The 121,896-nt window shown below is 43.6% G+C and overlaps 1 protein-coding gene across 8 annotated transcripts; it reads right to left on the reverse strand.

The window, feature by feature from the left end:
* Positions 1 to 11,176: 11,176 nt before the first annotated feature.
* On the reverse strand, positions 11,177 to 119,575 carry enpp2 (ectonucleotide pyrophosphatase/phosphodiesterase 2). 8 transcript variants are annotated; one of them, XM_085993323.1, is made up of 27 exons: positions 119,059 to 119,575; positions 118,674 to 118,770; positions 115,027 to 115,182; positions 114,510 to 114,557; positions 108,962 to 109,087; positions 101,252 to 101,312; positions 99,320 to 99,417; positions 96,140 to 96,219; positions 94,309 to 94,428; positions 89,367 to 89,422; positions 88,715 to 88,780; positions 70,342 to 70,414; positions 62,087 to 62,195; positions 58,700 to 58,825; positions 56,503 to 56,534; positions 49,899 to 50,026; positions 48,143 to 48,230; positions 46,225 to 46,312; positions 35,528 to 35,697; positions 33,968 to 34,016; positions 30,133 to 30,272; positions 28,244 to 28,379; positions 24,441 to 24,518; positions 21,447 to 21,579; positions 17,270 to 17,423; positions 15,754 to 15,867; positions 11,177 to 13,783 (listed from the first exon to the last, which is right to left on the reverse strand). In XM_085993323.1, the coding sequence occupies exons 1-27, from the start codon at positions 119,089 to 119,091 to the stop codon at positions 13,613 to 13,615; spliced, it is 2,730 nt and encodes a 909-aa protein (XP_085849449.1). In that variant the 5' UTR covers positions 119,092 to 119,575; the 3' UTR covers positions 11,177 to 13,612. The 8 variants fall into 8 exon arrangements, with proteins under 8 accessions (XP_085849449.1, XP_085849448.1, XP_085849450.1 ...); XM_085993322.1 differs by having other exon boundaries at positions 115,012 to 115,182; XM_085993324.1 differs by lacking the exon at positions 114,510 to 114,557 and having other exon boundaries at positions 115,012 to 115,182.
* Between the last annotated feature and the right edge of the window lie 2,321 nt (positions 119,576 to 121,896).

Here is a 121,896-nt window from a genome sequence, read left to right on the forward strand (position 1 = left end):
AGGGTGTTTCCAGTGGGGTTCCGCAGGGCTCAGTACTGGGTCCTTTGCTTTTTGTGATATATATCAATGATTTGGACTTGAATGTAGGAAGTATGATTAAGAAGTTTGCAGATGATACAAAAATTGGCTGTGTGGTTGATAATGAATAAGAAAGCTGCAGACTGCAGAAAGATATCAATGGACTGGTCAGGTGGGCAGAACCGTGGCAAATGGAATTCAATCTGGAGAAGTGTGAGGTAATGCATTTGGGGAGGGCTAACAAGGCACGGGAATACACTATAAATGGTAGGACACTGAAAAGTGCAGAAGACCGGAGGGACCTTGGAGTGCATGTCCACATATCCCTGAAGGTGGCAGGACAGGTAGATAAGGTGGTTAAGAAGGCATACGGGATACTTGCCTTTATTAGCCGAGGCATAGAATATAAGAGCAGGGAGGTTATGCTTCAACTGTATAAAACACTAGTTAGGCCGCAGCTAGAATACTGCGTGCAGTTCTGGTCACCACATTACAGGAAGGATGTGATTGCACTAGAGGGGGTGCAGAGGAGATTTACGAGGATGTTGCCTGGGCTGGGGAATTTTAGCTATGAGGAAAGATTGGAGAGGCTGGGGTTGTTTTCTTTGGAACAGAGGAGGCTGAGGGGAGACCTAATTGAGGTGTATAAAATTATGAGGGGCCTAGAGTAGATAGGAGGAACCTTTTTCCCTTAGCAGAAGGGTCAATAATCAGGGGGCATAGATTTAAAGTAATTGGTCGGAAGTTTAGAGGGGATTTGAGGAGAAATTGTTTCACCCAGAGGGTGGTGGGTCTCTGGAACTCACTGCCTGAAAGGGTGGTAGAGGCAGAGACCCTCATCACATTTAAAAATACTTGGCTATTCACTTGAAGTGCTGTAACCTACAAGGCTATGGACCAACTGCTGGAAACTGGGATTGGGGTGGATAGCTCTTTGTCAGCCGGCATGGACGAGATGGGCTGAATTGCCTCCTTCTGTGCTGTAAATTTCTATGATTCTATGTCTTCTAATGTATTACTGGCTTTTCACTATTCTGATGAATATCATAGAACAGTAATTTAAATAAATCCCCTCATTGCCATTACCTATCTTCATTGTCATTACCTATCTTCAGTTCCTTGGTATAATACAATTGAAGAGCTATTTATTGCTTGAAGTCAGCTTCTCAAGGTACTTCATTGGCACATTGTGAGTAATGAACTCAAGCGTTGGACAGGTCAGCTCAGACTGCTCTGGCCAGAGCAACAAAGGCAAGGGCTGAGAGAAAGATTAATTCCCTCTCTGCTTTTTTTAGATAGAAAATGGTGCAAGGCACAGGAAGGTGAAGGACAAGGAGGGGAAGAGGAATGATCTGGGGGGAAAACAACCTCTCTGTTATGCATTGACTCTTAGGTTCAACACCCTCTGTGTGATTTACTGTCTATCATTGTTTACATAAGTATTTAAATCCATATCTGAATCAACCTTCAAAACATTGATTGTGAAGTACCCTGCGAACTTTAGGAATTTGGCACTCCTGCTTGAAAACATACTGTAAGTATTTGAGTATAATATATACCTAATACTCTGGGCAGTAAATTTCAGGAAAATATTAGTATTTTGATACAGTTTAGCTTCTGTATATGCACTCCCCACTTTTGAATTTCTTGGGAGGCAAAATTGTACTCCAAGATGTATGGTATATTGGCTAGGTTTTCCATCAGTATGTAATGGTTATGGATGCATTCTGGCATAAAACCACGCGTACAACTCAGGAGTCAGATAAGTGATTATTTACTTACTTATTTTTATTTGTTTTATGGGATGTGTGCGTCGCTGGCATGGTCAGCATTTATTGCCCATCCCTAATTACCCTTGAGAAGGTGGTGGTGAGCCGTCTTCTTGAACCGCTGCAGTGCATGTGATAAAAGTATTCCCACAGTGCTATTAGGTAGGGAGTTCCAGGATTTTGGCCCAGCGACGATGAAGGATCAGCGATATACTTCTAAGTCAGGATGGTGTGTGACTTGGAGGGGAACTTGGAGGTGGTGGTGTTCCTATGCACCTGCTGCCCTTGTCCTTCTAGGTGGTAGAGGTCGCAGGTTTGGGAGGTGTTGCCGAAGAAGCCTTGGTGAGTTGCTGCAGTGCATCTTGTAGATGGTACAGAATGCAGCCACAGTATGCCAGCGGTGGAGGGAGTGAATGTTTAAGGTGGTGGATGGGGTGCCAATCAAGCAGGCTGCTTTGTCCTGGATGGTGTCGCGTTTCTTGAGTGTTGTTGGAGCTGCACTCATCCAGGCAAGTGGAGAGTATTCCATCACACTCAATACCTGTGCCTTGTAGATGGTGGAAACGCTTTGGAGAGTCAGGAGGTGAGACACTCACCACAGAATACCTAGCCTCTGACATGCTCTTGTTGCCATAGTATTTATGTGGCTGGTCCAGTTAAGTTTCTGGTCAATGATGACCCCCAGGATGTTGATAGTGGGGGATTCGGCGATGGTAATGCCGTTGAATGTCAAGGGGCAGTAGTTAGACTCTCGCTTGTTGGAGATAGTCATTGCCTGGCACTTCTGTGACGCGAATGTTACCTGCCACTTATCAGCCCAAGCCTGAACGTCGTCCAGGTCTTGTTGTATGCGAGCATGGACTGCTTCATTATCTGAGTTGTGAATGGCGCTGAACACTGTGCAGTCATCAGCGAACATCCCCATTTCTGACCTTATGTTGGAGGGAAGGTCATTGATGAAGCAGTTGAAGATGGTTGGGCCTAGGACACTGCCCTGAGGAACTCCTGCAGTGATGTCCTGGGGCTGTGATAATTGACCTTCAACCATCACAACCATCTTCCTTTGTGCTAGGTATGACTCCAGCCAGTGGAGGGTTTTCCCCCCGATTCCCATTGATTTCAGTTTTACTAGGGCTCCTTGATGCCACACTCGATCAAATGCTGCCTTGATGTCAAGGGCAGTCACTCTCACCTCACCTCCTGGAATTCAGCTCCTTTTGTCCATGTTTGGACCAAGGCTGTAACGAGGTCGGGAGCCGAGTGGTCCTGGCAGAACCCAAACTGGGCATCAGTGAGCAGGTTATTGGTGAGTAAGTGCCGCTTGATAGCACCGTCGATGACACCTTCCATCACTTTGCTGATGATTGAGAGTAGCTTGATGGGGCGGTAATTGGCCGGATTGGATTTGTCCTGCTTTTTGTGGACAGAACGTACCTGGACAGTTTTCCACATTGTCAGATAGATGCCAGTGTTGTAGCTGTACTGGAACAGCTTGGCTAGAGCCACGGCTAGTTCTGGAGCATAAGTTTTCAGCATGATATCAATAGGTAAGAGACCAGTTTCATGAGGTAACCTCACGTCACCTGAGTTTCGCATCAGGTACTGTGCAGCTGTAGCCTGGTGCAAAAGGAGGGGCTTGATTTTAACCCAGAACGAGATTTTGGCGGGTGGGAGTCAAGACGAAAGCCAAATGCACTCACTGGCCTAAATTTCAGGCTTAGGGTATTTTAACTCTCGGGTCTCATTAACATAATATTGGCGGGCTTCGTATCCAATCGGGATGAGAATGGGAAGCCTGTCCATTTTCTGTGCGGAATATCCAGCGAGCCTCCAGAGGCCTATTTAAAGCGAGAATGCACCTCTTAGAGTGAGGTTGCACTCCCTTCTGGCATATTGTTCTGTAAGATTGCTGGAAATAGATTTTCTGCAGAAGTAAGTCAGAAGCAAGCCCTAAGGTTCTCTGAGGCCTCCTTACCGATACTGTTGGTCTGCAGTGTATTTTCATAGGACTTTCTGAATCTGCAATGTCAGTATGTCACTCATATAAAACTTGGCTGACTGATGTCAGTGTCCTTTAACGCAGGATTAAGGGAGTGGTGAAGGATTGTTAATCCAAAGGGGCTTTGTGTAACTTTTCAGGGAAGGGGTATGAGCAGGTCACCAGGAGCACTGTTCTATCAACTGATCCCGGGCCTCTCTGGCTGCAATGCGTTGTGCTCGCACTCTTTCTTCTGCTTCTCCTTCACCTTCACCAATTCATCCTCGTCAGGCCATGACTCTTGTGTTTCTCTGCCTCCTTCAACTGCAACCCTCTATGTATTTTCATGTTGTGCAACATGTAGCACACTACATTGATGCAACAGACTTTATGTGGGGCATATTGTAGGCATTCCCCAGACCTATCCAGGCTCCTGAACCTATGTTTCAATAACCCAATAGTGTGCTCGGTGATGTTCCTGGTGGTCCCATGGCCGTGATTGTACCTGAGCTATTCAAGCATGATACAGTTGTGTAGGGCAGTCATCAGCCATGTGTGTAGGGGCTAGCCCATGTCTCCACGCATCCATCTTCTTCCATTCCTTGAAGGGTGGAATAGTGCGAGCATGAATGCCTGTCACAGGATGAAGGCATTATGACAGCTGCCTGCAAAACTAGCACAGACTTGCATGATCCATCTGTGCTGATGATACATTAGCTCGACATTAATTGAGTGATAGCCCTTCCTGTTGATGAAAGCTGCAGGCTCATCATCTGGTGTCTTGATGGCTACCTGAATGCAGTCTATAACGCCTTGAACACAAGGGAAGCCAGCCACTGTTACAAATCATTTTGAATGTTGGCGTCCATGGGAATGGTGATATATTGGTTGGCCCTAGAAAATTGGTGACCTGCTTGGTGCAACTGTGCATTACAGACTGGGAGATGTGGGTGATGTCCTCTGTAACAGCCTGGAAGGAGCCTGAGGCAAAAAAGTTAAGGGCGGTGGTGACTTTGACAGCCACTGGCAAAGCATGCGCCAACAGACAACAGGAGGCTGCATAGATCAGCAACAGCCTGCCTGTGAAGCACAGCCTCCTGATGAGCTGCTCCTCAGACATATTCAGGAAAGTGTCTCTATGGATTGGTTAAAGCCTTCTACGAGCCGTCCCCTCACCTGCTGTCTTATCCTGGTTGTTGAGGGTGTTGCTGTTACTGCTCCTCTTCCTACAACTATTCCTCCATCCAAAGCAATGAAGTACAAATGGCATCCATGATAAACTGTGAGAGCTTAATTAGGGTAAGCAAGGCAGAAAAAAGATAGAAACAAGCAATCTCCAAGCTCACGTATCTGTTGGATATCCAATAAGCACAATAGGACACCTATTCGTACGATGTTAGTGCCTGCAGCTGAGTGTCCCTTTAAATAGTGCTTCCAGTGCGTCAATCAGAGCCTGAAGCCAATCCCACAATGTTTTACTCAGTAGGTTGGCCGCTAGGTGGGGCTTCAGTCCCGGCAAGTTAAAAACGAGTCTGGATCCTAATTACATCATACAACTGCGATGGCATGTATTCATGAGGCGCCTGCTTTTTCCCGGCGGTTTCCTCAGCCACCTAAATGAAGCCAAGAGTTAAAATTGCACCAACGCGATTACAGCAGGAGTGGTCAAATCAATCAATTTTAACAGCACCCCCCATTCCTGTTACATGGCGTAGGTTAAAATGGGATGGCCCCAAGGTTTAAATAACTGAGATCATTTTCTGGCTCAGTTGGCAATTTTAAAATTTACAATGTTTTTAATGTTGGTTCTCTCCTAACATTAAAATGTAGCTGGCATTTGGCAACTGGTGAGTGGAGCTCTGTGAATATGAGCAGGCATGAATGCACAGAGCCCCACTGTCTCTGGCCAGACAGCAATTAAAGGCCAGAAGTACAACTTGGGTCTGTCAGTGGCGCATCATACTCGACAGGTACTGATCTGCTATCTGTAATATAGTTGGTCCCTTAAGCAACAACAGCTCTGTTGTTGGCAAATTTGGGTCGATGGAGATATTTCTTGGGTTCAGTGGCATCAGTCACCCCAGTATGGGAGTGGACTCACACTGCCCTCTATCCACTTGTACAATGACATAACCTAGGGAGATTAAAATAGCGCCCACTGGTGCCCTAGACTGGAATTTTGTGTTTCTTCATACATGTGCTACTTCAATCTCTCAAAAAACACCAAGGAAACACTTGGTGTGACAAGGCGAAATATGTAATATTGAAAAGTCTAAAGAGAGATGCATATTGTTAATCTACTGAGGAACATCAAGGAGTAGAGCAGTTCCAAAAACCATTGAGCTTGATTGTCATCTAGAACACTGATTTTTATTTTAAGTCAATACGATATGGGTATGGATATGGATATTATCATTACTGCATGATAAAAAGACAATATTGATAGGTGCATTATACCTGTGATAGTCTTGCTGCTAATAGGTAAAACATTTTTGAAAACCTTGGCATTTAACTCACTGGGAAAATTAAGGTAGGCAATAGTCAGTTAACAGTTGTCTTTAGTGGCTATGAAACAATACAGTCTTAAATCAATTTAAAGCATTAATTATTATAATTGTTATTTTCCTCTTATTTTAAAATGATTTTCATTCTCCCCATTTTAGCCCCTCCGCATAGTATGGAGCACTTGTCCTCTGTCAATGCCAATCTTGAATCATCCCTTAGGAAGTTCATAAGAAAGGTTTAGGTTGAATCATCCTCTAACCTTAAAGGAAGCATCTTGCTTCCATTCTATGTCTCCCATGGGGCCCAAATGAGATTAAGAATTTATCATATAGGGACTCTGCAATCCACCACTCTTCTTACATTATTTCCCATAGAATTTAGTTCAACAGTAAAATTACTGAATTGAATGGTTGATTCATACTTTTTTAAGTATAGGTGAGGAGGAAGTGTTAAATCTGTAGAGCCCAAAATTTGAACAGCACTGTTGTGCCATTGCAACTGAGGCAGCCTGGGACTTCTGCCCACCTTTAGCGAGTGACACTGACCCTGCTGAAAATTGTGGTGTCAGTTAATTTATAGGAAGAGCGTGCAAGCGGTGTAAATACAGCTCACAATGCCTCAGATACTCTGGGGTGTGGAGGTAGTGGTGGGCACTGGAAAATAATGCAACAGTGGAAGGTAAGACCCAAATGGGCTGTGTAGAGGGGGACCAGAAAATACCTGAAGGGGCAGTAAGGAATGGGGGGTGTTGGGTAGAGTGACGGGGGCAGGGGAGTGGAGAACAGAGGGGTGGTAGAAGAGGGAGTGGAGCGAGTGAAGGTACAGGTAGGGGAATGAGGGAGCTATAAAACCTCCTGCTATTTAAAAAGTAATGGCAGCACTGGAGCAAGATTGGAGGAACGAACGGCAAACTTCATGGAGCCCGACCTGCATGTCCTGCTAACAGCAATACAGAGCAGGTCAAGGGGCCAGATTTGTGGTAGACACTTTGAGGAGGGAGATTACTGTGGCAGTGAATGCTACTACCTTGAACCACAGGATGCCTTTGCAGAGCAGGAAGAAGTTTAATGACCTCACCAGAGCAGCCACGGTAAGCTACCTACTTTCCCAGGCCCTTCTTTGCAGTCTTTTTATCTGTGTGGTACTCCTTCATTTATTATCCCCATGGTGTCAGAGGTGAGAGTGGGATCTGACAATGGGGAGAGGAGGCTCCACAGAAGTCAATCCTTGGCTCACAGGTCAGTGGCCTCTGATCTCCTGAGCACTACTGTAAGAATATGAGTATTTTGAGGGATCAGTCATTGCAAGAATTAAATTACCCCAAGCTTTTTGTTAGAACTGCTATTCTGTAGAATCCACAGCTTTCAGACTGCAGGTGCTAGGTGCATCGTGAATGGCCTTGTTTATGGCTGAATTGCCCTTGTTTTTGCTAGAAAGGCTGGGGAAGAGAACTGGGGAGGCTCTGAGCTGTCTCAGTCTTATCTCTTATCATATATATCTTGTATGCGGGAAAGTGAGCCACCGAAACATAACCAGCTAAATTCCTTTTTACTAATTTGCAGTATTCAGAGTTGCTAGACCGTAGTTTAATATTAAGATTGCCAGTTCATAGCTTTAGTAAGTTAGTATAGTTTTATTAATATGATGATTGTTATTCCTGTTAGAATTAGGTTAAAGCATGTTAAAAACCAAATTCTAAATAAAACCCATTGTCACCAAGGTCCTGGGTTACGTCATCACCATGGAAACAGAAAAAGCTTGTGCTAAAGCTCAAATAAGGGAAGCCCAAGGCTTGTGCTAGCCACAGACCTTTCCGGGCTCCTGATTGGGTAGAATGGGGAGTGTGGGAGGTACATGATTGGATAGATCTTCCTGTAGTTCTGGTTCTTGGTTGGGGTATATCTTAGTGTGTTTGGATCTTTCTCAGCGTAGAAGGGTCAGGAAGGGCACCGACCGGACAGGTGCAGACACATATAAGTAGAAGGAACAAGGAATGGGACACTCCTACTACCCAAAGGACAATAACGGGTAATATAATTCTCAATTGAACTTTGTAAACTGCTGCTCGAATACTGTAATGTATTAAGTCTCACTTATGCTTAAATAAAATCCTAACCGTTACCAATATGGAGTCAACTTTGAACCTTTGAACAGACAATCCTAAGGGACTCAAATTTTTTCTCACACTACTCTAAAAAAATAAGGGTGCTGGATGAGCACCACTATCACAGAAATTCAATTAGGTTTAGGTACATTCAAATTAGATCGTTTTTGAACTCAGGCTGTCTGACCTAGGTATGGTGCAAGGAAAATCAGCTCCTGTATGTCATTGATATGAAACAAGATAAAACTATTTTCTCCAGTAAATCCTGTTACATAAAATTCAATGAAATACCTCTGCCTGGAATCTCTGTGAGGGCTCCCTGACCTACTGCTGTACTTCAACGGAGAAATGGCATAAACAGCCAATCACATACTTTCTCCAGGGGTTCTGCCAAAGTTATGGCGAGATCAGGAAACCCCTGCGTAAATTCTCTCCCCAATCTTTGAAATATATAAGCCTAGAAATGGGATATAGCCACGAAACGGGCAGTGTTAAGGACCAACAATATTAAGCTGCGCCCCCCCTCAAAATGGTCTAGGTAGCATACAAAATTTGTGCTCACTCCTACAGGTTTTAGTCAGTATTAAAGCAGAGGTGCATTGATGCTACAGCATGTGATGAGGATGAGGATGAGGAGCAGGAGAAGAAGACAGCCATGACAGAGCGTCCTCAATGGGGGAGAGCCAGGAGGCTTTCAGACACAGCTTTGGAGGCACTGGTTGTGGCCATGGAGAGGCGGTGGGCTTTCCTCTTTCCCCAGACTGGCAGGAAGCCCTCGCCATACACCTCCCAAAAGTTCTGGCAGGAGATAGCGGCACGTGACGGCCAGCGCTGTGGTCCCCAGGTCGGCGATCCTGTGCCGAAAGAAGTTTAATGACCTCACACGGGTTGTCAAGACCAGCGAAGGCTTCAGCAAATGTCATTTTCCACCATCTCCACCACAATTCTCACACACTGCTCAATGCACCACACCCCCATCACTCACCACACCCCCATCACTCACCTACCAACAATCTCTACCTTCACAATCAGAGCTTCACTTCACCCTCACAACCTTACCACTGCTGCAACACTCACACCCACATCTCAAGCCTTGCACACACTGACAGCTATTCAACTATGGCAGGCACATCACCCAAACACAGTGCACCACACTCACTCACACACTTCCTGTCTTGCAGGCCAAGGTGGCTCACAACCAGAGGGAGCAGCAGCAGACAGGCTGGGTGGGGGGAGGGGGGGGGTAAGATTGACATCCAGGACCTCAGTCAGATGAAGGAGAGAGTTCTGCAGATCATTGAGCAGAAGATCGTAGAGGCCGTGGCAACCGGCGAGGTTGAACCCCTTGGGCCAACAACAGTATGGTCATTCCTAATCCTTCTTTTCATATCCCACTTCCACCTCATCCCACAATCTCTTCTCACTTTCAAGCTACTGATGCTGTATGCAGGCATATCTGGCTTCCCCCACACCTAATCCTCCCCTCACCATAACCCAACTCTTGTGCCTTCCTGCCTTCAGATAATCAACAACAAGCACTGGACCAGCCTGTCCCCGAGGTGATGCAAGAGTGCAAGGGGGAAGAAGAGGAAGAAGACACTGCGTCACTGCATCTGTCACTCGCAGACACCCGCTCAGAAATTGACACTGCATGTACTTTAGAGGCTAGTGTAGAAGTGGGATCTGTACAGGGTGAGGCACGAGTGGGCTGCAGCAAGGCCAGGGGGAAAGGGTAGCTCGGGGGCCAGCTCCCCGGAGGGTGAATTTGCACGAGAATTCTGCTGCACAGGACCTCAATGGGGTGGCCTTCAGAAGAAATGGTGGTGGGCATGCACACCGAATTGATGGGTGCAATGGCAAGCCTGCCAGGAGCATGGAGGAGTCCGCCTCCAACATTGCACGGGGCTCTGCGCAGAGCTTGGAGCCCAGGATTTCCAGGCTGGAAATGATGGAAGACTCCTAAAGTGACTGCATCGACCCAGACATGATGATTCGTTTGATGGGCGATGTCGCGTCTGCCATTGCAGCACAGCACAAGGGTGATTAGTTCATATTGTTGCTGTAAATATGTGGTGATTTTTGAAAAATTTATTAATTTTGTTTGGAATCTTTTGTGGTGGCTCTCATTTCAGCTTTGTGCCCAGTAGGACACTGTGATATTCCATGACAGAGAGATGGTATGATGGGGATGTGGTGAGCAACAGGGATCTGGGGTTTCATTCACTGGAATCAGCGTCTGATGAGCCATTCATGGACAGCCTGTCCGGAAGGGGGATTGGCTGCCTGCCCTTGTCTCCGAGCAGACACCCTCGAGTTTGCTGTGGTGGCTGGAAGATTGTTGGCACACCAGACTGATGCAGGATGAAGGCATCATGGCTACTGCCAGCATAGCAGGCATTGGCCATCAAGAATCTTTGGGTAAGGTCGCACACCAACAGCACATTAAGTGAGTGGTAGCCTTGGCGGTTACGGAAGATCTCGGGATGGTTACACGGCAGCCAACAAAGCCATGCGTGTGTAGTCGATGGTGCCCTGCACCATGGGGAAGCTCACTATCCTGGCAAAAGCCATATGTGTGCTCGTTCTGCTACTCTCTGCTAAGAAGACAACGTAGTCCCTTCTCCTGGTGTAGAGAGCCTCAGTCACATCCCAGATGCAGCGATGGGTGGCAAACTGTGAGATGTTAGCTATGTCTCCTGCTGTAGACTGGAAGGATCCACTGGCGAAGAAATTGAGGGCTTTGAACATTATTACAAAAACAATGAAAATATACAAAGTAAATTCTACAATACAATGCTCGAGTTTCTTGTTCATGATTATGTTTATTTGTTTCCGTTTTGTTTTAGTAAACCAGTACACAGAAATGAACTATTGTGCCAGGGCAATTCAACTGGATGTACATTCTGTACCAACGCTCCCTCCACTTCAGTATAAAAGCATAGCAATTAAGTGCATGGAGATAGCAGTACAAAATGAACAAAACACTCTTTAGTCAGCTCATTATCAGAACATACTGTATACACTATCTGGCAAGTTTTTATGGTATTCTCTCTGTTCTGTAATTTGTGCATATTTCAACTGAAACAGAACCCATATGTGTGGGGGTAGGGGAAATCCAGGGCAGTATCTTAATCCCAGAACTATCTAGGAGATAAAATACAGACTTGTTTCATATAATTATTTTTGTAATAAATGAAATAGCCCACACCACACGCCATCCCAGGTTGTGGGAATTCTAATCTCAGAAGTACATCTCAGAACCACACACAAGGCTGAACAACAACATTTTACTTGTAATGTTCTATCCAAGCTACTTCAACATGCTCAATCAGTTAGCTCATGCTGTTTTGCATTATCTTGGCTCCATTCTTGTTAAAATAGGGCTAATTTATTAATTTTTGTTGAAGTTTTAATTCCAAATTCACATTTCTTAAAAAACACGTAAGAGTATGGCGGTGAATTCCCATGAGGATTCTCCCCATTGTCCATCTTAATTTTGGTGGAACAGCTGCGGTAACCCTGGAAAACTGGCTTAAACCACTGTTTTTATGGTACTTCCACTGAAGCTACAGCCGACAATCAGGAGAGCCCTCGCCCGAATTCACCCCCTGTATATATTAGGAAAATGTGATGTTCTTCCATGACCTCAACTCTGAGCTGCAGATTTAAACAATTTCTTGTTCAAAAAGTCACTTTCGACTATCAGTCAACCTTTCTGCCATTTAATGGTGAGGTTCATCATTGAAATGAATAAGTGACCTTCGCAAATACAGCAAATCTTGTACTCGACAGTTTTAATGCTTTTTAAATTTTCATGCTCGTTTTCAAATCCCTCCATGGCCTCGCGCCTCCCTATCTCTGTAATCTCCTACCCACAATCCTCAACAACCCTGAGATACCTGCACTCCTCTAATTCTAGCACTTAAGCAGCCCCAATTTCAATCGTTCCACCATTGGTGGCCGTGCCTTCAGCTGCCAAGGCCCCAAGCTCTGGAATTCCCTCCCTAAACACCTCTGTCTCTCGTTCCTCCTTTAAGACGCTCCTTAAAACCTACCTCTTTGGCCAAGCTTTTGGATATCTTCCCTAATATCTCCTTATGCGGCTCTGTGTCAAATTTTGTTTGATAACGCTCCTGTGAAGCACTTTGGGACGTTTTACAACATTAAAGATGCTATATAAATACAAGTTGTTGCTGTTACAAGCATCCGATTCACAGTAAACACTTGCAGCTTGTATGAGATTGAGGCAGTAACTCTGGGCATTTTCTACAGTGTCATGCATAGAATCTTGAGACAGCATTTTTTTTTTGTTTTTTTTCCAATCTCATTCCGTACCAATTCTGTGACTAACTAGTGAATTAGGGTTGAGATGGACTATCCATACTGAAGCTGCATATTGCTCCAGTTGTGACATACCTAATATGGAATAACTCTTAAACCTCAAACAGAAAGCTCAAGATTTACTGTTGTGGCAAAAAGCTTATTTTAAAACCTATCATTTTTTAAAAATGTTGCATCGATTGCAGCTTATTCCAGAACATATTTATACATGTAAAAATTCCAATAAAAAAACTCATCAAATATCAAAGAAAAAACAGATGCTCCCAAACATAAAAGCAGCCACTACACTATTTTCTTTACTTCCACCTCTTTAGATCTCTCAGGCCACATACATCTTTTCAGCTGAGAGCAACTCTGTAATGTGCAATGAAAGTAAATAGAAGCCTGTTTATGTTGCATTTAATTATCTTTTTTCCAAATCAAAGCACAATTATTGCAATTTGATTTAAGGTTTATTATATTTGTGACTCGATTTGCATATAAAGCATAAATATAAGTCTGCCTCATCTCAGCAATAGTGAAGTATAAATGAAGTTTTACCTATCTTATTTTTGATACACAGGACAGAAATTACAGAACAAAGAGTGCACTGAATAATCTTGGATTTCTCTCAATGCAAGTTTAAATCCTGTAGCCCAAGTCCTAATTTTAGGCAAAAACAAAAGCTGCAGTAGTACAAACAGTTTAAACACAAACATCACTCAAACAGCTAAATAATGACAAAGGAAGGGGCAAGGCACATGCTGGTTATTAAGTGTGACATATTAGGTGCAAAGCTTTAAAGAAACAGCTTTTAAAATATTCTGGTTTTGAATTAATAAATACAAAAACAAAGAGTATTAAAAAAATATACACCTGTACGTAAAAGATGTACTGCAAGAACAACAAATAGAAGATTTAGATTTCACTTTCAAATGTCTGTAAGAATGTCTTTAAAGAAAGGATTTCAGGATAAGCTCTGCTGGTCTTGCGGTAGAAATCCAAACCAGTTAGGTGTTCAATGTCGCGCACACGTGCCGTGTGTAACTTCATGAGGTCTTCAACCCATTTTGATTCATCATCGTTACTCTGAAATATACAAAACACGAGATTACTTTCTATTTGTGTTCTAAATGTATTTTTTTCTGTGGGGGGGGGGGTGCGGCGGGGTGGGGGGCATGGGGGGTGCGGCAGGGGGTGTTGCGGTGGCGTGCGGCGGGGGTTGCAAAGGTAAGTACACTTTTAAAAACACTTTGCACTTACCTCAGATACTCACCTCTACACTCTTGCGCCCATCACTTACCTCCACACCACACTTTTGCACCCCCGACCCACTACTCGCCTCGCTGACCTGGCGGGTTTCGGAGCCGTCAGGAAGCCCGCACTTGTGAGGGCAAAAAGGGGATAATCCTATTTTCTGCCTGTTAACAGGCAGCGCACCTGCCCCCAAATTCTACCATTTTCCCGGCAGACCCGCCTCCCCAGGGCTGGGAAAATCGGCCCCTTTGGCAGGGAAGCAATTATTTTGTCTGTTTATTCCAAGTGGCTATTTTTAAATAAAACTGTTTTAATGGGTTGCTTTTTTTGTTTCTATGGAGGAAAATTTTAACTAGAGAGTGTTCTTGTAGATATGACGATCCCTGAAATCGTTGGTGTGTTTCATAACCAGTTATTATTCAGTTAATTTACTGTATTAGAACAAAATTTAAAACATGCCATTAGTTTCAGAAATAGAGACAGGCTTGGATTATTAAAAAATATTTTTCCTTTTTAATATAGATCATTTGCACCTTACTGACACTGTCTATATTTTTCCCAATTTTCTACCCTCCTCTCCTGAAGGCAGAGCGTCTTGTTGGGCTGAGAACATTGAGGCCAGTTGTAGTGCTTTTCCCACTGGCCTGGGTGAGATTGGTGAACTCAACATAGGCCAGGGAGTGAACCTGGAGCCTTCCTGGCCTGTATCGCTTAGTATCACACCAATGATGCTTTTATCAACTGAGCCAACAGAACAAGCCGTGGGCTTTATGCCTTGATGTGGTATTTTGTGAAGTAAATTAACTGAATAACTACTTGTAAAACTGTTAACTGACGGTATTTATTTATTATTTTGAAATACAGCATCACAGCATTCATGCTTTAACCCCTTCTTGGCCTGCTGTTAGTTTTTGACAGCTTACAGAAATTTTTTTCAAAAGTATACAGGAACACTTGAATTAGAAAAGCGGGAGATGGAAGCCCTAAAAAGGTGGTCACTTTTATTTAAAATAAAACATTGGGAGTAGTCCCAGCATTATCCTTTGAACTTGTCCTTTGGACTGGCCCCTTATTCCAGGTAGCAGCTAATGAGAGTGAATTTCCTTGGGGCTTCTCCCGCTCCACCACCGTAACTGTGGTGGAAGTTCGGCCGAAACCCCATTTACGTGTTTAAATGGGTTTCCACTGAAACCCCAAGGAACTTCACCCCCAATAGCTTCTTTTAGCAAATATTCCTACATTGCAACAGTGACTACACTTCAAAAAGTACTTAATTAGCTGTAAAGCGTTTTGGGACATCCGGCAATCATGAAAGGCGCTATATAAATGCAAATCTTTCTTTTTTTTATATATATGGAGTTAAAAAGAGATGAATTTTCTCTCAGATCTATATTTTATTGACAATATAATTTCATCGATTTACTCAAAACAATATTGTGGTTTAGGTAAGATAGAATTTAGGTACATTTAAATTTGGTTTAAAGTATTTGAGAAGCATTTCCCTAGTTTGGGCCCTATTTTTGCCTGGTGTTGTTAGAATCCATTAAGAATAGTGACCACTATATTGACGACAGTTTAAAATTCCTGGATTGCCATTGTTGTGAATGTATAGGTAGGGTGCTTTGGGAGCTGAATTTGGTTGAAGAGTCAAATAGGAGAAGAAAGTTACACATTTGTTCTGGGTAATGTCTGCCTCCGAATTACACAGCATATATCCTTGAGCAGTTCTTGCTTTTTCTCCTAATGGACTTGACAGAATGGGGATAAATGCTCATGTTGGTGAATGAGAATAAAGAACGTACATTGTTACCTATACTTTGTACTGTAATGGGTGTGTGGTTTCTGGGTGAGGTGGCTAAATGCCGATTGGTGTTGCTGGGTTCTCTTGCAGTATAAAAGGTGCTGTTCTCAGAGAACTGTGAATAAACCAAATTGAAAAATCAAATGAAAGAGTATAAAATTATTTGATTCTGATGCTCTTCATTTTGGAGATGAAGGGAAATTAGATTCAACACATTAAGGACTTAACTAAGGAGTGTAAATATACTGCCTGGTGTGATACTGTGCCATAGAGATCAGTAACATCCAAGATGCAATCTCTTGTGTATAATGACTTAGCTGATCTCAGCCAGAGTGGTGATGAGGGTGCAATAATTGGCCTCTGTATAGTCAGGGTTCTCAGGCTGAGGCTGAACCACACGGTTTGCAACCTTGGTGTCATATTTGACCCTGAAATGGACTTCCAACCACATATCCGCAGCATAACTAAGAATGCCTATTTCCACCTCCGTAACATCGCCCGTCTCTGCCCTTGCCTCAGCTCATCCGCTGCTGAAACCCTCATCCATGCCTTTGTTACCTCTAGACTTGACTATTCCAACGCACTCCTGGCTGGCCTCCCAAATTCTACCCTACGTAAACTTGAGGTCATCCAAAACTCAGTGCCCGTGTCCTAACTCGCACCAAGTCCCGTTCCCCCATCACCCCTGTGCTCGCTGACCTACATTGGCTCCCGGTTAAGCTATGCCTCGATTTCAAAATTCTCATTCTTGTTTTCAAATCCCTCCATGGCCACAACCTTCACTATCTCTGTAATCTCCTCCATACAGCCCCACAACCCCTCCGCCCCTCACACCCCGAGATATCTGCGCTCCTCTAATTCTGCCCTCTTGAGCATCCCTGATTATAATCGCTCAACCAGTGGTGGCCGTGCCTTCTGTTGCCTAGGCCCCAAGCTCTGGAATTCCCTGATTAAACCTCTCCGCCTCTCTACCTCTCTTTCCTCCTTTAAGACGCTCCTTAAAACCTACCCCTTTGACCAAGCCTGTCCTAATTTCTCCTTATGTGGCTCGGTGTCAAGTATTTTGCTTATAATACCCCTGTGCAGCGCCTTGGGACATTTTACTACGTTAAAGGCGCTATAAAAATACAAGTTGTTGTTGTTGTTATCAATTCTGATAACTGTCCATTGACCCCTATTGAAGAATGCACATGGACAGGAGCTCGGCTCAGCTCAAATAGTCTGCAACACATTATCCTGGCTCATTAAGAATGGACATTTAAGAGATGTACTGGGTGCAGAGGGCTATCCAAAGAACTGTGTCAGAGCATAACTTGTTCTGGTATAGGCCCTTGGGTAGTGGTGTGCACCTGGAAAAGTAAGGGAAAGGGAAGGAAACTGAAAGATGAGAAATTAGATGAGAAAAGCAGTCCATGTATTAATTTTATATAGTGGTGATTTGTCTCAGGCAATGGCTGACACTAAAACAATGCTATTATCACACAGTATTATCTAATCCTCCTGTTTTCTACACTTACATTACAACTTTCATCATTGTCGGGTCTGTGTGGGAGAATGAATGATGACGCGGTGAGTGGCCCATCACACTTGTCCACAGGCTGAGTGCTATCCAGGCAGCTGGTCATAATACTGTAGTAATGAGTTGGGACTGGGATCGAACCATCAACTTGCCTAAAAGAGAAAACAAAATTCAAACGGTACTAAAACTGGAATATATCATTTTTCATGTTGTTCTGTCATCATGCATGCTTTAAGGGAGGTTGATAGTGTAACCCAGCAATTTGCAATATTTATGCATTTTAGACTGAATTTTTTGAAGCCCTGCCCCACTGGTAGCAAAACTTACCCGTAAATTTCTATAAGACAGCTAGTTAATACGAACATGTTATTGGTTCTGGTCATGAAATTGTCCTCATAATTTAACCCTTTAAGCCCCAGTATCATTCTGGTGAATCTGTGCTGCACCCCCTCCAAGGCCAATGTATCCTTCCTGAGGTTTGGTGCCCAAAACTGAATGCAGTTCTCCAGATGGGGTCTGACCAAGGCTCTGTACAACTGGAGCATCACTTCCTCACTTTCGAATTCCGGCCTTCTTGCAATAAAGGCCAACATTCCATTAGTCTTTTTGATTACATTTTGTTCCTGTGCACCAGCTTTTAGTGATTTGTATATATGAACACCTCAATCTCTTTGCTCTTCTATAGTTCCTAGTTTCTCACCATTAAGAAAACATTCCGATTTGTCTTTCTCAAATTCAAAATGGACAACCTCACATTTCCTCACACTGAACACCCTCTACCATCCTCCTCCCATCCAGACAACTTACTGCCTCCTAACTTCAACATCATCTGCAAACTTGGATTTACAGCTCTTTACTCCTTTATCCAAGTTAATTAATATATGGTGAAAAGATGTGGCTCCAGTATAGATCCCTGTGAACACAGATCCTGCTAATCAGGGAATGAACCCTTTATCCCTCCTTTCTGTCTCCCACCTCCCAACCAATTACTGACCCATATCATAAGGTTGCCTCCAATTCTGTGCGCTCTCATATTTGCTAATAATCTCTTGTGCCGAGCCTAATTAAATGCTTTCGGGAAGTGCATACAGACCACATCCATAGACACTCCCCTATCCACCATGCTACTGAACCCCTCAAAACAATTCAACTAAATTAGTCAATTAGAAATATGGGCAATTTCTTCTTTTCTGGTAGCAGATATTCTATACATTTTTGGAGGGTGAGGGAGTAGAACCATAAAAGTTTGCAAACTAAAAGAAGACATTTGGCCCTTGCATCTGTTCCAGCCCTTTTCTAGAACAATCCAAAGCTAATCCTAGTGCCTCACTCTCTCCCGATAACCCTCCATCTTCTGATGCTTCCAATACTTGTGCAATTTTGCCATAAAAGATGCAATCATCTCTCCCTCAACCACTTTCTATGTATTCCATGCTCCAACGACTCTCTGTGTAAAGACATTTTTCCTACTCTCTCCCCACACTCTCTTTTAAATTGATGACCCTCGTCACTGGCTCCTCAACAAGAGGAAATAGTCTTTCCCCATTTACTCTATTAAAACCCTTCAGAATTTAATAATTTAGGATAAAGTTGTACTGTTATTTTGTATCAATCCAAAGTGGTTTTGGGTGTGCAAAGTGAAAAGCAGTATACCGCCGAGTGCACTAAAGCCACGTGGTGCGAGATGGCCCTCCAGGAGTTGACACCACTTTGAGTTTGCAGCAGGTGTAGTATAACTCCAGCCCAATGCCACATCACATTTCAAAAGCCACCAGGGCATACTTTGCTTCTCCTTGGAACTTTTAAAACTTGAAGGTAATGTTTTTAATACTAGGAGAAAGCACACTTTCTCACCAAGCATGCACAGAGCTCCACTGTTTGTACACTACAATCAGGATTTATTGGCAAATACTAGAGTTGGCTGCAATATAGCAGCATTAGGTTGGAGTACTCCCGTTCCTTGAATATTGTTCTGTAAATATTTGACATTGCAGTCCAGCAATAGTATCAGTGTTTATAAGTTAAAGTTCCCCGGTTAATTACAAGCTGGCAGCCAGCCCATTTTTGCTTCCATTAGCGTCGCTGAGTGGAACTTTCCAACTGCACAAATGAACTCTCAGATGACAAGCAGCATCATGGAAATTCTAGTACCGTTAACCAAACTGACCCATGGCTTTTTATTTTACAGGTGACGGATTAACTCTGCAAGTATATCTTGGGCATAACTTTTGGGGATGCTGGATAATTTATGTTACTGTCTAAAGAAGTAAATATTTCAATCCATTCTTCACAGTCCATTAAGAGTCATGCTTTTAAAAAAATACTGTCAGGTTTGTGCAGAGAAGTAGTGAGAGATTTATGGTAAACATGTATACACGTATTATATCATTTAATCGTTAGACTGCCAGTGAACTCAAGGATATCCTCTCCAAGGATAAGTCTCTTTGAGCCAGCAATTAAAAAAATATGTTTTCAGCTCACTTGCTGTGATACTGAAACAATTACATTAATAAAGCTATTCAACTATCAGTAGTTACTATATTACATAATAATCCTATACTACAGAAATAAACTCCCCAAAGTTTTGAAATGCTTTGCTTCTTCTTGCTTTTTCTTTCCAGGTTCCTCCTCTTCATTCTCCCTCCCCTCTATTTTTACATTTTTTTTACTTCATGCACTCTATTCTAGCTTTTCACACTGTTTTTGATTTAAATACCTTGAAGTACTTTATATGCATGTTTTCTTTAGCTTCCTAGACTCCATTTTGGAGGTGGAAGCCCCGGAAGATGTTTTTCAGCCAATTGTGGCCTATAATTCCATGGCCATTTTATAGGTACAACCTGTTCTATTTCTTTTGTGAATGTGTTGTGTCAATACATACGTGCTAGAATTGGGTGAATGATCTTGTCCGTGGCACAAGCAGATTGATTGCAATCAACCTAATCATCCAGCAAGGGTTCATTTTCCTTAAAAACCTGTGATAATTTGTGAACTTTACTTCTAATTTTTATTCCTTTTTGATTTTGCGTACCTGCGTTCCCTTCTTCCTTGTACAATTGTCACTGCTCACTGTCCATCATCATTCTTTCATTTTCTCATTCCACCTTCCACACATTTATGTTACCCTGAGCATGGAACAACCTACATACCTATGGACATCATCTATTCTATATCTTGGCCAGTCTGCTCATGTAACTGTTGCATGAAGGAACATTCATGACATGAAAAGGTTTTTCCTTTTCCTCTAAAATCCCTCCAATGATATTAGCCTTCTGGGGGAAACATTCTTGCACATATAGCCTCCTCTTCTTTTTATTTCTGCCTTCTTTCGTGAATGTCTTCTCTTCCTTGGATTCTTTACTTTTCTCATTCCTTGATTTCCTATCCCATTGCATTTCTTTTGTATCCTTTACCTTGCGTCAATCAAGATTTCATGCTGGCTAAATGTGATCCTGCAAATTATTGCGTCACAAGAGCTTGAAAGCTGAAAAATCTAGCTACACACTAACTAAAAATATCTTAATGTGAAAAGTAACGGTTGGGAAATTCTTCGGAGCTGGTCCCACTTAGCCGGCATTGTATGGCTGGAATTGCAACAGAACCCCACTTACGCACTTGCGGGTAAATGGAGTTTTCTGGTGAAATAATTCCGCCAGAGCGAGAAGAACACCAAAGAATTTTCCAGCCAATGTAAATGTATAGGATGAGACAAAACAACAGGAGAGGGACTCAAGTATAAGGGTGCAAGGAGAGAGAAAGGCAAAGCATTTACCCTCCTTTCATGGCACATTTCATAATCACCATTTTGTGATTTATGTTCATTATCAGATGTGTTGTGATTATATGGACATTGTAAACTGGGTCTGGAGCAGCACCATTTTTGATATGCAACTGTTTAAGTTCTTGCTCTACTAACAGATGAAAGGTTGCATGAAGAAGTCACAAAAGAAAATCGAGTCAAACTGCTAGCAAGTTTGCTGGATATACTAAAACTAAGCTCTTCAGGCCCTCGTATTACATGTCATACTTGTTGAAATGGTCGGTGTAGTTAATCTCAAGTAAAATGGTATCAGTAAATAGCTAATCTCAGATCAACACAGAGGCAAGCTATCAAAGTGTAAATAAATGCATTGCCTTGTATTTAAACAGAACAAAAACAAAAAGGCTAGGCTTACCGTTTTATTTTATCAAGTGTGTCATAGAGACCATCATAGTCATAATCAAATACAGGACCACTTATGACATTAATTCCATTCCGTTCTGTTGCCAGTTTTTTCACCATTACCTTGTGAAAGTAGTTCCACACTTCTGCACAACAGCAATCAGAACAGAAAAATAACAGTCGGTGAAAACAATACAATTCTTAACACAAAGTTGAAATATAACTGACAATTACTTAGCAACAAAGTGAGCCTCTGTTTACAACAGGCGTCTCACAAACACATAAAAACGCTATTGATATATATTAATGTAAAAGTAACCTGAACCTGACCACCTACAATTTGTTGAGCACCACAAAAACTACTGAAGGATTGTACAACAGCCAGTTAGCAACAGTTTGATGGGTTTACACATCATCAACTAACATTTTCTCGCTGTAATGTGGCATTAGTAAAGCTACAAACTTCACTGCTCTTCACTAGTGTAAGAGGAGCCCAGGATTCCTGTCGTTGGTCATCCAGTTGATATCACTGGCATGTAGGGGATAAGTAACAAGTGTTCACAATCTCAAGTGCCCACTAGGACAAGAGAGATTCTGACTCAACATAACAACAGAAAATGCGGTGGCATAGTGGTTAGCACTGTTGCCTCACAGCGCCAGGGACCCGGGTTCGAATCTGGCCTCGGGTGACTGTCTGTGTGGAGTTTGCACATTCTCCCCGTGTTTGCGTGGGTTTCCTCCGGGTGCTCCGGTTTCCTCCCACAGTCCAAAGATGTGCGGGTTAGGATGATTGGCTATGATAAATTGACCCTTAGTGTTAGGGGGATTAAATACGTGGGGCTACGGGGATAGGTGTGGGATATGTGTTGGTGTAGGGGTTACGGGGATCGGGTGGGATATGTGTCGGTGCAGGCTCGATGGGCCGAAATGGCCTCTATCTGCACTGTGGGGTTTCTGTGATTTCTGTGAAAATGCTGGAAAAACTCAGCAGGCCAGGCAACATCTGTGGAGAGAGAAATAGAGTCAACATTTCAGGTCGAAACCCTTTGTCAAGACTGAAGAAGCACAGGAAATGAAACAGATTAAAAGGCCAGTATGGGGGCTGGGAGAGAACAAAGAGAAGTGAAGAGACATTAAGAGGTATTCAAAACGAGACGAGATGGTGATAGAACTAGTGGAGGCAAAAGACGGCTCTAGATTAGGTGTGAAATGCGCTGGCAGAATGGGAGACAGTTGCCATGTGGGCGAGAAAAAAGGGGGGGGGGAGGGCCAAAACAAAGGTGTGGATAAAAAATATAAGTAATAAAGTAATGGGGGCCGAGGTTATGATCTGAAATTGTTGAACTTGATATTGAGTCCAGAAGGCTGTAAAGTGCCTAATCGGAAGATGAGGTGCTGTTCCTCGAGCTTACGCTGAGCTTCCGTGGAACAATGCAAGAGCCCGAGTACGGTGAGGTCCGAGTGAGAATGGGGCAGAAGCTCAGTGTAAGCTCGAGGAACAGCACCTCATCTTCCGATTAGGCACTTTACAGCCTTCCGGACTCAATATCGAGTTCAACAATTTCAGATGATAACCTCAGCCCCTATTACATTTTTTATCCACACCTTTGTTTTGGCCCTCCCCCCTTTTTTTCTCTCCCACATGGCAGCTGTCTCCCATTCTGCCAGCGCATTTCACACCTAATCTAGAGCCGTCTTTTGTCTCTCCACCAGTCCTATCACCATCTCGTCTCGTTTTGAATACCACTTAATGGCCTAGAAATTCAGTTGTTTGCGCCAGCCGCTAGCGCCTTAGGAGGAGGAGATGTGGGGCGCTAGGCGGCTAGCGGCCGGGCGCTGCGTGATCTGCGCCTCTCCCCAACTTCAGTAAAGATTTAGCGGCGGCGCAAAGCCTTTGCGCGCGCTCAGCTGCGCGCGCAGATCCTGACGTCATTTCATCGTGCAACGCCCTTTGTGCGCCCCAAACCGGAAATTCAGTGGCGCCGGCCTATTGCGCGCCTGGCGCCCCTAGCGACTGGTGGAGGGGAACGGTTCCCAGTCGCTGCGGGGCGCGGGGGGCGCTAATTAAAGGGCACTCCTCCTGCAGTAGAAATGGCAGCCATTTTGCATCACTCCTTCTTTGTGAGAGATGGATCTTTGCAGAGAGACAAAGGTAGAGAGCTTTCTGGTTTGGCTCAACACTCGCACAGGTACTTGTGGCTTCAGGCCACAGCTTTGCACTTGTCTTTAACTTCAGAGCCATAGCATTGACTGGAAACATATAATGGGGGCTGCAATGGGTGCAAACGTTGGCCTTCTCCATAGTCCTGGGCGTTGTCCAGATCAAGCAGCAGTGGTCAGGCCTTGCTTCAGGGCTGCAGTGTGCAGGGCGTGGCAGGCAAACAAATCCACCCTCCCCCTTTAAGAGCTCACCGGCGCCAGAGTGTCTGCCGTCAATCAACAACTCGCCGCACCTGCGCTGCGCCCGCCCTCGGGGGTTTCGCCCCAGGCCGCCGGCTTAGCGCCTAATGATAGTCGTGCATCGCCTGTTTTAGCGCAGCAGCAACCTCTTGGGGCGATGCCACTGAATATCGGCGAAGGTGGCGCGAAGTTGCGCCGGGCGCAAACTTTAGCAGCCGCCCGGCTGTAGCGCCCCAAACGTGGCTATACTGAATTTCTAGGCCAATGTCTCTTCACTTCTCTTCTGTTTTCTCCCAGCCCCCAAACTGGCCTTTTAATCTGTTTCATTTCCTGTGCTTCTTCAGTCTTGACAAAGGGTTTCGACCTGAAACGTTGACTCTATTTCTCTCTCCACGGATGTTGCCTGGCCTGCTGAGTTTTTCCAGCATTTTCTGTTGTTCGTTCGGATTTCCAGCATCTGCAGTATTTTGCTATCGTACGAGAGATTCTGTCTCCATCTAGTGGTCAAACCAAAATACTAAGTCCTTAATAACAGAAATGTGGAATGAAGATTCTGCTACTTCACCATTTTTCCTTTTTGACTTCACAAGCACTAATGAATACTCACTTTTAAAAGCGGGATACATTGGAACAATATTTGAAGTTAGAAGGGCATCATATTTAGCATCAAGTGAGGAACCAAGGGCTGCAAAATAAGAAAAAAAAGGACTAAAATTGATCTGTTGGGAATTACATTGAAGTATATTCTGTTCTTACAGATTTTTTTTTTTTTTTAAGAAATAAAACAATTTTATTGCGTATCTTTATGCAAAACGTACACAGTCTAGTATTTAAAAGCTCATATTTAAAAATAAATAAAGCATAACAATTATCCAATGAGATATTCCATCCATTTTGAAATATATCCTTCTTTGCCAAAATAAATCATAATTCCAAGGATGATTGGTGGGGCGGGGGGAGGGGGGATTGTATTTACGATTTTTCCAAAAATACCAACCAGAGGAAATCATTTCAAAGTCATTTATGATGTCATTACACATTGTAACCAAATTCTTCCCGACTGGCGGCTGCAATACCAAGCAAAGATCAGGTAATCGGAGTTTCAATCCCAGTCACACATTTGCACTCAGTTTATCCCTAGAGGGAAAGATTCGTCAGTCTCAGTTTGATTATCTGCATAAGGAAGGAGTTTTTTTCCCTTCTGGCAGTGTCAGAAGCCTCGGTCATGAGGGACAATTGGAGAAACCTGGATTCTTTGGTCTTGAAAAGCAATGGCTAAGAGGGGACCTGAAAGTCATATAAAGTAGTGAGCCGTATGGAAAAGTAAACCTGCTAAACCATGGATGGTGTGACAAAGGAGCACAGATTCAAACTGGCAAAAGACAAATGTAGAATTGATACCAATTAGGTTTCTTTTACACACAAAAGGGCAAGTGAAGGCAAAAACCTTGGAATTGTTTAAGAAACAGTTGGAGGAGGTGATGGAGCCCTGCAGGTTCTTGTTTCTGTCTGAATAGATGAACAAGGGTGGATCAAATGACCTGCCTCATTGTATCTATCTTCTAGTCTTATCAATAAAATGCTACACAAAACATTATTTAGTTTGAAATTGGGTGAGAAATTAGAAGTGCCCAAATTGGATGCAAAATACTCACATGATGGCGCATCAAATTAAAATCAAATCGTCATTTAAATTACCTACTTAAATACTTTAATATTGTAGCAAACCATTATAAATGTTCCCCTCTTTTCTAATCTGATACTTAAGTATTCCAATACTCAAATGTTATAGGGCTAGATTGACATTTTCACTGCCTGGGCAGTAATCTGGCGGAGAGAATCATCCATTCTTTATAGAACCCACCTGATTTTCATTCCATTGAGTCAATCGGTCAGGTTACCGCCCATTTGGTGAAGACACAAATCTACCCCATTGTCTCTCATTCTAAATCAGTAAGGGAAATCGAGGTTGAAATTGCCTGTTCTGGGATAAGGCCGCCATTCAAATTTTGGGCCAAATAATCATGCAGCATATTTTTAACTCCCCGGTCTTCTGTTATCTAACTGTCTACCTGTGAAGAGGATCAATTGTTTAAAATGCTGCTTGCATGCTTTACATTTTACTGCTAAGCTTTAGTTGTTCTTCCACTACAAAGTTCTGACAGTAAAAGGTAACAATTCAGTATTATGAAGATCACCTATAAAAAGGACCAAAGTAGTTATCAGGATTTTTTTTTCATTTATTACATTTAGATTTATCATTGAATTTTTATGCCCATCAAGATAAGGGGTGTCGGTGCTCGGAATAGAACTTTTATTCATTTTGAATGTTAGCATCAAGTGTTCCCAGGCCAGGCAAAGGTTTCCATTATTCTGTCGAAAAATGTGCACTAATGCCAACCGCAAAACCATCCCCAATTACCCACTTTCCACACCACCCATCCTTCCAGCCCGTCTTATTTTATGTTTCATTCACCAGCAGACCAGAAGTTGTAACAAAACCGCAGTAAAAGAGGGCAAGCAAGTGACAAGAGAGTTGGGAATATTCAGGAGGTGGGATTTGACAGTGAAATCAACCTGCCAGCTTCTATTAGCTGAGATTCATGTGCTGCAATCTCGAACCAAGAGTCAAAGTGAGTTTGGGGGAATTGGCAATTGAAAAACAGTTCAAGTAAAAATTTGGATTCAGGTAAATCCAGTATCAATTCTTCACCATAAAGGAATTATCCTTAGCACAATTTGAAATGCTATACGATGTGCTATTTACTAAATTAACTAGCACTCAGGGACAGAAAGTAGACCTTGTATTCACATTACAATCCAGGAGCTCTTAAAATAAAATCCATGCTCTGAGAAGTAAAAAGCTGATTGGTGAAAAGCTCAACTTTGTTCCAGTCAGTAAATGAAATTAAAGCCTTTAATTTAAACTGTGTCTGATAGTACCATAGCGTACCAATGCTCTGCACCGTGTGACACAAGTGGGGTCACTTCCAATAATTCTCATGTGGTGCATTCTAGATCTCAAATCCAGCTGTATGGGGAGGTGCAGTGGAAAGGAGTGGTCCTTCTTGGGGAGGGGAATGGTGGGGTTGGGCCTGGTGCAGCAGCAGTCCAGGTTATTTTCGTGGGGCCAGAAGGAGCAGGTGTACTTATCATTGGGCTCCTGTTCAGCTGGACCGAGTGTACATGCCGCACGCTCCACCCAGTTGAGTTTTAAAATGTCATTGGAGTCCATGTGATTTAATGGAACCTGAGGTAAATACCTAAATTAGCCGCGCACTTGCTTTAGGTGGCTGCCTGGGCGCCTATACCGAGGACCCTGGCAAAATAGCGATGGTGGAAACGGGGCAGCAAGTTCTTACCTGCCATTTTCAAGGAGTTGCCATCCCATTCCCGCTAGGCAGGAGGCCTCAAAATCTCCCCTCGAGAGCATTTCCACCTGCCCTGATATCTAGGTAATGCATTATAGTCTACCCAGGATAACAAACAGAGAACCCTTTTTAGATTACTTCAAGTATTGGCTCTATCCCAGGGGATCCTCCTCATCTTTAGAAGCTGCCAAATAATATTACACTACATCTTGTTTTGGGCTTTAACTACCAAAAACATTTATTAAACAGTAACAGAACGAGCAAACGCAGTCATAACTAAACATACATTTTTACGGTTGTTAAATTTTGCTAATTCTTCATATAGTGCAAAATAACAAATAGTTTGCAATTTTTGTGCTAAACCTTTGCTATAATTGCTTTTTTATATATAATCGTTCTTTAATCCCTTTTTCAACAACTATGGAAATTGTCGGGTGTAGCTAATTCTCTTCAGACAACCTTACTTCAAATGTTCCAGACCAAGCTCACTAATTTGAAACATACAGGCTGATAATTATCTCCAAAGTGGGACTGAAGCTTCATGAATTTATACAATTGTCTGCTAAATTCAAAGGAGCTTCCAATCAAACATACAGTTAAACAAATCATAGAGAAATTTGTATTTTTCCTCAGTCATTAATTTTTCAGCCAAAGCAACAGATTTTTGCAACAAAGAAAGACTTGCACTTATATAACCTCAGGACATCCCAAAGTGCTTTACAGCCCATTAAGTACTTCTGAAGTAGAGTCACTGTTGTAATAAACTGAGCTGGAGAATTCTTCTGTCAGTAAAGCAGTTTTAAACCTATTATGAAGGATGACAGAATCAAAGAAGTCAATACCAATCTAAATATTAGACATAAATTTTAATTTTTTGTCTAGAAGATCACGTCACTTTTGGTCAGGGAATGGTGTGAACTGGGGTGAAGGGAGTCAGACCTTCAGATAAGCAGATTTACTGAAATAAAATGTTTTGCGTTATATTGTCTAAATCTATCAATTCATCTGCATAAAGGTTATAGAAAACAAATTAACTTACTGGGAGGATAAAGAAACCCATATGAAATTTGTCTGTCTGCTCTATAAGCAGAACAACTTTGACTGTGACTTGCAGAGATGCGTATATCAGGTCTCACACAGTTACTCAGAAAGTCTGGAAGGTTAAAGAGCTCCACCTGCATTTGATGTAAAAGGTTCTGTTATAATAATACCAATGAGTCTCTCAACTTTGCGAGGTAATTTTATGCGTTTTTCTTCTGGTAAAATAAGCATTTAGAAAAAAACTTTCAGCAATTTATTTTGATCATCATGCAATAGTAACAGATCATAGAAATTACAATATATTGGGGCTGAAAATGAGCAGCTCTTCTGGTGCACTATTGCCATAAGTCCAACAGGAGTGTGACAGAAGGGCCAGAAATTAGGCCAGGAACCTGATATGTTCGGTGCTGGCTTTTCCCACCAGTTTCCACAGGGCCTTGTTTATGGCAGAATCAGTCCACCCCAAACATGGTGCCCTGTGCAAGAGGCAGGGTGGCCAGGAGAAGGGACTTCCAATCCAGGAGTTTCCTCACACCTGGCTTTGTGGAACAGCAGCAGAGTGATACACAAAATAAAACCAGTGGTACCAGCCAGCTGGCTGGTGGGACTAAAAGCCCTCCTCAGGATCCAGACCTGGGTAGTTCTTTATTTTGGCCTTTATTGCAAGGGTGTTGGAGTACAAGAATAACAAAGTCTTACTACAATTGCACAGGGCTTTGGTGAGACCACACCGGGAGTACTGTGCACAGTTTTGGTCTCCTTATCTGAGAAAGGACATACATGCCTTAGAGGCAGTGCAACGAAGGTTCACTAGACTGATCCCTGGGGTGAGAGGGTTGTCCTATGAGGAGAGATCGAGTAGATTGGGCCTATACTCTCTGGAGTTTAGAAGAATGAGAGGTGATCTCATTGAAACATACAAGATTCTGAGGGGGATTGACAGGGTAGATGCTGAGAGGTTGTTTCCCCTGACTGGAGAGTTTAGAACTAGGGGGCATAGTCTCAGGATAAGGGGTCGGCCATTTAAGACTGAGATGAGGAGGAATTGCTTCACTCAGAGGGTTGTGAATCTTTGAAATTCTCTGCCCCAAAGGGCTGTGGTTGCTGAGTCATTGAGCATATTCAAGGCTGATAGATAGATTTTTGGACTCTCGTAGAATCAAGAGATAAGGGGATCGGGCGGGAAGGTGGAGTTGAGGTCGAAGATCAGCCATGATCTTATTGAATGGCGAAGCAGGCTCGAGGGGCCGTATGGCCTACTCCTGCTCCTAATTCTTATGTTCTTATCTCCCTACCCACCCACCCGCCCCACTGGATCGGGCACCCTACACCCTTCTTGGTCAGGCAGGCATCCAAAATATGCCCCTTGAGGACTGGGAGCACCCCCATCAAGCATATTTAAATGAGGTGAGTTCCCCTGATCATTCATACTTTGGCAGGGTCAGTGCCGGAGGTACAGGTGGGCACAACCAAGATGTTGGGCCGGGCAAATTTTCAGCCCCATCAGCTCTAATGCATCACCCATCATAAAAGCTTAAAATAAGTCATTTTCTAGCTATTACAATACTGGCTATATTGTACAAATTGAGACAGTTGTAAAAACTCAAACACACACTTGAACTTCTCTCTGGAAGTAAAATCTGGGTAGAATGATACATGTTTACCTGTGATTGAGTAATAATTTGCAGTGCTTCTTCCCCACCGCCCCCCAGCACCCAGCCCTCCCCCAACATTTACTGAGTTTAGTGTTCATCGAGGTGAAGGGTTTTAGTGTTAGGGAATAAAGCACTTTTCTATTTCAGGCATGCAGTGTCAACATCAAGGCCACCCAAACCAGGTATCACTTGCACCACTTGACAAATACTTATTAAACTTCTGAGCACAAACCTGTTTAGGAACCGTGTACGAAGTCCACAGTGGCATTGAGAAGGTTTCACTATATCCACTTATATAGCCTTGATGATGTAAGATATAGTACTTAGTACGAAAGACAACAGCAGGACGACCATAAAGTAGATGCTTGTTTTCTGAAGGGGAAACCAAAGACAATGTTTAGATAAGGATAGATAAATACAGAAGTTACACAGCAGCAGAAGTCAATCAACCAGGCTTTCATAAACAGAAGGGTAAATTCAGCACTTCCTTGCTTCCTGGGGGCATGGGGGGAGGGGGCGGGGAACCCCATGCTTGAAGGTAAAATGAGTAGCATAAAGTGAGGTTATTATTTTGTTTACAGCCCTAAACTATCTCATGCACCAAGGCTATTTAAAAATCTCAAGCAGCTTGCAGCAGCAATCAGAACTGCAAGATTCTGTTATTTTCTATAGCAACAACTTACATTCATATAGCGCCTTAAATATAAAAAGAAATCCCACGGCACGTCACAGAAGCATGAGAAAAATGGGTGCTGAGCCAAAGAAGGAAAGTTTAGGAAGGGTGACCGAAAGCTTGATCAAAATTGTGGGTTTTAATGTTCGGGCAAAGAGGGGAGAATGCACGAGATGCCGAAGTCAGAGAAACAGTGAATTTGAGGGCGGGGGTCCAGCCTGGGTCAGTGCCCAGGTGGGTGATGGAATTGGTGGCAAAGTTGTTGCATGGATAAATACAATAGCCTCAGTTTTCCCAATGTTTCACATCTAGCTGCTGTTTTGTGTATTATACACACATTCTTAGATAGCTCATGGTGTTGCTCAAGGTCCTTTTTCTTTGGTTTGCTGCAAGTAAAATAGCAGCAAAACAGAACTAATCAACAATGTGAGAGGGAAAGTACAATGGAGTGTGTGGGGGCAAAGTATTAATGACATAAGTATGATGTTTACAGAAAGGGTGGATATAGACAAGACCTTTGAAATATTGAAATCGAAATTTGGTCAGACAGGCATACTAAATTTACTGCAGCAGAGCTGGGGAGTGGAGCCAAAAAGCATGGAAGGACTGGAAGCAGGGCAGAGCCGTGAAGGACTATGGTTTATAGGCATCTTAAATTTAACAGGTATAGGCCAGACGCAAAGCAAGTAGCAGGGCCAGCAGGCTTGCAGAAGCTGTCTAAAATAATTCAGTGAGGACTATGTTGGGACAGAGCTGGGAGCAGGGCCAAGTTCAAAGGTTTTTGGGCCAGTAAACATTCAGGAAGCGGGGCACAAGGCTCATTGAGCCCAGGCATTCTATTTAAATTAGAAATCCACGTGTGCAGATGTTGAGTGAGAACAGGATCAGGGTCAGCTCTGACGGTTCCCACAATTGAATAGCCACCATCAAGGCTCACATGTCAGTAATGGTTATTTGAGCAATGTATCAGAAGGTAACCACTGGCTGTGGTACAGTACCCAGCAAGGAGTCAACACCCTCAAAAGCAAAGCCAAGAGGAGGAGAGAAAAATTGCCAAGAGGAAAACAAATGAAGGGAAAACTCAAGAAACTTTTCCTAGAACACCCCGCCCCCGCACAAAGAAATCAAGCAAAAGCTTCAAGATATCAATCTAAGATTATAGTCAACACTGACCAGTTGCATTCCACACATGAAACTCTCATGGTTTCAGCAGGATTGTAATCAGAGGGATAAATTTTCATCTTCACAACCTGGGCAGTAATCTGGCAGAGGCCAAACGTTATCCATATGATTCCAAGCCTGTCGAATGGGATGAAAATCGGGCAGGCTCTGTAATGGGTGGGCGAGCCGCTCTGCCAGAGTACCACTCATGCAGTGAAAGTGAAAATTTGCCCCAAAGTGCTCCACAGACCTTTCAGTCACCTGTAATTATCTCTAGAGCCTTCAATCTTCAATTCTATTCTTAACCAAATATCATTCAGCCTCTTTTTTTAAAAGGGGAGTGAGGATGCGAGAGAATTGAGATGATGCACCTTAAAGAGATGAAGAAAAATGTTCCAGCACTTTTTTGTGACGAGGGATGGAAATGTTGATACTTTCAGTATCAAAAGAGATTGCAATCATAGCTTCTATACAGACAGCATGCAACAAAAACTGAGGCCTAAAAATTCGGTTGCTTTGCGCCTCCGGCGCTAACGGGGCGCAAAACAACTCGTGCCTGGGCGCAGCGCCGTCAATGCCTCCTGCGAAATGCAGCAGGAGGTTAGCGGCGGCGGTAACCGTTAGTGCCCAGCGGCGCTGCGCCACCAGCAGTGACATCATCACCATGCGCAGCGCCTCGGCCACGATTTTCGGTAGTGCCCCCTTCTTACTGCCGGATGCTATGTCCAACGGGGTCAGGGGGGCCTACCTGCGGCCAGGTTGGCGCAAATTAAAAGGAAGGTGCCGGGCGGCCATTTTTGTTGTTGGCCGCCTGCCGGCACCTGCCCCCTCTGCTATCCCTGGCCTCCTCTGCAGCCCGCCCCCCCCCCCCCCCCCCCCGCGGAATGTCGGCTGCGCTCTGTAAGCTTACACTTCTCGAGTGCCGGACTCTTTTGCCGGCACTCCAATCTCTGGTGACCCAGCTGGGCCCCGGGTCTCACTGCGCTAGGCTCGTCTCCTTTAATAAGGGGAGGAAGGGCTGCAGTACTGCAGCGCGTAGCATAGAAACATAGAAGATAGGAGCAGGAGTAGGCCATTCGGTCCCTCGAGCCTGTTCTGCCATTTAATGAGATTATGGCTGATCATCCAAATTCAGTACCCTGTCCCTGCTTTCTCCCCATATCCTTTGATCCCTTTAGCCTTAAGAAATATATCTAACTCCTTCTTGAATATATTTAATGAATTGGCCTCAACTGCCTTCTGTGGTAGAGAATTCCACAGGTTCACCACTCTCTGGGTGAAGAAATTCCTCCTCATCTCTGTCCTAAATGGCTTACCCCTTATCTTCAGAATGTGACCCCTGGTTCTGGACTCCCCCGCCATCGGGAACATCCTTCCTGCATCTAGTCTGTCTAGTCCTGTTAGAATTTTATACGTTTCAATGAGATCCCCTCTCATTCTTCTAAACTCTAGCGAATATAAGCCTAATCGACCCAATCGCTCCTCATACGGCATTCCTGCCATCCCAGGTATCAGTCTGGTGAATCTTCGCTGCACTCTCTCCATGGCAAGAACATCCTTTCTCAGATAAGGCGACCAAAACTGCACACAATACTCAAGGTGTGGTCTCACCAAGGCACTGTACATCTGCAGCAAGACATCCTTGCTCCTGTACTCGAATCCTCTCACTATGAAGGCCAACATACCATTTGCCTTCTTAACCGCCTGCTGCACCTGCATGCTTACCTTCAGCGACTGGTGCACAAGGACACCCAGGTCTCGTTGCACTTCCCCTTCTCCCAATCTATTGCCGTTCAGATAATAAACTGTCTTCCTGTTTTTGCCACCGAAGTGGATAACCTCGCATTTATCCACATTATACTGCATTTGCCATGCATCTGCCCAATCACCCAACCTGTCCAAATCATACTGGCCGTAATAGTCACTTGCAGCGCCCCAAGAGGGAGGCAGGGCGCTTCCAGTAGCACCCCGCCTCCCTCTTGGAGCGCTACCGGTGAATTTCAGCTGCGGGGGTGCTGAAAGTAGCAACCCAGCGAAGTTAGCGCCCCAAAGGGACGCGGCCCAATTTTTTCCCGAGATCCCAAACAAATTTGCAATGTTACAATTTGCAAATGTTATTACGTGCATGAATAATGATATGAGATACTTTCATAAATAGGTCCTTTTTAATCAGTTTCCTAAAAGTACAAAATAGTATTGAAATTTAATGTACTTACAATTCTAAAAGACTAACCTTCTGTTCCCCTGTGCTGCAGACGTTTGTTCAGGTCATCTCCTTTATTCTAAATTAAGTAAGATTAAATTTATAAAGACAATGAATCTGTAGATTTTAATATATTAACAAATCTGCTTATGAGGTTATGTTACACTTCTGAGAGTTGGATTAAACTTAAACTGCAATACAATAAAGAAAGAAAGATTTGCATTTATATATCACCTTTCACGACCACTGGATGTCTCAAAGCGTTTTACAGCCAATGAGGTAATTTTGGAGTGTAGTCACTGTTGTAATGTAGGAAACACGGCAGCCAATTTGCGCACAGCAAACTCCCGCAAACAGCAATGTGATAATAACCAGATAATTTGTTTTAGTGATGTTAATTGAGGGATAAGTATTGGCCAGGACACCGAGAATAACTCCCCTGCTCAAAATAGTGCCATGGGATCTTTAACATCCACCTGAGAGAGTAGACGGGGCCTCGGTTTAACATCTCATCGGAAAGACGGCACCTCTGACAGTGCAGCACTCCCCTGGAGTGTCAGCCTATATTTTCATCCTCAAGTCCCTGGAGTGGGACTGGAACCCACAAGCTTCTGACTTAGAGGCGAGGGTGCTACTAACTGAGCCAATGGCTGACACACAATGTCAGCACTACATAGAGAAAGAATCAAAGGCAAACATTTCAGCCCCGATTTTAACTCAAGGTGGGAGTGCAGTGTGCGGGGGTCAAGGTAGAAGGGAAGCATGACATGATGGCACCAGCATGAAGTTATTTTAACTCCCAGGCTTCATTTAAACATGGGAACAGTGACTCCAGCCTGAACCTGGTGGGAATGGTGTGGAGGCCAGTAGGCTGCAATGGAATTTCGGATGGCAGGAGGCCGCCACCGGAGACCAGAGGTTACAGTCGCCCAAGCATACGGTTCAGTTGGGGGGGCGGGGTTTCTGAGACAATCGTGGTCAGAAGAGGAATTGAGAAGCCCAAAGGGCAGGGGAGTCCCAATGTTTCCTTCTGGGTCTTGGGGGAAGCACTCCTGCTGCTCCTGTCCCACAAGGAAACCATTAAAAAAATGTTTGTTAAACTAACTTATATGGGTTTCTTCTGGTCACAATTCTGCCTACCATTAGCTTTCACTGGCGGTTCTGGCACTGGTCATCGCAAATCCCAAATTAAAATCACATTGGGATCAAAATGACATCATTGGACCCTGAAATTTCAATATTAACAAGGCCCTTGCCTGCCTGAGGAGCCAATTAAAATGGTGGTGGCAGGCACAGCGAGTCAGGAACACAGCGAAAGCATCACTCCGCCATTTTAGCCCTTTGTCCTCACCATTCCCTTCAGGCAGGTGGGGTTAAAATCAAGGCTTTCATTTCCGCGAAAGGTAAAACAATAGCAGTTTTGAATGAATGAAGAAATGGAGGATTTTGCCTCTAATAGATTGTTAGCCCAGGTAACATCCAAAACTGCATAGGGAACATTTTTATATCAAAGTCATTGACCAAGTTAAATATTATCTCAGCAACTCATAATGAGCAAATGGTTGGAAAATATAAACATTATTTTCTAACCCTCTCATCACATGTGCAGCCCAAATCATCCTGGACTGCTGAAGCAGCTGCAATATGGGACGGCTTAGCCACTTCCTCTGGCATAGACGGCCTGTATGAGGGGTTCCGCAAAAGCTGGTTCATACTGCCATGGGTTCCATTATTAGGAGCTGGTTTCAGTCCAAGAAGGTCTGAAAGTGAAAAAATATTAACTGATGTATTTCTCATATAGAAAATGCATGGCAGCAATGCATAAAGTTACTAACCATTGCACAGAATGTAACAAAGACATCTTTTGAAAAACTAACTTTCCTGGTAGTCTATATGAATTTTTCAGATCTCAAAAACAGACTGTGGTAATCTGCACAGTTAAGCACAACTAGTTTGGACATGATACTGGATCTCTATTCTGGGATCAGCTCATACATATTTTCAAAGCATAGTAAATCAAAAATACAGTTTTACTTCATACCTAAAGATTAGTCCAAGTCTATACAGATGAACAGTGATAAGGCCAGGAAAGCAGAGAGAGGATAGGCATAGAAAGATGAAGGGTAAGCATGCTGACCTCAAATTAAAATAGACATCAAAATAGACATTTCTCTGGATTTTTAGATACTTTGTGGGAACAGTGCCTTGTAAAATTCCCTGTAGGGTTGCCTTTGAGATTTGTAAGATAATACTCTTAACTGCCTTTGGATGCCTATATAACATGGAGTTCAGCTGTTGAACCGAGTACTAGGAAATTAATAGTGAATACAAGCTTTTTAACAATTAAGTCATAAAGTCATTATCCCTGGCTCAGGTCCAGTGAAGAAGCACTTAGTGAGTCGTAAACAGGCCATGGCTCCTCATATTTGTATGCGCCCCTTTGTTAAAAATAAGGCTATAGGTAAGGAGGAAAAGTGGAACCGGCCCGCCTAGAGAGCAATGCTTCAGTACTGACTTGTTGGGAATAACTGACACAAAAAGGAGTGGGCGCTTCTGATACATGAGTCACTCTGAAGCAGTTTTTCTTTGTCTTTGGTAGAAGTAGCAAATTTTGCTAGTCTCTCTGTGTTAGTTAGAAGATGACTTTTATTTCCTCTATTCATCTACTGGAAACTTTTGCCTAGCAGGTGTAAGAGGTATCCTTACCAGAACAAGGTATCTTTAAGGACAGTGTGTCAGAGGTTAGAGGCTAATTTCTGGCTACACCACCTCATTATAGGCAGAGCTAAGAGTGCCACTTGTCACAAGTAGTCTGAGATCAAGAAAGAATCCAGCTCACATATCATGTAAGGCAGGTTCAGTAAGAACCGAAGATCCAAGTGAGACCGATAACCCCAACCCAGGGAAGGAAGGAGATTGACCCAACCATGCCATTCGTGAGAATGAGATTGTGTAAGCTCTGGATGTTGTTAATCACTATTGTATACTTGACCTATTTGGTAGACTGGCTATTGAAAGCTGTTAATTTGTCAGCTATCTAAGAAATTTCTCTAAAAGTAGTCTCACCAATTTATAACTCCCAACCTGGAAGTCCATTCCACGTGTTGATCACACTTTGTGTGAAGAAGAACTTCCTGACATTACTACTATATTTGCCTTTTACTAGTTTGAACCTGTGTCCTACTGTCAATGTTTAGTTGTAGTAGTATTCAGGATCCACCTTTTCTATACTATTTTTTTTTAAATTTCTCTCTCATAAGGAAACCTCTCAGTTGCTTCCTCTCAATGTCGAAAAGCCTATGTTTCTGCAGTCTTTCCTCATAACTCAGTCCTCTAACATTAGGAATCAGGCTTTGTGGCTCTTCTCTAAACTGCCTCCAGAATTTGAATGTCCCTCTTATGTCTAGACGATCAGAACTGCATTTTGGCACCATTAAGTTGCACGTTTTTTCCTCCTACAAGGTATTTTACATGTGTCTATCAAGTTTCATTTGACATTGTTCCACCCACTTACATATTTTGTTTAACTAATTTTGTAGTTCCCAAGCTGCCTTCTCAGATTCAATTCCCCTACATATGTTGGTATCAGTTTGCATTGAGCTCTGAATCAAAGTCATTAATGTAAATTAGTAATGATAAGGATCGAAACCCCCATTCTGATGTAATAAGTAACCACTGCCTCCTACCAATTAGCCAATTTCTTAACCACTCAAGTTTTACCTTGAATTCCCACTACTTTAAGTTTTAACTAGCAGTCCTTTATGCATAACTTCATCACATGCTTTTAAGAAGTCAAGATATAGCACAATGCACTTGGGATATCACTTCTTCAGAAAAGTCAGATATACAGTCAAGTTGGAGTATTTGTCTGCAACTGGAGTATATACAGAAACTTGATACCATCTTCCTAGGTTGGAAACCCTGGAAGATCGTAGCATGAATGCTGGGTCATTTTTTTTGAGTTGAAAGCTTGGATTTTTGTGTATACATCTGCAAGTGGCTGAAACATCATACAAATACATAGAAGCTACAACACGGAAATAAGCCATTCAGCCAACCAGTTTGTGTCGGTGTTTACCTTCCATGCGAGCAAATACTCCTAATCACATTTAACCTCCATTTCTACATCCCTTTATCAACTTTGTCTTCATCCACCTATCTGATCTAATCTTGAATGCTAACGTATGGCAGAAATTTCTTTGGCGCTGCTTTTGCTCTGCTGCCGTAATTTCTCCAGAATTGTGGTGGAAACACAATTTACGTAAATGGGATTTCCGCTGCTTTTCTGACAAAGTTACAGTGGCGGAGCGACAGCAGCTCCAAGGAAATTCCCAGCCATAGCTTCCTCCTCAACCACTAACCCTGGAAGTGAATTCCACTGCCTCACAACTCCATGTAGAGAAGTTGGAGATGAAAGCCAGCACTAAGAAGTTATTCATGTAATGGTGGATAATGTCAGATGCTTCCTCGTTTGCCTGTATGATAGATATAACACTTGGATGGGATGGGCAGACCCAGGCCAAGGGTGTAGGTTACATCCTTTTGTGTATTACATTGCAAGTGTTCACATTATAGCTAGCAGTCACAGGGCTACCCGATAGATTTAAAAGCCTATTTCATCAAGGATCAATTAAGTAAATTTTCAGAGACGCTGCTCCCCGAGAGGAGTCTCGCTCAATGGAAGCACAATTCGGAGAATTTGGCAACCAATTTTCTAATCATTAATTTTAATCATCAAAGGAGATTTTACACCAGGAGCAGTGTCTCTGAATGTTTATCTCAATGAGTCCGATCTATTACATAGTACTTACAGCACGGAAACAGGCCATTCAGCCCAACGGGTCTATGCCAGTGTTTATGCTCCACACGAGCCTCCTCCCACCTTACTCCATCTCACTCTATCAACATATCCTTCTATTCCTTTCTCCCTCACGTACCTATCTAGCTTCCCCTTAAATGCATCTATGCTAATCACCTCAACAACTCTACGTGGCAGCAAGTTCCATATTCTAACTCTCATAGTAGATTCTCCTGAATTCTTTACTGGATTTATTAATGACAATCTTCTATTTATGGCCCCTATGTTTGGACTCCCCACAGGTGGAAACATCTTCTTGCCGTCTACCCTATCAAACCCCTTCATAATTTTGAAAACCTCTATCAGGTCACCCCTCAGCCTTCTCTTTTTTAAAAGAAAAGTGCCCCAGCCTGTTCAGTCTTTTCTGATAGTTACAACCTCTCAGTTCTGGTATCATACTTGTAAATCCACCAAACCTCAGCCAATTCATTCATCCCTAGTGACAGAGCAATGATCATTTTAGCATAAAAAAGATACTAACAATCCAGTAGCCTAAAGAAGTGAGCAGAGTGCTCTGTCCAGCGGAATGACAACAGCTGAGAACTCTTCACAGTAATTAACTAGAGGGCCAGTGAAAGGATTTACTACTGATATTTAGTTCTCTTTTTAAAGTGAAATTATTTTAATCAATCATGTATATACAACTCTTGTTATTAATTATTTCCATCACCTTCTACAGATTTATTCCTGAAAAAAATGCAAATTTAGCTTTAATTTCATGTTTAATATTCTATCTGGAAATGCTTTAGCCTCTCTTTTTCTATGGCAGAATACATTAAAAAACAATGCCAAAGTATAGGTTTCACATAAAATATATTGGCCTAGAAATTGGGTATAGCCCCGCTTGAGGCGTTAGAACTGGCGATGCGCTAAGTTTATAGCCAGACGAGAGCTATCCGCGCCTGGGGCGATATTGGGTTGCATTGCCCCCAAAGGGGATTCAGGCGCTAAATCAGCCGTTGCACGGTGCTCTTAAGGCGCAAAAGGTCAGGCGCTACTCAATTTCGACGCGGACGGGCGCAGCGCAGGTGAACTCAATTACGGCAAAGCACGAGACCTGCAGGCGCCGGCCGGCTCTTAAAGGGGTGGGTCAGTCAGACTGAGCTTCAACACCCAACGCCCTGTAGGCCTCAGATTCGGCGCGCGCCCTTGTCTGGCGGTACAAAGTTGTTCATTATGGAGAAGGTTAGGCAGAGAGCAGAGCGCTTCAGCACTGAGGCTCTGGACCAATTGGTGGCTGCAGTTGAACACCGTCAACAGGTGCTGTACCCGGATAATGGCAAGAGGCCAAATCAGAAGGCTTACCGACAATCTTGGAGGGAGGTTGCTGTGAGGGTCAACTCCAGCAGCATGGCGACCAGGACCCCTGTTCAGTGCAGGAAGAAATTCAACGACCCGACACGGATCGTTAGGGTGAGTGATGGTTTACCAAACTTGTGCTTCCCTCCATCTGCAGCTGACTTCGGGCACCCTGCTGCAATGATGCGCCACTGGCCATCTGTCAGTATGCACCCATGGCCCTTTCTGGGCAGGCACATGGACAGATGTCTCAAGGCCTCATGTAAGGGCTCTTGCACAATGGGGGGCATGCGATGATGTCTCAAGGCCTCATGTAACAGAACCTCCCCTTCTTTCCCCTGCAGTCCAAGATGGCGCAGATTAGAAAAGAACAGCGTCGAACCGGTGGCGGACCTGCACAAGTGGTCACTCTCACGGATCTGGAGGAGAGAGTGCACCAGATACTTGGAGGACGTCTGTCTGGTCCAGTGACCACTGCATCTGCCGACCCCATTACCGACAGCGAGGGTAAGACTCTCACCTTTTCCACCTGTTGCCTTCCACTTGGTCCCCCCGCCAGCATGCTTCCACAGTGTGCAGCCATGTCAGAGCCATGCCGTAATCTGGCATGCCTTTCAGCAAACCTGTCCTTTTGCTAAAGCCACTCTTCCACCTCCCACTTTCAGATGAAGCAGCACCAACTCGGGCTCAATGCGCTGAAGCTGCCAGTGCCAGTGCCAGCGGAGGCGAGGACCAGGAGGAATCCGGACCAGCCGTTGCAGAATCCAGGGAGCTGAGACATCTGCAGACTGGGGATTGTAGTCCCCTGGAGGGGAGGGGGGGTGGCTCAGAGGATGAACCAGTTGCCGGACCAAGCGGCATGGAGCAACGCAGGGGGGATAGGCAAGTTCGGCCACCGTCTCCCCGCAGGGCAAGGTGGGTCATCATGACTGCTGCACAGAGTGCAGATGAGGTCCGGCGCCTGGCAGAGATGAGCAATCAGGCCCGGGTCAGACACACGGAGCTGATGGCTGCAGTGGAGAAGATGCCTGAGTCAATAGATTCATTGGCTAGGAGTATGTTGGACTTCGGGACAACAATGGAGAGGACTCTGCAGGGCTTTGCCGCAACAATGGAGAGGTCTCTCCAGGTGTTCGGGGAAACAATGGACAGGTCTATCCAGGGCTTCGGGACCACAATGGAGAGGACTATCCAGGGCTTCGGCCCAACAATGGAGAGGACTGTCCACGGCTTTGAGTCGGCAATGGAAAGGACTGTTCAGGGCTTCGGACAATCCCTGGAAAGGTCTGTGCAGGGCTTGTCCGAGGCAGTGGAGCGGTCGGCTCCTGCCTTGTCCGAAGCCATGGGAAGAACTGTCCAGGCCTTCTCCGAAGCACTGGCACCTGGCACACAGGTCCTCACTGTTGCCACGCATTCACTTGCTGGGCTCCTCCACAGCCAGATTGACGCAACGCGATGTCTCACTGCAGCCACCCTCTCTGCATCAGATAGGATCACCCCGGGCCCTTCCACTCCCGTACAAGGCCAGGAATCCGTGGAGCCTGCGATTGTGGCGGATGAGCCGAGCCGCTCCCCTCAGATAGCCAGTGTGTCGTCCGACCATGGTGCAGGTGTCCTCTCTCGGCAGGAGACCATTGCACATGCCAGCGCTGGGACGCCTGCATTGCAGCTGCCACCACCTGCAGGCCACACTGCTCCCAGCCATGCTCAAAGCAAGCATCCCGCGTCCGCACCCTCCAAGCCCAGAGGTCGGCCAGGCCGTACCTCAGGGGCTTCTGCGCTTCCAGACAGTCGGCAAGTGTCCCCCAGCCTTGAGGCCGCCACTGGGGTGCAATTACGTAGGAGCAGCAGGGAGGGAAGGGGCCGGGCGCGAACGAGAAGTCGTTCTCCCTCAAGGGGCCAGTTGTAGAGGGAGGTGCTGAGACGTTTGTTTGTCCAAATTCACGGACACCCTCACCTGCTGTTATAGGTGCAGATTTTTGTTGCGTTTTGCTGCTTTGCCGAACAGGTCACTTTTATTTTGGCAGTGATGGTTTCTGCTCACTTTACGTTGTTTAGCTGTAATGAAAGACTTTTGTGTCAATAAACAGAAGTTTAAATGTTGCTCGGTGCATGTGACTACTTTCAGTGATGCTGGCATACAGAGGCCCTCAAACATCCAAAGCGCCCATGAGGTAAGACTCTCATCATTCCGCCACAGGGGTGTCGAGACGAGTCCAGAGGAGCCTGTGACGAATGGACCTTCCACTTTCAGCAGCCCTTCCATCTTCCTCCTCCTCCGCCTGCTCTTCCTCCTCCTCCTCCTCCTCATGCTCCTCCGCCTGCTTGTGCAGGGTCCGAGGGAAGGTAATGAATGGACGCGTTCGCCTATAAAGGGCATCTGTCACTTGCCGGATGCAACAGTGGACTGCAGCCTGGGTGACAGTCGCATTGTCCCCAATGGCTGACTGAAAGGAGCCGTTGGCATAAAAATGGAGGCCTTCAGTCAGTGTAGCCATCACGGACAGAGAGGTTCTGCAGCGTTCACGCGGCTGCAGATCCTGACCAAGCAGGTGGCACAGATCAGTAACAATGTGCCTCCAGATTCGGAGCCTTCGCAAACACTGCTCCTGCGACATGTCAAGGCTTGTCACCTGCTGCCTAAAGACCCTCGCAGCCTCCCGTCGGATTGGCCAGCCTCCATTGCCCCTCCTCCTTCTGGCCAATCCCGGCCCTCTCTCCCGCCGTCTCTCTGCCCCTTCACAGTGTTGGGCGATGAGGCCGTCGCCCTCCAAACAAGCTCCCATTCCGATGCCAGTTGGTCAAAAGGCTTTTAGGTGTAGTGCTGCAAGTGCTTCGGACAGGGTTGAAGGTCCCAAGTACTGTAAAGCTCAAATCCCAGAACTCCGCTCCACATTAGCTCGCCAACTCTCTCCAGCAGCGATCGCAATGAGCAGGCCAAGTGGCAGAAGATTCTGCACTAGACATGGTTGAGGGAGGGTCAGGACTGGCAGCTCAATATTCCGGGGTATAGAATCTTCAGGCGAGACAGAGGGGGGTGTGAAAGGGGAGGGGGTGTTGCAATATTAATTAAGGAATCAATTACTGCTGTAAGGAGGGATGATATATTAGCGGGTTCCTCTAATGAGGCCATATGGGTAGAACTTAAAAACAAAAAGGGGGCAAGCACTTTGCTGGGAGTGTACTATAGGCCCCCAAACAGTCAGGGGGAGATAGAGGAACAGATATGTAGGCAAATCTCAGAGAAGTGCGAAAATAATAGGGTAATAATAGTGGGGGATTTCAACTTCCCCAATATTAATTGGGATAGTCAGAGTGTGAAAGGCTTAGAGGGTGCAGAATTCTTAAAGTGCATCCAGGAGAGCTTTTTGAGCCAACATGTAGAAAGTCCTACAAGAGAGGGGGCGGTACTGGACCTAATTCTAGGGAATGTAGCCGGGCAAGTGGTGGAAGTGTCAGTAGGAGAGCATTTTGGCGACAGTGACCATAATTCGGTGAGATTTAAGGTGGTCATGGAAAAAGACAAAGACGGCCCGGAAATAAGGGTTCTAAATTGGGGGAAGGCCGATTTTAATATGATAAGGCAGGATCTGGCCAAAGTGGACTGGGAGCAGCTACTTATAGGGAAATCCACATCAAAGCAGTGGGAGACTTTCAGAAGGGAAATAGAGAGAGTACAACGCCAACATGTTCCTGTAAAGGTCAAGGGTGGGACCAACAAGCAAAGGGAACCTTGGATGACAAGGGATATACAAAAATGCATTAGGAAAAAAAGGGGGGCTTTTGGCAGTTACAAAAGACTAAAGACGGAGGAAGCCCTAGAGGAGTATAAAAAGTGCAGGGGCATACTTAAAAAAGAAATTAGGAGGGCGAGGAGGGGCCATGAAATAACACTGGCAAGCAAAATAAAGGAAAATTCTAAGATGTTTTATAAGTATATTAAGGGCAAGAGGATAACCAGGGAAAGGGTAGGGCCCATTAGGGACCAAAGTGGCAATCTGTGTGTAGAGCCAGATGATGTAGGCGGGGTTTTAAATGAATTTTTTGCATCTGTGTTCACTATGGAGAAAGACGATGTAGACATAGAAATCGGGCAAGGGGACTGTGACATACTTGAACATATTAGCATCAAGAGGGAGGAGGTACTAGCGGTTTTAGCAGGCCAAAAAGTGGATAAATCCCCAGGCCCGGACGAGATGTATCCCAGGCTGTTGTGTGAGGCAAAGGAGGAGATTGCAGGGGCTCTGACACAAATTTTCAGAACCTCTCTGGCCACAGGGGATGTACCAGAGGACTGGAGAACAGCTAACGTAGTACCATTATTCAAGAAGGGTAGCAGGGATAAACCAAGGAATTACAGGCCAGTGAGCCTAACATCTGTGGTAGGGAAATTATTGGAAAAAATTCTGAGGGACAAAATTAGTCTCCACTTGGAGAGGCAAGGATTAATCGGGGATAGTCAGCATGGCTTTGTCAAGGGTAAATCATGTCTGACCAATCTGATTGAATTTTTCGAGGTGGTGACTAGGTGTGTGGATGAGGGAAATGCTGTGGATGTGGTTTACATGGATTTCAGTAAAGCTTTTGACAAAGTCCCGCATAGGAGACTGGTCAAGAAGGTAAGAGCCCATGGGATCCAGGGTGCCTTGGCGCGTTGGATCCTAAACTGGCTGAGTGGCAGGAGGCAGAGGGTGATGGTCGAAGGTTGCTTTTGTGACTGGAAGCCTGTGTCCAGTGGGGTACCTCAGGGATCGGTGCTGGGTCCCTTGCTGTTTGTGATCTACATAAATGATTTGGATGAGAGTGTAAAAGGTATGATCAGTAAGTTCGCAGATGACACAAAAATTGGTGGGGTGGTAAATTGCGAGGAGGAAAGCCTCAGGCTACAGGACGATATAAACGGGTTGGTCAGATGGGCGGAAAAATGGCAAATGGAATTTAACCCTGAAAAGTGCAAGGTGATGCATTTTGGACAGACAAATAAGGCAAGGGAATACACAATGAGTGGTAGGACCCTAGGAAGTACAGAGGGTCAGAGGGACCTTGGTGTACATGTACATAGATCCCTGAAGGCAGCAGAACAGGTAGATAAGGTGGTTAAAAAGGCATATGGGATACTTGCCTTCATTAGCCGAGGCATAGAATATAAGAGCAGGGAGGTTATGATGGAGCTGTACAAAACGCTGGTGAGGCCACAGCTGGAGTACTGTGTGCAGTTCTGGTCGCCTCACTATAGGAAGGATGTGATTGCTTTGGAGAGGGTGCAGAGAAGATTCACCAGGATGTTACCTGGGATGGAGCGCCTCAGCTATGAAGAAAGACTAAACAGGCTGGGGTTGTTTTCCTTGGAGCAAAGAAGGCTGAGGGGGGACCTGATTGAGGTGTACAAAATGATGAGGGGCATAGATAGGGTAGATAAAGAGGAACTTTTCCCCTTAGTAAGGGGGTCAATAACAAGGGGGCATAGATTCAAGGTAAGGGGCAGGAGGTTTAGAGGGGATTTGAAGAGGAACTTTTTCACCCAGAGGGTGGTTGGAATCTGGAACTCACTGCCTGAAAGGGTGGTAGAGGCAGGAACCCTCATAACATTCAAGAAGCATTTGGATGAGCACTTGAAATGCCATTGCATACAAGGCTATGGACCAAATGCTGGAAAATGGGATTAGACTGGACAGGGATTGATGGATGGCGCAGACACGATGGGCCGAAGGGCCTCTTTCTGTGCTGTATAACTCTATGACTCTAAGAGCTGTCCCCTTTAAATAGCGCCGCCCTACTCCGAGAAGGGCCTGTTAGTCCTCCCTCGAACTGTCACTAATAGCGCTGGGCGCTAAGGCTCCGGGCGCCACCCAATATGCGCTCAGGCGCTCCTAAAAGGCGTTGCACACTGAAATGACGTCATGAGCCGTTTGCGCTCGCAGGCGCGGGCAAACACTTAGCGCAGGCGCTAAATGAATAGTCAATTTCTGAGTCGGCGCTATCCTCATAGCGCTCGGCCCAACATAGGGCTTCGCCCCAATTCTAGGTCTCTTTAGGCGCTCAGCGCCGGTGCTACCAACCCAATTTCTAGGCCATTAAGTTATTTCCCCCAATAGTATACTTACTTTGAAACATACTTGAAAGAACTTACCACACATAACATTATATAGTTCAATATTTTCAAAGGATGGCACTTTAGTTTTATACTTGAAACTAGGCCCATAGCCTATAAAAACAGTCTAGAGAAGCAATAAAACAAAACAAGAGAAATTAAAACATTAAATTATAACACCAAGATAACACATACAATGTATAAAAAATATGAAATTGATTGTTGATATTCAAGTAGGGTGAGAGGACAGTGGCTTGTTCCTTTAATTCTTCACACAGTGAGCTCCTCATCTCAGCCAAGCTATCATAGGGAGAGTTAACAAGCACTCCACCATGAAGTAGGGAGAAATCAGGGGCTGGGTCCACCTGGATTGCTACTGTATTACTGTAGTATTAGCAAAGGGTTGGGAGCAGGTTGCCTGCTTGGCCTCTTGCTCAGAATGGTACTGATATGGGCAACAAATATAAAGTTTAAAAATCCCTCTCTCCAAATAGCAGGTCGATACAGTATAGTGGACCACTAAGCCATACAGATGAGAAAGATCGATCTCTAGCCTTTCCTCTGTTAGCTGAGCACTAAAGTTCAACAAAGCAATAAAAATTGCCAGACTTTTTTTTGGGCGGGTGGGGGGGTGAAGGAAGCCGAAGATTTCCAGTCCTAGATCATTACCCCTGCTGGGATTGCATGGATCCTTTACATATTGAATAAAATGGTATATCTCTGATGTGTGATTGTTAACTAAATGTTATTCTAACACAAAAAAACACTTCCAATTCATTTTTAGGGGATGCTGAGGAGGAGGGCAATGTTTTTGTTTTAAAATATTATACAATATTGTGGACAAGTAGTTCTGTTCAAATATTTTTTTTAAAAGACAGAATGGACTACATTAGTACAACTATAAGTTGTGACATTTAGTATGATTTAAATTGGGTTTAAAGACATTGCAAAACCTTCTATGGTAAAGAAATATCAATTTCTCCCATTTTATAAATCCTGTTAACATCAGTGGGAAATCTATTACACCAAAAAAAAATGCCCAGGTTGCTACATGTAAATAACATGCAACTCTGCCTTTATGGATAACTTTAAATAAAGTCACTGTTTGAGCTGCATTAAATGTGGTTATCAGTTTGGTACTGAATTCTATTATAAGAAAGAAAATGGGAATAAGGGGAAAGGGAGGAAAATTTAGCATGACCTTTCTCTCCCCCTTGTTACTTCTTTTTATAAATCAGCCCACCTATCTGTAGGATGTTGCCAGTGATGAAATTTGGCATCAGTCCTTTCCCCCAGGCAAAAGAACACTATTAAGAGGTGGGGCTGAGCCAACTTCCACAACACCAGTGCAATCTTCAATTAAAACTACAGGCTATATTTCTACTAAGAACTATAGATAACTTTAGTTGTGGGTCTTGGGATTGCTCTAGGTCCAAATAGCAATCTCTAGCTTACTCGAAGCAATGCTGAATCTCCAGTACCTGCTACAACAAGTGGGCAGATCAAGAACAGAGGCAGAGAGATGGATGCAGGAGCAGGTCTGCTGAGGACCAGGTGAAGAGAAGACAGGCTGAAAGTGGCCCCTGGGTTATAAAACAAACACCTATGATCTGGGCCCTTGTGGACTCACATCTATACCAGAATTTATTCAGCTTGGAAAACAAAATTCAGAACAGTAATATCATCTGATATGAGTTGTTATGAAATTGGAGTTGGAGTTGAAGGAATAGCTGAACAATAGAACACTGCAAACAATACTGTATCATGTTTGGAATGGGAGTGAAAGGCAGATTTGTACAGACAAAAATATCATTACGTCAAATATTCCATTAATCTGGGGTTGAACAAAGTTAAAACCCATTATACACCCCACACGATTTTGCTTCCCCTGCCGAAGTTGTAAGTTCTGCCCAAAGTTTTTAGTAAAGAATCACTCATTGAATCGTATCATTCCTACCTGCATACTATTGATTTTATTGTCATAGCCATGGTCACCTTGAAAACTACATTTTCCTGAGACCCTTCTGGTGACATCCATTGGTTTTCTAAATACAGAAGGGAAAGTTAACATGTGACTTCTTAAAGCACTAATAAAGTACATTTTACACGCACAATAAGTTTGTTTGCTACATTATAAAGCTCCCTGGACTGAAATGGACTGCAGTGGTCTTTTCTGGTCCTGTAAATTCCTATAAATGGTCCACTGTATTATTTAGCTTTAAAAGTGTGTGAATAGTGGTAAGGCAGTTTTTATCTTTGATTTATTTCTTGATCACAAGCCATTTTTTGGAAATGGCTGCATTGAGTATTTTTCCTCAAGTTAATCTTCAATGCACCAATCCACTCACGATAATATTTGTATTATACTTCTTCTACACTAATTTCAAAATACAAAATCAAGATGTTACCTACAAACATTGAATTCTGCCCGCTCTATTCATGTTTGTAATACTACAAAACATTTTTACCTGCTTTTTATTTCAAGCAACTAAACATTACAAATAGGCTATGAGTTCAAACAGGAAAACTGGGAAACATTTAATAGTTAACTGTCCAGGTATAAACAAATTTTTAAATTTAAAATGTTCAACATGGCTAGGAGTGAGTGCACACAGAGTATGCAATTTCCTTTTATCATTCCATGAAACAAAACTCCGTATCATTGCAGTGTACATTACATGACACCAAAGCACCGAGGTGCAAACCATACTATACAGAGTCGGACATCTGAAGTGGAAGTATCAATTGCACTCGATACAAACTTCTTTTACTTCCATTTTGTACTATAGTAAACAAACTACTTTTCTCTGTATATTTGAATGAATACCACAAGTAAAAGTACATTTCAAAGTAGTACTAAGACATGGGTTTGGAGGATACTGATAAACTGGCCAGTGATGCAATCTCAAGCCTTGATGCACTTTGAGCCTGTAATGGCTTATGCAAGATATATATTAATAATCTCTGTGGGTAAACAGCACTGAAAGTAAAACTTAATGGTCCTACAAGTGTGACATGGCAATTTCAAAGTGATATTGCAAAGTCGGTTTAACGCGTTATCTTGGGCTATAAGTAGTACAGTACCATAATCTTTACATGGAAGTGTTAGAAATAACTATATCATAGGCAGTCATGATACGTTCTATATCACAATGTGAGGCTAACCAGATAACACATGAACAATTTCAGTGATACCGATTATATTACATGATCTTGATAGACCCGCCACATAATTTAGTCCAAGAGATTCCAATAATGACAAACCATAAGAGTACGGCTCACATGGTTCACACATTTTATGTGAACACAGATTAATATAAAATGTTATTCTAATTTTTGCATACTAATGTATATTGCAGTCTCAGCAAAGTGAAAACATTACTAGTAACTAGTTAAAAGAAAAGCTTAAATTATACTGATGCCTGAGGTTATTATAGTGCTACTGATGAACAGCACTGTCACAATTTACAGGAGAGTATAAGGGAATTAAGAGACTAATATATACTTCCACAATCCTAAACTTGAAAAAAAACAAAGAAGATAGTTATGTACTGTACATAATGTAGTATAAGAATTATTAGTCAGTTTTAATGGATAGTCATTTACAGTAAAGAATTAAAATTGTGCAAGAATAATTACTCTAAGGCGTCCAAATAGTTATCTTAAAACAGAAATAAGCAACCTATGATTTGTATGCAATTCAGGTTAAGTACCTTGCTACCAGCCACTTCCTCTCAACCATTAAATGGACATCTTCAATTCTTCGGTTGTTGGCATAATGCAAACGTTTTGGGAGGTTCATCTTCAAATAGGGTTTGAAATGCTGGTCTGGCTTTTTACACTAAAAACAAATGAAGTTGAACAAATCATATAGTGCAAAGAGTACTGATAATAAAAAGCAACTCGTACAATGATTCAGCAGTAAATTACAGTTGCTTTTGGGTATGAAATAGTGATCATTTGTGAGCGGTGGAAACTGGTCTGTTCGAAAGCAAATTAAGTCACTCCACACAGCTCCTCCACTCAAGGACAAAACAAAGTCACACACAATATGGGTGACACAGAAACACCATTATATCACTACACTTATGTTTCTTTCCCTAGATACAAGCAGCAGATCTCAAATTTTACACAATACATTGTCTAACTAGATTTAATGCAAAGTAACAGGAGCAAATAAGGAGAATTCATATTCCCCTTGTAATTTTGATTTGCACGGTCAGTTTTAAAAATCTCACTGCATTGATGGTACAGTGCGCTGGAGCACTAATACACTGCAGCAAGAGTGTGGGATGTGGGTTTGTACGCAATATTCACTGCATTAAAAATTCCCAATTTCTGCCATGCCACTGTTAGGAGGCTCTAAACAGGGAGGAAGATAAGAATCCGGAAGAATTATACCGATCCAATCTCGCACACCTGCCATGACTCATTCTAGAGCAGCATTTATGGAGGTTTATGAGCTGGCCTTTTCAGCCATGGTCAGTATGTGGTACAAGCAAATCGACACATTAAGGAGAAAATACCTTTTTTTTTTAAACTGCTTTCCCCTCCCTCCCCTTGAAACTTAACCTGACCTTATTAAAAAGGTTTTCCAGATGATGATCCTAAACCATTTCCCTAATGATCGTCACATTAGGGGAAGGAAAAAAAGGCATATCTAGAATGGATTTACATACCATAGTATCATGCTATTGTGACATGCCATATGTGGGATTTGCAGCTTGAGTTCATTTACAGTTTTCTTTTTACTCAAAGGCAGAATTCACTTCAGGGTAGTAAAGGTGTAATGGATGACCCTGTAGGTGAATCTATGCACTGATTCTCCACAAGAGGAATTTCTGAATTTGGTCGGAGCATCGCGGGGTGGGTGCGGGGGGGGGGGGAGGGGTGGGGTGGGGTGGGGTGAGCCCAGACGATGCAGTGGCCAGAGGAACCAAAACAACCTGAACATGCATCAACCTGAGCGGCTTTTGAATATCTCTGAGTCTTACAATGACAGGAGTTTCCACCAGGTCATCTGTCCTATACTCTTGGCTTGGGAATAGATATGTCATATGAGAATCAGAGAGGAATAAAACAAAAAAAAAGTTAAAAAGGAATATTGGGCAATGGGAAAGTATTTTGTGATAAGTTATGGAACTCACTAGGAAGATTGGGGTAAGCTGTTGCAATAGGGAATGAAAGATACGGTTTTCTGCGACTTCAGAGACTCTGGGCGCAAAATTTGGCTCAGTGGTGCCCGTGGTTTGGGTGCTACGGGTGCCGTCAGAGACCAAAATAGCGTCTGCTGCACACGCACACTTCTGCCACGAATCACACTGGATGCCATCTTGGTGAAGGCGTCAGCTTGCGCGGCAGTTAACGTCCACTGGAAGTATGCAGAGCAGGCAGATCATGCCATCGTGCAACACTGACTTGACATCAGCAGTGCTGTTTTGGAGCACCGCGCTGCAGCCTATGCCCTCTCTTAACCTCGCACAGCTGAACACATGTTAAGCAGCAGGAATGACCTCCCCCCAGCACTATTTAAAGGGATCATCAACTACTTACAGATTAGTTGCTGGTTGATTTCTTCTGGCTGTTGCTATGATTCTACAAGTATTTGGTACTTTCTAAAGTTGTTTCAAGTTGCAAACGTCTACAGGGAGTGGTGTGGCAGGTGCTAAAGGACTTTTTGCCTACTTCAAGGCTTCTACACAAACCAATTGCTCCCAGACATGGGTGCACCAGAAGGCATTCCCCTTGGAATACAGCATGACTGGGAGAATGAGCAGAGGCCACGCAGAGCAAGGCAAGCTACCAGAAAGTGGGGGGGGGGTGGTGGGGGGGAAGAAGGGCTCTCAGCAGGAGGCCATATCTGCAGAGGGTCTTTAGGGAGCAGATCTGTTGGAGAAAAGATTGCAGGAGTGCTGTGACATCATGCTAGGCCCTTTGAAAAATGGTACCCGCAGCACTGACGGCAGCAGTCTGCGCTTCCACAGCACTCAGACGTTGGGTGGATGCTGCTTGTGCTGCAATGGAAGCTGCCACATCGGCCATCAGACTCTGCATCATGGTTGAGTCCACAAGTGTGCTAATGGAGTTCGCCACCACTTCCATGCTGGAAAGGATGAGCTCCAAGCTCTGCACAAAGCCCTCTGCCAAGTTGGTGCTGGACTCCGCCATGCTCATTGACATTGAACGCAGGCTTTCTGGCAGGCTTCCCAATGCACCAAGTATTTCATTGTGCATACCCATCAGCGTTCTTTTGTAGGCTGGCCCATTGAAGTCCCCATCCAAGTCCTCTGCAGCAGAAACTGTGTGTGACCTGGTCCTCCAGCGAGCTGGCACCTGCACTACCCTTGCCCCCTGCCCTGGCTGCAGCGCACTCGTGCCTGGTGTCTCACCACGTGCAGATCCCACCCCTAATCTATCCTCTAAGATACGCGCAGTGTCAGTATCTGAGCTGGTGGCTGCGAGCGTAAAATCAAGTGGCAGTGCTGTGTCTTCATCATCACTCTCTTCTTGGTGTCCCTCCACTGCCTGGCCAGGTTGCACTTCTTGGCTGTCTGAAAGGAAAAAGGCACAAGGGTAAGGGAAGGGGATAAAGTAAGAAGTGCATGCTTACACCATCTGCACCTTGTACATCAGAAGAGATTGTGGGATGAGAGGGAAGTGGGATGGGAGAAGGAGGATTAGGTATGAGGATACCGTTATCTTCAATGGTCTCAGCCCTGCTGCTGGCCAAGGCCTCAGCAATGGCCATTCCAATAATGGCTGGCACTGTCTCCTCCATGGGGCTTAGGACATGCAAGCTCGCTTGTCCCCCTTCAGTTAGTTCCTGCTGCCTCCAGTTGTGCACCACCTTGTCCTGCAAGAGAAAGGGAAGTGTGTCAGTGAGTGTTGTGCAATCTGTTTGGATGATGTGGCTGTCATGGTTGAATAGCTGTCAGTGTGTGCAAGCTGTGAGATGTGGGTGTGAGGGTGCGGTGGAGCATATGAATGTTAGGTATGAGTCCTGAGTGACAAAAGTTGTTGGTAGGTGAGTGATGGGGGTGTGGTGATTTGAGCAGTGGCTGAGGCTAGTGGTGCAGTTGGTGGGATATGGCATTTGAAGATGCATTCACTGACCTTGACCACTCGTTTGAGGTCATTAAACTTAGGAACATAGGAGTAGGCCTTTGAGCCCCTCGTGCCTGTTCCGCCATTCAATGAGATCATGGCTGATCTGCAACCTAACTCCATATATGCACTTTTGGCCCTTCTCCCTTAATACCCTTAGTTAACAAAAAGCTATCAATCTCCGATTTAAAATTAACAATTGATCTAGCATCAATTGCCACTTGCGAAAGAGAGTTCCAAACTTCTACCACCCTTTGTGTGTGGAAGTGTTTTCTGATTTCACTCCTGAAAGGTCTGGCTCTAATTTTTAGACTATGCCCCTTAGTCCTGGAATCACCAAACAGCGGAAATAGTTTCTCTCTATCTACCCTATCTGTTCCCCTTAATATCTTGAAAACTTTGATCAGATCACCCCTTTACCTTCTAAATTTTAGGGAATACAACCCTAATTTGTGTAATCTCCCCTCGTAACTTAACCCTTGAAGCGGGTATCAGTCTGGTAAATCGACGCTGCATTCCCTCCAAGGCCAATATATCCTTCCTAAGGTGAGGTGCCCAGAACTGCTCACAGTACTCCAGGTGTGATCTAACTAGGGCTCTGTATAGCTGCAGCATAACTTCTACCCCCTTGTATTCTAGTCCTCTAGATATAAAGGCCAGCATTCCATTAGCCTTTTTAATTATTTTCTGTATCTGTTCAAGACATTTTAATGATCTATGTACCTGGACACTTCTTGCAGCACTGCATCCAGATCCTCCGGGCTTGATTCCTGGCATCGGCCTCCATGGCTGTTTGCTCCCACTGCCTTTTGACTGTGTGTCTCCTGCCCCCTGCGGATACAGGACATCTCTCCTCCTTTCCACCTCCTCCACAAGACCTCCAGTGCAGCATCCGAAAACATTGGAGCCCGCTCTCTCGCATGTTGTGCCAATCTTCACTGTTTCCCAGGTCAGATTCACTTCCTGCGCGACTCCCAGCACCTGCTCCAGTCACAATGCATCTCCCCTTTAAGAGGTGCAAGCTAGCTTTAAGCAGTGCAGGCTAGCTTTAAGAAGTACTAGGAAGTTACGATTTTGGGCCCCCTGCTGATGTGTGCAGCCGATGAACAGCGCAGTTAGCACTGACTGCACGCAGCAATAATGCTAATGAGCAGGCAGCACAAAGATGGCATGCTGCCTGCATTTCAAACAACGGGTGCAGGTTAATCACACATCGTGATCCCCGGGCCCGTTTTCGGGGGCTATCCAATTTAGCCCCCGGTACGTTTAAGTAGTTGCGAAAAGCTCCAATTCTGATTCCAAAAGTCAGGATGGAAGCCTTAATAGAAGCAAGGGAATATGGAGGTACAGAAGTGCACACTCACTTCTACACCAACTGGGATGTGACTGCCAAGGATCATAATACAAGTGTACTCTGTAGCATTACAGTCCCACCTCTTCCTCCAGCCCAACTCAAATCATCAGGGAAAGCAGATGTTTATCTTGTTCTTCATTTCCCCACACTTTCCGGCCCTAGCTATATCATGAAGTATCAGAAGCTTTCCTCTCCAAATTTGCTGCCAAAAATGTATTTAAACATTTTTTTTAAATTCAAAAAAATCCTGCTCCCTTGTTCCTATTGCTTCAAGTAAACAGACAGCAGCGAATCATTCACTAACACTGATAGTAGAATATGCAAACTGATTGAGCATCTCCACGCCATAGTGGTAGCCACACAATATGGTAACACAAACTTGTGTCATTCTAGGCACGTGTACCATTCTTTTGCATCTAAAGGGATTCAAATTGGATGGATTTTGGGTGCTTTTGAATTCATCTACTTCAGTTACTTCCAGGTTCTGGGCAATGCCCTCACAAAATGGCTGTTGGTCTATTTAAATGGTAGTAACCTTTTGAGACCAAGGGCGCGATCTTGCCAGCCCTGGGGAGGCGGGTATGGAGGCAGGACTGCCGGGAAAATGGCAGAATCTGGGGGCGGGTGCCCATCCCGCCCCCAACCTGCCTCCATGCCAGGAGGCAGGTAGGGGATTACAGCCATTTAACTGCCTGTTAACAGGTAGTTAACAGGCAGTTAAGAGGATTATCCCCATTTTTCAAACAGAGGCGCGGGCTTCCCGACGTCGGGAAATCCCGCCAGGGTCACCGAGGCGAGCAGTGGGTCTGCGGGGGTCAGAGGGGTGCAAAGGTGCGCTGTGAAGGTAAGTGATGGGTGCAAGTGTGGAGAGGTAAGTATGTGAGCTGAGTGGAAAGTGATAGAAAATGTTTACTTACCTTTGTTTCTTCCTGCAGGCTTCCACAGTTGGGGCTGTGGAGAGTCTCGCATCTCACCGGTAGAGATGACAGATGGCTGCTGCATTCTCCAATGCAACAACAATCTAATTTCTGCTAAAGAAAGAGGTTTGATGAGTCTTGAATACAAGGACTCATCAAACAACAGAGGATGTCAGTGTTTGACAGCTTCACAGAGCTTTTTTGACAGATGAAACGTCATACGCTGACGTTCTCTGTAACTAGCTTCCTCTTAATTGGCCTGCTAAGTCAATCAAGGGAAAATAGCGTGGGTTGGCCACAAGTCGATGGAGGCGGGACAACGACCCGACAAGCAGCAGTCCCACCTCCAACACGCCCCCATTGGCAAAATTGCCCCCCAAGTCTGTTAAGGGTAGAGTCTGAATGTAGACAGTGGATCTGTGTTACTAGAGTATAACCTAATCCAGATGGTCAGATATCAAATCATGACAGAAAAATGCAAGTGGTTTATAAAAGGTGATTTGAATCCAAGAACTAGTTTATCAACTTTAACTTACACTTGGGTATAAGTTATTATAATTAAAGAGAAAGTTATTTTAATAATTAGAAAATGCATTGGCAGCTTCTACTGTGTTACGATTAGCTGTCCAGTATTCTTTAGTAATTAGCAAAAGTAACTAGTATAATTTAAAGAACGATATTACAATCCTCTAAATGTAATCCTTCCGTGATTAGATCAACATGTGAGACAGGGCTTTCTGCTCAAGCACTTGACAGCCTTTGATTTTCTACCCATTCACTTCAATGGACAGAAACACATGGGCTAGTGAGTGCAGAAGGAGAAAACCCTGACTGTGATCTATGTCTACAGTACATCGCATGATTATTCAATATACAGTAGCTTTTAATTTATGTCCTTGCTTTTAAATATTGACTTTCAACTATACATTGTTATATACTCACAGTAAGGTTGGCTACCACTGCTTTGGGATCATCTGTGAAGAAAGGTAAATGAATTTTTAAAAAAAGAGCAGTGAAAGGACCCTAATGGGTTACTGAAAAAACAAGATTTAGACATACTTGGTTATATTCACAACTGAACACAAATGTACGGAAAATCCTTCAAGACAAATTTACCTTTGCCCAAATTCTTGAGATGTGCTCCCACCATGCCAGGCTCCATGATGGAAGCTGGAATTCATAAAAACTACCCTACGATGTCCACTCATATTAATTGCTGAATGGAGACAAGGTAGAATTCCATACCTGCACTCTCAAACGTATGCAGGGAGCACTGCACTCCACTCTTCGACAGTCAGCAACATTTCTATCAATAGAAATGATCTGACAGTTGGTCTTTTTGGTCATTGGAACCTGAATAGCCATACCCCAACGTTTAAAAAGCCACTTGAGCATCAGCAGTTTTACTGGAGTCCTGTGCAAGGCAAATGGTGCAAGATCACATTGTTCAGGTTGGCTTGCTGTTTTGCCAAACTGAACGCTCTGCAGAAATTAGTAATTTTGTGCTGCATTTTTTGGAGTTTCTGCACATGCGGACTGAGAATCTACAGACCTTCCTGCGCACTCCCACCATAACTTCGGTGGGAGTGCATGGAAGGGCCACAAATTTGGCTGGGACGCTGTTATGTTGGAACCTAGCCTTAGGTTGGGGATTCTCGATGATGTTGGCAGTGGAGCCTATGCCCGCTCCAAACAAGGCCATCAGCATACGAGTAGGCGGGGCCAGGGCCTCCCTACATTAGTAATTCCTGCATTGTCAACCCTCAGAGGGGCCAAGCGTAGGGTGAGCAGAAAGACACCTGCTAATTGGTGCAAGTAGGTTCACCTAGGAGTCCAGGGCAGGATTGAGACTCAAACCCTGAAGAGAAAAGTAATTTAAAAATCAATTTTCAACGTGGGCCTCTTAGAAAGGGGGCTGTGGGGGCACAATGAAGTTCCTTCTCTGGGGAAAGTAGGCACCCTGCCCGGGAACTGGCAATGTCATCCACAATTTGCAGCTTGTGGCATAGATGCACCTTAATTGCCACCGGCACCTCGCATGTAAAACTGAGCACCAGCACTGACCCCACAAACTATGGCAGGCCAGTGACTGAGGTCCCGGCCAGGCACATCTCACAACTTATGCTGGAACTTGCCCCCCTCTTCTGCAGATTTTCAGGTAGGGTATTTACCATCCAAAGAGAGGTACACACCCTCAAGAGGCTAGGATCAAGATAAAGGGCAGTACCGCCAGATGGCGGCTTCTCAATTATATTAGGAACCAACTTAATTTTCAAGAAAACTTTCCTACAAAACCCATGATGCTTTTCCACATATAATTCACAATTGGGCCTGAAAACTAGGTGTGCATTACAGGTAATTCTGCAAGGTGTGGCTCCCGGAATGGAGCCTTGCTAATGGCAAACATGGTAGAGGAGATAAGGCTCAATTTTGTGATGTGCATTAACCACAAGCAAGGCTCTATTCCAGGAATATAACCTTGCAAAATTCCCCCTATATAATAGCGCGAATCAAGTAAGTATATGAAAATGTTTAAGTTGGGTAAAATGTCTGTTATAAGTCAGAAATTAAAGTATACATTTCATACATAGAAAGTTAAGAACAAAATAAAAAATATATAAAGTTTTATTATATAATATTTATATTAAGTGTGTAGTCAATTATAGTTCTATCCACACTTGTAGTTTAGTATATTGCTAGTATAACTATGATATTCTGAGCTCTGCAAACAGTGCAAAACATTCTTATTTTAAACATGAAAATGTTCTACTCCCAAACAAACTTTTACTATACTACAGAACATTTCAGACCTATTCCTTTTCTCTTTAGGAGTATATTAAAAAAACAAGGCTATGCAGCGACACACTTTGCACCTCATCATTTTCCAGATTTACTGAAAGATGTTTTGTTTCGAATCCATCCTCCCCAGGTAATACGACCACTTTTACTGCACATGGCCGCACTACACAATTCCAATTGATGTATCATGGGCTTAGCTAACTTTTGAATCAATTAAAGGCAGAACTGTAATAAGAGTAATTGACAAAACAAGTTTGAAGAATCAGAATTTCTATACCTAATGCTGGAAATCAAAGGTAAATATTAACAAGAAAATCAGACCCATCTACAATTCACTTACATCTGGCATTGTTACTGTATCTGGAGCGAATACGACCCAGAGATCCAGGGAACAAAATGATGTCATCAACAGTAGAGAGGTAGTTACTCAAAAATTCCGTCTTTTCACAGCTTGCATCTTCCATTCCTTTAAGATAAATCAAAAGTACCACTAATTTTACTTTTCTTTTTTAAGTTTAATATGCAATTGCATATCAGGCTCAGTCAGTTTATGCTGCATTCATGCAGTACTTCATACATTGATATACCATAGATACGTGCTGAATGTATTGCCAAGGTTGTACATGTTTTACATCAGCGGACTGGAACAGACTGTGACTGACACATTGTGAAGAAGGCTTGTGGATGTCCATTCTGGACAGGATCATGCACCACTGTGAGGTTTAGGAGCAGGATGTTGCTTCAGTTCTGCTACTGGCCTTACTTGCCTTAGAGACGGTGCAACGAAGGTTCACTAGATTGATCCCTGGGGTGAGAGGGCTGTCCTATGAGGAGAGATTGAGCAGATTGGGCCTATACTCTCTGGAGTTTAGAAGAATGAGAGGTGATCTCATGGAAACAAACAAGATTCTGAGGGGGATTGACAGGGTAAATGCTGAGAGGTTGTTTCCCCTGGCTGGAGAGTCTAGAACTAGGGGGGCATAGTCTTAGGATAAGGGGTCGGCCATTTATGAGGAGGAATTTCTTCACTCAGAGGGTTGTGAATCTTTGGAATTCTCTACCCCAAAGGGCTGAGGATGCTGAGTCTTTGAGCATAATCAAGGCTGAGATAGATAGATTTTTGGACTCTAGGGGAATCAAGGGATATGGGGATAGGGTGGGTAAGTGGAGTTGAGAACGAAGATCAGCCATAATCTTATTGAATGGCAGAGCAGGCTCGAAGGGCCATATGGCCTACTCCTGCTCCAAAGTCTTATGTTCTTATGTTGTGGTTGTTCGGATTGCATCCCCTTTTATTATGGGCAATGGGATGGGGGAAGCCAAGTAGGTCTCCAAAAGCCTGATATTTCTGCAACACATGCAAATGCAAATTTATTCTTGTAATAAAATTAGCGAGGAACATTTAATACTGAAATTCAAGTGCAGAAACGCCCAACTGGAGATTCATTCTACATGTAGAATTCAATTAGAGAACCCAAAGACTACTGAAAATATTATTTTAACATTCTTTTTGTACAAAGGCACCTGAACTGGCCTTACATTTAAATTTTCACTTTTTTTTACATAAATCCCCACGTTAACTCATACTTTAGTTATTATGCAACTATATAGGGATAAGCAAATTCAGCTGTTTTTAACCAATATCGTTAAACTGTATATTAGAGCTCACCCTAGCCTTTATAATAGATTCCAATTTACATCAGTGATATTCATTCAATAGCTGTAAAATCTTGTAACATTAATTTCATAGTTGACTTAATCTTATAATTTAATTGAGTTTGTTCAGTTCTGGCATTCCCACTAAAATCCAATTAGTTGAATTACAATTGGCTACTCATAGTGAAAATGGTCTATCTTAGTTTCTTTCCCTGATTTCCTTTTCTTTGTCTTTCCCTTGCTTCAGGGCTCCACTGGGGATCAAGCACCTTATAAATTTAATTGGGTTTTCTACTGCCAATGGGATTGTGGTATTCACCTTGTTAAAATATATTGAAAAAAGTGATCGATAGGTTGTGGAATTATATGGGATATATTCTCCACTTTTGGAGAAGGTGTTATCTCCAAATGTTCTTGTAAAACTAAATGGCAACAAATTAAAATGGTGTCTCACCTCCATTTTTCATTGATGTCTTCATTAGACTTATCAGAAACCCAGCCAATCTCAATGCACCCGTAATAATATTAATTTCTCACACCTCAAGCAGTTTAATAAGCATTTAACAGTATAAATGATAGCCAGCTGTGAAGAATGTAGAACAGTAACAATTTTGCCTCAGAAATCAAAACCCGCTTCACTGACACAGTTATTGAAATGCTAACTGGTTCTGTATGAGGCAGAAGCAATTGAGCTAAACTTTTAACTCCAGCAGGGCATGAAATAGGCGATAGCGGATCGGCCACCTGGTGTTTCCTTTCCATTCACTGAACAGTTGATCTATTGTTCTGCCCATTATCCTTTTTGGAGCCATAAGTCATCAATTTGCAAACTGACAGCAGTCTGCAGTGTCTTAACAATTCTCTAGTCTATATTTTAGTTGCATACTTTCTGTTTTTGTTGACTTACCAGCACATTACATCAGTTACCAATAAGAAATGTTTTCTGCTAATTATAGCACAGTTTTATTTACTTTACTTTTGGGCAGGTGACATTGCCTTAGGATGTAGGATTGGCAGGATTGTGTCAATACTTGCAAGAGGTCCTTTGCTGCATTGCAAGGAAGTGCCCGCTGTCACATGTGTAGGGACTGTGATGTCACAGAACTGCCAGTTGCACGCGTTACTGCTGGAGGGCACCTCCTCACCATGCCCACTGATCTGAGCGCACCACAGGTTCTGCATTGTCCCAAAATCCACACACACCCTACGTTTCCCAAGCTCTCCTTCTCAAACAACTGGATAATAGCTTACTCATAACGGGCCAATGATTTATGGTATCTGAATCCGCTACCTGCATCATCATACATCCTCTGATTACACGTCAGCTTTGGCTTTAAACGTTGTAGGAACTGATATCTGATCCATGGATAATTGCTACTTGCAGCATATTTTCTCTTTCACCCCAGCATATTAGAACGCAATTTATATAACCATGCATCTAATATCTTACATTCTTGTTAACGTATCTCTGCATCAATACAGCTATTTTTGCATATGAAAACTTTTCATCATACGCATACATATTGTGTGCTGTTACTTTACAATAATATTCATGCCTTACGTTTTTGCTCTTCTTTAAATCATGTAACTTTTGTTTTCCCCAGTGCTGCCAAAACCCTTTTGGTTTTTGACAACATTCACCATCTCGACTACACAATCCCATGCATGTCACATTGCTCACTTACTTGGTGGGCCATTCTCCCCCACCAAAAAAATTGTTGCAAAGATCTGTTAGAGTTAATGAGAACTTCAAGTGTACCATCACTGAAATGAGATTTACTCTGTTGCTACTGACTTATTCATCAGTACAACTATGCACTCCACACCTGTTACAAATTAAGTGACTCGTTGGCTGTTCGAGAAGTGTTAAAAGATCATTATTGCAGCTGTTTCTATTCTTTAAAACCACTAATTAAGCTGCAATCTCAGGAAGCATACATTTCAAGAACATTTATTGCTACAATTCAATTAGTCATTCATTAATTGAGACAAAAAAAATCAGCATCTCTGCCATTTTTAGGGAAAAATAAGAATTTCAGCATCCAAAAGTTCAGCTGATACAACATCTTACCATGGTCTCCAAGAAAGATGATGTTGACACAACGGTGCAGCCTCATTTGTTTGAGTCCATCCATCAGCTGCCCCACAATTCTGTCTGTTGTTCGAAGAGCGTCAGTCACCTAAACATTTCAACAGAAACAAAGAAAAACTGCTAAAAGAAACCATTTGCTTCCTTTTAATTACTTTATAAGGCTATATCATAAGCCAATTCATTATTTACTACAAGATAATTTTACTCTATATAACCGTCAATCAAGTTCAATTGATCCTTCTTACCTTTTACCAAAATACACTTATCATCCATTTTAAACAAGTAGGGGGAAAATTCAGTTGTTTGCGCCTCCCGTTAGTGCCTTAAGAGGGCGCAACTAGAGGCCGGGCGCGGCGATGTTTGCGCCGCTCACGAAATTAACTAGACATTTTGCAGCGGCGCTAAACACTACCGCCATGGTCTCCTACGCCGGCAGATCGTGATGTCCGTCGAGTGTGCAACGCCCCGTTAGTGCCCCGGACCGGATATTGAGTGGCGCCCCCTGCCTTACCGCCTGCCGCTAGCAACGACAGGTTGAGGGGAGCGTTTTGCTGTCAGAAAGGGACTAGGGGAGTGCTATTTAAAGGCGACCGCTTCCTGCCTTTTTTTGTCGGTGACATTTTTGCACCACGCATTCCGAGAGAGAGAGAGAGAGAGAGACTTCTGAAGAGATTCAACACTGTGTGACGGAGTTTTGAGTACTGAGCAGCACTTTGCAGGTTCATTTTGATTTGCCCTTCCTTGCTTCGCCAGCGCTCTGAGGTAGCGCCTCGCTCCTCGGTCTTTGCGCCTTAAGACAGGTGTGAAGCACCTGATTTAGCACTCCAATCACCTCCAGGGGCGATAAAAGCCAAGTTTGCTGTTGGAGGCGATAATTAGCGCCATGCGCTAAACTTTGTGCACGGCCGATAATGGCGCCCCAAACAGAACGATACTGAATTTTTCCCCCGTTGACTTTTAAGCATGCTAAATACAGCTATAAGCTTAATGCAACATTGTGGTACAAATTCATTATATTTCTTGCCTTTGCGTTTCTCTTAGTTTTGCACAAAGTGCACTGTTTAGTCTGGAACCAAAGAGGGGAAGTGGACAAAAAACTTGCTGAAAAATAACTTCACTTATTGTACCCTGGAGATCTCAAAGGAGTCGTAAACTTTAATTTGGGAGTCTTGTTGGAAGAATCATTAATACTGCAATTATAGAGGTAGAAAAAAGGAACATTTTAAAGTAAAATGTATAGTTCCTTTTAATGTACAGTATCTCCTTTCATATTTTTATGTAAAAATGCATCCCATCAGGGCAGACCAAATCTCCTCCATATCCTCCAACAACTGAATTGAACTACTGAATAGGAAGAGTACCAATTTTAATTAACAGAAAATCTTGCAAACCATGAATCAGGCTCACCTGAATTTTCAATATGCACTCCCACCACAGGAAACTCTACACCGGCAGCACTAAATCATAAAATGCACTCATATATACTGCAGCTGCACTGAATTCAACGGCAACTTTGAAAGCCGTAAAATTTTTAATTCATGACAATCAATTATTGATATTGAACGCCGCTATTCAGGCAAGTTTCTTTATATCATTAACAATAATTCCTTTGAATGAGATTTTAAACTGTCTGCTCTGGTGATTCAGGTGAATGTTAAAGATTTGATATCACTGTTCAATAGGGTTACCAATGCTGAAGATTTCATCACAGGGCCTCCTGTCTCCAACTGCCCTGCACAGTAAAACAGCCTTTTCCTCTTTATCCAATATTTTTATAAAGTGTTCAAAGAGATTGAAGCTTGTTTTTTTAATGCCCCTATGATTTTTCTCCTGAGTTGCTTACAGCAGTGTCCAGGAGATTAATCTCCAATTCGTAGAGACTCCAGGGCAATCCCAGACGGTTGGCAACGCTACTGTTCAAAGAAGAGCAGGTAATTGTCTTACTGTCGTGGGCAACATTCTTCTCTCACTCAATACCACCAAAAACAGATTAACAGGTGTTTCACTGGTGTTTGTGAGACAATTGCTGGCATGAATGGCCACCAAAGTTATCTGCACAACTGTCACTCCATTTCAAAATTAATGAACTTGTGCAATCACTTGGAGATGTTTTGGCAAGAGAAGATGCTATGTAAATGGGAATACTGTTATTATTTCAACAAGTTTATATTTTATATATAGTGGTTCTCAGATAACTTCCACTTCTGGGTCAAGTCAACCTAATTATATTCGGACATTGGCTTATCCTTCACTCCACAAAACAGCAGTGTACAAACACCAAATAATTCAACTTCACTTAAGCAACAGAAATTAAAGCTTATAGCAACAATGACTTGAATACTTGAAAAAAGCAAAAGAAAGAACCGGAGGGTGAAATTGGTCATAGCCAGTAGCAGAAAACAGGCTCATAGCGAATCGGCAACACATTTTACACTGCAGCCTATGAACTTTTCCATGAAGTTATCACTTTTTGATTGATCTCAATAATAACTACCCTATGAGCAATGTTCCCTCTAATTGTTTTTTGTACTGAGCGGGCCACGAACTCCTTTGAGCGCAACCTTTTCATCTGTGAGCAAATTTTAAAACAACAACTTTTGCAATAACGACAGCAACCACTTAAAAGCATATATACTAACGCCATATTGCCACCCCACCGTCTCAAATCATGAGACAATCAGACAAGGTTCTATACCAGTTTAACATAACTTCTCTGCTTTTGAATTCTATTCCTCTAGAAATGAACCCCAGTGCTTTATTTGCACTTTTATGGCTTTTTAACCTGCGTTGCTACTTTTAATGGGCCAGAAATTAGGTTCAGGGGCTTGCCGCGCGTGCAAGCCCCCGATGTGCACTTACCCGGCGCGCTGACATTTCAATCCTGGCCCGCATTGCATTTCCTGTCACTGGCCCGCTTCAGGTCCTGCCGCGCTGTGCGTGCGTGACCCAGCGGCGTACTTAGTGCGATGAGCCGGCTGGGATCACGTGAGCACTGGGCAACCAATGGGAGGTTGCAAAAGTTCATTCATGAGTTTGATAGTAAGAACTGTCAAACTCATGAAAACTCCTGGCCCCAAAACACTACTTAAATGTGAAAGAAAATTTAAAAAAACATCGCACTACTTAAATAAACTATAAATAACTGTAAAAAACTATTTTAAACAATAATTTTAAATTTTGAAAAAAATTATATTAAAAAATCGGGGCTAAAAATACACTTACCTTACTGTAAAGTCTTCAAAAAAAATGAACCTGTGGAAAAATTTTCTAATTTTACTTAATAGACCTGTTAAAAGTAAGTACTTACGGCTGCTTTTTCCACGCGTAAAAACCGGAGTCTTTACCCATGGGCAACTCTAATAAAAAAAGGGAAGTTCAGCGCGCACGCGCTGCCTGATACGTCGTACGCGTTCCGCCTCTTAACCCCTTGGGTCAGAGGAGAGGAAATGCCGGTTTTCCCCACATGCGCTGTGCATGCTGAAAACCGGCAATTCCTCCGGGCCCACGCGTGAGTACCCTGTCCGTACTCACGCGTTGGGACAGGAATTACTGGCCCAATGATTTGTGAATCTATACCCCTAGATCCCTTTGCAGCTCGACTCCATTTAGACTCTTATTTTCCAAGGAGTAGGTCGCCTCCTTATTCCTCCTACCAAAATGCCCCACCTCACACTTATCTATATTGAAATTAATTTGTCATTTACATGCCCATTCTGCAGGTTTGTTTACGATAGAATTAATTAAAAGCTTTTAGTTCGTTATGTCCAAACTCTATTTTTTTTAAATTACCTGTCAGAAATGACTGGGATATAAAAGAACTGCATAATAATGCATTAACAGTTCAGTTACATGGTTATGCATCGACAAACAATCCAAAAGCCCAAGGTGAGCTGAAAGAAGCATATCTATTCGTGCAATTTGTACTAATTTTAAAGTTTTCAATGTATTAACCCATCCCTCATGTGCAGTGGCTGCACAAGAACAGGAGCAGTGGCTTTCCTATGGCGCTGACGTGCTGTACATCCACATAAGTAATTAGAATATTAATCACAATGCAACCAGACAACCAACAAATAAAAAGTGCTGTAGTTCTTTAGTTCCCAGTATCAAAAAGAATTGAACAAAAATGGGTAAACCATATTTCCAACTTCAATCACTTCCATTAATAAACGTTGTCTTTTTGAACCAGCACACCATCCCCCCCCGCCCCACCCCACCATGTAACGTCAGAAATGCAGCACTTATTCACAAGTGCAGAAAAACACATACACAATTTGCGTCACCAAATTAAAAACAAAAAGCAGGAAAATCAATGGGGCGGAGGTGGAAAGGGTGGCCAGCTTTAAGTTCCTCGGAGTCCACATCACGGAAGACCTCTCCTGGTCCCTCAACACCTCCTCTCTGGTGAAGAAGGCCCAGCAGCGCCTATATTTCTTGAGGAGGCTGAAGGGATGTAATCTGTCACCCCTGATCCTCTCTAACTTCTACCACTGCACTATAGAGAGCATCCTGACAAACTGTATCACGGTATGGTACGGCAGCTGTAGCTCCCATGACCGGAAAGCCCTGCAGTGGGTAGTCAAAACTGCCCAACGCATTACCGGCACCCGGCTACCGACCATAGAACATATATATCAGAAACGCTGCCTACGGAGGGCACGGTCCATCATCAAAGACCCTACCCACCCCAGCCACAGTCTGTTCGCCCTCCTACCATCTGGAAGACACTACAGATGCATTCGCACCCGTACGACCAGATTTAGGAACAGCTTCTTTCCCAGGGCTGTCATCCTACTGAACTCCACAAATAAACACTAAAGCCTGCACATCTGCCGATGCACTTTATTATGGTCATATTTATGCTAATATATATGTACAAATGTATGTTGAAATGTTTAAGTGTCCTAATCCAAATTGTACACTCTCGGGAGCCGCAAGCCTACATTTCGTTGTACTGCACTTGTGCACTAACAATGACAATAAAAGTTGATTTGATTTGAAATAAACATTCATTTTTCTTCCTGGATAGGGGAACCAATCAGACTGACTTGGAAATGTTTACCAATATGTTGACGTAAAGAAGTTAATTTACGAATTTCGCTTCTAATGTTTTTCTCTCAAATATTCTCCACAATATTAATCCCTGCTCTCATCACAAAAAGTGTTGAATTATTTTAGGTACTTCCCAATTAAATAGTGGGAAACAAACTTCATTGTACTCTCAATTTTTAATCTCCTATTTCAAACATTTATACCAAATCGAAATTGTACATTATCAGTTTAATCAAAGTAATTTCTTTGTCTTTCTCAATAAACAAATAGAAGTTTCTTCTAAAGTAGCTTCCTGCAATTTTTATGCATCATTACATAACTCATGTTTCTATTAACACTCCACTAAACTTTTAAGAGGAAATCTATATTACATTATTCCTGGGACTTGTTAGGACTATAGAACAGCAGACAAAATAAAATGGTTTGTGTTTTTCCCCTTTTTTGGTTCTCTTCCTAAACGTCTTAATGATATATTTTTTTAAGTCAATAAAAAGTCATATATAACTCCTACAAATCCTCCCCACACTCCCCCTCAACAGCATGGTTGCATGTTTGTGTAAAGCTACTCACTTCAGTCGATTATTCAAAATCAAATATTGAGAAATTTAAATTTCAAAATATTTTAAGCATTTCAGAACCTCTTTAAAAGCGTTTAGACTTCAAGACCTGGTTGAAACTTGTTTAGATGAGGGGAAAATTGATTGTTGTTTCTGTTTCTTCCAAAATCATATTCGAAACTTAGGGGGGGAAAAGGTTTTTTAACACTAATTTTTAATGAAAAGTTCATTAAAAGTTTTTTTTAATTCTTTCAAGTCTCGTTGCAGCATGACAGAAGAAATTACTCCAAGATTCTCTTTCCCCCTTCAACGCTGTCATTAAACATACAATAAAAAAAATAAACTCTAATTCCAAACGGAGCTCAAATAAGAAAGTGAATAAAGTGGTTAAACTTCCTAAGAACGCGGTGAGGTTATCTATCCCCAGCCGTGGCAATGAGTTGGGATCAGCTTTGGAGAAGTTATTTCCTCTTTTTCTGCTGCCGTTCCCTCTGTCTCTCACAGACTCTGAGGTATAAACAGGGGCACAAACTTTTTCCCCTCATAACATGATTTAAATAACCCTGATACTCTTTCAAAAAGGCGACAACGCCTGGCAATTTAACTGGAACTTACTGCAGGACATTCAACATCACTTTCCCGTATTTTTTTCTGGCTTTAAACAATTTTCCGATTTTTTTATTTTTTTATTTCTCATTTTTCTCTCTCTCTCCCCCCCAGTCTCGCTCTCTCTTTCCCCAGTCTCTCTCTCCCTCCCCCATCACTCTCCCTCCCCCTATCTCTTTCTGTCTCTCCCTCCTCCCTCTGATTCCTTCTGTCTCCCCTCTCAATCCTCGATCCTCCCCCCCACTGACCACCAACAGATCCCCATGCCTCGGCATGGAGCCAACAAATGCGTGGCCCAACTGGGTACTGCGCCTGCGCAGCTCCGGTATACCACGCGCAGGCACAGAAGGCTTCAAAGGCAAATAATCACAGCACGGGGGATTCTCCCGCTGAAAGGTCAAAGTTCAAGAGAGAAACCCCAAATCCCTCCCGGTGTTACACAGCACCCCAGCGACCATTGGAACACACACTTCAAGAGCTGCAATTGGGATCAACTCTGAGGTCACAAGACTCACAAATGACTGTCTGGATTCCCGGGGTCATTGTGTATTGGGCCCCTCCCCCACTCCAGCTGCTGTCCAGTTTTCTGCACGATATTTCAATTAAACTATGTGGGAGCTCGGGATCAGTGCGCGCATCCGCGCACCTTCGGGGAACAGTGCCTACGAGTCTATTTCGCGATTCTGTCTAAGACCAATTTCACCCCCTTGTATTTACATAGCACCTCTCATGGCCTCAGGTCGTCCCAAAGTGCTTCACAGCCAACAAATTACTTTTGAAATCTAGTCACTGTTGCAGGGAAATGCGGCAGCCAATTTGTGCACCAGGTTCCACAAATGGCAGTAAGATAAATGACCAACGAAACCGTTTTAATAATGTTGGTTGATGAGTAAATGTTGGCCAGGACAGTGGGTGAACTCCTCAGCTCTTCTTCAAATAGTGCCATGGTGTCGATTACATCTACTTGGATAGGCACTCAAAGATGGCCTCTCCGACTGTACAGCACTCCCTCAGTACTGCACTGCCCTGTCAGGTGGATGGAAAAGATCCCATAGCATATTCAAAGAAGAGCGGAAAGTTATCCTGGTGGCCTGGTCAACATTTATCCCTCAATCAACACTGCATTCTCTGGTCATTTACCTCATTGCTGTTTATGGGATCTTGCTGTGCACAAATTGCCTACATTACCACAGTGTCTACACTTCAAAAGTACTTCATTGGTGGTAAAGTTACTGGGCTGTCCGGAGGACATGAATGGTGCTATGTAAATGCAAGTTTTTTTCTTTCATTCTTATATAGTGTTCACATCCAATCTTAGAAAATGTAGAAGGCTAATTTGATCAGGAGCTAGCCACTTCAATTTTTTATAGCTTTTTTTTTTAAGGAAAAAAAGGTTCACCTGAAAATCGCATCAGGCAAGTCTTGAGTGCCAATGAGCTGGCTGAGGAGCCTCCCCCGCCCCCGATTTTCAATTGCTGGCTGCCTGTTTTTCAGGTGAGAAATGGGCAGCTGTCAGTTGAAAATCTCCACCTACTCTAAAGTAGTATGAGCCCCTACTATCCCCAGTTAAATGGAATGTGAAATCCTTCTTGGCCTGGTAAGCAATAAATAAAACAAGATCCATCAAGTATGTTGCAAAAATACAGCACAATGTTTAGTCATAAGAGGAGCAGTATATTGTATTACATAGGAGATTACGTTTTTGAAAAGTTATTTTCACACATTCAGAACCATGACTGCATTATTGTTAGCTCATTCTCAAACTGACACACATGTTCAGCAATCTTCAGAACTTTCTGTATTTATTTCAGCTTATTATCTTTTTTCCCAATCTGGACCTTTGGAAAGCCACCAGAGAACAAGCAAGAACAAAAAGGCTTTTTTCAAAAAAAAAGAGCAACAACATCTGGTTGACATTAGCAGTTAACTTCTAACAGCAGCACCAGCAACAGGTGTTGCACATATGGAAAGTTTAGACTCTATCAGTGCTCCAGCTTCATATTAACGTGCTTTACTAACCTCTGAGCTGAATGGTCCATATCTGTGACCGAAACCATCTGGCTGCTCCGAGTAGAAGGCATAGATATATGGCCTAAAATTGAAGCAATTGTTAAGATTGAGTATCTTTGATTGTTGAATTAGGCACTCAGGAAAATCTGGTTCCACTTTCTTTATGAGAGGAGTTTCTGCCAAATATTTTGACCGAGGAAGTTGTTGGTTGGATATTTCAGTTTCCATTCACCTCAATTATCCAGTTATTGATCTCTTACCCACATTCTACCTTAGCTTTCTGTCCCCATCTCAGAGAAAAAAAAATGATGTAAGCACACATATTTCTGTGAATTGAGATAAATTTAATAAGTTCCTCGGATTTTTGGGCTGAGGAAAGCCTGGACAGGCCAAGCAGTGCAGAACTGTTTCACTTTTTTACAGATTAGTTGTATTGCTCAGTCTTCTGGTGTCCAGAAGACATGGTCACCTCCAACGCCAAGTCTGATTCTGCTTATGTTGGCATTGTTTACTGCACCAACACTGATGTCAGCAGCAATGTAAGGTAGGTGAGTTATCAACATTTCCACTTTATGAGAATTGACAACAGTTAAGTGATCAAGATGAGATGGTGACAAAAAGCATGTTAATTTCAAAAATTGGTTGTACAAAGCTTGAGTTAGAACTGTAGAACCAAAACGATTCTAAAGGACAGAAGGAGGCCATTAAGCCCATCGTGTCTGTGCGGGCTGTTTGCTAGAGCAATCCAAAACGAATCCAACTGGCGTACTCGCTCCCTGTAGCCACGTATCTCCTTCTGCTTCAAATATTTATCCAATTTTCCCTTAAAGGTGCAATGATGTCTGCCTCAACTATTCCTTGTGACAAAGCATTCCATACTCAATAACCCTACGTGTAAAGAAATTTCTCCTAAACTCACTCCTCACTCTCTTAATAATAATTTTAAATAGATGAACCTTCATGACTGACTCCCAAACCAGAGGAAAAATCTTTCCCTATCCATACTATCAAAATCCTTCATCGTTTTAATTTAAAAACTATCTATTAAATCTCCTTTTAGCCTTTGTTGCTTCAGTAGAAATAGTCCCAATATTTCAAGTCCTTCCTTATATCTTTTGTATTATCAGCTAGCCTTTTTTCAGATACCCTTTTAACCTTCAAAACTTTGTTTTCAACTCCCCACTACACTTTCTACATTCCTCATGATTTTGTTTAATATTATTAGCCATAACCTTATTATATACTTCCATTTTAAGTTTCAGTTCAGTTTTAATCTCTCTGTCCTTTGATGCATTCCCTTTTCACCTTACAGGAACACATTTATTTTGTACTCTATCCATCTCATATTTGGATATTTTTTTAAACTCGCTTATGGGATCTGGGTGTCACTGGCAAGGCCAGCATTTATTGCCCATCCCTAGTTGCCCTTGAGAAGGTGGTGGTGAGCCGCTTTCTTCAACCGCTGCAGCCTGTGTGGTGAAGGGACTCCCACAGTGCTGTTAGGTAGGGAGTTCCAGGATTTTGACCCAGCGACGATGATGGATCGGCGACATACTTCTAAGTCAGGATGGTGTGAGACTTGGAGGGGAACTTGGAGGTGGTGATGTTCCCCTGCACCTGCTGCCCTTGTCCTTCTAGGTGGAAGAGGTCGCGGGTTTGAGAGGTGCTGCCGAAGAAGCCTTGGCGAGTTGCTGCAGTGCATCTTGTAGATGGTATACTCTGCAGCCACTGTACGCTGGTGGTGGAGGGAGTGAATGTTTAAGGTGGTGGATGGGGTGCCAATCAAATGGGCTGCTTTGTCCTGGATGGGGTCGAGCTTCTTCAGTGGTGTTGCAGCTGCACTCATCCAGGCAAGTGGAGAGTATTCCATCACACTCTTTACTTGTGCCTTGTAGATGATGGAAAGGCTTTGGGGAGTCAGGAGGTGAGTGCTCACTGCAGAATACCTAGCCTCTGACCTGCTCTTGTTGCCACAGTATTTATGTGGCTGATCCACTTAAGTTTCTTGTCAATGGTGACCCCCAGGATGTTGATGGTGGGGGATTTGGCGATGGTAATGCCATTGAATGTCAAGGGGCAGTAGTTAGACTCTCGCTTGTTGGAGATACAGAAGTGCCAGGCAATGACTGACGCGAATGTTACCTGCCACTTATCAGCCCAAGCCTGAACGTTGTCCAGGTCTTGTTGCATGTGGGCATGGACTGCTTCATTATCTGAGGAGTTGTGAATGGTGCTGAACACTGTGCAGTCATCAGCGAACATCCCCATTTCTGACCTTATGTTAGAGGGAAGGTCATTGATGAAGCAGCTGAAGATGGTTGGGCCTAGGACACTGCCCTGAGGAACTCCTGCAACGATGTCCTGGGGCTGTGATGATTCACCTTCAATCACCACAAAAATCTTCCTTCGTGCTAGGTATGACTCCAGCCAGTGGAGCGTTTTCCCCCTGATTCCCATTGACTTCAGTTTTACTAGGGCTCCTTGATGCCAGACTCGGTCAAATGCTGCCTTGATTTCAAAGGCAGTCAATCTCACCTCACCTCTGGAATTCAGCTCCTTTGTCCATGTTTGGACCAAGGCTGTAATAAGGTCGGGAGCCGAGTGGTCTTGTCGGAACCCAAACTGGGCATCAGCGAGCAGGTTATTGGTGAGTAAGTGCCGCTTGATAGCACTGTCGATGACACCTTCCATCACTTTGCTGATGATTGAGACTAGATGGGGTGGTAATTGGCCGGATTGGATTTGTCCTGCTTTTTGTGGACAGGACAAACCTGGGCCATTGAATGTCGGATAGATGCCAGTGTTGTAGTTGTACTGGAACAGCTTGGCTAGAGGCGTGGCTAGTTCTGGAGCACAAGTCTTCAGCACGATAGCCGGTATGTTCTCGGGGCCCACAACCTTTGCTGTATCCAGTGCGCTGAGCTGTTTCTTGATATCACATGCAGTGAATCAAATTGGCTGAAGACTGGCTTCTGTGATGGTGGCGACCTCAGGAGTAGGCCAATATGGATCATCCACTTAGCACTTCTGGCTGAAGATGGTTGCAAACGCTTCAGCCTTGTCTTTTGCACTTGCGTGCTGGGCTCCACCATCATTGAGGATGGGGATGGTCATGGAGACTCCTCCTCCCGTTAGTTGTTTAATTGTCCACCACCATTCACGACTGGATGTGGCAGGGTTGCAGAGCTTTGATCTGATCCGTTGATTATGGGATCGTTTAGCCCTGTCTGTAGCATGCTGCTTCCGCTTTTTGGCATGCATGTAGTCCAGTGTTGCAGCTTCTCCAGGATGGCACCTCATTTTTAGGTACACCAGGTGCTGCTCCCAGCATGCTCTTCTACACTCCTTATTGAACCAGGGTTGTCCCCCATCCAGCGTACATTCTGTGTCCTTGCTACTCTCAGTGCTTCTTCCAAGTGGTGTTCAACATGGAGGAGTACTGATTCTTCAGCTGATGGAGGGCGGTAGGTGATAATCAGCAGGAGGTTTCCTTGCCCATGCTTGACCTGAAGTCATGAGACTTCATGGGGTCCAGAGTCAATACTGAGGACTCCCAGGGCCACTCCTTCCTGGTGGGACAGGACATACCCAGGGATGGTGATGGAGGAGTTTGGGACATTGGCTGAAAGGTATGATTCTGTGAGTATGACTATGTCAGGCTGTTGCTTGACTAGTCTGTGGGACAGCTCTCCCAATTTTGGCACAAGTCCCCAGATGTTGGTGAGGAGGACTTTGCAGGGTTGACTGGGCTGGGTGTGCTGTTGCCGTGTCCGAAGCCGGTGCCGAGGTTGATGCCGGGTGGTCTGTTAAGTTTCATTCTTATTATGTTTTGTAGTGGTTAGTTACAACTTAGTGACTTGCTAGGCCAGTTCAGAGGGCAGTTAAGAGTCAACCACATTGTTGTGGGTCTGGAGTCACATATAGGCCAGATCAGGTAAGGACGGCAGATTTCCTTCCCTAAAGGACATTAGTGAACCAGATGGGTTTTTACGACAATCTGATAGTTTCATGGTTACCATTACTGATACTAGCTTTTTATTCCAGATTTATTTAATTAATTGAATTTAAATTCCCACTGCTGATCCTTCAACCTGTTGCTAACTTTTTTGCCCAGCTAATTTGAGCTAGATCCCTTCTTACCTCATTGAACTTCACCTTTTTCCAGTCCAGCATTCATATCTTTGACTCTGTATTATCTTTTTCTATTTTTACATTGAACTTAACTATGCTGCGGTCACTATTTCCCAATTATTCTCCTACTCTCAAAGCAGTTATTTACACTCTACTGCATTCCCCAGAACTAAATCAAGCAATGTTTCTTTCCTTGTTGGACTAGAAACATGCTGATCTAAGAAGCAGTCCTGGATGCATCTTAAAAGTATTCCCCACTTTGACCACATGCATTGCCTTTATTTCAGTCTATCTTAGGACAGTTAAAATTACTCAGTATTATTTTCCCCTTTTTTATTGCATATCAGCATGAACTGTCTTTATATATCTACCCCAATCTCATCCCTACTATTTGGTGACCTATAATGCACACCAAACATTGTACCGTTCCCCTTCCTGTTTGTTAACTGTATTGTCTTAATGCAACCCTCCAGGACATTCTTGCATTCTAGCTGTAGTAGAATCATTCACGAACAAAGTCACCTCTCCCACTTTTTCCCCTGCTTATCTCTCCTGAAAATGTTATAATCAGGAATATTAAGTTCCCAGTCCTGTCCAAATCTAAGCCATGTCTCCATTATAGCGACTGTATATTTCCTCTAAAGCTATTCATGCCTCTAATTCGCCAATGTTGTTATGAATGCTTTGTACATTCACATAGATTCCACTCAGTCCTGCCTCCAATTTTCTTTTTTCTGGATTTCTTGGTTTTTTTTAAATATCTCTTGCTCCTTTTATAATCCCTCACTATGGGCTGGATTTTGCAGGCCTGGAGAGGCGGGTTTGGAGGCGGGACTGCTGGGAAAATGGCAGAATCTGGGGACGGGTACCCATCCTGCCCCCAACCCGCCTCCGTACCTTCTTCCCAGGAGGTGGGTAGCCGACCTGCGCCGGGTCCCGTCTCCTGGAGGCGGGAAGGGGATTACAGCCACTTAACTGCCTGTTGACAGGTAGTTAACAGGCAGTTAAGAGGATTATCCCCATTTTTCCATCAGAGGCACAGGCTTCCCGACGACGTGAAACCCCGCCAGGGTCACCGAGGCGAGCAGTGGGTCTGCGGGGTGCAAAAGTGCGATGTGGAGGTAAGTGATGGGTGCAAGTGTGGAGTGGTAAGTATGTGAGGTGAGTGAAAAGTGATAGAAAATGTTTTAAGATTAAATAAAGAAGACTATGAAGGTATGAGAGCAGAGTTGACTAAAGTGGACTGGGAAAATAGATTAAAGTGTAAGACGGTACATGAGCAGTGGTGTACATTCAAGGAGATATTTCACAACTTTCAAGAAAAATATATTCCACTGAGAAAAAGGGGGCGTAAAAGAAAAGACAGCCATCCGTGGCTAAGTAAAGTAATAAAGGATAGTATCCGACTGAAAACAAGGGCATATAAAGTAGCCAAATCTAGTGGGAGGATAGAAGATTGGGAAGCATTTAAAAGCCAGCACAGAATAACTAAAAGATTAATTAAGAAAGGGAAGATAGATTATGAAAGTAAACTCGCAAAAAATATAAAATCAGATAGCAAGAGTTTCTACAGTTATATAAAAAGAGAAAGGGTGGCCTAAGTGAATGTTGGTCCCTTAGAGGACGAGACCGGGAAATTAGTGGTGGGGAACATGGAGATGGCAAAAATGCTGAACAAATATTTTGTATCAGTCTTTACAGTAGAGGACACTAAAAATATCCCAACACTGGACAAACAGGGGGCTATAAGGGGGGAGGAGCTAAACACGATTAAAATCACTAAGGAGGTGGTACTCGGTAAGATAATGGGACTAAAGGCGGATAAATCCCCTGGACCTGATGGCTTGAGAGAAGTAGCGGTAGGGATTGTGGATGCATTAGTGGTACTTTTCCAAAACTCCCTGGATTCAGGAAAGGTGCCAGCAGATTGGAAAACTGCTAATGTAACACCCTTATTTAAAAAGGGAAGTAGACAAAAGGCTGGAAACTATAGACCAGTTAGCCTAACATCTGTGGTTGGTAAAATGTTGGAGTCCATTATTAAAGAAGCAGTAACAGGATATTTGGATAAACATAATTTGATCGGACAGAGTCAGCATGGTTTTATGAAGGGGAAGTCATGTTTGACAAATTTGCTCGAATTCTTTGAGGACGTAACAAACAGGGTGGATAAAGGGGAACCAGTGGATGTGGTGTATTTGGACTTCCAAAAGGCATTTGACAAGGTGCCACACAAAAGATTACTGCACAAGATAAAAAATCACGGGATTGGGGGTAATATACTGGCATGGGTGGAAGATTGGCTATCTAACAGAAAACAGAGAGTTGGGATAAATGGTTCATTCTCAGGTTGGCAATCAGTGACTAGTGGTGTTCTGCAGGGGTCAGTGCTGGGACCCCAACTCTTTACAATCTATATTAACGATTTGGAGGAAGGGACCGAGTGCAATGTATCCAAGTTTGCTGACGATACAAAGATGGGAGGGAAAGCAATGAGTGAGCAGGACATAAAAAACCTGCAAAAGGACATAGACAGGCTAAGTGAGTGGGCAGAAATTTGGCAGATGGAATATAATGTTGGAAAGTGTGAGGTTATGCACTTTGGCAGAAAAAATCAAAGAGCAAGTTATTATCTAAATGGAGAGAAACTGCAAAGTGCTACAGTACAGAGGGATCTGGGGGTCCTGGTGCATGAAACACAGAAGGTTAGTATGCAGGTACAGCAGGTGATCAGGAAGGCCAATGGAATCTTGGCTTTTATTGCAAGGGGGATGGAGTATAAATGCAGGGAAGTCTTGCTTCAGTTATACAGGGTACTGGTGAGGCCACACCTGGAATACTGTGTACAGTTTTGGTTTCCATATTTAAGAAAAGATATACTTGCTCTCGAGCCAGTTCAGAGAAGGTTCACTCGGTTGATTCTGGAGATGAGGGGGGTTGACTTATGAGGAAAGGTTGAGTAGGTTGGGCCTCTACTCATTGGAATTCAGAAGAGTGAGAGGCGATCGTATCGAAACATATAAGATTGTGAGGGGGCTTGATCGGGTGGATGCGGTGAGGATGTTTCCACTGATGGGTGAGACTAGAACTAGGGGGCATAATCTTGGAATAAGGGGCTGCCCTTTCAAAACTGAGATGAGGAGAAACTTCTTCACTCAGAGGGCAGTAAATCTATGGAATTTGCTACCTCAGAGAGCTGTGGAAGCTGCGACATTAAATAAATTTAAAACAGAGATAGACAGTTTCCTAGCTGATAAGGGAATTAGGGGTTATGGGGAGCGGGCAGGGAAGTGGATGTGAGTCTAGGTTGGGATCAGCCATGATCCTATTGAATGGCGGAGCAGGCCTGAGGGGCCATGTGGCCTACTCCTGCTCCTACTTCTTATGTCCTTATGTTTACTTACCTCGGTTTCTTCCTGCAGGCTTCAACAGTTGGGGATGCGGAGAGTCTCGCATCTCACCGGCAGAGATGACAGATGACTGCTGAATTCTCAGATGCAACAGCCATCTGATTTCTGCTCACAAAAGAGGTTTAATGAGTCTTGAATACAAGAATTCATCACACAATAGAGAATGTCAGTGTGACAGCTTCACAGCTCGCTTTTTTGTTTGTTTCTGCAACATTTCCCTCGCCCCCCCCCCACAACCGCGGCCCCCCTCCCCACCACAGCACGGTGGCAGAGTGGTTAGCACTGTTGCCTCACAGCGCCAGGGACCCGGGTTCGAATCCGGCCTCGGGTGACTGTCTGTGTGGAGTTTGCACATTCTCCCCGTGTTTGCGTGGGTTTTCTCCGGGTGCTCCGGTTTCCTCCCACAGTCCAAAGATGTGCGGGTTAGGATGATTGGCTATGATAAATTGACCCTTAGTGTTAGGGGGATTAAATACGTGGGGTTACGGGGATAGGGTGGGATATGTGTTGGTGTAGGGGTTACGGGGATCGGGTGGGATATGTGTCGGTGCAGGCTCGATGGGCTGAAATGGCCTCTATCTGCACTGTGGGGTTTCTGTGATTCTGTGATTCATTTCTTGCAGCGTTCACAAGGCTGCACAAGGAAACTGCAGGAGTGAAGAGAGCAGACCACAGAATAAGCATGGCGAAATCAAGAGTCAGTGAGTCTGGTAACCTTAATACAAAAGCAAAATACGGCAGATGCTGGAAATCTGAAATAAAAACAGAGAATGGTGGAAATACTCAGCAGGTCAGGCAGCATCCATGGAGAGAGAAACAGAGTTAACGTTTCAGAGTCTAGTAACCTTGTTGGGAAATGCATCTGGGAATTGTAGTTCTTGGTGCTGGGGTCAGAAGGAAGATAAAAGAAACATCAGAAGGTGAACTAATTTGAATTTATTTTGGTAGAAGTAAATTAGCTAGAAATATTTTGGGTGAGATGTGTTTGATGAGAGGTTTTACATAATATGATTGGTGAATGATATAAGTGAAATATTCAATTAGAAAGGAATAAAACTTGAAGACCTAAACATTTGGGGAGGGCTAACAATGAAAGGGAATACACAAATGGTAGGACACTGAGAAATGTAGAGGAACAAAGGGACCTTGGAGTGCATGTCCACAGATCCCAGAAGGTAGCAGGCCAGGTAGATAAGGTGGTTAAGAAGGCATACGGAATGCTTGCCTTTATTAGCCATGGCATAGAATACAAGAGCAGGGGGGTTATGCTTCAACTGTATAAAACACTAGTTAGGCCTCAGCTAGAGTACTGCGTGCAGTTCTGGTCACCACATTACAGGAAAGATGTGATTGCACTAGAGAGGGTACAGAGGAGATTTACAAGGATGTTGCCAGGAGTAGAGAATCTTAGCTATGAGGAAAGACTGGATAGGTTGGGTTTGTTTTCCTTGAAACAGAGGAGGCTGAGGGGAGACCTTATTGAGGTGTATAAAATTATGAGGGGCCTAGATAAAGTGGATAGAAAGGACCTATTTCCCTTAGCAGAGGGGACAAAAACCAGGGGGCACAGATTTAAAGTAATTGGTGGAACGTTTAGAGGGGATTTGAGGGGAAATTTCTTCACCCAGAGGGTTGTGGGGGTCTGGAACTCAGTGCCTGAAAGGGCGGTAGAGGCAGGAACCCGAACCACATTTAAAAAGTACTTGGATGTGCACTTGGGATGCTGTAACCTGCAGGGCTACGGACCAAGAGCTGGGAAGTGGAATTAGGCTGGATAGCTCTTTGTTAGCCGGCACAGACACGATGGGCCGAAATGGCCTCCTTCCATGCTGTAACTTTCTATGAACACTTAAACCAATGAGGAAGGAGAAAATTGACTATTTGCTCTACACTCATGATGTACAAGGCAGACTCAAGTTAAGCACATTTTTAAGATCAAAGGAATGTTTCAAAATAAGGCCATAAGGACAACCTTATTTTGATAATTCACGGTGGTAATCTCGAAAAATATTTTTTAATCTCATCATGTAGTGGCTGACCTTGTATGTTTCAGTTGCAGAATAATTCAGAAATGAAAAGTTAGGTCAGACCGGAGCTGAGCGGCCGACCTGCGAGAGGCACAGAGTCAGCTAGAGGAGGATAAAAAGAGCGCGGAGAGGAGGCCTGGGACCGGAGCTGAGCAGCGGACCTGCGAGAGGCACAGAGTCAGCGAGAGGAGAGAGAGAAGTAAAAAGTAATCGAAGTGTAACGTCACCAGAAAGCAGGTAAGTGATTGGTTGGTGAGTATTTCTCTCTTTCTCGCTTTTTTCCAAACTTAAATTTTGCGGCTTATAGTTTCTAGGGTCTCTGTTGTGTAGCAGGGACTGCTGGTAAACAAGGGCCCTTGAGTATGCTCCTCCTGCACTATGTGGGAAACCAGGGACACTTCCTGTGTCCCTGATGACCATGTGTGCGGGAAGTGTATCCAGCTGCAGCTACTGGCAGACCACATTGCGGCGCTGGAGCTGCGAATGGATACATACTGGAGCATTCGCGATGCTGAGGACGTCGTAGATAGCATGTTTAATGAGTTGGTCACACCGCAGGTAAAGGCTGCACAGGCAGGAAGGGAATGGGTGACCGCCAGGCAGAGTAGTAGGTGCAGGCAGGTAGTGCAGGGGTCCCCTGTGGCCATCCCCCTCTCAAACAGATATACCACTTTGGATATTGTTGAGGGAGATAGCTTATCGGGGGAAGACAGCAGCAGCCAACTTCCTGGCACCATGGGTGGTTCTGCTGCACAGGACAGGAGGAAAAAGAGTGGGAGAGCTATAGTAATAGGGGATTCAATTGTAAGGGGAATAGATAGGCGTTTCTGTGGCCGCAAACGAGACTCCAGGATGGTATGTTGCCTCCCTGGTGCAAGGGTCAAGGATGTCTCGGAGCAGCTGCAGAGCATTTTGGAAGGGGAGGGTGAACAGCCGGTTGTCGTGGTGCATATAGGTACCAATGATATAGGTAAAAACCGGGATGAGGTCCTAAAAGCTGAATATAGGGAAGTTAGGATGTAAATTTAAAAATAGGACCTCAAAGGTAGTAATCTCAGGATTGCTACCAGTGCCACATGCTAGTCAGAGTAGAAATAGAAGGATATTTCAACTAAATATGTGGCTAGAGGAATGGTGCAAGGGGGAGGGATTCAAATTCCTGGGACATTGGAACCGGTTCTGGGGGAGGTGGGACCAGTACAAACTGGACAGTTTGCACCTGGGCAGGACCAGGACCAATGTCCTAGGGGGAGTGTTTGTTAGTGCTGTGGAGGAGGGTTTAAACTAAAATGACAGGGGGTTGGGAACCTGTGCAGGGAGACAGAGGAAAGGGAAACAAGGATAGAAGCAAAAGACAGGAAGGAGAAAAGCAAAAGTGGCAGTCAGAGAAATCGAGGGTTTAAATCAAACATGGCCACAGTAAATAATAATTCTAAAAGGTCTAAGAGTGTTAGAAAATCAAGCCTGAAGGCATTGGCCTAGAAATTGGGTATAGCCCCGCTTGAGGCGTTAGAACTGGTGATGCGCTAAGTTTATAGCCAGACGAGAGCTATCCGCGCCTGGCACGATATTGGGTTGCATCGCCCCCAAAGGGGATTGAGGCGCTAAATCAGCCGTTGCACGGTGCTCTTAAGGCGCAAAAGGTCAGGCGCCACTCAATTTCGACGCGGACGGGCGCAGCGCAGGTGAACTCAATTACGGCAAAGCACGAGACCTGCAGGCGCCGGCCGGCTCTTAAAGGGGTGGGTCAGTCAGACTGAGCTTCAACACCCAACGCCCTGTAGGCCTCAGATTCGGCGCTCGCCCTTGTCTGGCGGTACAAAGTTGTTCATTATGGAGAAGGTTAGGCAGAGAGCAGAGCGCTTCAGCACTGAGGCACTGGACCACTTGGTGGCTGCAGTTGAACACCGTCGACAGGTCCTGTACCCGGATAATGGCAAGAGGCCAAATCAGAAGGCTTATCGACGATCTTGGAGGGAGGTTGCTGCGAGGGTCAACTCCAGCAGAAGGAAGAAATTCAACGACCTCACACGGATCGTTAGGGTGAGTGATGGTTTACCAAACTTGTGCTTCCCTCCATCTGCAGCTGGCTTCAGGCACCCTGCTGCAATGATGCGCCACTGGCCATCTGTCAGTATGCACCCATGGCCTTTTCTGGGCAGACACATGGACAGATGTCTCAAGGCCTCATGTAAGGGCTCTTGCACAATAGGGGGCATGCGATGATGTCTCAAGGCCTCATGTAAGGGCTCTTGCACAATGGGGGGCATGCGATGATGTCTCAAGGCCTCATGTAAGGGCTCTTGCACAATGGGGGGCATGCGATGATGTCTCAAGGCCTCATGTAACAGAACCTCCCCTTCTTTCCCCTGCAGTCCAAGATGGCGCAGATTAGAAAAGAACAGCGTCGAACCGGTGGCGGACCTGCACAAGTGGTCACTCTCACGGATCTGGAGGAGAGAGTGCACCAGATACTTGGAGGACGTCTGTCTGGTCCAGTGACCACTGCATCTGCCGACCCCATTACCGACAGCGAGGGTAAGACTCTCACCTTTTCCACCTGTTGCCTTCCACTTGGTCCCCCCGCCAGCATGCATCCTCAGTGTGCAGCCATGTCAGAGCCATGCCGCAATCTGGCATGCCTTTCAGCAAACCTGTCCTTTTGCTAAAGCCACTCTTCCACCTCCCACTTTCAGATGAAGCAGCACCAACTCGGGCTCAACGCGCTGAAGCTGCCAGTGCCACCAGAGGCGAGGACCAGGAGGAATCCGGACCAGCCGTTGCAGAATCCAGGGAGCTGAGACATCTGCAGACTGGGGATAGTAGTCCCCTGGAGGGGAGGGGGGGTGGCTCTGAGGATGAACCAGTTGCCGGACCAAGCGGCATGGAGCAACGCAGGGGGGATAGGCAAGTTCGGCCACCGTCTCCTCGCAGGGCAAGGCAGGTCATCATGACTGCTGCACAGAGTGCAGATGAGGTCCGTCGCCTGGCAGAGAGGAGCAAACAGGCCCGGGTCAGACACACGGAGCTGATGGCTGCAGTGGAGAAGATGCCCGAGTCAATAGATTCATTGGCTCGGAGTATGTTGGACTTCGGGGCAACAATGGAGAGGACTCTGCAGGGCTTTGGCGCAACAATGGAGAGGTCTCTCCAGGTGTTCGGGGAAACAATGGACAGGTCTATCCAGGGCTTCGGGGCCACAATGGAGAGGACTATCCAGGGCTTCGGCCCAACAATGGAGAGGACTGACCATGGCTTTGAGTCGGCAATGGAAAGGACTGTTCAGGGCTTCGGACAATCCCTGGAAAGGTCTGTGCAGGGCTTGTCCGAGGCAGTGGAGCGGTCAGCTCCTGCCTTGTCCGAAGCCATGGGAAGAACTGTCCAGGCCTTCTCCGAAGCACTGGCACCTGGCACACAGGTCCTCACTGTTGCCACGCATTCACTTGCTGGGCTCCTCCACAGCCAGATTGACGCAACGCAATGTCTCACTGCAGCCACCCTCTCTGCATCAGATAGGATCACCCCGGGCCCTTCCAGTCCTGTACAAGGCCAGGAATCCGTGGAGCCTGCGATTATGGCGGATGAGCCGAGCCGCTCCCCTCAGATAGCCAGTGTGTCGTCCGACCATGGTGCAGGTGTCCTCTCTCGGCAGGAGACCATTGCACATGCCAGCGCTGGGACGCCTGCATTGCAGCTGCCACCACCTGCAGGCCACACTGCTTCCAGCCATGCTCAAAGCAAGCATCCCGCGTCCGCACCCTCCAAGCCCAGAGGTCGGCCAGGCCGTACCTCAGGGGCTTCCGCACTTCCAGACAGTCGGCAAGCGTCCCCCAGCCTTGAGGCCGCCACTGGGGTGCAATTACGTAGGAGCAGCAGGGAGGGAAGGGGCCGGGCGCGAACGAGAAGTCGTTCTCCCTCAAGGGACCAGTTGTAGAGGGAGGTGCTGAGACGTTTGTTTGTCCAAATTCAAGGACACCCTCACCTGCTGTTATACGTGCAGATTTTTGTTGAGTTCACATTTATTTTTGAAGTTATGGTTTCTGCTCACTATACGTTGTTTAGCTGTAATTAAAGACTTTTGTGTCAATAAACAGAATTTTAAATGTTGCTTGGTGCATGTGACTACTTTCAGTGATGCTGGCATGTAGAGGCCCTCAAACATCCAACGTGCGCATGAGGTAAGACTCTCATCATTCCGCCACAGGGGTGTCGAGACGAGTCCAGAGGAGCCTCTGACGTATGGACCTTCCACTTTCAGCAGCCCTTCCATCTTCCTCCTCCTCCACCTGCTCTTCATCCTCCTCCTCCTCCTCCTCCTCATACTCCTCCAACTCCGCCTGCTTGTGCAGGGTCCGAGGGAAGGTAATGAATGGACGCGTTCGCCTATAAAGGGCATCTGTCACTTGCCAGATGCAACAGCGGACTGCAGCCTGAGCGACAGTCGCATTGTCCCCAGTGGCTGACTGAAAGGATCCGTTGGCATAAAAATGGAGGCCTTCAGTCAGTGTAGCCATCACGGACAGAGAGGTTCTGCAGCGTTCACGCGGCTGCAGATCCTGACCAAGCAGGTGGCACAGATCAGTAACAATGTCCCTCCAGATTCGGAGCCTTCGCAAACACTGTCAAGGCTTGTCACCTGCTGCCTAAAGACCCTCGCAGCATCCCGTCGGATTGGCCGACCTCCATTGCCCCTCCTCCTTCTGGCCAATCCCGGCCCTCTCTCCCGCCGTCTCTCTGCCCCTTCACAGTGCTGGGCGATGAGGCCGTTGCCCTCCAAACAAGCTCCCATTCCGATGCCAGTTGGTCAAAAGGCTTTTAGGTGTAGTGCCGCAAGTGCTTCGGACAGGGTTGAAGGTCCCAAGTACTGTAAAGCTCAAATCCCAGAACTCCGCTCCACATTAGCTCGCCAACTCTCTCTAGCATCGATCGCAATGAGCAGGCCAAGTGGCAGAAGATTCTGCACTAGAGCTGTCCCCTTTAAATAGCGCCGCCCTACTCCGAGAAGGGCGGGTTAGCCCTCCCTCGAACTGTCACTAATAGCGCTGGGCGCTAAGGCTCCGGGCACCACCCAATATGCGCTCAGGCGCTCCTAAAAGGCGTTGCACACTTAAATGACGTCATGAGCTGTTTGCGCTCGCGGGCGCGCGCAAACACTTAGCGCAGGCGCTAAATGTATAGTCAATTTCTGAGTCGGCGCTATCCTCATAGCGTTCGCCCCAACATAGGGCTTTGCCCCAATTCTAGGTCTCTTTAGGCGCTCAGCGCCGGCGCTACCAACCCAATTTCTAGGCCATTGTGTCTTAATGCGAGGCGCATTCGTAATAAGGTGGATGAATTAGCTGCGCAAATAGATGTAAACGGATATGATATGATTGGGATTACAGATACATGACTCCAGGGTGACCAAGGCTGGGAACTCAACATCCAGGGATATTCAATATTCAGGAAAGACAGGCAAAAAGGAAAAGGAGGTGGGGTAGCATTGCTGGTTAAAGGGGAGATTAACACAATTGTAAGGAAGGATATTAGCTCTGATGATGTGGAATCTGTATGGGTAGAGCTGAGAAATATCAAGGGGCAGAAAAACTTAGTGGGAGTTCTCTACAGACCCCCAAACAGTAATGCGGAGGTTGTGGATGGCATTAAATGGGAACCTGTGCAGGGAGACAGAGGAAAGGGAAGCAAGGATAGAAGGAGAAAAGGAAAAGTGGAAGGCAAAGAAAGCAAGGGTGTAAATCAAACAGGGCCACAGTAAACAATAATTCTAAAAGCTCTAAGTGTTAAAAAATCAAGCCTGAAGGCTTTCTGTCTTAATGCAAGGAGCATTCGTAATAAGGTGGAGGAATTAGCTGCGCAAATAGATGTAAACGGATCTGATATAATTGGGATTACGGAGACATGGCTCCAGGGTGACCAAGGCTGGGAATTCAACATCCAGGGGTATTCAATATTCAGGAAGGACAAGGAGGTGGGGTAGCATTGCTGGTTAAAGAGGAGATTAACACAATTGTAAGGAAGGATATTGGCTCTGATGATGTGGAATCTGTATGGGTAGAGCTGAGAAATACCAAGGGGCAGAAAACGTTAGTGGGATTGTATACAGACCACCAAACAGTAATGCGGAGGTTGCGGATGGCATTAAACGGCAAATTAGAGATGCGTGCAATAAGGGCACAGCAGTTATCATCGGTGACTTTAATCTACATATAGATTGGGCTAACCAAATTAGTAACAATACTGTGGAGGAGGAAATCCTGGAGTGTATACGGGATGGTTTCCTGGACCAATATGTCGAGAAACCAACTAGAGATCAGGCCATCTTAGACTGGGCATTAGGTAATGAGAAAGGAATAATTAGAGTCCATTATAAAAGATGTAATAGCAGAGCACTTGGAAAACAGTGACCGGATCGGACAAAGTCAACATGGATTTACAAAAGGTAAATCATGCTTGATCAATCTGGAATTTTTTGAGGATGTAACTGTTAGGATAAGGGAGAACCAGTGGATGTGGTGTATTTGGACTTTCAGAAGGCTTTCGGTAAGGTCCCGCATAAGAGATTAGCGTGTAAAGTTAAAGCACATGGGATTGGGGATAAGGTACTGACTTGGATAGAGACCTGTTTGGCAGACAGGAAGCAAAGAGTTGGAATAAACGGGTCTTTTTCCGAGTGGCAGGCAGTGACTAGTGGGGTACCGCAGGGATCGGTGCTAGGACCCCAGTTATTCACAATATATATTAATGATCTAGACGAGGGAACTAGATGTAATATCTCCAAGTTTGCAGATGACACAAAGCTGGGTGGGCATGTGTGCTGTGAGGAGGATGCAGAGAAACTCCAGTATGATTTGGACAGGTTGGGTGATTGGGCAGATGCAGTATAATGTGGATAAATGCGAGGTTATCCACTTTGGTGGCAAAAACAGGAAGGCAGATTATTATCTGAATGGCAATAGATTGGGAGAAGGGGAAGTGCAACGAGACCTGGGTGTCCTTGTGCACCAGTCGCTGAAGGTAAGCATGCAGGTGCAGCAGGCAAATGGTATGTTGGCCTTCGTAGCGAGAGGGTTCGAGTACAGGAGCAAGGATGTCTTGCTGCAGTTGTACAGGGCCTTGGTGAGACCACACCTTGAGTATTGTGTGCAGTTTTGGTCGCCTTATCTGAGGAAGGATGTTCTTGCCATGGAGGGAGCGCAGCAAAGATTCGCCAGCCTGATACCTGGGAAGGCAGGAATGACGTATGAGGAGAGATTGGGTCGATTGGGCTTATACTCGCTGGAGTTTAGAAGAATGAGAGGGGATCTCATTGAAACTTATAAAATTCTAACAGGACTGGACAGACTAGATGCAGGAAGGATGTTCCCGATGGCGGGGGAGTCCAGAACCAGGTGTCACAGTCTAAGGATAAGGGGTAAGCCATTTAGGACAGAGATGAGGAGGAATTTCTTCACCCAGAGAGTGGTGAACCTGTGGAATTCTCTACCACAGAAGGCAGTTGAGGCCAATTCATTAAATATATTCAAGAAGGAGTTAGATATATTTCTTAATGCTAAAGGGATCAAGGGATATGGGGAGAAGGCAGGGACAGGGTACTGAGTTTGGATGATCAGCCATGATCTCATTGAATGGCGGAGCAGGCTCGAGGAGCCAAATGGCCTACTCCTGCTCCTATCTTCTATGTTTCTATGTTTCGATATCAGTCTCCCCACCTGCACCCGCATCATAAATGCACTCTGACATGACCTGAGGCCGCCTAGAGTCTCAAGGTCAGATCTTTACCCTGTGCCCAGAAATGGGACAGAAACAGCAGCAGAAATAGCCAGCAACTGTAGAGCTCTCTGGCTGCTGTTGATAAATAACAGCCAAAAGGCCTCCAGCCCTGAAGATCCACTGGGGATCTGTAAAAAAAAAAGGCCTTCCTTGTTTGTTGCCTGCCCCTCAGAATCTCCAATCTGAAAGGGGCAAGGCACAAGCACTTCCGTTAGTATCTTCTGGAAACCCCTGCATTTGAACCCTTCCATCTCATTTACCACTGCCTCTTTCTTACCTCTGGTCAAGAAGTCTAAACTCCTCTGCACCCACCCCCCACAACTGGATCCCCAGGAAATCCCTGAGCAATGTTAAGGGGGAAGAGACCTGGCGTCACAGGTCTTACCCCTTTTCTTCACCACTGCACTTGGGAATTGAATATTCCCCAGATACTCAGGAAAGGATCATGTTACAGGAAACTTTCGATTAACCGGCCACTAAATAACCGGAAATGTCGGTTAACCAGCAAAATTCAGGAGTCGGTTCAGATAACTTTTTTTTACTTTTAGTTACTTTTTTTTTACTCATTTCTGGCTGTGCAAGCGTCTAACTGAAGCTGTTGCTAAGCTACAGAGACGCTTGCAAGCTGTGCTGATTGTTTTGAAGCTGTAGCAACAGGGTTTGTTGCTTTAGACGGAGCGCTGAGCTCCGTATCTTTTAACTATAGCGCTCGATTCTCCGGCATTGTTGATAGACCGGCACCAGCTCGGTCCCGTCCGTGCCGGATACCAGAAAGTTTCCTGTATTTTCAATCAATTCATTTGGACAAACTGATTAATGTTATACCTAAGTATAGCTTTATGCTCATAATAAAAAGGTGCACAATATTACGCCTTTACGATAAGGGCACAAACCCAACCATGCAGGAGTTTTATGTTTCTTAAGATGCAAAGTTATGAAATGCACATTTTATTATTTTTGGTTCCATTTAAAAAAGGTAAGTTATTGTTAAGCAACAGACCTCACTAGTTAATTTTCGAGTGCTACCTACTGAATAATAATTACCTTTCATTTTCTGGCAAGTTCAGCCATTGAAGTATTGTAAATACCCTTCGCTCATAGGGAATGACACTGCAACAAGAAAAAAATACATAGCATATGATTTACCCAGTTTAAAAAATGCACATTTTACATCCTGGCTTTAAAATATATAATGGGAAAAAAATCCCGTTACAATGTTTGTAATCTGTAACTAGACATAAATATGCAACAGAATGGCCAAAGATGATTCACTGTCCTTCTTGTGTAACAGAAAACAGTGACATAGGAGCATGTGATTGCAAATCTGTGAAAACAGAGCAAGCAAAACAATATAGGCAGAGTGCAAAGCAGACAAGTTAGAGAGGATGAAAGAGTCAGAGAAGAAGTGTAACAGAGATAACCTAAAGCAAATTGCAATCACCTGAGAAAGTAAAACATGTGAGCAAAACACACGTGTGCAATTAGAATTGAAAATATACAAATAACTTTTCTGACCCTGTAAAATTAAAACAGAAAATAATACAACAGAACAATAACACTAAAGCCAACAGATATCCAGATACGATACTTCAATTTTACTTAATTAGCTTAGTCAACCAATAAGTTATTTAAAGCCTCCTCTTGGCACGCCAATACAGTGAGTGTTGAAAGAGATTGAATAAAGCTATTGACTTACATAGGCCAGAAAAATGTGCCAGCCTTTACTGCTTGATTGACAGTCGTTACCCAGATCTAGCATGATATAGGAAAACAAATCAGATTGAAATTGTACAGGAAAATGTAAAAATGTTACTAAGATGACATATACTATTAAGGAAAATAGCCTTTTCTTACATTGCATACGTTTTATTTATTTAAATTTATTCTAACGAGTTTTTTTTTATTTCATTCTTGGGATATGGGCGTCGTGAGCAAGGCCAGCATCTATTTTCCATCCCTAATTGCCCTTGAGAAGGTGGTGGTGATCCGCCTTCTTGAACCGCTGCAGTCCGTCTATTGAAGGTACTCCCACAGTGCTGTTAGGGAGTTCCAGGATTTTGACCCAGCGACAATGAAGGATTGGCGAAATATGTCCAAGTCAGGATGGTGTGTGACTTGGAGGGGAACTTGGAGGTGGTGGTGTTCCCATGCACCTGCTGCCCTTGTCCTTCTAGGTGGTAAAGGTTGCGGGTTTGGGAGGTGCTGCCGAAGAAGCCTTGGCGAGCTGCTGCAGTGCATCTTGTAGATGGTACACACTGCAGCCACGGTACGCCAGTGGTAGAGGGAGTGGATGTTTAAGGTGGTGGATGGGCTGCAGAGCAAGTGGGCTGCTTTGTCCTGGTTGGTGTTGAAATTCTGGAGTGTTGTTGGAGCTGCACTCATCCAGGCAAGTGGAGAGTATTCCATCACACTCCTTACTTGTGCCTTGTCGATGGTGGAAAGGCTTTGGGGAGTCAGGAGGTGAGACACTCGCCACAGGATACCCAGCTTCTGACCTGCTCTAGTAGTCATGGCATTTATGTGGCTGGTCCAGTCATTACCAGAAATACAAATTTTAAAAGTCATTCTAGATAAAATCAAAAATTAACCTTAGTAATCATTGCCCCTTCTCACCACACAGACACTTTTATTTTCTCCCAGCTTTAGACCCCTGCATCCACCTGATCTTCTCAGTCAGGATAGAAGGAATTGAGTCTGCCGAAACCACTCTCTGCTCAGGGGCATGTGTTAAAAATGCAGGAAGGGAGCCTTTACAGGCAGCTGTCTGCACCCCATAGTAGATCAAAATGGGACACGACCTAGAATTTGTGATATTCAATTGTAGCCAGTAAAATTATTTTCTTTAAATACTTCTGACATAATCATACCGTACACAAACAGAAGTGAACCAACATTTGCTGTCTGACATGACACCCACCACCTGCTGATTCTGATTCACCTGCTGCCACAACCTTTCTTGCCCCAATCTCCCGCTACTCTCCGGGGCTGCAGAGAGTCCCCAGAGCGTTTCAGTAGTAAAAAATGGAATCTCCAACTCCTCCAGAAACCCGGATTTCCCAAACCAGGCTCACCCACTCTGCGATTGCTGAAAGAGGAAGAGGAGGCACAAGGACAAAGGACATGAAATAAGGTAAAAGAACTAAATCAAACAGAGAATGAGGAAAAAGCTGCAGCATGGCAGAGAAGGAAAGGATGGAAAAGTGATGCTAAATTTACATTTCTTTTTGAAGAATGTCTGAGCAGGGAAAACAAGAAAGAAAAGATTACAGCGGCAAAAGAAAGAACAGCCACCTCAGTACAAGATAGGAATAATGCAAAGGGGGAGAAAAGCAGCCAAGAAAAGAAAAAAACTCAAAGAAAGAACTAGCAGAAGAGAATACAGTTAAGGAAGATGTTGTTACCCACACTATGACCTGGCCAATAAACTAATCAGGGGACGCCCAGCGTCATTTCCTAGAGCATTCACCACAGAACTCAATAACTGGAAGAAAACAAGGTGCACTGCACAATACAAAATGCAGCCAAGAAGAGCCACAAAAGAAACACAACAGTTCTCTAAAGAAGAAAGCCCCAGCTCAAAAAGCAACAACCCCTCCCACTCTGCATTATCAACCACAAGCATCCCCGAATCAGAAAGCATGGGCAAACCAACCCAATATTTAAGAGGATAATTCCAGCCTCCCCAGCCAATTACAACAGGAGCAGGAAGCCAGGTGAGTGCTAAACTGGTGCAATATCCACACTCACCCTTAGCAGAGCAGCCAATGGGATCAAAGATCCCTAAAATGGCTGACCTTCTGGCACCAGACCCCTCCTGTGGACCCGTTCATTTATTCCACCAGCGAAGCCAGGAGATATCCAGCAAGGACCCTCACAGTATAGGAGGAGGCCCTCCCACCAGTTCCTAAAAAGATCTGTTTTTCACCCGGAACAGAGTAATGCAGAAGGGCCCAAGTGTTCACCCCAGTAACCCTACTAGCAGACTCTGCCACATAGACCAAATCAGAGTTACTGTCCCCTCAATTGCATGCACAGCCTGGCACGAGAAGGGAATTTCAATGGAATGAAAATCCGGCAGGTTCTATAAAGGGCAGGCGATCTGCTCCGCCAGATTAATGCCCAAGCAGTGAAGACGCAAATCTACCTGATGGAGTCAGACCCCAAACATCGCCACCTGCAGCAAAATACAGGAACGGCAATTTATCATCATGCCGCACCCTACACGTTACAAATTCCAAGCCTCCATACCAGACAACTGCTGTAGGGGCTGTGGCCAGAAGGGGCCCTGCATCACATATTCTGGTCACGTCCCCACATCCAGTCATTCTAGACAAAGTCCGGGCGATAACCAGGAACATAACCACTTTCACGGTGCAAGACAAGTCAGCTCAATGCTTGTTGGGCTTGCCCACTGGAAAAAAAGGGCCACTCGCAACGAACAAGACTCTCGTCGCTTGCAGATGCATTCCCATCTGTGGCAAAGTGCAGCCCCATCCATAACAGAAGTGTCACTGAAACACAAGTAAGGCATCTGCCAATCACAACGAGTGACATTTGTCCTTTGCCTGGAACCAGACAGTCTGGGCCCCATTCTTGGAGACGCACTCAACACAAACTATCCCCTCAGCACAGCAATTCGCCCACAGGTTATGAGGAGCACCAACCTCATTCAACATTCAGGACCCCTCCCCATTGTCCTCAAGCTTAACTAACCTCAGATCCCAAGGCCAAACAAGCTGCCTTGATTTCCCTCCCCCACCAAACCCACACTGTTCCAAGTGCAGCAGCCTGATGCTTTCGATACATTCCTCCCGCAAGAACCATGCAGTCAGGATACATAGTGATTTCATAAATTATGTATGGAAATACATTCTGTTTGATTGCATGTATGCTCAACACTTTGATAATGATGAGAACTTGTTGGCCAAGACACCAAGAGAACGGCCCTGCTTTTCTTCGAATTGTACCATAGGATCTTTTATGTCCACCTGAGAGTGCAAATGGGGCCTCAGTTCAACATCTCATCCAAATTACAGCACCTCTAACAGTGCAGTACTGATGATTCAGCTGAGATTATGCGTTGAAGCCCCTGGATGGAGCTGGATAACCCATGACCTATTGGCTCAGATAGAGAGTGCTACCACTGAGCCAAGCCTTTTAAGGGAATGGTAGCATAGTGGTTATGTTACTGGACTAGTAATCCAGAGGCCTGGACTAATGATTCAGAGACATGGGGCTGGATTTTACCAGCCCTGAGGAGGCAGGTCTGGAGGCGGGACTGCTGGGAAAATCAAAGAATAGGAGCGGGTCCTGAACCCGCTCCCAACCCGCCTCCAACCAATCTTCCCAGGAGTCGGGTCCCCGATTTGCGCAGGGACCCGACTCCTAGCGGTGGGAAGAGGATTATAACCACTTAACTACCTGTTAACAGGCAGTTAAGAGGCTTTTTCCCATTTTGAGACTTCTGCTGCGGGCTTCCCGACGTCGGGGAACCCCGCCAGGGTAAGTGACGCGTGCTGTGGGTCTCTTGTAATGTTTGTGTATAGATGACAGCTGCAGAAGTGGTGTGAAGGATGCAATGGGACACTGGTGAGTATCAGAGGTAAGGAAATGTTGGGAAAGTCATTTTTAATGTGTTTAGATTTTTCTGTAGGTGACAAGCTTTGAAGTGTTTGTTTGGCCTCACCTCATTAGGAGAAGTGACAGATCGCTTCTGTACCTTCACCTGCAGCTGCCATCTGTTTTATCCTAAGGAGAGAGTCATTGGAGAGCCTGGGTGCAAGGGCTCACCTTTATACAGTGATTGTCAGTGTTTGACAGCACCTCAATGCTGTCAAACACTGTCAAATCATCTGTCAAAAATAAATGGTTCATGTCCCTTTAAGAAAACCGGCAGATGAAGCATCATCAACTGACATCATCTAACACCGACTTTCCCTTAATTGGCCAGCAAGCCCACAGGGCGGGCTTAACAAGGCCAATCAGGTGAAAATAGCGTTTGTGCATCAGACGTCACTGGGGGCCAGACTAGAACCCGGAAGGCAGCAGTCCCTCCCCCAACTCGTCTCGGCAGGTAAAATCCAGCCCAAGAGTTCAAATCCCACCATGGCAGCTGGTTAGTTAAATAAAAATCTGGAATAAAAAGATAGCATCAGTAATGGTGACCATGTAACTACCGGAGTGTCATAAAAACCCATCTGGTTCACTAATGCCCTTTAGGGAACAAAATCTGCCTTACCCGATCTAGCCTATATGTGACTCCAGACCCACAGCAATGTGGTTGATTCTTAACTGCCCTCTGAAGTGGCATAGCAAGCCACTTAGTTGTCAAGAAGGTGACTCATCACCACCTTCTCCAGGGCAATTAGGGATAGGCAATAAATGCTGGTCTTGCCAGCGATGCCCACATCCCGTGAATGTATTTAAAAAGCGTACAATATATTGGTGCACATGAATTTATGAATTCAATATTTCAGGGTTAATAAATGCAGATAAAACAAAATCTTGCTGCCTTTCATTTCCTTTCCTTAATTTGTTTATGAAATGTCACTGGAAGATAAAAGAGGTCTCCAATTAGGGGACAAACTGTGCTACTTTCTACAGCCAAGCTTTCAGCGTAAGAGACACTCAGAACTTACTGGTTGTCCTCCCCACCATCGAGGATTGAATTTTTCTCTACCTCGAAGGCTGAAGTTGGCATCAAACACAGGGTCATGCATCAAGTTGCCAACAATTCCATGCGATTCAGGATAAAGTCCCTTTGTATGAAAAACCAAAGCAAATTGATTAGATGTGGGCTTTACTTGTCAGAATCTGCACAACCTTTTCACACTAAATCATTTCGCAAGGGAAAATATACATTTAAAACCTACATACAGCAAATTAGAACTGGAAAGCAAAGCTGTGCTTCTAAATTATTTATGTAATAGAAAAGAGCAGGAAAACTAACATTTATGTTTGCTTGGAAAAAGAAACAAGTTTTAGATGAGTTTAATACCCTCACATAGTTTTTTCCTCTTATTTCAGCTTCCAATGTATTGCTCATTCACTAATTTCAAAACCTGGGCTACATACTGCACATAAAATGTGCTTAAATAGTGAAAGAAGTGGAAAAAGGTATTGACACAGCATTAACAAAAACACTATTGCCATTAATAAATCCCATATATTTCCTTTTCCTATGCAGACAGGGTTTCTACTATTTCAGCACATTAAGGCTTGTTTATCCTGAAATTAGTTTAAATCAGGGTCATGAGCATAGTACTCGACAAAAAGGCAAAAATGGAGAAGAAAAAGGACCTCACACGATTATCAATAAGGATATTTTTACTTTTACAGAAGTTTCTAGCTAGATTAGTTTCCAGCCCTTTTTTAAGTTTAATAGGGCAACATGTGTCATTTAAAAAAAAAAATCTAAGTCACCATTCTGAAAGCCTCCATTACTGTTTTTTCCCTCTAACAACTATCTCCCTGAAGGGATTGCCGACATACTGCAGCACAATACCATATGAGCCAGTAACCCTCTGGTATGTTGGTACCCCATGATATTTAACATAAAATTCATCACTACTAAGCCTAATCCATCCTCACCAAAAGTTCATGTGTGAACTTTCAGCAGGGGCTCTAGCAGCAATCAGAGCATAAAAATAAAAACAGAAAATGCTGGAAATACACAACAAGTCTGCCAGCAGCTGAAAAGAAAAAAGACAGGTTAACTTTTCAAGTATAGACCTTTCATCAGGTTTTTCTGTTTTTATTTCAGGAGCTGAATGCCTGACTGTTTTATCCTCCTCATTTCCCAGGAATGCTTGGGTGAATTGAAGTTTTTTTTCTTCACTGCCTCAGATGATATTGGCTAAATTTGCACAAATGAGAAAATATACTTGGGATTTTCCTGGTTTATATGGCTCAGTGCCACCCCATCCAGTGCCTACATCTACAGGGCCATCATGTGAGTAGCCACTATTTCATATACAATGAACAGTTTGTGTCATACAAAGGTACAGGAAACTTTCGATTTACCGGCACCTAAATAACCAGAAATGTCGGTTAACCAGCAAAATTCAGGAGTCGGTTCAGGTAACTTTTATTACTTGCACAGCAACAAATGGAGGAAGGCAAGGGTGTGGCTGCAGCTGTTGCTAAGCTACAGAGACGCTTGCAACTTGTGGATGTTGTTCTGAAGCTGTTGCTAAGCAACAGGGTTTGTTGCTTTATACGGAGCTCTCAGCTCCGTATCTTTTACTATAGCGTTCGGTTATCCGGAATTTTTGATGAACCGGCACCACGTCGGTCCCGTCCATGCCGGATACCAGAAAGTTTCCTGTACACTGAAATCAAAATATATTTAGTTTCAATACAAGCAAGTTGTTAATAAATTACAGGTTATTTGCCAACAGATAAAGAAATTGACTTTCTATTAAAATGCACGGAGCAAAAGCAGCTAGTTATACAGAATGTGACACTTACAGTAGCAAGGGTATACATATTGGGGAAGGTTTTCGTTGGATAAACTGGTCTCATGTAGGGGGCATGAGTTCCACAAGATCCTAAATACAAAGAAGTTTGTTACCATCTGCAAAATAGTAAGTGTGTTGCAATATTGACACAATGCCAGTGATAGCTATGGGAAAGAAACACTAATGTGTGGTGTTCTATAAGCCACTACTGAATATATCACTTAGATTTGATATGTAATTCTCTGAAATTATCAACTTGCATAATAAAAATTCTGTTACATTTGAAAATACTCAGTATTTGGATTTATTTTTCAATCACTATACAATGTTATTGCAGATTCTGATGAAGGCAAGATTTGTAAGATTAGTGTCACATCAATTCTGTATATCTGGAATTCATTATATCACAAGTTGGTACTTCCATGTAAAGCCTGAACCTTGCAGCTATAGAAATCGGGGGCAACAGCAAAGTGAATAGGCAAAATAGGTACTATACTGTGTTAATTTAAACAACAATCTGCATACTAATAAAACTTATTGGGGTAGATCTTAACTTTGTGCAATAATGTAAATAGGTGATAGCGAATCGGCAGCCGGTTTTACATCTCTCCTGATTTTTATTTCCACTGAAGTCAATGGAAGAGATGTCAAACCGATTGCCAATCCCCTATCAGCCGTTTACACTATCGCACAAAGTCAAGATCGACCCCATTATGCCTGCAAAGCCTACTTGAATTCTGCAATGTTTTAAGTAGTTCCCCTAAAATAGTTACTCTTAGGGATTCTGTTATGTAGCAAATAAAATACAAAAAGGTTTTATGCTGTCACTGTAGAGACTGAAGGGTTCTATTTTCGACAACAGCTTGTGTTATTTTTAGGTTTTTCCAAAGAGAACAGGGTTTGATTCAAACCACAGATTTGTTTAACTTTACTTGTGAATGTTATATTACTTCATGTAAATCAAACAGAATTGAAAATAAGGACAGAAGACACATTTACATTGAGGAGATTAACTCTTTCCTACTCGCAAACTTTCATCATTTTCCATGGGAACTAGCCAGATCCTTTTAGGGACATTAAAAGAGAACCGGCTAAGGAGGAAGTACCTTTCCCCTTTTGTGTCTCACTGCAAAAGGTTTGAAAACTAATGATCAGTTGATGCACTCCTCTTTAAAGCAGAGATGCAAATGTGATTGAAGCAGTTATGAAGGGGAAGTGATCTGCTGATGTTAGGCAGAAGGTTTTCAAAATAAAATATGCCCATTTTCAGGGATTGTGTTCTACAAAGTTAGTCTTTGCCAACAAGTCCCTTTGGTGTATGCACAGAAAAACAGTTTTGAACCAAATGCTGCCTGGTGGATGCGCTCAGTAAAGGTCTTTGTATTGCATGTCAGTGAAGCAAGTTTATTTAGACCTCCTCAAATCAATTGGCTCAGGCTCTCTATATGAGCCTTTCAACTGCTGATCATTTTTCAATGGTAAACCATTTAGAGGTGGGGGAGTGGAGGGAGAGGGTAGTTTACACTTCAAATACTTTGCCATACATAGATATGTCACTATTAAAAACTGATCTGGATTTACAGAGCACTATAGCTTAAATAGGGCCAATTTACTAAATTTGGAGTGGATCCCAATTTTTAAAATGCACCATTCATGGTGCTGGAGTCAGTCTGAATCAATTCAGAATTAATTCATTCCAGTTTTTTTTTTTTAGGGATTTTCAATGCCACAAAGCATTATGTTATGTTTACTGGTATTTGCAAATCTTACCTCTGCTTACAGAGAATTATCTCAAGGAATTTCCTGAAATAAAGGACTGAACAGCGTCAACCAAGCAGTTTTAAAGAGGTAGGAGAATAAAAGAAAGCACTTTAGAGGACTGAACCTCTGAGTATACCAATAAACAGCAACACATTTATTCTTAAAGTTTCCTTTTTACTTTGATAGTTTAATCAGACATCTTAAAACTCGGTTCATTTGCCCTCTTAGGGCGCTAATGGGGTGCAAAGCAACTAGCGCCTGGGCGCGGCGCCACCAACACCTCCTGTGAAATTCAGCGGGAGGTTAGCGGTGGCGGTTACTGTTAGCGCCCAATGGAGCTGCGCCTCTGGCAATGACATCATCGCCGTGCGCAGTGCCCCGCTCGCGCCCCAGCTGCGATCTTCGGTAGCGCCCCCTGACTTACAGCCGGACGCTATGTCTGACAGGGTCAGGGGAGCCGACCTGCGGCTGGGACGATGCAAATTAAAGGGGAGGTGCCGGGCGGCCATTTTTGTTGCTGGCCACCTGCCAGCACCTGCCCCCGTTGCTGTCCCCGGCCTTCTGTGCAGCCCCCCCTCCCCCTCCCGCGGGGTGCTGGCTGCGCTCCGCGAGCCCGGCACTCGAGAAGTGCCGGGCTCTTTTGCCGACACTCCGATCCCTGGTGACCCAGCTGGGCCCGAGTCATGCTGCGCAAGACCCCACTCCTTTAATAAGACATAGCGCCGTGATATTCACTCACAGCGCCCCAAGAGAGGGAGGTGGGGCGCTTCCAGTAGCACCCCGTCTCCCTCTTGGGGCACTACCAGTGAATTTCGGGCGCAGGGGCGCTAATTTTTTCAGGGCGATATAAGTAGTGCCCCAGCAATGTTAGCGCCCCAAAGGGGGCGTGGCCCAATTTTTCCCCCTTGCTCCTTGTGATAATATTCTAAATGAGTTCATTTAGAAAATAGTTGTACAATATTAAAATTCATTTATATATAGAATTTACATTAAAATAAAGCCAAATTTCTTGATTAATATTTAATATTGCACATATTTACATTTAATAATGTTTATAAGGAATCATTTGGGTCACTGTAGTTTGGGACAGGAATTGTATAAAATATAGGTATGAAACTGATCATTCATACAAGTAGTGTTCATTTCATACGTGAATGTGCCACTGGTGCCAATTGTCAATCACTTACAAACATCACCTCGGTAAGTGGCATAATCACATACACAATTGAGTTTCTGAAACAATACAGTGAAACGTGCAGGACTTCTCCAAAATAAGCTGCTTGGAATCACTGGAGCATAAATTAATTCACTTAATCTGAATTTGCTCCAGTTTAGGCTGATCCAGACTGCAGAACTATTCCACCTTTCAGTAGACACAAACTTTAGCTGAAAATTATTACAATAAAAGCTTTTCTAGATATAGCCTTACTTAGTTTTTCAATGTTAGGCATGACCTTGCCTCCTTTCTTCATATATGAAGCACGAAACCCATCCACAGAGAAAATGATCAGTGGTGGACGAACAAAGCTAAAATGTGTAATGCACAAAAGTTAAAGCAAAAGATCTACAGCAATAGCTATTTTAATTATGTATTTACTACATTCAGAGACTTCAAGTATTAATCAATTATACATGAGCATTTCTTCTGCAGACATCAAAAATAAAAAGCTGTAATAATATAAACAAAATTCAGTTGAATTCAATTTCAGTGATCACCGCTTGTAATGATTGTTTGGTTGTAATGTTTGATCTTCTTGTCATAACCATAAACCATGTGTATCTGTGCAGTTCTGTTCACTTACGATACGCAGTGGGGATTTGGTTAGATTACTGAATGTGAGGAAACAAATTTCACAGCTCATTCTGTGAGCAATCTGTGAAATTCTTTTCTGCCCTGAAATAATAGACTTTGATGAGACATATTGATCTGTTTATATATTTATAAGGCAAAGATTGGCACCTTCAAACTGAAACCAAAGGTTGCTCATAGCTTGCAACCTGCTGCTACATCTCACCTCACCCGCCCATCGTAGTTCTGCCTCTCTCTCTACACACCTCACCTGCCTGATCATGCATAAGGTTTTCACAACAGTGCTTTGCTATCCCATGAGTGGAGCGCATGTTATTCAACATACAGTAACCAGCTAGAGCTATCATAGAATGATACAGCACAGAACAATGCCATTTGGCTGATCATGCCTGTCTCGGTTCTTTGGCAGAGCTACCCAATTAGTCCCACTCCTTTGCTCTTTCCCCATAGCCCTGTAAATGTTTTCCCTTCAAGTATTTATCCAATTCCCTTCTGAAAGTTACTATTGAATCTGCTTCCACCACCCTTTCAGGCAGTGCTTTCCACATCACAATAGTTCGCCGCATAAACTAGCGCAAAAGATCGCTGAATTTTAAGCGCAAATTGCGTTCAACGCAACTTGAGTTTCTGCGATGTTTTGCGCTAGTTTTAAAAACATTGCGCTAGGAGCTGTCCCCTCCCACAAAACTGGCCATGTCCCCAGGGTGAATTAATCCCCACTGGGAGTTTCCGTTAAATGCGCTCATTTGCAGTCCTTCAAGGAGGTTTTAAAAATTAAGCTGGTTCTTTTGGGCGCAAGGACACCAATAGGTACGTTTTAACAGGTTTTGAATATTTTTTGGGAATTTACAAAAGGAACTGATTGCTGTACCCCAATCTAACTAGAAAATCGTTTTGTATATGTTTTAATATAATTTTCAGTAATTTAAAATCGGATTACTCATAGGTGGTGGATTGACACTGTCATTTAAAATGCTTATTTTTGTGATAAACCCATTTTCAGCAGTAGTAATCAAACTTTACCAAGTTACCACTCTTAAATATATCAAGGAATATTTTTAAATCAAATTTATTTTAAATTAAATTTTAAGACGCTGCCCGATTGCGCTGGTTCATGGCAGTTTTTTGGTTTGGCGACATGCAAATTAGTTTGAGCAGAAACTTTGGGGGGAAAAAACACTTTTCAAAACAGGTGCAATTTTGGGTGCAATTTGTACTGGAATCGTTGATTGTGCCCAAAGCGGAAACTCTATCCCACTATCAGTAAAGTGCAGATGAATGGAACACATTTGTTGAATGTAACACCAACTGGTTACTGTAGGTTCAGCAGCATGTGCTGTGCTCACCAGTTCTAATTTTAAAGGGGAACATGATTAAAGTAACCAAGTGCATTTTGCCAAATCTACAGCAACCAGGTGATTGATCAATTATGAATTTATTACTGAAGCCTACCTTATTAAAAACAATTAGCACTATGAAGATAACTGTCATAGAAAAAATGTCAATTATGTCAGGACCCAGTTTTAATTATGAATGTTGGACTGTACATACCCTGCTGGACAATCTGGTGTCTTCAAATCTTCACAATCTTCATCCACCCAGCGTGTCTCACCTAGTGACAAAGTTTATTATATAACTGACAAAGATTTGGACTATAAAGCACTAGCATAAGATAAAGTACGAAACAAAATCTAAGATATTTTCTACCAAATTTAATCGTTCGTTTTGATGAGTCCCAAATAGAAATAAAAATCCCAATTCTACAGGCATAAAGCAGATCTGTAAATCACCTTTCAAGTTTTTATTTTATGAAAGAAAACATTGACAACATCTGCAAAAACTTGTTTTTAAATAAAAGAAAATTACAGAAGCTCCTTAAAAGTCTTCATGGCTATGAATTTTAAAAATATACAACATATATTCAGCTCATCAAACATTTAACATTTTTATTCTGTCAAAAAAATCCTACAAAAGACAACCTTAGTAAAACCAGACCCGAGTAACTCCCAGTAATATAAAAGTATCAAAATGTGTTCAGTAAAGAAGGTCAACAACATTACAATTTCAGCGACTGATATCACAACTTCTCAAAAAAATTAACTTGTTCAGAGTTACTGATGCTGTGGCCTTGGTGAGACCACACCTGGAGTGCTGTGTACAATTTTGGTCTCCTTACCTAAGGAAGGATATACTTGCCATAGAGGGAGTGTAACGACTGCAGCGAAGGGTCACCAGACTGATTCCTGGGATGGCGGGACTGTCGTATGAGAAGAGATTGAATAAACTAGGCCTGTATTTTCTTGAATTCAGAAGAATGAGAGCTTAAAACCGGCGGCAGTGAACGAGGCCCGACCAGAGCATCGGACCTGTGTGGGAGCAGCGGCAGCTTAAAACCGGCGGCAGTGAACGAGGCCCGACCAGAGCATCGGACCTGTGTGGGAGCAGCGGCAGCTTAAAACCGGTGGCAGTGAACGAGGCCCGACCAGAGCATTGGACCTGTGTGGGAGCAGCGGCAGCTTAAAACCGGCGGCAGTGAACGAGGCCTGACCAGAGCATCGGACCTGTGTGGGAGCAGCGGCAGCTTAAAACCGGCGGCAGTGAACGAGGCCCGACCAGAGCATCGGACCTGTGTGGGAGCAGTGACAGCTTAAAACCGGCGGCAGTGAATGAGGCCCGACCAATTCAACAGCGGGAAGAGAGGTAAAAAGTAATCAAAGTGTGACGTCACCAGGTAAGTGATTGGTTGGTGAGTATTTCTCTCTTTTTTAAACTTTAACTCTGGTTTATAGTTACTAAGGTCTCTCTGGTGTAGCGGGGACTGTTGGTAAACCAGTTAACTGTAGTGTAATTAGTCGGATTGATTGATTTAATTTAAATTAAATTAAATTAATTAAAGGGTAAGTCATGGCAGGAGAGCCCGGCCCTGTTGTATGCTCCTCCTCCAGTATGTGGGAACTCAGGGACACTTCCTGTGTCCCTGACAACTACATGTGCAGGAAGTGCATCCAGCTGCAGCTACTGACAGACCACATTGCGGCACTAGAGCTGCGATTGGATGCATACTGGAGCGTTCACGATGCTCAGGACATCGTGAATATCACATTTACGGAGATGGACACACCGCAGGTAGAGGTTGGACAGGAAGAAAGGGAACGGGTGACCAACAGGCAGAGTACTAGGTGCAGGCAGGTAGTGCAGGGGTCCCCTGTGGCCATCCCCCTCTCCAGTACTGTTGGGGGGGATGACTTATCAGAGAAAGGCAGCAGCAGCCAACTTCCTGGCACCAGGGGTGGCTCTGCTGCACAGAATGGGAGGAAGAAGAGGGGTAGAGCTATAGTAATAGGGGATTCAATTGTAAGGGGAATAGATAGGCGTTTCTGCGGCCGCAAACGAGACTCCAGGATGGTGTGTTGCCTCCCTGGTGCAAGGGTCAAGGATGTCTCCGAGCGGCTGTAGAACATCTTGGAAGGGGAGGGTGAACAGCCAGTTGTCGTGGTGCATATAGGCACCAATGATATAGGTAAAAAGCAGGACGAGGTCCTAAAAGCGGAATATAGGGAGTTAGGAGATAAATTAAAAAACAGGACCTCAAAGGAAGTAATCTCAGGATTGCTACCAGTGCCACATGCTAGTCAGAGTAGAAATAGAAGGATACTTCAGATGAATACGTGGCTAGAGGAATGGTGCCAGGGGCAGGGACTCAAGTTCCTGGGACATTGGAACCAGTTCTGGGGAAGGTGGGACCAGTTCAAACCGGACGGTTTGCACCTGGGCAGGGCTGGAACCAATGTCCAAGGGGGAGTGTTTGCTAGTGCTGTGGGGGAGGGTTTAAACTAAAATGGCAGGGGGTTGGGAACCTGAGCAGGGAGACAGAGGAAAGGGAAACAAGGATAAAAGCAAAAGACAGGAAGGAGAAAAACAAAAGTGGCAGTCAGAGAAATCAATGGTTTAAATCAAACATGGCCACAGTAAATAATAATTCTAATAAGTCTAAGAGCATTAAAAAAACAAGCCTGAAGGCTTTGTGTCGTAATGCGAGGAGCATTTGTAATAAGGTGGATGAATTGGCTGCGCAAATAGAGGTAAACGAATATCATTTGGTTGGAATTACTGAAACGTGGCTCAAGGATGGCCAAGACTGGGAACTCAACATTCAGTGGTATTCGATATTCAGGAAAGATAGGCAAAAAGGGAGGTGGGGTAGCATTACTGGTTAAAGAAGGGATTAACACAATTGTAATGAAGGATATTAGCTCTGATGATGTGGAATCTGTATGGGTAGAATTGAGGAATACCAAGGGGGAAAAAAACATCAGTGGGAGTGATATATAGACCTCCAAGCAGTAAGGCGAAGGTTGGGGATGGCATTAAAAGGGAAATTAAAGCAGCGTGCATTAAGGGCACAGCAGTCATCATGGGTGACTTTAATCTACATATAGATTGGGCCAACCAAATTAGTAACAATACTGTGGAGGAGGAATTCCTGGAGTGTTTACGGGATGGTTTCCTGGACCAATATGTCGAGGAACCAACCAGAGATCAGGCCATCTTAGACTGGGTATTATGTAACGAGAAAGGATTAATTAGCAATCTTGTTGTACGAGGCCCCTTGGGTCGGAGCGATCATAATATGATCGAATTCTTCATTAAGATGGAGAATGAAGTAGTTGAATCAGAGACTAGGGTCCTCAATTTAAATAAAGGAAACCACAATGGTCTGAGGAGCGAGTTGGGTAGGATTGATTGGGGAATGGCGCTCAAAGGGTTGACGGTGGATAGGCAATGGCAAACATTCAAAGACCGAATGGATGAGCTACAGAATTTGTTCATCCCAGTTTGGCATAAAAATAAAACAAAAAAGGTGACTCAACCGTGGCTAACAAGGGAAATTAGGGACAGCATAAGATCCAAAGAGAGGACATATAAATTGGCCAGAAAAAGCAATAATCCTGAGGATTGGGAGCAGTTTAGGATTCAACAAAGGAGGACAAAGGGATTAATTAAGAAAGGGAAAATAGAATATGAGAGTAAGCTTGCAGGGAACATAAAAACTGACTGTAAAAGCTTTTATAGATACGTGAAGAGAAAAAGATTGGTGAAGTCAAGCGTAGGTCCCTTGCAGTCAGAATCAGGGGAATTTATAATGGGGAACAAAGAAATGGCAGACCAACTAAATACATATTTTGGTTCTGTCTTCACAAAGGAGGACACAAATAACCTCCCAGAGATGCCGGGGAACATAGGGTCTGATGAAAGAGTGGAACTGAAAGAAATCAGTATTTGTAGGGAAATGGAGTTAGGAAAATTGATGGGACTGAAGGCCGATAAATCCCCAGGGCCTGATAATCTACATCCCAGGGTACTTAAGGAAGTGGCCCTAGAAATAGTAGATGCATTGCTGGTCATCTTCCAGAACTCGATAGACTCTGGAACAGTACCCATGGATTGGAAGGTACCTAATGTTACCCCACTGTTCAAAAAAGGTGGTAGAGAAAAAGCGGGGAATTATAGACCGGTAAGCCTGACATCGGTAATGGGGAAAATGCTAGAGTCCATTATAAAAGATGTAATAGCAGAGCACTTGGAAAGCAGCGACAGGATCGGACAAAGTCAACATGGATTTACAAAAGGTAAATTATGCTTGACTGATCTACTGGAATATTTTGAGGATGTAACTGGTAAAATAGATAAGGGAGAACCAGTGGATGTAGTGTATTTGGACTTTCAGAAGGCTTTCGATAAGGTCCCACATAAAAGAGATTAGCGTGCAAAATTAAGGCACATGGGATTGGGGGCAAGGTATTGACTTGGATAGAGAACTGGTTGGCGGACAGAAAGCAAAGAGTTGGAATAAACGGGTCGTTTTCCGAGTGGCAGGGAGTGACTAGTGGGGTACCGCAAGGATCGGTCCTAGGACCCCAGCTGTTCACAATATATATTAATGATCTGGACGAGGGAATTGAATGTAATATCTCCAAATTTGCAGATGACACAAAGCTGGGTGGGAGGGTATGCTGTGAGGACGATGTCGTGAAACTCCAGTACGATTTGGACAGGTTGGGTGATTGGGCAGAAACATGGCAAATGCACTATAATGTGGATAAATGTGAGGTTATCCACTTTGGTGGCAAAAACAGGAAGGCAGATTATTATTTGAATGGCAATAGATTGGGAGAAGGGGAAGTGCAAAGAGACCTGGGTGTTCTTGTGCACCAGTCACTGAAGGTAAGCATGCAGGTGCAGCAGGCGGTTAAGAAGGCAAATGGTATGTTGGCCTTCGTAGCAAGAGGGTTCGAGTACAGGAACAAGGATATCTTGCTACAGTTGTACAGGGCCTTGGTGAGACCGCACCTTGAGTATTGCGTGCAGTTTTGGTCGCCTTACCTGAGGAAGGACGTTCTTGCCATGGAAGGAGTGCAGCGAAGATTCACCAGGCTGATACCTGGGATGGCAGGAATGACGTATGAGGAGAGATTGTGTCGATTGGGCTTATACCCACTGGAGTTTAGAAGATTGAGAGGGGATCTCATCGAAACCTATAAAATTCTGTCAGGCCTGGACAGACTAGATGCAGGAAGGATGTTTCTGATGGCTGGGGAGTCCAGAACCAGGGGTCATAGTCTAAGGATAAGGGGTAAGCCATTTATGACTGAAATGAGGAGGAATTTCTTCACCCAGAGAGTGGCGAACCTGTGGAATTCTCTGCCACAGAGGGCGGTGGAGGCCAGTTCATTAAATATATTCAAGAAAGAGTTGGATATATTTCTTAAGGCTAAAGGGATCAAGAGATATGGGGAGAAGGCAGGGAGAGGGTACTGAATTTGGATGATCAGCCATGATCTCATTGAATGGCGGAGCAGGCTCGAGGGGCCGAATGGCCTACTCCTTCTCCTATCTTCTATGTTTCTATGATCTCATTGAAGCATACAAAATTATTACAGGGCTTGATAGGGTGGATGCTGAGAGAATGTTTCCCTTGGCTGGGGAGTCTAGAACCAGGGGCCACAGCCTCAGGATAAAGGGTAGGCTATTCAGGACTGAGATGAGAAGAAATTTCTTCACAAAGATGGTGGTGAATCTTTGGAATTCTCTACCCCAGAGGGCTGTGGAGGCTCAATCATTGGGTGTATTCAAAACAGAAGTCGATAGATTTCTGATTAGTGAGGGCATCAAGGGATATGGCGATAGGGCCGGTGAATGGAGTTGAGGCAGATGATCAGCCATGATCTCATTGAATGGCAGAGCAGGCTCGAAGGGCCGAATGGCCTACTCCTGCTCCTATTTCTTATGTTATGTTCTTATGTTTATAAAACACAAGTCATAAACTTTGTACAGTAATCCACCCCCTTCCCAACAATTCCCCTTCCTCATTTAAAAAAAAACGTTCCAAGAAACATTAACTTATCTCTTCTAGAAAGTTGAAAGCCTAAACATTTCTGCTGTTGTTTTTTTTTTCCATTCATGGGATGTGGGCGTCGCTGGCAAGGCCATCATTTATTGCCCATCCCTAATTGCCCTTGAGAAGGTGGTGGTGAGCCGCCTTCTTGAACTGCTGCAGTCTGTGTGGTGAAGGTACTCCCACAGTGCTGTTAGGTAGGGAGTTCCAGGATTTTGAACCGACGACGATGAAGGATCGGCGATATACTTCCAAGTCAGGATAGTGTGTGACTTGGAGGGGAGCTTGGAAGTGGTGGTGTTCCCAGGCGCCTGCTGCCCTTGACCTTCCAGGTGGTAGAAGTCACGGATTTGGGAGGTGCTGCCGAAGAAGTCTTGGCGAGTTGCTGCAATGCAGATGGTACACACTGCAGCCACGGTACGCCGGTGGTGGAGGGAGTGAATGTTTAAGGTGCTGGATGGGGTGCCGATCAAGCAGGCTGCTTTGTCCTGGATGATGTCGAGCTTCTTGAGTGTTGTTGGAGCTGCACTCATCCAGGCAAGTGGAGAGTATTCCATCACACTCCTTACTAGTGCCTTTGTAGATGGTGGAAAGAGTTTGGGGAGTCAGGAGGTGAGACACTTGCCACAGAATACCTAGCCTCTGACCTGCTCTTGGTGCCACAGCATTTATGTGGCTGGTCCAATTAAGTTTCAGGTCAATAGTGACCTCCAGGATGTTGATGGTGGGGGATTTGGCGATGGTAATGCCGTTGAATCACAGAATCACAGAAAGAATCACAGAAACCCCACAGTGCAGATAGAGGCCATTTCGGCCCATCGAGCCTGCACTGACACATATCCCACCCGATCCCTGTAACCCCTACACCAACACATATCCCACCCTATCCCCGTAACCCCATGTATTTAATCCCCCTAACACTAAGGGTCAATTTATCATAGCCAATCAACCTAACCCGCACATCTTTGGACTGTGGGAGGAAACCGGAGCACCCGGAGAAAACCCACGCAAACACGGGGAGAATGTGCAAACTCCACACAGACAGTCGCCCGAGGCCGGATTCGAACCCGGGTCCCTGGCGCTGTGAGGCAACAGTGCTAACCACTATGCCACCATGCTGCCATTGTCAAGGGGCAGTGGTTAGACTCTCACTTGTTGGTGATTGTCATTGCCTGGCACTTGTGTGGCGCAATTGTTACCTGCCACTTATCAGCCCAAGCCAGAATGTCATTCAGGTCTTGTTGCATGGGGGCATGGACTGCTTCATTATCTGAGGAGTTGCGAATGGCATTGAACACTGTGCAGTCATCGGCGAACATCCCCATTTCTAACCTTATGTTGGAGGGAAAGTCATTGATGAAGCAGCTGAAGATGTTTGGACCTAGGACACTGCCCTGAGGAACTCCTGCAGCGATGTCCTGGGGCTGTGATGATTGACCTCCAACCACCACAACCATCTTCCTTTGTGCTAGGTATGACTCCAGCCAGTGGAGGGTTAGTATTAGCAGATGAAAACAAATGGGTTAATGCCTGCATTAAAATAGTGGACACAGGAATTCATATAAGAATACTCTCTAAGTATTGTCCAGTTATATTGCCTAGTCATTTCTAGTGTTCAATCTTCTTCACTTTTGCCGACTCCAAGAGGGAGTACACTATAGAGTAAGTTTTCCGAGACTCAGTCCTAAATCAGAGTGCTTGAATTTTCTGTCCATTAAAATTAATAACCAGAAATTGGGGTGCACTGACCTCTGCAACTGATTCTCCAATCAGCACTCCCACAGAGTGAAGCTCCCACTCCGTTTGGAGTCTCGGAAAAGTTTTACTCTGTGTCAGAAGGTAGTAATGGAATAATCTGAAATTACCTTTGCATGTAACTTGATAGTTGGTGCAGCAATCTCCCATATTCATGCAATCTTCAGAACACTGGCAAGCATAATCTTCATTTCGTGCTTCCCCACAACGATCTTTGCTGCACTCCCATCCTCGACCTAGAATACGTGGCAATAGCTACACCATTAAACAAATTAGCAGCCAGTAGAGTATTCAGAAGAGATTTGCAAATTACCATCACTTTCCTTATATCTTATAACAGCTTTTACATTAATATATTTTAAAGGTCATTAACACAGTATATGTGTGATAAACACCATTACTGTATTTCATAGAAAAATAGAACATAGAAAAATAGGAGGAGTAGGCCATTCAGCCCTTCGAGCCTGCTCCGCCATTCAATATGATCATGGCTGATCCTCTATCTCAATACCATATTCCCGCTCTCTCCCCATACCCCTTGATGCCTTTTGTGTCTAGAAATCTATCTATCTCCTTCTTAAATATATTCAGTGACTTGGCCTCCACAGCCTTCTGTGGTAGAGAATTCCACAGGTTCACCACCCTCTGAGTGAAGAAATTTCTGCTTATCTCAGTCCTAAATGTCCTACCCCGTAACCTGATACTGTGACCCCTCGTTCTAGACCCCCCAGCCAAGGGAAACATCCTCTCTGCATCTAGTCTGTCTAGCCCTGTCAGAATTTTATACGTTTCAATGAGATCCCCTCTCATTCTTCTAAACTCTAGTGAGTAGAGGCCTAGGCGACCCAATCTCTCCTCATACGACAGTTCTGCCATCCCAGGAATCAGTCTGGTGAACCTTCGCTGCAGTCTTTCTATGGCAAGTATATCCTTTCTTAGGTAAGGAGACCAAAACTGCACACAGTACTCCAGGTGTGGTCTCACCAAGGCCCTGTACAACTGTAGTAAGACATCCTTGCTCCTGTACTCAAATCCTCTTGCAATGAAGGCTAACATACCATTTGCCTTCCTAACTGCTTGCTGCACCTGCATGTTTGCTTTCAGTGACTGATGTACAAGGACACCCAGGTCCCTTTGTACATCAGTATTTCCCAATCTATCACCATTTAAATAATACTCTACCTTTCTGTTTTTCCTACCGAAGTGGATAACTTCACATTTGTCCACGTTATACTGCATCTGCAATGTATTTGCCCACTCACTCAACTTGTCTAAATCGCCTTGAAGCCTCTTTGCATCCTCCTCACAACTCACAATCCCACCTAGTTTCGTGTCGTCAACAAACTTGGAAATATTACATTTGGTTCCCTCATCCAAATCATTGATATATATTGTGTATAGCTGGACCCCAAGCACTGATCCCTGCGGTACCCCACTAGTCACCGCCTGCCACCCCGAAAAAGACCCATTTATTCCTACTCTCTGTTTCCTGTGTTAACCAATTTTCAATCCATGCCAGTATATTACCCCCAATCCCATGTGCTTTAATTTTGCACACTAACCTCTTATGTGGGACTTTATCAAAGGCCTTCTGAAAATCCAAATACACCACACCCACTGGTTCTCCCATATCTATTCTACCAGTTACATCCTCAAAAAACTCCAGTAGGTTTGTCAAACATGATTTCCCTTTCATAAATCCATGTTAACTTTGTCTAATCCCATTGATATTTTCTAAGTGTCTGTTATCACATCCTTTATAATAGACTGTAGCATTTTCCCTACTACTGATGTAGTTCCCTGTTTTCTCTCTCCCTCCTTTTTTAAATAGTGGGGTTACATTCGCCACCCTCCAATCTGCAGGAACTGTTCCATAATCTGTAGAATTTTGGAAGATGGCAACCAATGCATCCACTATTTCCATGGCTACCTCTTTTAGTACTCTGGGATACAGATTATCAGGCCCTGGGGATTGATCAGTTTTCAGTCCCATTAATTTCTCCAGCACTATTTTTTTACTAATACTAATTTCCTTTAATTCCTCCTTCTCACTAGACCCTTGGTTCCCTAGCATTTCTGGGAAGTTATTTGTGTCCTCTTCCTTGAAGACAGAACCAGAGTATTTGTTTAATAGCTCTGCCATTTCCTTGTTCCCCATTATAAATTCTCCAGTTTCTGACTGTAAGGGACCTACATTTGTCTTCACTAATCTTTTTCTTTTTACACACTTGTAGAAGCTTTTACAATCAACTTTTATGTTCCTTGAAAGTTTACTCTCATACTCTATTTTTCTCCTCTTAATCAATCTCTTGATCCTATTTTGCTAAACTCTAAACTGCTCCCAATCCTCAGGCTTGCTATTTTTTCTGGCAACTTTATATGACTCCTCTTTGGATCTAATACTATCCTTAATTTCTTTTGTTAGCCAGGGTTGGGCCGCTTTTCCTTTTGTGTTTTTTGCGCCAGAAAGTAATGTATAACTGTTGCAATTCATGCATTCGTTAAATGTTAACCATTGCCTATCCACCATCATGCCTTTTAATGAAGCTCCCCAATCCATCATAGCCAACTCACTCCTCATACCATCGTAGTTTCCTTTGTCCTTCCTAAATATCTAATATCCTTGGATATTTAGCTCCCAGCCTTGGTCACCCTGCAGCCATGTCTCTGTAATCGCAATTATATCATATCCGTTTACATCTATTTGTGCTGTTAATTCGTCTACCTTATTATGAATGCTTCATGCATTCAAATACAGTGCCTTTAGATTTGTCTTTTTAACATTTTTAGACAGCTTAACATTTTTTTGTACTATGGTCCTATTTGTCTTATTAACATTTTTTCTTACCCGGTTTCCTCCCACAGTCCAAAGATGTGCGGGTTAGGTTGATTGGCTATGATAAATTGACCCTTAGTGTTAGGGGGATTAAATACGTGGGGTTACGGGGATAGGGTGGGATATGTGTTGGTGTAGGGGTTACGGGGATCGGGTGGGATATGTGTCGGTGCAGGCTCGATGGGCCGAAATGGCCTCTATCTGCACTGTGGGGTTTCTGTGATTCTGTGATTTCTGTGACCCTATTTGTTCGTGCGCTCCTTTGTTTGTACGCTCTGTCCCTTCCTGACACAATCTGGTTATCCTTACCCCAGTCACTTTCCTGCACTGCTTCCTTGTCTTTTCTCTTTAACATTCTAGATTTCTCTCCACCGGTTACAAAGACGTGAGTTTTATCTTAATAATTCACTGGAATCAGAAAAAATTCTAGGCTACAAGATGATCTGTAGTAGTGCACACAGGGAGTCAAGGTTAAGTATAGTATTTAGATCAAACATAACTAGAGTGTGGGAAGATAATTGGACCATGGCGGAGGAGGACAGGGAGAGGAGAGGAGCATGAAGGGGGGAGGGAGAAGAGTGGAGAAGGGGGACGAAAGAGGAATGAGAAGAAAGAGGGAGAGGGGGAAAGAAGGAGGGAGAGAAGGATGGTGGAAGGGGAATGGATAAGGAAAAGAGGGGGAAAGAAATGGGGATAAGGGAGCAAACCATCTCAGAAGGGGAAGGGTTAAGAGAATATCAGCACTGGGGTAAGTGGAAACAGCAAATTATCCCTCTCTCAATTGGCATCACCAAAGAAAATCACCTGAGAGTGGGAAATGCAGTAAGCTCCCTTTCCTTCACTGGGCCTGGATTTTTATCCCACTGGGGATGGAGGAAGAAGGTCCCCTTCCTACCATTAGGCACAGATTTTCTCAATAATAGGGCAGTTAGTGGGGGAACTCTACTTCCCTAGACTAGGGCCAGCTTTTCATCACAGCGACAGTGGGGTTTGCATTCCACAGGGGTCCACTTGTCACTGCTACAGTCTCAAAGTGGAAATCCTGGTATATTGAAATGTCTCCCTAAGTTGTCCAGCAAGGAAATTTGAGAAGAACCAGAGGAAGTGTAACATTGTCTTAAGCAGAGCACAGGTGGGATGGGGAGAGTTACAGCAGTATGATGGGAATGAGCCAAGGCACATATGTGGACAGAGGTTCCTGACAGATAATTGGACCATGGCGGAGGAGAACAGGGAGAGGAGAGGAGGAAGGGGGGAGGGAGAAAGTATGCTACTGAGGCAACTACAGGTTAAATTTCAATTAACTTTTTCAATTCCAAGGATTTCAATCCACCTACTAGGCCTTTGGAATGCCATAGGGTCATTAGTCCAAAGCCACCCAATGGCCAGAGTGCTGAAATCACTGAAGACTAGAATATTCAGTATTCTATTGCAGGTAATTTGACAGCTTGTAATGTTACTTGACACAATTAACTAACAGCGTCACCTACATACATAGCTGGCTGGTACTGCATGGAATTGTGACCCATCTACTATTTTTACAAACATACAATAATGACAGACAGAGAAAAAAAGTTATATACCTGTATAATACATGACAAATGTATTCAGTGGAGTACTATGAAACTGACGAACAAAACAGCTATTACTGGCTTTAAACTAATTTCTTTGCTAGAAAGTTTAAAAAAAATAATGCCAGTCATCAACCAATAGACAACAGTCCAGTAAAATTTCCAACTTCAATGGATCAACCAATTAAAATAAATTATATGTATTACACAAACATATCTCCCCCCCGTCACGTATACTTCCTCGGTAAATAACGCGACCTGCTCCCAAGCCTCTGCATATGAACAGATAATCCTAATCAGACTAGACTGAGGTGGCCACTAGGAAGCATGCAACAGCAATCTAGGGTATCTTGCTGTCCAAGTTTTCCTCCCTATGAACAAGCACCACACAGGCATTATCAGATGTTTGCCTCTGGCATGGACTCACTTTGACTCAGCATATTGGTACCACATCATTCTACCATACCATGTTCTCAAAAATATTGCAAACTAGCAATTATATTTTGCAACAAAGATCTGAAAAGCTTTTTCTTTCTAGCATACCACTTACCAAACAAAAATCTGGTGGATAAGATGGTATGAGCTGTAGACTTTCCCATGCCATCATCAAAGGCACAAGACTGTCCATCGAGAACTAATAATACTCACCCAACTGGCAAAAGCAAGTTTGAGTGATACGTATCCCTAGAAGCTTCTGATCTGCTCATTGGGAGTCAAGTCAACAATTGCTTCAGCTACTGAACTCACACAATTGTTTGATTTAACAAGCTATCATTTAATCATACTATTATTTTTATTTCCCCTCACCACCCTTTCACATAAACCACTACTGCAATTCAACAAGCTTCTTCCATCAGCCAAGAGGGCAGTACAGTCTGGCCCAGAAACTATTGTAGAGTTATCATCAGCTGACTAACAGAAGGTTCCAGTCAGTTCTGCAGAGCAGGACTTGTCCTGACAATAATTCTTCCCTGAATTAGAAACTGGTTTCCCTAGTTTGCTGTATATAGTGTCTCGCACAGTTAAGCTCACCTGAAGAGGGCAGGCAAGTATAACTAGGCATAGTTAGAATTGGATCTCATTAACCATTACCTAACTGGAAGACCACAACACTATTGCTAAAAATACTGACCCCTTCAATTGAGCCATTTTTAAATAAAAGACTTTATTCAGAAATGGGTTTACAGTATAATATATCACAGTATACCAGCACTATACAAAGGTTAAATATTTTGAATCTAACTAACTCACCTGCCTGCCCTCTTGTTCGAGGATTGAAACGTGACAGGGGAGAGTAACCTAAAGAGGGGAGAAAATAGACTTACAGAAATGGGGGAGAAAATAAAAATACACAGGACTATAAGTTTTCCTTCGGATATCTAGAGCCATATGTCAATATCAGAACTATCTTTTGAACTTGTGTTCAAATATTTTGGTTTTCCAGGGAAGAGGTGAAAAAATGTGGAGTTGGTTAAAAAAATGTTGCTTTACTGAGCAGCACACTGCATTATCTTAGTTGTATTACCATGCAGTATTGCAAGTATTTACTATTGGTCACTATGGGGAGACATCAAGCAGAGACCAGGTGCCACCACACAGGGGGGGGGGGGGGAAGAAAAGCCATTACAGACCTCATGGCACCTTCTCAGCCACAGTTGATACATGGTACAAAGGATGCAGAGGGAGAAATAATTAGAGGGTAATTACCCTCAAAAACAAAAATGCCTGAACATACAACTAAAAGCATGTTCACCTCTGAATTTAGTACCTGTCTTCAAACAAAGTTGATCAAAATCTAAACAGCAGTTGTTATAACTTTTGCACAAATTGTCACAGCGACAGTTGGGTGGGGTTGCCTCTTGCAGTTCAAAACATCTGCCCCTGCATGACCCAGAAGTAGTAATTCGGGCTGAATCTGAAAGAACTGTGTAAAACAAGAACATAAACATCAGTTAGGGCTAGCACTATTTAGTAAGCCAGACAATCCAGAAAATTGCTTAAGATTTAATTCCCCAACAAAAAGGTGTTATACATATACATATACAACCACAAAAAAGCTTAGAATTCTAATTAACTATGCTATCCCTTGCTATGATGTTTGAATATACATCAAATTAAGAGAGATGGTAATTATGAGAAAGATTAAAATTATAATGGTGTTACATATCCTCCACAACCAACACTTGTGATGGATGGTAACTAAAATTAAGTGGCAAGTAGAGGCAGGCGATAGCCATCATAAAACTTTGAGTGAGGCATTACCTGATTTCACAGATGCCAAGAAAGTAAACTCTAGCCACAATGCAAGAGCCATTTAATGATCAAACAAAAAATAGTTTTGATTAAAAAATTATCAAAACAACAGAAGATTTTGGCCAAAGGATATCTCAATAACACATGCTGTGTGTTCATTCGAAAGGCTGTTCTGCCTCAAATGTGCTTGAAAAGTTGAAAGGAAGAAAAAAAAGCTCTTCTTTAAAGATCCATCCCTATGGAACCATAACTAACTCTATCAGGGTCATGCACTTGCTCGCCACAAAAACAAAACAAATACTTGCAGGAAACCAGCAATATTGCTTCCAATTTGGACTCTCTCCAAAAAAGGCACAGCTTATCACAGCAGACCATAGAATGAAGAGGCAGAGCAGATGGTCTGTTTAGGAAAACTTCAAATCTATTGTGTTGTGAAAGCACAACAGATATTTTAAAAACAATAAAAAGTACTAATTTTGAAGGCAACTTGAGGCATGCATACATAGATAGGTACCATCAAATCTGTGTACAATTTGCAGCTTCCTGCAGCTTTTTTGTGTCCTCTGAATTACAGGGATGTGGTTGACACTGAAAAGACAACTTTAAAGTACAATGTTTTTGCGATAAAGGCTATTTGAATTTCATTCTTTTTTAATTTATTCTCAATGTCAGGTATTTAGAAATTTATCCTAATTATATTAACTTGTGATAAAATAATATAATGAAAAGATTTAATGTATTTCTGTAGTTAATTTAATCTGGATAGCAATTATTATAATTTATGTTTGTGACAGTTTAATGAAATAAATGAACAATAATGGTTATCTAGGAATAATCTCATTGGCAGCCTCAGATAACACCTCAAACTGCTGTTTTTTTACATCTGAATAGCGAGATGATATTACTGCCATACAATAACTCCAAGATTTTTTTCTAATTTATACTATTAAATTAATGGGGCAGTTATAGTTAATTTCTGTTTTTTCCTGTAATGGACATTATGGCAGATATCAACGGCCAGGAAGCTCCATGAAGTTGATATATGATGACATCTCTAATGAATGATTAACAGTGATGCAATGCCTGAAAGTTGATTGAGTAATAATCTAAACCTGATTACCAGAAAAAACACAAACACTGTCATTATATGTTACACTATTTAACTGTTTGGTGGTTATCATTCCTGAATTAATTTAGAGCTTTTTATATTGTTTCTCAGAAATATTTCCCCAGTAATGTGTTTGATTTGTTTCAGATTTTAAAATGAGCACACTATCAAAACATAATAATTAATTTATACAGTAAATGTTTTAATATAAACTTTTTCCATCTTCATGCAAAAGTAATCTGAATTCCATTTACTTATTAAAGTTTTTTTCTTAACTGATAATTTGAATATGTACTTCAGAATTCAACTGAAGTCAAAAATTGGAAATCAAATTATAGTTTCCTTTCGAGTTATTGCAAACTATTTGGTTATAAAATTGATTTTTATTTATCTGAACATTATTTGCACGCAGTTCACTGACTGGAACAGATTAATGATCAATTCACCAATTTTAATATTCAAAATGTTTTTCAAAATATAGGTTTTTTTTCAAAATATACCACTTGTTCCTCACAAGAACAAGCACATTTTTATACAAAAATTACTTTTATCAAGAATTTATCTTTACATTACTGTATTACTAATCAGATTAAATTTTGCACATAATGTAAAATGCTCATGTCACTTCAGCTTAGCAATGAGTGACCCATAGAGCACACTACAGGGTGCTACATTTCAAAAGCTGAAGCACACAGAGATTTGACAGTTACATAATTTATGCAAAACAAAAGGATGAATGATTACATTAGATCAGCAGGATGCATTTAAAATAAGGATTTTTGTAATTGGTAACAAAACAGTTTGCTCTTGACTTTAATTTATTGTCATATAAAAATAAAAGGGCAATAATTTATACGCCGAACATACCAGCTCCAAGTGCTGTAGCCAGTTGAAAGTTCTGGGCATGGTGTAAAAATTTAACATCTATGTTTTCAATAGCTGAATAAATAAATGTCTCTAAAATTAAATCTAAAACTTTTAAAATCTGGTTACAGTTCTAAACTATGGTCTGCATTCTAACACTAGGTACATTAAAGCAGTCCCACTGTTGTAGTCTCTCTCGCTTTACTGTTGGTGTTGGAATAAATATTTCTAGCTCTTCAATTGCATTAGTTCACGCTCAAATTCATAACACTGCTCGGTTGTTCTTCACTCAAGCATTCAGGAATAATGTAGAGAGAATACGTTTAATGCCCCAGCCTGCTCACTGAGAAGATGTTTATTCTTCTTTGGAAATAGGCACCAGGCTCAGTGTCCACACCATAATACAAACAATATCTCCATTCTAAAACACTATACAGACGCATTACATGTTAAAGATAACAGCAATTAAACTCCCATTTAATAAGCCTGGTTTAGTGTCATTGTAAATTACTCTCATTTTGTTAAATATAATCTCCACAGACTAACAGGTAGACAGATAAATTATTATAGTTCCAGTTTTTTCCCCAGAACTCAATGAGCCCATAATTAGATTGCAGTGTTTAGTACATTTACCGTAGTCACTGAACCTTCCCATTGAATGATCAGAACACTCCAGGTTCTATAACATGATCAAAACTATAGTGGTTGTATGTGTAAATTGGGCAATAATTAATACTAAGGTATATATTTATCACCGTGTTTAACAAACAATGCGACTTTTCTGGCACACAATGCTAAAATGGGCCTTGATATGCTAACATGTGAGTAAAGGTGTCTTGCCTGTCTCCGCGTCGTTCAGTGTCAAATTATGGCTGGACTACATTGCCTGTGATAATCAGGAAAATAATGAAAGGTGCTGAAACAAACTGATACACAGACCATCAGAATACGGTTTCCTCCTCATCTATAATCTAATGCATAGTTTGAAGATTGGTTGCATTTGTGTCAACTCAAAAAGGTTAGAAGTGGACGGTCTGCAAGGCAAGGAGCCTAGAACCCTGTACTGGGCACTGAATAAATCAGTGCTTTAGGATCCGGTCACCATTACAGCATCCGTCCAACCTAATATTCTCTGTGCTGAATCTTGTAAACAAACGCCGACCATCGATAAACAACGAAAAATAAAGTACCTTCACGATTGTTTGTGTCTCCAGATCTTTGCAAGCGGCGCAAGCCAAATCCTTGGCAAACATTTACCCCGGCTACGAAAGTCAACAGTGAAATGATCTGTAAACAAGATTTGTTTTAATAGATCTATAAAGAAAAGAATAACGATTAGCAGTGTCAGTATGCTGAGACGTTCGTAAGTCTTTCATTTCGACTCTTAGACTATATGCGGCAAAAGTTTACTGGACAGCAATGTTGCCAAACAATGCACCGTGTACTGGGACACCACAACACACTTTCAGAAATACAACCCGAAACCCGTAGCGGATCGACTGGAGAACAAATGCTTCATCGGGCACGGTTATCTTGGGGACTGTTTTCAGGCCCGCTACACCATCTCATACATACCTGGGACAACTGCGCGCCAGTGTTCTTCGACATGGTTGTGAACAGGGCGGTGCAGTCCAGTGAAGAGGCTCCCGCTCGCAGCTCTCTCCCTGCACTGAGCTCGCACTGATCCCACCTGTTCAGGTTGTCAATCTCAGCCCTCCTTGCCTCTGTCTCTCTCTCTACTTCAACATGTCTTACTTTGAACGGCAGATGGCTTTTTTTTTGACGGATTACACCTTGTTAACTAAAACAGAAACTTGCCACGTTGTGTCGCAAAGCTACTTTTTCCTCAAAAATCAGCACGTGGATCCTCCCTGTCTTTTGTGTATTTTATTTGAGCTTGGGAGGATCTCAACTGTTGAACCAGCTAAACGCCGCCACTGTTGTTTTTCAAAGGCATGTTGTTCAGTAGCAAATAGTGGGCTCTTTGTCTAGAGAAGAGGCAAGCCGAGCTGTGTGATGTACAGCTGCCTCCGTTACCAGATCTCTTTTAAAACGGCGTGTGTTTAGTAAGAGTGTGTTTGTGGCAGCTTCCTGTCTGGCAGCTTTCTCCATTCCCCCGCAACCCCCCTCTCAGAGATTATAAAGATGACAAAATACAGCCTGTCGCAATCGTTTGGGCGGAGAGCGTCCACACACAAAAAAAATCTAATGCTAGTTAGTAAACATCAAGTAAAACTGTAAACCGACTTCAGTCCACTGCACAGTTTTAAGGGCAAGATTGTTTCCTTTTCTAACGCCCTCTGTCGAAACAAGTCCTGACCTTTCCCGGCTACCTGAGTGATAAGAACATCTTGAGAGTGCAACGTTGCGCACAAAGCCTCATTTCACTCACATCTTGAACAGCTATTTTGTGTGAACAGGAAAACACTAGAACTTTGTACTTGAGAAAAACAAAGTGACTGTGCGTGCGTGCGTGCACTTTAAATAAAAGGCCATAGGAAAGAAATATATTTTCAGAAGAATGTTATCACAGGTTGTGTTGAAGAGTCGGTTAAACATGTTTAAAAAGAGATACGCATATGTATCCTTTGATCTCCAGTCAGTAGAGGCATCACAGTGTAATACTGAGCCAGCAGTGGCAAATCTGTGAAAGTTCAAGAACCAGAAGAAAATATGTTTATCCCAAGAAAGCCACAAGTTTTCAGGCCGTTTTATATTACAGCTTGGGGCCTGGTAGAATGAGACCAAAGTGGATTTCTGCTGCTGCGGGCTCTAAAAACTTTGATTCATGTGTGTCCAGGACTGGCGCGCACACAGTGTAAGGGTTCTGCATCTGCAGTTCATGTCACCCCCGCTACCGTAAAAGTACCCTTAAATTAAAATATATTGCAAGGTATGGATATTTTTGGTGTAATCCATGCCACATTGTTACTGGGTAGACTTACCACAATAAAATTCTAATCATTTATAAATAATGGCTATTAATTTCCAAGAACTGTTACAATCTCAGTAACAGTATGATTAACAATAAGAAACACAATTATCTAATTTCTGATAATAAATCATAAAAAACCACCACTACTCGCAGTAATTACTGGTTTGCTCAATGATATCCTTGCCTAATTACAGCATTAGTATGCTTGTATTGCAAAAGGTACAGCCAGGCACATGAAAGCAAATACTGCAAATGCTGGAAACCTGAAACAAAAACAGAAAGTGCTGTAAACACTCAGCAAATCAGGCGGAATCTGTAAAGAAAGGACAAGGGTTGACATTCCAGGCATAGTCCTTGATCTGATGTACTGATGAAAGGCTATGCTAAAACATCAACATTTTCCCTTTCTTTACAGATGCTGCCTGAGTTGCTGAGTGTTTCCAGCACTTTCTAAAGGGAATTGGAAAAATACTTGCAAATGAGAAATTTGCAGGGCTATGGGGAAAGAGCAGGGGTGTAACTAATTAGATGGATTTTTCAAATAGGCAGCACAGGGTTGAATGGCCTCCTTCTGTGCTTAAGATTCAATAAAGGAGGCGGGGAAAGTCACAGGCACCGTGAACAAAGAAATCAGATGAAGGGCAGCAGTCTCAATGTTTGGAAACTTCTCACATGACACAGGCCTCCAAAACTCAGCTCTGCAGGAAGACTAGGAATCAGGTGCATCATCTTAAAAGGGCGAACTTCAAATAAATGACAACTACTTAAGCAAATTGATTGGAAGAGGTTGTTCAATAATACTTCAGTAGCAGACAAGTGGATCACTTTTTAAAACATAATACTGAGAATACAGGATGCATACCTAGAATCAGCAAGCACAGACTAAACAAGTGTAACCCTGAATGGATTAACAAATTAATCAGAAAGGAAATACAGAAGAAAATGACCTACACAAATCCTACAAGGAGAAACAGGAATGGGTTCACTGGGATGAATACAGAAACATACAAAGACATATTAAAAGAGTCAGAGGGGCAAAGAGACCTAGAAAAAGCAAGAGTTGTTTCATTCTTTCAGTACTTCAACAGTAAGAGGGTGGTCAGATAAGAGGTGAGAACCACACAAGATGCAAGCAGGCTTGAAACAGTGAATGAACACAAGATAGTTAATATTCAGAATGATGACTTGCTTCAAGTACTCACAATGGAAGACATGAACAACATGCCCTCCCCAATCAGAAATAACTAAGCAGAATTAATTACTTCAAAATAAATTAGATGAGAGCGTCCTTGACAGGCTAAAAGGGTTCAAAACAAATAACACCCCAGGGATAGTTGACATTTATCCCAGAGTACTAAGAGAGATTAAGGGGATTTGTTAGGCACTGATGATCATTATGAGAGAGTCACTGGACACTGGGGATTTACCAGTAGATTGAAAACATGCTAACGTGGTCCCCATTTTCAAAAAGGATAACA

Source organism: Somniosus microcephalus, chromosome 7 (genome assembly GCF_052327205.1).
Source record: "Somniosus microcephalus isolate GS21.2 chromosome 7, FLI_Smic_1.0, whole genome shotgun sequence".
NCBI classification, from domain to species: domain Eukaryota; kingdom Metazoa; phylum Chordata; class Chondrichthyes; order Squaliformes; family Somniosidae; genus Somniosus; species Somniosus microcephalus.

What these genes read in the sequence shown, in the direction of transcription:
- enpp2 (XM_085993322.1), bottom strand. Translation starts at nt 119,091, where the DNA reads ATGTCGAAGAACACTGGCGCGCAGTTGTCCCAG. An exon ending in TCGAACAAGAGGGCAGGCAG is followed by an intron (nt 109,088 to 114,509) that starts GTGAGTTAGTTA and finishes CACGTATTCTAG; the next exon opens with GTCGAGGATGGGAGTGCAGC. An exon ending in GGCACATTTTTCTGGCCTAT is followed by an intron (nt 88,781 to 89,366) that starts GTAAGTCAATAG and finishes TTCTTGTTGCAG; the next exon opens with TGTCATTCCCTATGAGCGAA.